Source organism: Cinclus cinclus, chromosome 9, assembly GCF_963662255.1.
Source record: "Cinclus cinclus chromosome 9, bCinCin1.1, whole genome shotgun sequence".
In the NCBI taxonomy this organism is placed as follows: Eukaryota; Metazoa; Chordata; class Aves; order Passeriformes; family Cinclidae; genus Cinclus; species Cinclus cinclus.
In genome coordinates this window covers 14,689,693-14,820,358 of record NC_085054.1, presented here as the reverse complement: position 1 = coordinate 14,820,358, position 130,666 = coordinate 14,689,693, and the positions used below count along the sequence as shown (strand labels likewise).

At 47.4% G+C, this 130,666-nt stretch overlaps 2 protein-coding genes across 2 annotated transcripts; one reads left to right on the top strand and one right to left on the bottom strand.

The window, feature by feature from the left end:
- Positions 1–16,205: 16,205 nt before the first annotated feature.
- Positions 16,206–71,444, top strand: IGFBP2 (insulin like growth factor binding protein 2). The gene is made up of 4 exons (XM_062498526.1): positions 16,206–16,605; positions 67,802–68,025; positions 69,398–69,538; positions 71,277–71,444. Exons 1-4 carry the CDS (start codon positions 16,206–16,208, stop codon positions 71,442–71,444), a joined length of 933 nt encoding a protein of 310 aa, XP_062354510.1.
- Positions 71,445–78,731: 7,287 nt separating this feature from the next.
- On the bottom strand, positions 78,732–99,526 carry IGFBP5 (insulin like growth factor binding protein 5). Its single transcript, XM_062498377.1, has 4 exons — positions 98,069–99,526; positions 80,514–80,740; positions 80,231–80,350; positions 78,732–79,804 (listed from the first exon to the last, which is right to left on the bottom strand). The coding sequence occupies exons 1-4, from the start codon at positions 98,397–98,399 to the stop codon at positions 79,673–79,675; spliced, it is 810 nt and encodes a 269-aa protein (XP_062354361.1). The 5' UTR covers positions 98,400–99,526; the 3' UTR covers positions 78,732–79,672.
- Between the last annotated feature and the right edge of the window lie 31,140 nt (positions 99,527–130,666).

Here is a 130,666-nt window from a genome sequence, read left to right as displayed (position 1 = left end):
TCTCAAACCTGAAAAACATGTTAAAAAGAGGTCAAAGATAATGACAATTTTTATCAGCAAAAAGCAACATTTTAACAACCTGTCTTCCTGAACAGCTTGGCTAATTGTTTATTAAGACACTGTTAAAAGCCTTGAAAACCTCCATGCATAATGTCCATCTGTCCTGGGAGATGGGCAGGGAAACCACCAGGAGCTCATGGAGCAGGGACTGTACTGGACAGGGAGCAGGTTCTTGGCTGCTCTGTGCATCTTCCTCCCACAGAAGACACTGAAGGTCATCATCATGCCCACTCCTCAAGGCTTGGTTTTCATTAAGCCCATGGGTTTGGGTTCACTATCTCTGGCTCTGCACACAGGTTCTTCCTGACCTGTGGACCAAGGTATTTCTGCAAAGAAAAGTCCAGAAAAATACTGTGAAAAGGACTTTTAGACATGGAAGACAAAGGTCCATTTGGGCCTGTGGCCATCTTTAAATAGAGTTGTGTCAAAGATGAGTCCATCCCTCCATTAATCAAACAAAAAAGCCTGGTCTCTCTGTCATTCAAGTCTTGCACTAAAGCTCTACAAGTATTGGATGTGGCTGGCTGAGCCAGCATTCTGCCTGGCCTCACTTCTACCATGTGATGTTTTGGGGTTATCCATGAAGAACTGAGAACGTTGGATGCGGATGGATGCGCTCAGGCACAGGTAATTTCCACTCCTGCAAACACCACAGGCTGAGTCCCTCTGCTTCCACCACAACTCCTTCATTGGGCTCAGAGGGATGGAAAGGGTAAAAGGCTGCAGCAAGCCAGGCATGGAGGCCAGCAGTCCCCTGTACAAGTCTCCAGGGCCTTAACCTCCAGACCACAGCACTCAGCTTCTTCTGAAAAAGGGCAAGGCTGTACAGCAGAACAGTGGAACTGGAAGGCTTGTGGGCTGAAATGAGTCCAAAAGACATATTAACAGGCATGAGAGGCCTGTGATGAAATAGCTAAGGTATTAATGCAGCCAGAGGCTGGTAATGAATACAAAAAATGCCCACATTTACCCAAGAGGTCCCAAAGGTCTTTTGTCCAGAACATAGTGATCCTTAGAGAAATCTCTTAAGAAAGTTAAACCACAGGGTTAGGGCTACAGGACAAAATCTGGGCTAGTGTGGTCTCTCAGCTGTTCTGACCTCTTGTCTGATGAGACCTTATTTGCAGTTTTGTGCCTTTAAAAGAGCATGGAGACCATCCTCTGGAACTTGCACCCTGTCAGGTGAGGGTGCCCTCCTGCTCCTATGGCTGGTGTTAGTCTCCCACTGTGCCCTGTGGCTGTGCTGTAGATAGCAAATCTTAGTTTGCATATTTTCAGATGAGATTCTGTCTCCTGGTGACAGGGGAAGTCCTGAATGCTTAGGTAGTGCCTGTGATACACAAAATACTTTATGATACTTATCTCTCCATCCCTCTGCTGCTGAAAGAAACCTCTGGTTTCTGCACCTCTGAGGTGCAGAGCACAGGTCCGTGCAGGATAAAGTACCATAATCACAATCTGACCTTCACTTCTTCTTCTTGTTTCCTTGGCCCATTCCTTTTTTAATGCATAGAGAACCTGGAAATGGTCTCTTGGTGCTGAGCAGAGCTGGGTTGCAAGAAGAAAATGGGTCCTGGAGGCTGGTGAAAGCAGAGAGTTGGATGGCTCAACATCCCTGGTGATGGATAAAGTGCAAACGTCACAGAAATGAGGAAATAGAAGCAGGTTAGATGGATCTTCCTCTAAAGTAAATTCCAAATCAGGGCCTATCTGACCTGCTTTTTGGAGTGGCTGAACCCACTTTCTAGGACTCAGGGACTGCAGTCATGCACCTTTTTGACCCTTCCAAAGGTGTGGCAGGCCTTGACTGTCCCCAAGGCTGTACCCACACGACTCACCCTATGTCTGTGTGTCCTTTAGCCTCTCCATCCTTCAGAATCTTTTCTTCTTTTGTACACATGGTTTCCCATTCAGAGTGCCCTGATGAGGAACGGCTCCTGAGTGGAGGCCTTGCTGTATGGCACTGGCATGTTCCTTGGCATGTTCCTTGGCATGTCCCTTGGCATGAAAATACCACCAATGCTGTGATTATTTTATGCACCTGATGTGAGAGTCCATACAGCCATTCTTTGCTTTGACCATTAACAAGGCCTGATTTTAGTCCAAAACAAGCTTTCTTGAAACAAAATAGTAATTTTCCAGTCTTCCTGTAGAAGCCAAAAGTATTTTAAGTTGGACTGGACTGGCCTAAACACAGGGTGGGGAGGGAGTCAGTAGGTTTGGGACATTTTAATAATGAAGAGAAGAATGTGAAAGGAAGGATTAAAATGGTGTTTTATGTGTATTTATTGAATCAATTTATAAGGTGCCTTTTGCAAAATATCTTGAGCACTGCATGGAAAACCACAATGCAAAATATTTGAAAAATCTGAACATGAAGCCAGCGTGTCCCAGCATACAGCCAGGAAACAGAGGAGAAGCTGGCACTGGGAGCAGTTCTCTAATCACCAGGCCCCAGCAAAAAGAGATCTGTGTCTGCAGGACAAGGTGATCATCACGGGAAGGATCTGTTCCCTGTGCTCCAGAGCCCTAAGTGAGTCTCTGTGGGCAGCTGGGAGGACAAATGGCTCAGCCCAGCAGATCTCCTCCAAAGAGAGACCTGAGCTGACAGACCTCGGTGGAGATAGGGTGACCCTGGCTGATCTGGGAGCCCTGAAGATGGCCCATTGCAAGCCCCACTGGTGAATACATAGGAGCAGGACTGCCTGGATGGGAGCACTCTGGGGAATGCTACCACTGCTCCGTCTGTACTGCACAATTCTCAGGACTGCTGCCCCTGGACCATTTTAAGGGAGAGACCAATTAGAAGCCCATTTCACCTAGCCAAGACAAGAGCACAGATGTTTGTGGCATGGTTTCTGTTATGGGATTTTCTCACTTGGAACTGAAGGAGGAGTCTTTGGCACGCTGCTGTGCTGATGGCTTTTCCTGTGAGATGGCCAGAGCTGCCCCTCTAGCTGTGGGGCTCTACTAAACCCTGCAGAGGGGCTGCCAAGTGCTCCCCAAAATCTTTGTGAAGTCTGTGGAACACCTAGGTGGTGAGGAACACTATAAAGAATGCACTTCACAAGAGCGCTTTGAAGTCATGGTTACTGGAAAAATATTCTGTGGAGGATTGAACTGACTTAAAGAACAGGTGAAGACCTCAAGGCAAAATTACTGCACCTCTATTATACAACTTCTTCAATCACTTTTAAGGGTGGCAAGGAACAGAAAATGGGTAGAGTAGAAAAATGACCATGCTGATTGCTTTGAGCCATACAAGATGCATTTTTTAGCATCTGAAGCACAGCTAATTTTCTTATATGGTATTTTTCCTTAAAATAATATGTTATAATAAAAGTGAAGGAATACCATGCCCATGGGACAGAGATTAATTTGCAGTACACAAGAACATATCTTCAGGGGAGGAAGCATACCTATAAGAGGAGGTTTCATTGCAGGAAATACTGCTTACCAAATTGCTGAGTTGTCAACATATTTAAAGAGATAACTTTGTTTTGCAAATCTAACCTATGCAGTTTCTGCTGTGGCAGCGGCGGGGAGAGATGAGTGAGATCAACAAACATTGTGAGTGGGGTGGCCTTCATCACTTTCTTCCCTACAGTCATCCACTTGCCTCTTCCAATGAGAAGAGTGAAATACTTAAAAAAAACTCAAGACAAAACAAGAAAATGAACTCATAAAACTTCATCTGTTGGCAGTGAGGCCCAAGACAGGACTTCAGTCTGGTTTTAGCTCATCTGACTGAAGGTCAATCCACAAAGAAGGCCCTTGGTTGGCTGGGACTAATATATTTACTACATATATTAAGGCTTTGGGCAGTCTGTGTTGGGAAAGAGGTTTTGGACAGGTGTCCCTTGAGAGTGGTCCAGGGTGTTTAAGTTATGAGCTACTTGTCCAGCTGTCTGTCCCAGTGTTGGAAGAGAGGTGAGAACAAGGACTATGAAGGCCAAGCCTTCCATTTAGATCGTGAATGAGAAGCGTGGACTGATGCACCTGCATCTTGGTGTGAGAAGAGAAGCATCACCTGACTTTCTGTCACATGGTTTTCAGGTATTTTCTGGGCATTGTCCTCACCTGGAGGACTTTACCAGCTAGGAGCAGAACTGATTTACAGCCTGACATTTTTCAGAAATAAGAGTATGCCTAAAGCAGAGAGGTGCTTGTATGGATGATGTTAGGATAGGGGTTGATACTTGGAAGTGCTGCAAAATATTGCTGGAGGAGCTGGTTTGCACGCAGGAGATTTGACCTTGAGCTTTCTCATGCAGTTCAGGCCAACACCCTCTACCCCCTAGGCTTGAAAAATGTTCCTCCCTCTTTCTTTAAAAAGATATTTGTTATGTCTAATTTTTCTGGCCAGAGCACTGGTACAGACTTGTACCCGCAGAGCTATGTGGGTCAGGGGTGGGAGGTGATGTGACATGTGAGTGACTTCAGCTAAGCTTACTGGAGTCCCCAGTGCAATTACACCAGCACAACTGTTCTCTTCTGGGGACAGTTTCCTGTCATCCCAGGGGATGGTGGCTTTATTGTCCCAGTGTGAAGTAGAGCTCTGTGAGGCTTCCTGAGCTCACACTCGGCTGTGGCAGCCACAAGCTCTCTGTGACATCCATACTGCCAGTTCCAGAGTGGGTTTGAAAGCAGACACCCAAAGCTCTGACCTGCTCATGTTCAAGGGACCTGCCAAAGGGCTCTGGGTGTCTTGGAGCAGTGTCTCTGATAACCCAGAGCATGTGAGCTTGGATCTTGGCTGCCGAGCTCCAGACCTTATGCGGGACATGTGTGGGCGTGTGAGTAATGTGGCTAGCAGAGGAGTCCCACTCTGGGGCCAAGCTCAGGTAGAAGAGTCATGTCCCCTGTGATCCCATGAGTTAGGCACAGAACAGGACATGGACTGAAGCAGTGATGGAACAGTCTTGTGTGCTCCAGCCGTGGAGTTGCAGCCAGACTGTTTGGTCCCCAGCCAGAGCACTGCAGCACCCAGGCCCAGCTCCAGAGTGGTTCTCCTTGGAATCACACACAGAGCTTCCTCCACCCCAGCTGCTGGGCAGAGTGGAGGCTGCTGCCATGCTGCCAGGTGTGTGGGTGAGTCACGGAGCACAACCCCCCTGCCCCCAAGTCAGTCTAGACACAGGGAAGTCCAGCTGCCTGCAAACACCCCATCCCATCAGCTTCCCAGCCAGTGCTCTCCTGGCTGGCTCGGGTAATTTGGAATGACTCCAGCAGAGGATTTGGCAGGCTGATCTCTCACAGTTCTTCCCAGTTCAGACCAATGTGGTGAACTGGTTTACCAAACACTTAGACTGTTCACTGTGCTTTTAACCTTCTTTGAGTAATAACTGTGTTTATTGGCACAATGTCAACATTCATGAAGTGACACCCCTTGTCTTCATGTGAGAGGTTACTGTCATGCTGGAGTGGAAGCATCTACTTGCTTTTGTGGGAGAAAAGTGGGTACAGAGGGCAACATGGTGATTTTACAAGCAGCAGCGTTGAGTATAGGAAGCCACATGCTTGAGTCCCATCTCTGCCACACCAGAGTGGGTTTTCCAGTGAATTTCCAGCAGTGGGGGATCTTCAAGTTGTCCTAAGAAAGACTCTACCTCCCTGGGAGGATGCAGGCAACATCTCACTGGCATGTGGATCATGCTGAGCTTGCTATCAAACCTCTCCAGGTGCTGATGCCTGGTATTGATTTTTTTGATGTAAATTGTTGCAGAGAAGCTGACATTGTCCCACAGACCATGACTTAAACCTTGTGGGGGCTCATGTGCAGGCTGCTGGTGGTGTGGGTACACAGGAATCCTGGCTGGCTTCCATGTAGCTACCTGCTCTGACCTGTCCCATGAAATTGAGATCTTTTGTGTTTATGCTCTACTGGCCCACAAAAGCCATTGGGCTGAGGTTGTTTCTGTATTGGCTCAGTGGCTGGAGGAGTTTGAAAGCTGGACATCTTTTTATAACTCCATCTCCTCTCCATGGGGCAGGGTACTCCTGCTTGGGCAGAAGGATGGCAATATTCTCCTGACAACCTCTTCTAGGCATATTGAAGTAGCACTAGAAAGCAGGGTAATGTCCTTCAGGGAGAGAGATATGCAAATCCTGAGAACCTGACCTAGAAAAATCTTGTTTCATTGAGATATTGAGCAATTCAAACAAACACAAGTGGCAAGAGTTACATCCTTCTGTGATTTTTTTTTTTTTTTAGCTCGCCCTCCATCACTTTCTGTATCCATTGCAGTTTCTAGCTCTGTGTTCAGCTTTTTCCTGCCCACTCCCCTTGCATTCCCAGAGCATGCAGCCCTGCAGAAATGCAGCACTGGACTGTAAAGAGCTGACTCTACCCAGGAGCTCCTGGCATCCGGCAGAGGGCAAGCGAGCTAAGACAGCGATCCTGTCCCTGCAATTCCCCCCTACAACGCTCATTGCTCAGGGAAGATCTTTTGGGATCGTTCTGGGCTCTCAGCAGGCAAGATCACATTATCCAACCCCTTCTTTCCCCTCTTCACTTGCCTGCATCTTTCCGTTTCTCCTGGCCAGTAACACCATATTTTATTTTTTTTCTGCATTCTTGTCCTGATTGGTATTGACATGGTCTTCTGTTCAGAACTTTTAGCTAGTTTTCAGTCTGACTAGATACAGGAAGTATTTTTTTAATGCTTTTTGTTTCCTGTGTTTATTTCCTGCAGTTTCAGAAGACATCTTCCTCTTTTTTTGGGTCCATTTTGGATCACAGGCCCCGGAGTCTTGAAATCTAATTCCCTGGAGAAGCTGTTGTTTCCCAATCTGCAAGGAGCATTTCTGTCCAATGGTGCACAAACATTACTCGAATAGTTCCTGCTGCTCCTTTACAGCTATGGTACATCCAGACATCCACGTTGTTACCTGTTACTGTTCCAGCTGGCAGCTTCACAATCCCATGTGCTGCAGGACAGAATCTTTCTAATCAAGTCCCCTCCTTTCTGGGAATATGCACAGTTTACCCTTACACCTGGCTGAGGATAAGATTAAAGATTTAATCAGCAAATTAAAAAATAAACAAAGCAAGTTTGAAGAGAAGCAGATATTCCTGTCCTTTATTTTGGGATACTCTCTTTGTTCTCAGCACAAGTTAGTGTGTGTGCATCATCAAAGGGAATTAAAATGTGGTTCAACTCTCAAAAGACACCACGGGAAACCAACACCAGTTGCTGTGCATTTTCTTCCTGTAAAAGGTCAGCACTGGGCTGTACTAGCTGGGAGAGTTAAAAATGCTGAAGGAAATAGTATACTCATTTCTCTTTGAATGCTTGTAGTGCACAGGCTCCTTGTTCTCTTAGGTTCTTCTGGAAAATCCCGGTAATGAAGGGAAGTAGGCTTTACCCCAGCTCACAGCTGTTCTGGTAGGTAGAAGAGTGAGTGACTGGTTTATTGCCTTAGACAAGGGTGTATTTGCTCCTGACTGCTCCCTGCTCCTCCCTGCAGCCACACCAGCGGTGCCCACTGGGACAGAGTGACAGGAGGGAGAGCTGGATGCTAAAGAAGGATGGATCCAGCATGGAGCCAGAAAATGGATCAGGTTCTAGTTGGGTGGATATCCCAAAAGCCAGGATATTGCATAGGGTTTGGGGCAAGGTAGATTTGGGCCCTCTGTTTTAGAGCTTGTGGGTGAGGGAGGCGAACCTGTGCTTGCAAAAAGCTCATTAGAAAACAGCTTTCTCTGGTGGGGTGGGTTTCATCTGGAATCTGTGAGAGACAATAAACAGGATGTACCACATTGACATTTTTATAGAGCTGCTTTGCAGAGTGGGGCTCTGCCTAAAATCCAAATTTAGTTTATTTGAGTGGGAGCGTCCTCAGCTTTAATGTCTGCTTGCTTTCAGAGCAACATGATAGAGCTTGGCTCATGCAGGTCTGGTGTCCAGGCAAACCCGTGATCTGGATTCCTCCTGCTATCTTCCTAAAAGCCCCCTGCCCTTCCATTGAACTACACTGGTGCTCATGCATTGGGATTTCAGCTGTAATGATTTTGTGAAGGGTTAATTAGCAAGCTGTGCTCTGCAACAGAGATGACTTCATTTTAAGGTTTAAGCATCTTTGTACATCAGGCCAGTAAAATATTCTTGGAAATAGACACAGAGCTATAAACTTAAAATCATGCTCTACTGCTGAGTGAGATACAAGAATCTTTAATAAAAGGTCTGGTTAATTACTAGCATGTGCTGGCAAGTGATGAAGAGAGGCTGTGGGCTGTGTTTGTTCAACGTGGAGAAGAGAGGGCAAGAGCCAATTGCTGTATTTGACTCTCCAAAGGGAGGGTTCAGAGAGGATGGAGCAGGTCTCTTCTCATAGAGGCACCACAAACAGATAAGAAACAACAGGGACAGGCTGCTGTGAGGGAAGTTTTGTCTCAATAAAAATAAAATAATTTCAGAGGGATAGTGGTTTAGCCCAGAGTGGCTGTGGATCTCCACCCTTAAAGATACTCAAAACTGAATCAGAACAGACGCTGAGCAACCTTTTCCAGCTCTGAAGGGGAACTCTAAGTTCTAGCTGGCCACTCTGCTCTGCACAGCATCTGTTTGCTTTAGGTGGGGGACTCCTGGAGGTATTGGTTTGTGAGGTTACCAGGGGACCTTCTCTTGGGGTAGAAGGAATATACAGCCTTGGGCAGTGGTGACCCAACCTGCTTACTTGAGTCATGCCTTTTCTTTGGCAGGGTGTCCACGTGAACAAGAAAGTGAGGAGTTTGTTAGTCCAGCTCCTCCTCTGTCACAGCAAGGGTCCAGAGAAGCAAGCCAGAAACCAGCAGTGGTGCTTGGAGAGAATGCTGCAGAAGGGGTCTTGTGGGCTCCATGTCAGTGCTTGTATTCATAGGCTGGTACTTATAAACATACTGAAGAAATGGAAAGACTCACTGCTGTAGGAGTGTCTCAGGCTGCCTGGCTGTCTCAGCAGTACTGCACCAGTGCAGGAGGGCTCACTGTGCTACCCTGGGATGAGATCATCCAGATCATCCCCTCCCACACCTGTCCTGACAGGTAGTGTATTGTAAAGCATATGATTAAATACTGTGAGTTGGGGCCCCATGCCTTTCTGCTGCCCCCTGGACACTTTCATACTTTTCTCCTATGCTGTAGCTGAAGAAGGCAAGGGAGTCTGTCTGGAGGCAGAAGGGAAGAGTTGGTGTTGCCCCAAGGTCCCCTACAAGTGATCTCTGCTACTGAGCAGGGTGAAAGGTGGGATAGAGCTTATCTAGGTCCTGGGGAGCTGTAGGATGAGGACCTGTTCCTGCAAGATGCTCTGTCCCCTCAGCTCTTGGCTCCATCTTCCTCTGCCTTGGCCACATATCCAGAAATGAGTCAGACCAGGAGAGGTGCAGACCCAGGGCCAGGAAAATGGGACTGGAGCAATTCTTGTTTAGGAAATTGTAGGGGGTTAAAGGCACTGCAGTCCTGTTTGCTCCCTAGTCCTGCTCTTCAACAGCCAGAGGACTTTCAGTGCTGGGGTTTCCTTTGTGCTAGACATAAATGTCAGTGTACCTTCAAACACTTCTCTTGCCCTAGGAGAGCTCTGTCCTCTGAGTCAAGATCTGAATGGTCTGTCTTGCCTCATCCAAAACACGACCGTTCCCTGTGTTTCTTCCAGTACTTGTTTTATTTGTCCCATGAGATGAATAAAGTTACTTCCCTGAGGAGGCTTTGACATAGGCAGCTAGAGACCAGCAGCTGGAGTCCTTTCTTAATATGTAGTCACAGTACACTTTCCTTTCCTTCATCCTTTTTCATCCAAGCACTTTCTGTGGACTCATGTAAGCAATCCCTGCTGTCCCTGGGGCTGCAGCCCCTTTCCACTCCATTCCTGCATGCAATGTTGTTACTCAAAGCAGTATCCCAGCACGGTGCCTAGGAAAGAGCTGTTTTCTCTCCTGAGTAGGTTCTCCAAAGCTGTTATTACTTTTCCAACAGCAAATACAAAGCAAGTGGAAATGTTGGCTGATGCTGCAAACAAAATTCTTAAGCATCTATGTGTGCTTTGAAATGATTTCATCCCACTGCCCTGCTCAAGGGGTACCGGGCACTGAGGGAAGCCTGTCAATGCAAAAGTCAAAATTATCTTTGAGTTCTCATATCTGTCAGGGGGATACTGTCCATTTGCTATTCCAGGGACTGGGAAGCTGTCCCAGCCCTCTCCCTTTAGCATCTGGACACATTGAAACAAAGGGATTTTTAATCTAACTTTTATCTTGGTATCTAAATCCCCATGAAAACCATGGATCATATTGGAATACTTGGTAGAAGAATGGATTGTGGTGGCTCTTATGCCCAGGCATGTGAATTTTCAGGAGCATTCCTACTGCTGAAGGGAAATAATGACTGAGTGGTATGGAGAGTGAAGGCCAAAAGAACAGATCCTCAGGTAAGAAGCAAGGACTGTTAATCACCAAATATGAACAGAACTAGTCCCCATTCCCTCTAAGTTATGGCTGGAATTTTGTGATGTCTGGAAAGCCACTGAGAATTTAGGATCTCTGTAAACAAGTCACCTTCTGCTGATATCCTGAGAACTGCCACTGGGAAACTGTAATAAAGAAGCTGTGTACAGAACCAGATCCTTTAGCCACCCAAAGCCCACTTCATACAGAGATTTGTTCAAAGTAGGAATATCTCTGCAAAGATGCACTGCTACCTTGGCTCTTCCTTCCCCCCTCCTTGAGCTACATCTCCTTGCCAGGTCCTCTTCCAAGAGCAATTAACCCTGGTACCCGCAGAAATCAAGGACCTTCTCTACATAAATCCTCTCCGCTTTTGTCTTATCATCCCTACACACCAAGTCATTCTGCCTGATCTGCCTAGGTCAATATTGAATCTTTTTTCCTTACCTCTTCCTGGTCAGCTTCTTGGTTTCAAACTGTTTTAAACACCTGCAACTAATGAAGGCATCTTTGAGGGAAGCTTAGGGATGGGTGAGGAGTGACTACTGGGGTGTCCAAATGCACAAGCCTCTGCTGTATATGGCAACTGCAGACCAGAAAAACTTGTGCCACCCTGCCTCTCTCCCCTTCAGCCCTGCTGGAGAGCAGTGGTGCCTGGGAGATGGGTAAGTTCTGAGCACCTGGCCCCTTAGCATGAGAATCACTATTGCTTTATGCCTTCCAGCTAATGGGTGGTTTTAGCTCTGCTAATCTCTAATCAGTGCTGGAGAAACCTAAACAAACTAGCCTGGACCATTCCAAAGGATTCATAATTACTGGATCAGGCTCAAAGATAATGCATTTAGGACTGCTCTAAAAACATTTCAGATAGGGTGAATGTAAATAAAGTGGCCTATAATTCACCCTTTTGCTGACATCTGAACTCTGGCTGTGCTGATGCACCTGGGGAAAACAGTATGAGATGGAGAGGGGTGCCTGGGGCATCTGGCAGGTTCAGACCTACCTCTGAGGTGACCTGTGGAGCAGCAGAGCTAAGGGTGTGGATCAGAGCCACAGGAGCTCGTGGGGTACCTGAGCCCTTTGCACGGGAGCCAACCAGGCTCCAGAGAACAAGTGCTGATGGAAGTGTGAAACATGCTGATGAGTTTTGGGGGGGTGGAAGTACAAGAGACTGATGTGAAACCACAGGTGTAACTCTGGCAGTGCAGGTAAGGTAAGCAGGGAAACTCTGGGCACCTAACCCTGACGATGAAGATGGGATGCTGGGAACTCATTTCTGGGCCATTTGTTTATTTCCTCGAAAGCTTGCTGTTTACAGTGTGATTGCCTTGGGGAGCAGCTCTGGGCAGGATGGAACAAGAGGATCTTGCCAGTGCCTCCCTCCTCCCTGCAGGGCTCTGCTGAGCTCGCTCCCATCACCCCAATTCAATGAGCAAAGCTACTGAACTGGGGTGGCTGAAGGCAGGTCAAGTTTCATGCATCGAGGCAGCATGGGGCTGGAGCATTGGGACCTACAGTCCTGGGGAGTGTGGAGGGAGGGACAGAGAGCCAATTCCCTGGCTGGATCCAACAGTCTGGATTTTAAGGCTTAGTGTTCCTTTTGAGGGGGAGTGAAGATACCCCCTGCAGGGGCAGAGGGCAGGGCAGAGCTTCTTCTGCCCCTGCTGCCGACTCTGGCCTTGGTCATGTTCCCCTGGCACCCCCTGGGAAGGGATGGGGATGAAGGAGGAAAGACTCCCTGTCATCCCACTCTGATATGCTCCACTGTGAGCCAGAGGTAAGCCCTACCTCCCACTGCCTTTTACTCATGGCCGAACTTCACTGAATCTCCAGGGAGAAAGAATCTCAATATCCTCTGTCCTTTGTCAAGGATGAATTAGGAAAAATAAACTCGCAAACAGAAAATGGAGGCCCAAATACATCAATCCCAACCTTCTTCCTCACAGCTTCTCCTTCATCATCACCTGCCCCTCACCACACCAGCTTTGGGACTCAGGAGACTTTCTCCAGCATAAAGCACTTTGTGTCAGTCTACTGAAAAGGAGGAGTTTAAAAATAATTAAAACCACTGTTTTAATCTTCATGACTTTTTTTTTTCTTCCCCCCCTCCCCCGTGCCCCATTACCCATGAAGAAAAAAATGAAGGAAAGAAAAAGGCAGAAGGACACTTTGTTTTCTCCCCCCACACACTCAGAGTTGTAAAATACTTCTTAATCATTGAGAGCAAGAGGATCTCTGTGCTGGGCCTCCACTTTTTGTTTGTGAGTTTATTTTTCCTAATTCATCCTTGACAAAGGACAGAGCCATAAAAGAATCAACCAGCACGTCTGTGGGAAAAAACTGCCCTGAAAAGGGTCGGAGGAATACTGTAGCATTTCCAAACAATTCCAAGGGCTAAAGCCTGTGTGAGATGCAGCTTCAGCTATAACTTGCCTTTCTAGGAACAAACCTACATCTGTTTGGCAATGCCACATTTTGTAGGGTAAAATAAACCCTTGAGAACAAACAGGCCAGCTTATCCAGAGGGGTAAATGCTTGGGAACAGAGCTCACTTGTTAATCCTAAAACTGTCAGCAAAGACCCACTGGAGAAATTATAGCTGGCCACGGGCACTCAAGCTGTTTCCCTCTGCCTCCCCGCCTCCCCCCATCCCCACAACAGCTGTAAAATCTTCTTTATTGTTCTGCTGGAGTTGGAGAGCAGCACAGAGAGGTCTCCCAGCCCAGGGCTGCAGCAGCAGGGGCAACATCTGATCCATTGTATCTGCACCGGTGTTATTGGTTCAGTGGCAGACAAAGAAAACGACGGCGATAAAAGAAGGAGAACAGCCCGAGCACCTACTAAAGAGGCATATGAACAGGAAATCCTGGCTCGTTCCCACATCTGAGCTGCGTACGGTTTCTTTCCCTACAGGATCATTATGTTTAATGTCCTCCTGCAATTCAGGCAGCTGAGCCAGCGGAGCCCCTTCCCTTCTCTCATCAGATTTCGAGCCCTCCCTGTGGAAAAATGATTTGTGCACAAGCAGCCTACACAACGGTGCTTAGGAGGAATTTGCCCCTGCCAGGAGTTATTAATGGCACCTCAGTAAATGCCCCCAGCAAAATGGGCTGCTGCAAGCATCAAGTGCGTGTTGAAAAATCGGGTTTAAATTGTCCCTTGGGCAATGACCTATTGGCCACCTAAAAAGCGCAGGACTGGTTTGCTGTATAATGAAGTTCAGGCCATCTCTTGTGCTTACACATGCAGAAACTCAGATGTCAGCTTGGTGCAAGTCAACGTTCTGGGCTCTTTTAAAACACCAGAAGACAGACTGTGAGGGCATAACATTTGCCACTGGAAGAAAACCTACTTTGAATACTTGGAATATTTAACTGACTGCAACAGATAATTAGCCAAACCCTCTTAGGCCTCCAAATATAGATTCATTAGTCATATGAAAATATCTCATTGGAACCAAATGTGAGTCATTAGTGAAGTCAACAGCAGATAATAAAAAAGGTACCGAGAGCCTCCTTCCCGCTATCCCAAGAAGTTGTAAGTGTGCAGGGAAAATAATTTGCTCCATTTTCTATTGAACATCTGCTGGGAAATCTGTTTAAAAGGGAGGCTTTTGAAGGGCTGCTGGTATGCAGGGCTGTGCATCCCATTTTCCCACTTTGAGATTTGTGGGAGTAACAATTGCAAATCCTGTGCTGGGCTTTTTTACTGCATTTATTTTTCTTTTTGTCTTCTGGAAGAGACTTTCTCAAGTCGCCCAGGCCAAAATTTGGGTTCTGTAATATAAAAAGACATTTTGTAGCATGAAGTACAACAAAAATCTCTCCATTATTTGCTTGTGATTTCAGGGGAACATATTTGTTGTCTTGGAGTTTCAAAGTCCCCTGCACTCAGAGCAATGAGTGCTGCTGCCACAGGGACCCCAAAACCAGCTGGATACTTTCCAAAGTGAAATGGGGCTGGTTAAAATCAGTTTCCAGCTTAAGCAAGTTGCAAACAAGCAATGGTGCGTTTTAAAATTCAAAGCAAGGGGGTAGCTTCTCTATGGCAAGGTACCTGCGGCATGAGGACCAGACAGAGAAAGGGACCATGCTTGATTAAACTCTTGTAAAACCTGAGTTACTGTTTGGGAAGACCCAGAGACTGGGATGAGACTGCATACTCAGTCCCAGGACGTATCACAGATTTCACAGAGCATGCTGAATGCTGCAGTCCATCAACCAACCCTGCAGTCATCAATCTCACAAACAAACATGTTGTTGTATAACTCCAGAGCTGTGAGTAATCCTGTGCCAAAAGTTGTGTTGCCGAGTTGTCAACAGCAGCCTTCTGCATTCTTCTTAATTTGAAAAAACTCGAACTAGAACAACAAAAAAAATTACACCAGCAAATTTTAAATGCTCCAAAGCTGTCATTTTTCCCATGGCTGAGGGAACTCAGGCTGCCTCAGTGCCTGACTTTAACCATACACCCCACGAAGTTGTTAACCGAGTTTTCCAGCTTCATTAGTTCAGTTGCATTCCCTTAACTTTGTTGTTGCTATTTTTTTATTACAGAAAAAAAGGTCACCTCTATGTAATAATCCTTGTCGTTAAAATCCTCTGTGTAGCCTGTGGCAGTTGAGCAGCAGGAAAAGGAGCGTGATAGGGTTGGAAATGGGCATTTCATACCGAAACCCCAAAGCTCAGAGACCTCTGTCTCTATGCCTCTGGTTGTACCCCCCTTTTGGTCAGCCTTGTGACCAGAAGTGCCACAAGGGAGGTGCTGAGTCAGCTGCAGACAGCTTTGATCAGAGGGCAAAACACCCTGTGGGCAGCCAGGCAGGAGACATGGGGCATCCTTATGGGCAGGGAGCCCTGAGTCTCCAAGAGGTCTCACCCAACTGCAGGGTCCTGTTCCCATGGAGGCATGGTGGCTCCCAGGACCAACATTTGGTGAGCAACTGGGACTGTGTTGGGACTGTCCCTGACCCTAGGTATTGGCCCCCATGCCCATGGTGGCACCTGGACTGAAATGTGGCTGCTTGTGCCAGACCTGTCACTTTTGTGGCAGCAGGGTGAGAGTGGGCCCTTACCCAACCCCAGCTGCCCTCGTTTTTGGGGGTGCGGAGATCACCCAGTTCCCCCTGTCCCAGCACTGGGTGTTGCTGGGAGGCACGACCCCAGCCTTCTGGTGGAGTGGGCTCTCCATCCCTCCCTGCTCAAGGTGTCTCTGTGAGGAGGCTCTTGACTCCCTTCGTGTTCGGTCCCGCCGTGTTCGGCGGGGCAGATCCCCATCCCCAGAGGGAGACCTTGTCTCCCACTGCAGCCGGCCTTCGCCCCGTGTTGGTCACATTCCCCAGTCCCTCTTTGGGTCATCCCCACTGTTGCATGCGGCTGGCGCCAGCCCACTCTGGGGCTGATCCCCTCTCCCCACCGGCAGGGACAGCCCCGACCCCCGAGGGGGAGCGGGGGCGGGCGCGGGGGCGGCTCTAGGACCCAGCGGCGGCGCGGCGCGCTCGGCCCTGCTCAGCTCCGCTCAGCCCGACTCCGCGCCGAACCAAGCCGTGCCGTGCCGTGCCGTGCCGTGCCGTGCCGTGCCGTGCCGTGCCGTGCCGTGCCGTGCCGTGCCGTGCCGCCTGGTTCCGCTCCTCTCCGCTCCTCTCCTCTGCTCTCCGCCCCGCGCCGCCCCGCCGGGGGGCCGAGGGCGCGTCCACCTGCCGGCCCCGGGGCCCGTCAGTCCCGCCATGGCGCTCGGCGGGGTCGGGCGCGGCGCGGCGCGGGCCGCCTGGCCGCGGCTGCTGGTGGCGGCGGCGGCGGCGGCGCTGGCGCTGGCGGGGCCGGCGCTGCCCGAGGTGCTGTTCCGCTGCCCGCCCTGCACGGCGGAGCGCCTGGCCGCCTGCCCCCCGGCCGCCCGCCCGCCCTGCCCCGAGCTGGTGCGGGAGCCGGGCTGCGGCTGCTGCCCGGTGTGCGCCCGCCTGGAGGCCGAGGCGTGCGGTGTCTACACGCCGCGCTGCGCCGCCGGCTTGCGCTGCTACCCCGACCCCGGCGCCGAGCTGCCACTGCAAGCGCTGGTGCAGGGACAGGGCACCTGCGCCCGCCGCCGCGACACGGCCGAATACGGCGCCAGCGCCGAGCGCCCCGCAGGTGAGCAGCGCCCGGCCCCGGCCTCCGCGGGTCCGGCACGGCAAGGCGAGAGCCGCGCACCGGGGACGGGGCACCGAGCGCTCCGCGCGGCGCGCCGGGGACCGGGCACTGCGCGCCGGGTACCGGGGACTGGGCACCGCCGTCCGGGCTTCGGGCACCGGGGACAGTGCACCGTGCATCGCTCACCGGTACCGGGCACAGGGGACGGGTGGGCGCTGGACGCCGCGCACTCCGGAACGTGTCCCGGAGCGCCGGAGCGTTCAGGGGACAAAGGAATCCTAAAGGCTGAGCTCAAGGGGATCCTCCCGGGGTAGAGCGACCCCGCGGGAGGGCAGACAAGGGGGATCCCTGCGGGAGAGAAGCGTGAGCGAGTCTCCAGGGTAGCACAAAGAGGGGAGGAATGAGGGGCGCTGGAGGGGCGACAATGCATGACCGCATCCTTTAGGTGGGCAAAATGGGATATTTGGAGGTGCAGTTACTTAGGGGTTTAGAGAGGTTTCCTTGGTATGGGACAGGAACGCCAGGGGTGGAATGTAACGGGGTGGGGGAGATGCAGGGATTACTCCAAGAGAGGGCGGGAAACTGGGGTCTTTTAGGGAAAAAATCCCCACCATGGGAACAGATAAGGGTGAAGTTTGGGGAGATGCAGCTGAGGGGTGAGGAGGGTCTTTTGGGGAGCAGATAGAAGCGAACATTCAGATTTGTGTTAGGTGGAAGAGTAAAACCACCCTGAAGGGTGATGGATGCCCCAAAGATACGAAGAGAGACGGTGTGGGAGGACCATGTGCTGCCTGGTGGGAAAGGGGAAGCCGAGGGACTGCGGGGGCCCTGCTCTGTGAAGAACCTGTTCCCTGTGGCCACCCTTCCAGCAGAGTCCACCTTGGAGATGAGCTGACCTCTGCCAGGTCCCGTGGGGGTCCTGCCCCCTCTGGCCCCCCGCTCCGAGACCTGGGTACAGGGATAAGAAGAGCGTCTGGGGACACAGCCCTGGGGACACAGCCCCGGGGACAGGGATGCCAGCAGGCTCCTGACCTGTTGCAGTGATTGCCGTGGGAGGGAGCGCTCCTCGGGTTGCCGATACAGCAGTGCTGGGTTTTATTAATGCCTCCTCTCCCGTGAGATCAACTGTAAGCTCGTTCCTTTTCCGTGGGATGTTAAGAATTGACAAATCGGCTCTGGAAATAGAAGCCAGCACTTTCTCCTTTGTAATCACCCCTCCTTGACTTCTGCTGCCTTGCTGGTTTTTCTTCCCTGGGTATGACTTGGGCTCTTGACCCTGTTTGCATAACTAGTTCAGCAGCACGACTTTGAATTCCCTCCGTTCCCTCTTGAGGCTTTATTTAAAAGTGCTGTGAACCGGGCTGTACCTCTTGGCTTCCCTCTCTGTGAGGATGGGAATGCAGCCAGGTACCTGTGCATTCTGGTCCAGGTACCTGTGCACACTGCCCTGCTCGAGAAGGAGAGATGGAGAGAGCAGAGCAAAGGAAAAACAGCAGCATGGAGAGCTTTGTACGTTTCAAACTGCTGCTTTGCACATCCAGGCTGTGACTGCTGTTCTCCCCACTCCTGTCCTTGTTCTCTTGCTCAGCTGTGAAGGGCTGTGGAGCCAGGACTCCGGAGAACAACACTGATGTGAAATCTTCCTTGTTTACAGAATACGAGTGTCAAGGGAATGAATTTTAGACTCACCAGAAGAAGCCAAGGGCATTTAGATTTAAGGAATTTGGTGCTGACTTCCAGGCTTATGCTTTTACAAAAAGCTGGGGTGGGTGGAGGGCATTGCAGTGGTGGGCTCAGGTGATTTTCTGAGTTAGTACTTCTTTTTTGTCTTTTACAGGCTTTAATTCAGAATTACGTTAACACCACTCAGTATTTTGCTTGATTTGATTATCTTTATTCCTGTGTGTGATTTATTTGACTGTATCTCAGTGGATAATACACACAGACATAAATAGTGCAGTTTAAGAACCCTATAATATATGTGGTACTCTGTAATATCCATAGGGGGTGAATAATAAAAATACTGGCACATCCTTAGCCAGCGTGATGTGAAACATGCAGCTGGAATATTCACAGTTGAGCATGTCTTGGCAGAGGAGCTTGGACATCCAGAAAAGGGTTTGTGCTCTTCAGATTACAAAACTTTTAACAGGTTGTTGTAGCCATTAGGAAAAAAAAAATCCCAACCAAACCAAAACAACCAAACCCACAACAAAAACAAAATCCAAATCTGCCAGCTTCACTTGATGCTCTTCTCTTCAGACTCTCATCTTTGATCCCATCTGCACTGTGCTTGTTAAACATATATGAGGGAGCTGAGTTTGCTTTTCATTTTAAGCAGTGACAGGGAAAGCACTCTGGCACCCAAAAGAGCAGGGACTGGAATTTGCTTTCAAATGCTGATGTTAAGCCAGTTTCAAGAGTGCCCCAAGAGCAAGTTTTTGCCTGCAGAAAGCAGGTGTTGAGGGTTTTTTGGTGTGGTTGGTTTTGTGGTGCTTTTTTTTTTTTCTTTTTAAATGCGCTTAAAGGTATTTACCCTTTTCCCCCTTTCCAGCTTGAAAAGGTTCCTTTGGCTGATTCAGGACTGGAATGCAGAGCTCGTGCTATTCCTAAATTAAGAGGTTGGCAAGTTTTTTTGTCCCTGATGAGAGGCAGAAGGATTGCCGAAATGAAACAAGGAATAAAACTCTGCAAATTCTCCTGCTATGGCTCCAGCATTGTTTAGTCTTCCACTAAAGTCTGTAAAGCCAATCCTGAAATGGTTGCAGGCGGAAAGTAACATAAACCACCATGTAGCTAAGAAGCAAGGGATGTTGCTCATTGCACAAGAGGCTTTGGGTATTTTGGAGATGTAGGGAATGTTGGAACAAAATAGCAGCAGTCTGTGGAAATCAGTCTGAAAACTTCTACCCTCCCTGGGGAGGTGAGTACATCAACCCCATCAGTGGTGGGAGTGAGGTGGAGACTCAGCATCTACAGAGATCAGGGCCTTTTAGGTCATTTTGGTGCCTCTGGACCATATTCCATTGCAGTTTGTTTCAGGTCATGGTGTAACAAATTCCTGTACTTGTGACTGGAACGGCCTGACCTGGGGACAGGGTTGTTCCTGTGCGCACAGAGCTTGCAGAGCTCCCACAGGTCTTGAGTCTGTTTATTCTCTCAGCACCTCTGCAAGATTATCAGGCTGTTTTGCAGATGGAGTGAATGATGTGCCTGAGGTCCTCCAGGACACAGGAAGCAGAGTGAGGACTGTCTTTTCATTGTGCTAGTCTGTGTCCTGGCAGAAAATATCTCAGTCCCTGCAGCCACCTTCTATTCAAAACAAGCCTAAACTGGCCTTATGGGTCTTGTACACCAGTGTGATTTGAGAGGCATTTTAGGTACCACTGGGGTCTTTCAACTCTTCCAATCTCAGCCAGAGAGTGAGGGTCCTGCATTCTGTTTTAGACATGATGAACTGGAATCAGGGGCTTGTGTGGTGTTGTGCAGCTCTCAGCTCCGACGTCCTTTGCTCTTCCTTCTGTTGGGTTCAGCTCTTGCCTTATGTCAGAGCAGGCTGGTTTGGGAGATCACTGCTGTAAGCCAGCCCAAGAAAACAAGTGTCAGATCAATGACCTGAACTGGCTCAAGGTGCAGCAGGGTGCCCAGCAGGATGCCAAGTGCTGCTCCCAGGTGGGAACTTATGCTAAGAGGTGGAGCAGGGCAGAGCTCAGTGATGTCAACAAATGTCCTAGGTTGTCTTGCCCAAGCTATGAGAATAGCTGAAGAGCATATTTTCTCCTAATGGAGACAAGATCCTAGGAATAAAACTTGTTCCACTCTGAAAAAATAGTTCTTGAGCCACTGTTCAAAGCTAACCAGTTAAGAGAATTTTTTTCCCCTTTGCCAGTTCAGTTCAATTGTGTTTGTAGTGTTACTTTGTTGTTGGAATACATGTACTCATTTAATGGGATATATCTCAGAACCCACTGCTAGCTAATGAGTCCTGCTTTGGAATCTCACTTGCTTGTTAAAACTAATGTGTTTTTTTTAGTCCATGCTAGTGCAAAGTAACCTTTCCAAAGGAAAAGAGAGCTGTGCAAAGAATGTGGCTCCAAGCAAACTTGAAGGGCTGGGGTTGCCTTACTCACCTGACCAGGGTCTCCACTTTGAACTCCCATGACATTAAAACAGCATCAAAATAGTTAACTGTTAAAAACACAGCTTGTTTTAGCATCCAGATAAAATCCTTATTTGGGCAGCTCCAAATGCCACACATCCTTCCTCACAGGTCAGATGTCAAAACCTTCATTTCCCCTTGGCAGGCAGCTGTTAAAAGACAGTTTAATGTATTGCTTGAAAACACAGAAGACTCTGAGGTTGGAGGTAGCATAATGTAACTGGAATTTTTAACAGCAACTTGAAAACCATTCCAGTAATGCTATGAATGCGTTTTTCATCTCTACTGAATTGCCAGGGAGACTTCTGCTTTTCTCCTGCTTTTATAAGGAAATGAAGCATCCGTCATGATCTGCATGGGCATGTGTGTGTCTGTCCTTCTGCCCCCACAACTTCTGACTCTGTCAGGTTGGTGGAACCAATGCAGCAGTGGATGTCCTGAAAATACTGTGTTGATAAAACGTGGGTGAGGAGTAGAGGAGAGCCAGACTGTGAGTGTCCCCCTCATCCTGTGCTGGAAGCACGTGAGCAAGAGGGAGGTTAGTTATGAGTGCAGCAACCAGGCTTTCAGCCTGGCTATGCAAGCTTGGTCATTACTACATTCCAGGGAAGCTGACTACCAGAACCAAATTCACAGGAGTGTGTTGTTATGTCCACAGCCACTACAGGGGCTCTGCCCAGGATAAGCCGAATGTCTGCACAGCTCCTTGCCTTGGAAGAAGTTATTAAAAGACAAATGCAATTAGTAACAGCTGTAGGGATGATAGGTGAACGAGAAAACCACACAGCTCATCTGTCCTCATTGCCTCTGGGGCTTTGCCAGTAGGTGGACCAGGTCTTCACGCTTGTCCACGGCAGCTGTGTCTGGTCAAGAGCTAACCTGGTAATCTTTCAAGTATTAAGACAATAAATAGCATCTTTGTGAAGCAGCTTCTTGAAAATAATGCTACCCCCTGCCACGGTCCCACTGGAGTTTGCTGTGGTGAGAGTGCTGCTGGTGTGAAAATGGTGGTTTGGAGTGAGAGGGAAGCCTGGGAAGATTTCAAGACTCTGACCCAAAGCAGAAATGTGTTTTCATGCTGTCCCTTGGCAAATGATCTGTTTCCTTCTTGCCCTTTGCAGTTGTTTCCTTTCCTCTGGATTTCAGGCTTATACTCAGTGAGTGTGGTATTTGTCAAGGGAACAGCAAGAAGCCCTGTCTGTGAGAAAGTCCATGTCGTTTGTTTTATCCACATCCAGGAATTGAGCTGAGATAAACAATTCAGGAGGCAAAACAGTGAAAACTGGAATGTGAGAGGTGTCTTTGTGTATGGCTCTGTACTAGACCTGGCTGCGGTATCATGTGGGTCTAATTTATCTGCCTGATGGGCAGCTGTTGCTGTAATCCACAAATGCAACTGGATTTGTGAAGGCAGGGTTTCATCCTAGCAGCCAGAAGCATTCCTCTACCTGCTTTTCCTGGTCGTGTGTTCTGAGCTATGGAGCTAGGACAAACAGTAATTTCCCTGGTGGATTTTTTGCATCTCTCTTTGGAGTGGACAATTCTAGGCTTTCTGTGCATGGTAACATCTGCCTTTTCTGCTGGGACTCCTTCAGGGATGATCTTTTGTGCTAAGCAGACAGAGTAAGAGGAAGGCCAAGGTGGAATGTGAAGATGCTGTATAAAGCTTTTCTGTTACAGAAGGAAGGCTGAGCTTGGTGGTATACTGAGTTTTTCAGGCATAAAGATTCCTGTTTTCTTTCCTTGAATTAGGGTGTTATATGTAACTGTGCTCAAGTGTCTGCTTAGCACTTGTATTAGAGAGATGCAAATCCATTGCAATTGCTTGCACTGCCACTATCGCTTCCACTCATCTTCATCCCGGCTGTCCCTTGGGGAGATGCTGCTGGTGTGGACACAATCAGTGTCCTATGACTGTGTCCTTTAGCAGCATGTACTGAACACATTGTGCTTGGCTTTCCAGCGTGTCCCCTCTGGTTGTTTGCATGTGCCAAAAGGGGGAGGTTTGTGCTGAGGGCTGCATAAGTGCCTGTGTCTCCCTGGGGGAGGGACCTGTAGTACATGTGTGCACCAATGCTGCAACGCGGTGCCTCTTGGGCACTGAGTGTGCTGTGGGACTGGGAGGCTGACCATTGTGCATGGTCCTGCTGTGGACTTGTGAGAGAAGGAAAAATCCTCGGTAGTGATTTTTAACATACTGTGAAGATTATTCCACTCAGCTGATGTCGTGGCAACCCTGTGCCACTTTATTCCCTGTGCACATTCTCATGCTCTGTCACACAAGCCTTGGGCTTTGTTTCGACCCACGGAGCCATGATAAGAAGTTTACCCAATTGAATCTTGACTTTTCTGGAAGGATGAGTTTCCTGCCAATTTATCAGATTTCAAATCTAGTCTTATTATTCTTTCCACAAACTGCCTTCAGTAGACCAGGTCTGACTGAAACATCTCTGCCTACTTTCAGCAGTGACTGCCAGCAAGCTGGAAGGTGTTTCTCATTCACAAACTGGCCAAGTGTGACCTCATTAAATGTTGACATCTAATTACAAGAGCACAATGATGTGATGGCTGTCCTAGGGAGAGGCTGAGGAGAAAAGGGTTGGTGCTCACTTATCAGAGCTTTGCTGCAGCCCAGCATTTGACAGCTCTTTGTAGCTGCATTATTGATTGATTTCTGCTCAGTGTTTTGCCAGACATGTCATTTAGTGAGATACCAGTGGGAAGATGAAGTCTCTTGTTGCAATAGCTTATGGTAGAAATAAACTGTTTAAGAAAGGAAAGAATTGGGAATTATGTGCCTTTGTTGTGGGTTGGAATACTGGGAGACATCAGGTCACTTTTATAAGCCTTGAACTGTCCTCTGACATTGCAGCTTTTATTCTGAAGAAAGCTGCACTGTGCCTTTTGGCTGGTTAGGGAACAAGTTCACTGCCTGGTGCTCTCTGTAGTCAAAGATCTCATTAATTCTGCCAGCTGCAAGGAACGATTTCTTGGTATTTCATTCTGGACTGTAATTGAGAGTGACACAAAGCACTGGTGGGAATTGGACTGTGTTAAAATCCCTGCTTTTTCTCACTGTTTTCTGATAAAGCAGAAAAAGCAGTTGCAGATAAAGCAGTTCACGTGGGATGAGGGTATTTCTAATTCTCTGCCCTTGAAATTTATGATATTTTCAACACCTTACTGGATGGAGGCAATTTTAGAGAAGTGTGTTTGTGCCTCCTTGCAGCTTGTCCTTCTTATGCAGGATATCTACAACACTGACACACAGTGCACTGCACTCACTTGCACAACAACATGTGTGGGATTACATGTCCTGTAATACAATGAAAATTCATAAAGTTTTGCCCAGTATTTTTGTTCCAGAATACAGCAAGATTTCCCGGTATGATGTTGCTGGTCAGACTTCAGCCAGAAGTCTGGTCTCAGCTCTCCTGGCTAGCTGTAGAAGACTTAGTCCAAGCTGATGAATTTCTCTTGGCTTGGTGAGGAGATGGAAGCCTTCCTTCCATTGTTTTCTCCTTGCTGTTTTCTAACGAGAAAAGGGTGAGCATCTGACATACATTTCTTCAAGAGTGCTTGCTGCTCAGTCTGAGGTGCCTGGTGAGTTGTTAACTGGTAGGGTGCTTCTTCTTTTGGCCATAATGAATAGGAATGCTTCCATGGCTTCTGCAGGGGTGGTTTGGGCAGGATTTTGTTTAGGCAGAAATCCAGGTTGTTACAGACTATTACAGAGATCATTTGGAGCAGAAGATCTGGTTTTCTAGTGGTGTTTAGGGAATACTTCCATTCATGGAACAGGATGCTGGGTCAGCAGTACAGGTAGTAATTAGAGGCTAACCCACCAATCCATCACTGAATTCAAAGAGCACTCTGGAACTGGAAGAGAAAAGTAAAACTATGGTAAAATGGTTGCCTTCCTACAGGTCAGCTCACTGTGGGAATTCTGAGACATTTTGTTGTTGATTTTAGTAACTAAAATCAGTGTATTCTCTCCTTTTTTTCCTTGCCAGACCCCACAGGCCCTGTCACCCCAAGCTTTCAGATTCCATTAATTGTTGTGCATTATTGAGGGATTTTGGTTGATTAGAGTCTTGCCTGGAAATTCTCTGTGGAGGAGCCCAGCTTCTCACTGCCTGAAGATGGGACATGTAAAGCTCAACTTCCTTGCACACCCAGCTAGGTGGTGGGAATACAACTTCTGATGTCTTCAGGACAAATTTGGTACCCTGTTCCTTTCAGGACTCATGTTGCTGAGAGTGTGGCCAAGACTGGGCACGTGGAAAGCAACTGGTCTACAGAGCTTTGAATAAAGCCAAAATGCCTGTTTTGGGCTGACTTCGGAGGTCTAGGAAGGTCTAGACCTCTCTGCACATAACTGAGGCATGGTTGGTCTGTGGGCATGGGGAGGAATTTGGCATGGAGCCCTCTGAAACAAATATCTTGTCTAGTAAAACTCAGGCTGTGGAAGTCAGTGTGAGGAAATAAAACATCCACTTTGGTTTCTGCAGGCTTTGTCCTGGGGGCTGGTTGGGTGTTGCAGGAGGCCACAGGAATCCTGCTTGTGACCACAGCCAGATTAATGGCCACTTGGGCAGCTTTTCAGAAGTGAGGAATTTGTCCACTTTCACAATAGTGGCTAGAAATTCCACATGAATTAATTAGTTTTATTACAGGACTTGTCCTTCCTGCTCCTCCAGGGCTGCCTGAAACACTGAACTCATTACATGAAGAAATGGAAATAGTACTAAAAATAAGAACTGGTATTCCAAGCCTTTGTGAGGAAACACACAGAGTATACTGACATCCTCCACCAGATATGCTTCCTGAGCTATGGCTTTTGGCCAAGATGATATCTAAACCCCAGTCCTAGGTCAGCAGCAGCCACTTAAACACCCCAGCCTGCTCCACGATGCAGTCTTCCCTCAGCCACTTCTTTCCTGCTCAGTTAAGGCTGTTCATCTAGGCTTCGTAATTACTCCCACAATTTCAGTTTGATGCAGTGTTCAGATCTGACCCTTGGATGTTCCACAGTGAAGGCTGCACACTTTCAGCCTTCTCTCCCCTTTAGAAAGGGTTTCCTACCTTGCAAGGACACTGTTGGCTTTTATGGTAGTGAAATGCTTGGAAATATTCCTGTGAAAGGGTGCTCTGCACTTCAGTTATGGTGGCATGGGACTTATGGGACTTTGGAAATGTTTGATTGAGTGTAGTCAGAGTAATGTTAGACTGAGTAAATATTTTGGGAACCCAGAGCTGATAATTTTTCCTTGCTTACATTTGTGGGGGGTCAGCCTGCAGAAATTTACCACCTCTCACGTGGCTTTTAAACAAATGTTGTCCATGGACTCAGTGTGCTTTTATTTTAATCCCATTTTACAAGTGCTGATGTTGTCTTGAGATTCACCCTTCTGCTAAGGGCAGGTGTACAGCTTGCTGGTCATTCCAGTGCTTGCTTTATGAACATTGCTTCAGATGCATGTGGTTGGACAGGGGTTCTCATTTTGAGTCTGACTCCTCCTTTCTGCTCAGCCCCACCTTTGTGACCCAGGCTTGACTTGTTTTCTTGGATGAAGCGAGTTCTACACCAGAAAGCTGACCAGTGAGGTGGTAAAGTTCTGCAGGTCTCACGACACAGAGTTGTCTGTTGTTGTTGCTCAGAGTTGTTGTTGCTCAGGCCTCTTGAGAATTGTGACACTCATGCTGGACTATGGCCAAATGAGCTAACAAGGACTGAAACACAGAATTTCCCGCATTAACAAAATGTATAAAGAGTAAAAAATGCAAATGCAGACATAGATTCTTCTAATCTCAGATGGTTGGAAAGCTTCTGTTGTTCTAGTAATGTTGTGGATTTCAGTCGCTGCTTTCCTCCATCTTTCTGTTTATTCTTTTTATCATGCTGGTTTCAAGGATTTGTTTCCTTACTCCTGGCCATTAGGCTGGTCCTGCACATGCCAAAACTGACCTTTGCAAATTCAGACCACACTGAAAGTACTTGGGCAGTGCAGATGTGATGGGGCAGTAGGTGAACCTGGCCAAATGTCTGTCACCTTCATAATCTGGCCTTAGGCGACAGCCAGCAGTGCATAAATTGGGAATTTAGGAAAAAAGTACGGAGTGAGCCTTGAGAGGTGGGAGCAATGCTATGGAAACCCATCATGCTGCTGATACTGCTCAGCCCACAATTTCAGGAATTTCCAAAGCACAGCCTGGTCTGCTGGCTGCTCACAGAGGTATCTTCTTCATTTGGTGAGCTCCCTGACTTCCAGCAGTGAGGCTTCAAGTGCTGGGGGAGGCAGACAAACCCACAGTGATGTCTGTGTACATCAGTCCTGTGTCTTGTGGCTTCAGCTGTGGCAAGAAGGGAGGTCCCATTGCTCGGGCTGTGCCCAGTGGAAACACAGCCCTGCCCAGATCTGTTTTTATCCTTAGTTACCGGGTGTGATAGGAGGGTTGAGCCTCTGGCTTGTTGTTGTCAGCAGTATCTTGTCCCCTGGAACTGATCTGCCCTAGCAAAACTAAAATGTCTCAGCTGACCTAAAAAACTGCTTGTAATTGAAATGCAGTGGCCCCCATAAATATTTAGCTGAGTCTGTGTTTTGCTGTGCGTTTTTTTCCCAGTTCTTCTCTTTTGCTTTTCCCTGCCTGTATACGGATAGTCAACTGAATGCCCATCCCCTCCATGGCATCCTGTGATGAAATGGCATTTTTGGCAGTTAAATTATGCATCTTGCTTGCCTTCCATCATCATCATATTTAAGACAGATATCAAGCTCAGTGTTGAGTGTGTGAATGCTCCTGTGGGAGTGTTTACACCCCACTACAGGCTGCCCACTGCCATGCAAACCGCATCCTGACAACCTGTGCCCAGCCTGCATTAAGATTTTTCAACTCTGCTGCTGAAGCAGTGGACTCCTATCAGATGAGGGAAGTTAGCAAAGTTTTGCCTAAGAAATATCTGTGGGTGGATGGGACTGTAGGTTGTGTGGCAGAAAAAGCCTGCAATGCAAGGCTGCAATTAGTGCAGTCAGACAGCAACAGAGGTATCTCTGCGGGCACACTGGGCTGAGCCTTGGAAATCCCTGAAATCGTGACCTGAGCTGGGCTGACTGCCTGACACCAGTGCCTGGGGCTTGTGCAAGGTGTGCAGCCTGCCCTGTGCTGGAGTAACCCCAGCTGGCCTGCTCTCCTTTCTCCAGCTGTGGAAGCATGCCCTATGCCTGGAGGACACAGCCTGGCAGGGACTAGGACAGCACAGATCAGACTGCACCTGTGGTGGAGTTAGGCGGGGGGGTGCTGCAAAGCCATCAGATAGGGTCACCCATCATCGCAGCTCAACCTGCAGCAAATGTGATTTCCCCGTTGTGACAGAGGTCAACAGCTGCATTTCAGAGCTGGAGAGGTGGGGCTGGTCCCCTCTGATCTGAACCCAGCGCAGGGGCTGATGCAGGGCAGTGCTGCCATCCTGTCCTGGCTGATGTCCTGGAGCAAGTACAGCTCTGCTGTTCTCAGCTGGGGTCAGACCCTGAGCAGCCTTGGCCCAGAATTGCAGGTTTGCCCTTTTCCCAGACAGACATATGCATCTGTTTAAGGCAACCAAGGCACAGGGTGAGCGAGACTGAATCTCCCCGAAACACCCCTCTTTCCTGAGGACCTGAAGTGGGGACCACAGGACTGGGGTTAGACACCAGAGTTTGAGCACACACATGTTGCGATGCTGCCTGGAGGGTGCTTCTGTCCAGGGGCTTTCCTGTGGAGAGACATAGCTGGGAAGCAGAAATAGCAAGTGACTAAATGTCACGGTTACATTCCTGCCATCTGAAATGAACTCCCTATTTTCTTTTGGCTGTGAAAATTAACTTCCCTTTTCTCCTCTCTGAGCGGGTGAGCTGGCTCCCGGTGGCTGTGCCCTCGTGGCGGATGCACAGGACGGTCCAGGTCAGACTGAAAGGGAAACTCTCCTACTGGGGGCTTTTCACTGTTGTGCTCCTTTCTAAAGAAAATGTGCAGGGCTTTTCTTGGCCCTTGTGAAGGCCAAGATGCAGGTCTGTAGCTGGAATAGGATAAGACTGGCCTCATTTGGGAACTCTTCTGGGTTTTGAGCTGCTTGCTTCCCTTCTGCATCCCGCTGAGCTGTGTGGGGTGGGGGCTGGTGGCTGGCATCCGGCTTTTTGTTATTCATGTAATTAATCTCATTCCTCCCAGACTGTGGTTCTGCAGCCCCCAGGCACAGAGTGCCTGTTTAGCCTCTGCTGCACAGTAAGCTCCACCTGGGAGTCAAGGAAACTGAGGCAGGTACAGCTGAGTGTGTTGTTCTGGGGCGTGCTTATCCTTGGTCCTGGACGATTCAGTAATGGGACTGTACTTTAGGAAAGTTCCTTAGACTGAACAGCTTGTTAGTTGCTCCAGTGATGAGCATTTCAAAAATGATGATGGTGCCACATGTTGCCCAGTTTGAACATGCCAGGGTGGGAAAAACACTGAAAAGGCTCCAATGCAAAATTCCCTAGGATTTTTAAAAAAATTCTTTTAATACTCTTTGCAATAGCAGAAGTCTGGATTTTTGTAGGATGAGAGCCTGACGGGTAACGAATGACTCAGCAGCTGCTCCACCTGGCAGTAGTCAAGAGCTTGGTCCTTTGACTTGCAAAAGATGTCTGTGGGCCCTCTGAGATCTCTTCAGTGTCAAGAAGAAAATATGCATCATTATACCCATGCTGATCATGTCCATTCAGGCCATCATGCTCATCCTGGTCTGTCTTGCCCTCTTTCTTTGTTGCTTTTTTTCCCTCTAGAACCCTGTACTTTTTTCCTGTTGCATATTTTGTTGTCAACAAGTTTATTATTTTCCTGCTATGAGGTGCTGTGCTTTCTTTCTTCCTCTTGTGTTCTTGCTGCATTTCTGCCAGCCTCATGTTCTCTCCACATGCTTAGTCTCATATTTACTTTGCATATTTTCAGCAGGGTGCTAGCAGGATTATTGTGATCTGTCTGGCTCAGTGAAGACCTGCTGAAACCTGCCGTTCATGGATCCAGCAAGAAGAACTGTCAAGGAGCACTCCTGCCAGGTTGGGAGGGTCAGGGCAGAGCTCTGCACAAGCATGTCTGGGAGCTGTGGAGGTGACATTCTCTGGGTTTGGAGTATGATGGAATCCACATGTTGGTTCCTGCTTGGGACTGCTCCTTTTGGTTTGGCCGCCAAACCATTTGAAAAAAAAAAACCCAAAAGGTAAACCTAAGGTTTCATTCTGGTAACTTCAAAATATTGACATTTCTCCTTGGGAGCAAAAAGAACCTCAAAACAAGCTTGCAAAGATATTTAGGGAGACCAGCAGCTAAAGAAGCTGACCAGTTGAACATCTTTAAAGAAAGAAAAGGGAATGAATGTCCACACTCTCAAAAGCAATGCCAAAAGAACATGCCACCAGTGGTGCAGGATGTGTGAAAAGTCACCCCAAACTTTTCCTGTGCCTGAGAGGTGAACCCAGGCTGTCTGGGTCCCACACTGTAACACATGGGTTTTGCAAAACACTGACATTTCAGTTGGCATAAGTAGCTGGTGGTGTTAAGGGTAGAGCCTGGAAGAGTACAGTGATCCCTCTGGGCTTTATGAACCTCCTGAGAAGCAACTGTAGGAGCCAGTGGGAACTCTGGTTTGGTGGGTGTGGAAGACTTCAGTCCCAAATGGCCAGGCTCTTGGTGGCTTGTGTTGTCATTGCCCGTCCAGTTCTTGCTGAAATTGGGCCATAAATGTACCTCCTTGGTGGAGCTGCTGGCACACAGACTCCCTCCACCCAGCTGGCCCCAGAACTGACCACAACCTTCTATTTCTTTTCCTTCTAAAAGGACCAAAAAGAAGCCTTGGTTTTGACCATAAGCCAGCCTTTTTGACTTGATTGCTGTTACTGCTGTGATTAAACCCAAACAAGACCAAAACCTGGAATGTTTTCTGTATGTCCAGTTTTAGTTCCTTTTTTTCCGAGGTAATCAGACAAACCAAACAGCCCCAAGCAGACCCCAGGTGTTTGCACTGTCCTGATTTTCATGACAATGCACAGTTCCTTTATAAAAATGTGTGCCAGAATTTGGGGTTTTCCTACTCGGTCTCTTTCTTAAGGGAATTCCGAGAGAGATCCTCTTCTCTGTTACAGCTGTTCTTAGATGTTTTCATCCTGGCACTCTCTCTACAAGGTGGGGCAAGGAGAAGCCATCAAGAAGCTGTGGACAGAGCAGTGTGACTGAGAACCAAAGTGGACTTCGGAGCTGAGCCCTCTAATGAAGTTTTCCTGGGAGTGGTGTCAACCCTCTGGATGGGTTAAATGGATAGCCACCCCCTTTCTCCCCTCCTGCAAACTGAACAGGGCTTTCCTTGAGGCCCATCCCAAACCTGGGGCTGGTGGCTTGTAAAGTGGTGCCAGTCCAGTGCCTGGACTTTCCACTTTCCAAAGGGTGGGGGGCCAAGTCCACAAGGAAGGTTTTCTCAGCTTTTGGTGAGTCGAGTGACCATTGTGGCATGTGGGCTGAGACGTGGACTTTTATGTCTTGGCTCTTCTTCCTCCAATTACCTGAGGTGTTTGTCTGTTGTCTCAGCATGCAGATTCCTCTTTGCTTTGCATCTTAATTCCAGCTGGTGCAAATCGCACGCCTCCTCTGCTGGTATCTGTTCTCTGACTTAGCATTTCTGCTGCTGCTGAGTTCTGGCCTTCCCCCTTTGGGGTCTGGCACCCACTGAACCCAGCTGAGAATGTGGCCCTTTGTGCCAGAGCTGCTTGCAGGAGCTGGGGACTTTGCCTTCCCTGCTGCGAGCCTTTTTTGGCTGGAGAACGTGTGCCCTTTCCTGGTGGGGAGGGATTTAGGGGTGAGGGGGAGGTGAGAGTGCTCCTTGTGCTGGAAGAAAAATGATGAATGACTCTCTTGTGCTTCTGAACAAAACCAGGAAATGGGGGGGGGGGGGGGGGGGGAAGCAAAAAAAAGAGGAAATGAGAAACAGTAAAGAGGCCTCCCCCGCCTTCATATAAGCAATCACTCCACAGCATCTGGAGCCCAGTAAAAGGGCTGTTCCCAGGAGACCTCACACTCGCCAGCCACACAGATCTCCTTTATTGCAGACTCCTGGGGATTGCACCCCCACCCACCTCCCTTGTGCTGGCCCTGCACCCCAAACCAGCCCAGCAAGGGCAAACTGAAGCTCAGTCTCCATGGCTATGAGCACCAGAGATGGTCGTGTGTGTCTTGGCTGGCAGGGCATGGCCTGGATCCATTGCAGGGATGCGGTTGTGATGCTGTTGAAGCAGCTGGAGCACCTGCATGCTGTTTGTGCTGGCATGCTGCCTGGCAGCACCAGGGCACAGACACTTGTGATACTCTTATCTGGTGCAAGTTCTGCTGGAGTGGAGTCACCTCTCCTGCACTCTACTCCAAAACTGTTCTGGATGCATTAGATGCAGCAGAGAGTAGCAGAGTGGGTGAGTGGCCACTGTGGTGTCTGATTTTAAGCATCTTCCTTTGTTATTTGTTAAAAAACATATCTGGTAGGAACCTGAATAGGTTAAGCTCTTTCTTACTGTAACCTTGCTGGTGTTACTAGTTTAGCCATCGTGGAAGGGACTTGCTGACAGTAGGAAAACTATTCCTGAGTGCAGCTTTAAAATCATAATGCAGGTTTCAGAAGCAGAGACCCTGAGAGGGGAGTGGTTCCCACCCATTTCCAGATGGAGGTGATTGCAGCTGATCACTGAGCATCTTTATCATCCCAGCCAAAACACTGGGTACTAATTTAGTTGTAGTTCTTAATCCTCTGTTGTCTTCATCAAGTCCCAATTGAATTTATATGTTAGGTGGGAGGGGATTTGGTTGTTTCCTGTAAGTTGGCTGGACTCAAGAAGAAAAGCAGTGTCATTCTTAAGGCAGTTCTTGGGGTTGCTCAGCATCTAGAGGAGTTTGGTGAGAGGGACAGTACTGTAAAAATTCTCAGCTCTTCTGCCTAAAATCCATAGGGCAGTACCTTCCTGAACTTGCTCTTGCTCTTTCTTCACCCTTGTGTCCTGGGTTTTGGGTGCTTGAGGAGGCTTCTGAGAAGCCAGGCAGGCCTCCACTCTTTGCACTCTGAAGCCAGGGGTTAGCTTTGGAGTGACTCCTGTAGTGCACAAATTTGGAGGCAGTGGTAGAAGAGGCGCTGTAAGCCCTGCCTGCAAGGTCTGAGCTGTGCTGCTGTGGGCTTAGCTGGAGTGCAATGGTGTGTGGCAGGTAGCAAGGATAGATTTTTGTGTTTGTGCCACAGAACGAACAGGGACTAGGCTAGGACCTGGTTATTTTTTATTTAGCAGGTACGTGACCAGTCCTTAAAGGAGGGCAGCTTATGATTCACCTCATGCCTCCTTTTGCCTTTACATGAGCAATGTTTTTAAAGCAGGCTTCTTGATGGCTGGGCAGGGCAGTGTGCTGAGTCAGCAGCTGTTGCTGCAGCTGGATCAGACCCTGGTCAGGGGCGTGAAGTTCTGGGGACACCTCAGGCCATTGCAGCCTTCTCTGCTGACTGCCCCTATGTGAGGGGGGACCTTGTGCTCTCATTAGTGCAAACCAGCAGGGTTTGAGCTGGTAAATTTACTTTCTCTGTAAGTCAATTGATTGGAAACCCTGGGTCAGTTGACTGGGTGACTGCTGCATTTTGTTCCTGAGCCCTTCAAAGTTAGATGGGCTCACTCTAAGGGAGAGAAATCTTTGGAATTGTCTTCCTTGGGAAAAGCTCCTGAGGGAAGTCTGACTCCTCTGTGGTTTCCATAACACCATGCTGAGGTGTCTGCATGTCCTAATGTCTTACTAATTTGCCAGTGATGATTTTTTGGAGTTATTTTTAACGGGTGCATTGTGCAACTAATGGGCTTTTTATTGGTGGTAAACAAGCTGAGCTAGACGGGAATGTTGCCGAGGCTGGACTGGCAAGCTTGCCTCTCAGTGCTGTAGAAATACCTTGTTCATTTTTTTCCTTAAAGAGGGAGATAGAAACTGTGGCTCTCCTGCAGCCTGATGCTCCTACCAGCTTCCCTATGGAAGCAGTGGCAGAGCAGCTGAGGTACGTGCTCTGCACCTCGTGATTTTTAGCTCTAAAACTGCTTTCTGCATTAGTTTAAGGGACAGTAGCCTTTGGTGGGAAGGCAGTGGCTTTGCCCACACACCATAGCTGGGTGGTGAAGGGCCCAGTCCTCTCCTGGCCCAGGGAGCAGCTTCCTGCCAGGCATCCCTGGGATGCTCAGGGCTGAACGCATGGAGTTGGTGGCTCTTCATAGGGGCTGAGGAAAACACCCTGTCTCTTACCACACCTCTTACCTGATGAGGTCAAAACTCACTCAGTGGACGTGAAGCATTTCCTGACTCCTGGAGGGGAGCGAGGTCAGGTTGGAAACAAAGCACGTGGGCACTGGTGGTGCTGGCAGTGCCTGGGCAGTGCTGGCTGTTCTGGGGCGCTGCGACCCCACCGAGCTCCGGCCGTGTCTCAGCCTCTGGCCCTGCAGTTGTGTGTGCCACCACCGTCCAGGATAACCTCAAGTGAAAACTATCAGACAGACTTCAGTGGCCAAGAAAAGAGTGCTGACCTATTTTGGACACTTATTTATATTCAAGTTGCTTCTCTCTGTGAAAAAGCTGTTGTGACTCCAATACTTTTAAAAAGATTTTCCCCTCCCTTAGCTTTTGTTTGTAACAGGATATGATGTAGGACTAACATCTGTATTTTCCAGTAGCCAGAATAAATGTCTTATTATCTTTTATTTTTCTTGCTGAAACAACACTTTTCCAGAGCAAAGCCAGTTTTGTAATACAGCTAAGCATTTAGTTGCATTGTCTCTCAATTTTTGCAGGTTCTCCTTTTATTAAAAGTCTTTACTACAATTCACAATTTTCAGACCAAAATGGAAAGAAGTTGGAAGTATGTAATCGCTGTTTCTGATTGTGTGCAACAAAGAGTCACCTAATGTAAGGTCACAAAAATTATAAAAAACTGGTTTTTTGTGTTCTTTAGTACAGTTTCCTTCTGTCACTTACTGGCTGTATCAGTTTGCTGGAATCTTGATCCTCTGAAAGATCTTACTGGTGAAAATGTTTTGGGTGTGGTCTTTTTTGTGTGTTTTTTTTTCCTTTGTTTTGACATCTATTTGCTAAGTTTTGGTGCTGCAGTTCGCACTTAATTTCTTGTTTTCTAAAATTGATACTGTAGTTTCTCTCACAAAATTCTACCATTAGAATAATCATTAAATCTGATCAGCTTGGTCAGGGTAGCTGTGTGCACTAACCCTAGGTGGATACTTCATCATCCATATCAATGATGGTTGTATTAGTCCATTGTATTCCCTAATTTTTTTTGCTTTAGTGTAGGAGGGTTTTATTATGTATTTTTTGTTAGTGTTGTGGTTGTAATTTTGTTTGTTGGCTATTTTTTCCTTTCTGTGTGAGTCGTTAAGACCTGAAAGAGCAAGGGTGAAAAAACTTACTTTATGGAAATTGCAAACCCTTTAGCTTCACTAGCTGAGCTTGCAAACTCGCTGAACAGCACCAACCTTGCACCGAGCTGGCTGTGCCCTGTGCAAGTGCATCTACATGAAGATCATATGCAGCTCCCAGAAAGCCAGTGGGAGCCTTTTCATAATCCTTGCCTGCAGCTGGATTTGACCCAAAGTATATTTGAGAAGGATTATAGCAGTTTCTTTGTTGAGCATAGTTTTGGTGGCTGTTGTGCTGTCACGTCTGTGTTCTGTCTGTAGTGGCTGACATGAAATTACCAGTTTGCATGCCCAGACAGACACTTGTAGCCCCTGTGTGCAGTGAGATGTCTTTGTGCATTGATGTGGCTGGATGGGATGATCCCGTTGCACCGTGGCAGCAGAGCTGTGCTGGCTCCCTGGGTTCCCAGGGCTGATGGCTCTGTGGCATCAAGCAGAGCTGCTCCTTGAGCATGGTCAGGCTGCAGGTGTTGCTGCTGGTGAGGTTGGTCCTGCACAGGGGGTTGGAGAGAAGGACTGGAGTTTATTTCGTAAGAGGTTTTTTCCCAGTCTGCCTCACTGTGCAGCCAAAAGCAGTGATGCAGTTTGTGGGTGCTGAGTCTGGGGGTGGCCTTTATCCAATGTCACCAGAGAGTAGAGAGCTGGAGGCAGAGCACTCACAATGCATCAAAGAAGGGTGTTTCAGCTTCTGTCAGGGGGAAACATCAGTTGAGGTCCCAGGCCTGTGGTCAGGGCTTTATCCTGAGAAGCTCAGCATTGCCCTTGGCAGGAGTGGAATGTGGCATGGCTAAGTGAGACCCCCCGTGCTGCATGCTGGGGTTTGGAGCCTCAAGTGCTCTTCAGCTTTCAGTGGTTCGTTCATGTGTGTCTAAAGTTGCTTCGGATCTTCGTTTGTTAAAAACATTTGTAAAGCTCATCTAAAAGGAAGAAGGTTCTGAAGGTGACATTAGTTCCTACTGCTGCTGGGATCAAAGCGATGTGGCAGCAGTGTCCTGAGTGGTGTGTGAGTTGGGTTTGGTTGTTCAGACCTGCCCATGGAGAGACCACACCAGACTATGACCCCTTCAGTGTAAAATAAATACTTTGTAGTATTTTATGTGTGTTCAAATGGACAGCATTTCTTTGCTTTCAGAAGAGCTGTTCTGGGTGACAAATCACCCTAACAATAAACATAACAATGAAAAGGTGGGCTCCAGATAGATGCTTATTTTGTCTACTGAGTACCCTCCATAAGCTCTTGCAGTGGAGCAATGCTATTGGCATCTCCTGGTGAAATCTGCTGGTGTGCTTTCATATCAGCAAGATAACCAGGAGTTTGCTGAACTCCTCTGGGATTTGCTGCATTAGGCATGATGAGAGGCTGCTGAGTCTGGAAGATGAGGGGTTCTCAGGAATTAATGATGTGTATATACTCTGGATTAGTTTTATCTATAGGAGTTTCAATGTAAGACATTTGCTGGGAGTTGAAGTGCTACTTGTTCAAAATGAGCAGCATTCTCCCTGCAAATGAGAAGGCGAATTTAAAGGAGGGATGCTCTGTATTGAGTTGGCATACTGTGGTTTAACTATCTACTGTGAAAGTGAATTCACATTAAGATTCCCCTGTGTAAACAAGCCAGGTGAGAATTTTTTTTGTGTCATGAATTGATACAGTAAAGCAGAAGCTATAAAGGAATCTGCTGTGAGCAGAGGAAATGTCCCTGGACACTGGGGCTGGCAGCATTGTCAGAGCTGGGGATGGGGAACACTTGGGGGAATGCATGGGGCCCTCCACTTCAGTGCTTAGCCCTCTTACATCCTATACATTACATATCAGGTATGAAACCACAATTTTCCTATTCTGGACGCACTTGGAAATGACTTCCCTTGAGTCCATCAAGGATCAGTCTCTTTGCACTTTGGCTTCATGATTGCCAGTGGCTTCACACCTTACACACCAGAATGCCAGCAGGACAAATTTTTTATACAGTTAGTGGGGAAGGCTTATGGTTCCACATTGTCAGTTTCTTGGAGACGTTTGGATCCAAAGCTGAGGCTTGGGTCTTTCCCTGTGCTGCTGCCACCATATTTGTCTCTAAGCAGAAACACTGATTAAATTACGGTGCATCTCTGATAATGTGCACATGTGGAAACTCTCTGAAGTTTAATATTATTATTTTTCATGTGGTGAATAATCATGCTCACACATCCAGAGGGTTGAGGAAAGAACAGGACACAGTAATTGCTGGATATGAATTTCAAAATTCCCTCTGGAAGACAGTTTAATTAGATTTAATGAGGTGGCTGATGAGCATGCGTGTGCATGTGTGTTTTCACCACCTCTCTTGAGCCAACTGGATCAGAAGTGCTTATGTGTGTCCGAGGTGAATTGGAGGAGTATGTGGAAGAGATATTTTGGTACTTGGAGAGCGCAGGTTTGAAGCAGATTTCTACCTGCCTTTCTCACGTGTGCTTGTAATGAAGGACTTCCACCATGGAGGTGAAAGATTTGATGATGCAGGTGATAAATGGGAAGTGACTTTGCTGTGGTTTTAGCTGCTTAGGTGAGGAGGGATGGGAGCAGATTATCTGCATCTGTGGAATATCCTTTCCTCTGTAATGTATTTGTGGAGTATCCTTTCCTCAGCTCCTCAGAGCTGCTGGTGCAGGGGGTAGCAGAGCTACAGCAGGTCACAGGATGCATGCCACAGAGCTGCTGGAGAAGGTTTTGAATTAGCTGGAGGCAAATGGTCAGAGGGGCTGGGATTTCTGTGAATGAGGTGGATTACAGCCGTTGGGTTTGAACATTGCCGTGTCTCTGATCTGATCTGCTCTGCTGGCTGCTTTCCCACCCCTCCATCGCTGGAGATAGCCCTGAGTTGGTTGTGTGCAGTTTGGGTTTTTTGCAGGGGTCATTGCCACGGGTCAGTGCTGTTTCCAAGAAGGATCAGTGTGAGTTGAGAGCTGTGCTGAGAGGGTGGCCATTTTAATGAGGGTCTTCTGTGTGGGTTTTTTTTTTGTTTCTTTCTCTTTATTCTTTTTAATATTAATTAACCTTTGTTTTCTGTCAAGAAAGTTGTCCTGAAGCATGATTTAGCAAGGCAAACATGCCTGGACAAAGGAAGCATTAAGCCTGCACAGAGGGAGGGGAGAGGGTTACACCTCTAATTACTTTGTGTGCATGTAATTTTTTTTCCCCTCTGGTGACTGATGGGTCTTGAAAGGACTTGCCGGGGTTGGTGTGTGATTCACCAGGGCAGAGTGTGTTCTGGGCTGAGGCTGCCAGCTGTCTGGCCCTGGATGCCAAGGGCAGGCGATGCCCTTGTGCTGCTGTTGCTCACGCCTGAGTCAGCACTTGTGCAGCACAGCTGCTCCCAGCTGTGGGGCCAGGCCTGGGATTCACTGCTCCCGCCCCAGCCCAGCTGGACAGGAGCATGCAGAGGCTTGGCTCTGCCACCTGAGCTCTGTCTGGAGTGGGCTGGTGTGGAAGCATGTGAAGCAACATCTCTTGGTAGGAATGTGGCTGCTCAGAGCCATCCTGAGTGGGTGTGAAGCACTGAGATGCCAAAGTGCTTATGCCAATGAAGGGACTGCAGAAGGAGGCAATCCTGAACCCCTTTCACACATCCCTGTCCCCAAACAGGGAGAAAGGGGTCAGTGTTCTCCCACCCTTTCAATAAGCAGCAGGCTAAAAACTACCCAGCCTGCGACCCCGTCCTTTTCTCTGGTCTTCCTGCCTGGTCCTGGAGCCCATGGTAGATATGCAGGCTCTCCTGAAAAAAATGGGACCTGAGATTGGCTGGGTGAGGAGTTAGAGCTCATGATGTTCATGTGGGATGCAAGAAGAGGGAAGAGGGGAACTGAGGTGAAGGACAAAAATGGGTAATGAGCTGCTGTGGGAGTGGTGTTCAGGGAAGAGGAGGAGAAGCTGGGGCTGTACAGAAGAAAGGAGGAACTTGTGGAGTGGGCTGCAATCCTGGGCTCAAAGCTGATGTATTAGGAGGGTTTGGCAGAGTGCTGGGGATCTGGTTTTAGGCAAATAGTGTAAAATATGTGGAATTCAAGGAGGTAGCTCCAAAGCCAGTGGGCTTGGCTCCTAAAGATCCCACAGGACAGAATGAATTTTAGTCAGCTTGCTATAAAGGTTTTCTCTTTCCCACTAGTTTTTGGATCCATTGACCAATTCCCTGCTGGTGGGGTGGTGCAGAAGTCTAACCAGTGATTTTTCATCTTCAAAGTTTGGTAGAAATCACTGACCTGATAAAGGAGGAAAGGCCCTGTTAGTGTCCACTTGGAGAGGAAGGTTGCAGCATGGAGTTCAGCTGGAGCATCAGACATCAGGGCATCTGTGTGGGTGCTTCATGGCCAAGATGCACTCTTTGGCAATACTGCTCCTGAGATGCCTGGCTGTCTTTGGGAAACTGCACTTTCTGCACCAAAATCATGGAATCATTTAGGTTGGAAAAAGCCCTTGAGATCATTGAGTTCAGCTGGCAACCCAGCCCTGCCAAGTTCACCACTAAACCATGTCCCTACATGCCATATCTTTAAATACGTTCAGTGGCAATGCCATCACTTCCCTGGGCAGTCCATTCCAATGTTTGGTAACCGTATTCTATGAAGAAATTTTTCCTGATAGCCAATCTAAACCTCCCCTGCTACAGCTTAAGGGTATTTCCTCTTGTCCTATTGCTGGTTACAAGAAGGGCCAGATGAGATTATTGCGGAATTTGATTTGCCATATGGAAAAAGGCTAACCCTGCCATGACAGTTGGGAGATGCGGGGGACAGGACCCTTCCTGAGCTGGGTGGTTCCAGATTTGAAGCCTCTAATTTTAGATACAGGGCATGACACTGCTTCTGTGCATGACACTCAATAACTTAAGTATATCTTACTGTTGGGACTTTTTTCCAGTCCCTTTCTTCTCTTCACTAATTTCTCTTTCCTGATGCTTTCATAAGTCTCAGTGTCTTACAGAAAATATTTTTCATATCTTCCTTCCTTCTTGATACGTATCTCTTCTGTTGTTTTCATGAATGAAAAACTGTCTCTTGCAAAAGGGAATGAGAATCTTCGCCATTTTGAGCAAATTCTTGTCCTCCCAGGATGGGGAAATCTATCAGTGTTCTATCAACTGAAATCTGTCAACTGTTTGGTTGCTTCCACCAGCTCTTCTCTGCTGATAGAAGAACAGCTGCATCTTGCATCTTGCCATTGAGTTTTGTTTTGTGTGTGGTTTTCTTTTTTATCTTTCTTTCTTTTCTTTTTTTTTTTTTGTTAAAACAAACCAAAAAACCCCAGCAAAAAAACCCAAATGCCCAAACTACCCATCTGTCTGGGAGTTCTTTCTTTAAATGGAGTTGAGGGACTGCAACAAGCTACCTCTTTTGCAGGAATCTCTTTTCGCTTGAAAGGAATTATTCATGCAGTTATGCAATCCAGGATGAATTTTCAATTTGTTACAGTTTTTCCCTGCCTCCTCTCTTTTGTCCACCAGCCCAACTAGGCTGTCCTGAGTCTCTTCATTGACTAACATGCTTTAGCAAGACTTCTAATGTGTAGGTTCAGTCCTGATCCAGCAGCCCTCCATGCAGTGAGGGCCTGCACAATGAGGTTCTAGATTCTTCCCAGTTTAAGGTCACACTTTCTGAGAGGAAAAGCCATCATTTTTCATCATGAATTGTTTTCTGAGAGCCTGTGGTTGCTTGGTGTCTTGGCTTTCTTCCCTTCATCTGTGTGGGAAAGCCAAGTGGTTCACATTCCTTGCAGTCCCTGACTGCATCCTCTGCAGTCACAACCTGAAGTGTGGCTGAAGTGCACAGGTATTGGGAGAATCTTGGGAGCCTTCACTTCATGAGTATCTGCTCAGATGTGTGGTAGCTGAGCTAATGTTTCATTTTTCTCAGTTTCAGATGTGGGATGGAGGTGTTCACAGTTCATCCTGATGTAGGGAGCTCTGCTACCTGGAACAGGAACCTGAGCTGCTGCTGGCACAGGTTAAATTTTAAAGAGGAGCCTATGTGCTGTGGTGGGTTGGTCCTGCCTGCATGCCAGGCACCCACTAAAACTGCTCCATGGCTCCCCTCCTCAGGTGCACAGGGGAGAGAAAACAGAAATAAAGGCTTGTGGTTTGAGATAAAGGTAGGGACCAATCTTGCACCATTGCTGCGCTTGGGTCAGGGAATTCATACACGTGCACCCAGGTGGGATGGCAGGGAAGGCTCCTCCTGTGTACTCACTCTCCCTGCAGAGCCTGGTGTTTGCAGAGGATCTCCAACAGGAGTGTGGGAATGGGGCTGTCCTCCAGAAATGATGAGTGTGGCTCCTGAGGTCTTGACCTCACTGTCACCTGTTGTCCCCTCTCCTCTCCTCAGGGAAGAATGGGTCACTGGGGTGATCTTGTGCTGAAGGAGCCATGCAGTGGGTGATGCCTGGGCAGCACCAGCATGTTTAGTGAGGCAAGTGTTCCTGGGATGGGGATTTTTATTTTATTCCTCCCATTCAATACTCTGTTTGGATCAGTGGTAGGAATTACAGCTGATAAAGCTAGCTGTTTGCCATTAACAAAAGCATTTTCTTTCAAATCTCAAAGAGCTCCAGCAGAGAAAATAATAAAAATTCACTTGCTGTTCATGCTTTGGAGATGCACCAAGATGGAATAAGATGATCTAAGGGAGGGTATACACTCCTGTGACTCTGGTCAGGACTATAAAGGTCTATTCACAAAAAATACAAAATAGAACAAACCCAACCAGCACTTCCTGAAAGACCACTTTTGCTGCTCTCCCTTGGTGCAGCCCTGTGTTGAACCTGACACCCCCATCCTTCTCTCTGCTGATTTCTGTTACTAATTCCTCTTGCTGCAGCAAGTGTTAAATCCCAGCTGCTAAGCAGCAGGTCTGGGCTGTGTTTCAAACCCCCCCCTCCCTCTTCCCCAGGAGCTGTTGATGTGCCTGTGCTTGCACCCTTCATGCTGTGTCCTCCATCCTGACACAGCTTTTTCCTTTCCTTTCCCTCTCTCACTTTTTGAAGGGTTCAGGCTGGGGGTGTGATGTGTATGGTGGGGATTTTTTAGGGATATATCTGCCTTGACAATACTCCTTGAAAACTGTCCCAACCTGAACAGAGCATAAAACTTGTGGAATATTTGAATTACTGGATAGTTCGATGGTCTCCTGGGTAATGGGGCACAGGGGCAAATGTTGCTAGTGGCAGACACTGGAGTTGGAAGGAGTTCTTCGCTGCAGAAGGTACCCCTGAATGGTACCCCTGAACACCACCACCAGTTGTGGTGAGGTCAGCCCAGCCGGTCAGAAGGGTCACCTGATCCTGCTGTATTTCATTTAGGTCCTAAAATCACTTTAAGTGAATTCAGACTTCATTTCTCCTGCTTGATCCAGCCCTGTCCCCGGGTTTCCTCCATGTGTGATGTGCTGGAGCTATGGAGATGTGGGAGCACCTCCATGCCTGGATGGTGTCTGGAGCAGAACATCCCATTCTGTGCGTGGGGCTGCTGTGGGGTGCTGCACGGAGCACACAGGGGTGGCTCTGTCCCCTGGCTCCCCTTGTGCAGCAGCTGGAGGCAGGTGGTGAGCGAGCCTTGCCCGCAGGCTTTGCTAGGTGAGCAGCAGGCTTTGTGCTTCCCTGGGGGTTGCTCTGCACCGTGTCTGTCCCTGCTTGTTTGTGCCACCGCCTGAGCCCCGGGGATGGGGAGGGCAGATCCCCTGTGCTGCTCCAGGACCTGGCACCAGAGCTCTCCACGTCCCTGCTTGGTGCAGGCGAGTGCATGCATGTGTTTTACGGGGCTGAGTTCATTGTGCCCATTCTTTGTCTCTCCCGTACCCCTTAAAACTTAATCTTACTTTTTTTTTTTTTTTAAATCCCCATTGTATGAATGCACACTACATGCATCCAGAGCATCTGATGGCAGTTAAAGTGCAGATTTTTTTTCCCCTTTAATACCTCTACAGTGTGCCATGCCATATTAACTCTGTTGAAAGGGCATCTGGGCAATAAAGTGGAAACATGGTCCTTGTTCGGCTCTTGCACTCAGTAAAGACTTCTCTTTCTTGTTTTAAAGCAATGCACTGGCTGTCCCATTTTGAGCCTGGCTTTCTTCCAAATGAGCCTGTGTGTGGGCACGTGTGGATTATCTCTGTCACTATGGCTACCCTGAAAACTTTTGAACTGGAATATTCAGTGGAGGGATTGAGCTCTGAGATACTGGTTTCCTATGGCTTTTATGGAAATAGTTGCTGGGTGGTAGGACTGTACCTTGTTCACGTCTCTGAAGGGGTCGAAGCAGAAACTCAGCAGTATTAGACATCAGAGAACCAACAGTGTACTCACAAACATACTCTCAGGAAAGATACGTAAAACTCCTTAAAAAAAATCAAGCTTTGTTAGTTATATCACTCAAGTGTATTAATATTAATTAGGTCATTTAACTAATTACCTGTTTGTCTGTATATAAGGGGCAATTGATAGCTTGCTTATGGGTCCCAGCTGGAAACTGTAGAGCATGAGAAACAGACCTTGAGAGTCACATGTGGGCAAGAGGGGATTGATAATCACTTCCAAGAGCTCTTGTTTGCCAGGGCTTTAAATCATTTTGGCAATTCCTGAGATTTCATGTGCAGTGGAGAAGTGCTGTCTCTGATGAGAGTTAAACACACACTTTTTAAGAGAGATTTAGTGCATGTAAGCTATTCACTGGTGCATGCTTGCTAAGAGCTGCTGTCAACATTTTGAGACGATAACAAGAACAGCACTTACAAATATCATCATCATTCTTATGTTTTGTTTCTTTTCAGGCACCTCCCCAGCTGGGGATTTAAAGATGTTTCTAATTAGTCACTGGTTCAAGATCTGGGAGATAAGAGTTGCTGAGGCTCCATTGCAGAGACGTCTATTCTGTCACTTCCTGGATCTGATTCTGGGATGAGCATTGTCCCTGCTCCTCTGGTGAAGGTCACACACTCTACAGTGAGTGTGATGAGATAAAGCAGGGGATGCTGGAAGTGGAACATTGTGTTTGATGTTTCCTGTGGGCTTTAGGTCTCTTAGAAGGGAGACAATCACTGAGGACTTAGTGGCTTGTTCTGCACCATCATTAGGATGTGCCAAGTGCTTTTTCTCCTGCCTTGTCCATCTGCAGTGGCACGCAGATACTGTCCAGCACCAGTAGCTTTTCCAGCCCAGCTGTATCTCTGGGTATTTCCATACTAGGCTGGACAAGATTTGGTGGTGAGGAAATGTGCAGTCACTTGTCAGTCTCTCTAGACTGGCTGTGGGAGTCAGGTCCTATGGGTGATTTTTTCAATGTGTTTTTTTAAACATAAGTGGTGACATTTCCCATGTTTCAGTCATATCATGCCTGGTGTAATAATCTTCGGAGCCATTCAAGCTGTTTGTTACTCATTTAATGAAAATTGGCAGAGATGCTTTTAATTTTTGTACTTAAAATACTACAAATGTGATGTTGGAAAGCCAGATGGAAAGCCTTAATCCATGTCAGTCCCCTGAACAGACAGCCTCCTTGTTCTGCTCCATGGAGAACCCTCCAGTCCATTGTCATTTTGGGCAGAAGAGATGTTAAAATTAGCCTCATCCTCCCCCAGTTCAAGAGTGTTTTGGTTGAAATTTTGCTATTCTAATGCAATTGTTCCTTTCTGGCTTGTCAAGCCTTTTCTTTCCTATTGTTTGCAATCTCCTGAAAGCTGTTGCTTACATCCCTGCTGGGCAGGTTGATGTCTGTCAGACTTTCTTGATTCCTTCCTCAGCTCCCTGAGCCCGGTTCCCTTTTTCCAAGTGTTTCTTGATAATGCAGCACAACACAACCCTCAAGTTCAGACTAAGCTGCCACAGAAAGTGGCATCCCCAGAGGTTCCATGTGGGAAATTTGATGGTGGAATGGGTTTGAACTGCTGCTTTTTTTTCCATCAGAGTGTAAGGAAGTACAGGGTTGGTCACAAGTTAAACGTTGCTCTCAAAAGATACGGTGAAGGCTTGGTCTGAGATGGGGAAACAAAGACAGGGAAGTGTGTCCTTACCTGAAACAAGAGCTGCTGTTGCTCAAAGCAAGGAGTGAAATAACATTAAATATAATTGATGATGTGGCATAAGTGGTGGAGACAAGGCAAGGAGGTAGCTGCCTCTGGACACCTGCACATGAACAAACAGCTGTCTCGGGAAGAAATTCATTTGCCCTGGGAAGAAACTACTCAGGAAGGGAACTGGTTAGGGCAGGTTTACTTCAGCACAAGGTTCATCATACAGGTTTTTTTTCCCTCCCCTTAGGCCATCTGGGGATTTCCTGGCTGGTCCTGTTCATGCTACTTTCTCTGGGTGCTTGAGAAATGTCTAATAGGTGCTTGTGAACAGCTGTGGGGGAGAGCATCAGGCTGCCCTAGCTTATTAAGGGCAAATGGGTTCAGAACAACTAAGGTGATCTGGGGGCATTAATTGGTGGAGGAAGAAGACAGGGTTTTTCCTTTTCATTGCAGCAGTCCTCTGAAGGCATGCTGGGATTCAGGGAGATGGGTAAATGGCAGCTGTATTCTGAAATAAGATTCTCACTGCTCTTGGCAAGGGTCTTTTGCCCTGCTGTGTTGCCTCAGCAAGGCACACTCATCTTCCAGTCATTAGTAATTGGCTTGTTATTTCATTTTGTTGAGGAGATTATAACCAGCTGAGGCAATATGGCAATGTGAGAGACCAGACTGCTGTCTTAAACCGTGGTATTGTCCCTTTGTCTTTGCTTTGTCCTCCTTCCAAACCCATGGCCATCCAGACCATACAATGGAGAGCAGGCAAGAGCATTCCTTAGGGTGGGAGGAGCAGACAGTCTGGATTTTTGCAAGTCAAGTTGCCCAACACTGAAGTTACGTTATTCACTGTGGAACAAATAAGGGCTAAGCATTGTGACGGTGCAGTGTTGATTTCAGAGAATTTATAAACTGTGGTGAATTTATGGAGACTAAGGGGCCAGGGCTGGAGGACTTCATTATGTGGCTGCTTATTGCAGCCTGTGAATCAGCCAGGCCTCAGGAGGTTCAGCAGGAGCAGGTGGATTTGAGGGAGCTCAGTTTCATCTTCTGAACCTGAAGATCCATGTTACCTAATCCAGTCATGAAGCAGTGAGATTAGGGATGTTCATCCTTTCCCTTGGAGCCTGAGTGTTGTTCTTTGATGAAAAAGTCTTCAGGAGACAAGATTATCTCTAAATTAGTAAATTGTATGCTGGGACTTGTTGTCCTGGAGGGACCTCAGGTCAACACACTGATTTTAAGTGATAATAGCATTTGATCAAGTGGCTCAGGTGAAGAGTTAGATTTATCACTTCTAGGAGCCTTACCTTTGCTCCCAGAGTCTTACAATTCCTTCAGGACCAAAGCTTGGCCCTTCTGAAGCTGTTCACTGACTGGGAGCAGCATTCTCCCTGTGAATGAGTAGCTTATTACTGCCTGATGTTTCTCAAGGATAAGTTAGAGACTACGATTGCCTCTTACATGCCTAGGCTCACATGTGGTTTGGCACGTACACCTCTTTGATATGAAAAATGACTGGGTTGAGAAAATGCAAATCACTTCTGCAAAATTGCTGATTCTTGTTGTATGAGGGAGGAAGGGGGAGAAAAAAAAGATGCACCCAAATCTTTCCTGAAATTTCCAAGTTTGAGGAGTGTCCAACCTGTACCAGGCTTGGTAATTGTAGTGCCTGATGCCAAGCAAGAATAGGAATCTTTCAGCAGGTAAGAAGGTAACAGTGAGGTGAATTGTGTTTGGCCCTGTGGGGAAAACATCTGTGTTCCCCCCACTGGCCCTGCTGTGTGGTCCAGAGTGGGGGCTGTGTCAGGGTGAGTATTCAGAGGCAGTTGTCTGTATCTCCTGGGTTTCTGCATGGGGTCAGTTCTGCTTAATTTGCATAACATGAGGAAAAAAATCAAGTCAAATGCACAGCTCAGGATTATTGTCTGGGGTTGTCTTAGTTTTGGCAGCTGCAGTGCATGAGGTTTTTTGTGAAGAGACAATTTTTGGAGCAAGTCAGGTGAGGTAATTACCACAGTCCTTTTGGATTTTGCTGAACGCCTCCAGCCTTTGCAGGGCTAAAGAGAGAAAGAAATTGGAGTTTCCCCAATCCCCTGCCCCTTTTTACTTTAACCTGTATGTTCAGTGATAATAGCATGACTAAATAAAGGGGAATTGTTTATGTGGCACTAAAAGCACAGTCAGTGTCATAGTAAGAGACTTGCACCTAAATATCTATTCATTTTAGGTATGTGGCCATCCTTGCTGTAGTTACAAGGATTTTTTCTGTCTGCTAGCTTGTTCTATCAGTCATTTTGTCAACGATGGGATTTTTACAGATGTGTATGGCTGGATAGAGTGATACAATTATTTCCTCAAGGTCTCTTAAGGATCGAAAAGCAGGGCAGGAGGGCTGGAATCCAATTCTCTTGAATCCTAGTTCATGAACTTGGCTCTGAGGCTGTTTATGGGACCTTCCTGGTGTCAGGATTGACTTTCCTGAAGTCAGCTGTATTGTACCATCATAAATTACCTTAAGCAGATTATGGCCAGGGCCACATTAGTTGCTTTCAAGGACTTCACTGTGAAACAGAGCACACAAAAACTGGAGTGGGATCAGGAACAAAGGAAGTACTGAAAACAAAACTCTTTGGTCCCACAGTAGCAGAATGGGCACTGAGACTTTCTTAGTCTACCAGAATCCATTTTTGTCTTAGTTTAATTCATCCTCTCTCATTTGCATTTCCTCTTTTTTTGGCTAACGTTGGTTTTGATGAAGAAATGTGCCAGGCCCTGTGACATCCATGACAAGTCCATTCACAGTCTCTCATGTTGAGCCAACACTACTGACTCCATCTCAAACAGACCAAAGATGTGGCCTCAGTTAGCAGACTTAAATGTTCTGCAGTGACAGGGTTTTGTGGTGGTGTTTTTCTGTGATGGTGTGTTTTGTTTTCTTTGTTAATATCTTAGAAAGGAGGAGGGTCTTGGTGGCTGTGGTCAGAAGTCAAGGATCCAGAATTGGTGATATCGGGAGCGCTGGCACGTAGCCTATATGGACTGGTAGTGGTGCTGTCCTAGCTACAGCAGTGTACAGACAAGAAAAGCAACCTCTGTGGGGAAGGTGGAATTAAAAATGAAAATTAGGAAAATTAAGAAAATTAAGGAAATTCTATGGGGTGGCAGTGGTCACGTGGATAAATGTCTCAGTAATGTTATTGGAAAGGTAAAAGCTTCCAAAATAGTATTGCTGTGGGAAATTTGGAATGTATCTTAATATCTAGGAATACCCATTGGCAAACATGTTTTATTATTAAGGTAAAACATAGATATACCTGGATGTGGTAGCCCATATTTTTTCATTAAATAGAGCACCAGCAAATGGAGGTGCTATTTTAGGTTTTGTTTTGGTAACTAGTGTTGATGTTAAGAGAGCCTGATTGTACAGAGGAATCTTGGACCTAGTGCTCATAAAATGGATTCCTTTTAAATTAAATAGAAACCTAAACAAAAGTAGATCTGGGACTAGGATACTTGTCTTTGAAAGGGCAAACTTTGAAAAATGAAAAAACCTGGTGGGTGAAGTCATCTGGGCAGAGAATTGTGAATGCAGAGGATACAGAGCCTCTAATTCAGAGGTGCAGAAACTATCTGGAAAAGGGGTCCTAAGCAGAGGAGGAAAACAGGGCAGGAAGGGACTCTTTGCTGAAAGCTGGTGAATAGTCACCTTAAAAAGGATAGTTGGGATTAAACAGAGAGTCTGTAAGGAATGGAAAAAAAGACTAATTGGCAAAAAAAGCAATGTCTTAGAGGTCAGGAAGGGTAGGGATAAAATGAGAATTGCCAAAAGTCATGCTGCGTTAGGTCTGGCAAAAGAAATTAAAACAAATAGCAACAGGTTTCTCAGCTACATAAATAAAATTAGACTTGAAGCTGCTGTGCAGCAAGGACAAACTGGGAGATCAAAGATGATGTAGGTATGGGTCCAGTGTTAACCAAATCTTGCTTCATTGTTAAATACAGTGGGAGGGGATGAGGACATGGAAATCTTGCAAACTGAGGGTAAGAACTAAAAGTCGAAGAATCTGATTGATTGAAATCACTCAGAGGGCAGGAACACCAGCCTTGGTGGAAGCTGTATGTGTGAAGATGTTCAATACTTGTGGTTACACTGTTAGGCTCATTGCTATGAAGAGAGAAAGCCCAAAGAAACTCTTTAGGATAAATTATGTGGATGGTAGAGTGTCAGGAGTGGGATAAAGTTGAATAGAACAGAGTGCTGGGATGGGCAGTGAAAGACCAGGCTGAAGACTTTGATGAATGGGACTTTTGCTAGTGAAACCTGCCAGTGGACAGCTAAGACCTGCGTGTGTTCAGTGATCCCAGGGTGAGGGGGGACTCCCATCCTGCTTTGAAATCACCCAGGCTCACCCTGTGTCCACAGAGAAGTGTCCCACCAGGAAGGGTTAACCCCTTGGAAAGCAGCTCGCAACCCCTCAGCAGCACTCATGAGCCTGAAAAACGGATGTAGGCAGGCACAGGTGCAGGGAAGAGCTCCAGGGCAGTGGGAGCTCGTGCCACGGGGAGGACTTGGCTGCTCTGACGAGTTACAGGAGGAAAACAAAGACGGAGGGGAAAGAGCACTGTGAGCAAGAAAATAGTGTTGGCACGAGGACATCATACCATAACTCGGCCCTAATAATATCCTGCCCAGAAAATACAGAATTTTTTGCTGGCTGGAGCACTGTCTTTCTAGGATGACCTCTCCAGGTGATACCTCAAGGGCAGGGCAGATACTTTTCTGCTCCCAAGGAGGATGCTGTGATGTGGCTGATGGCAAGTCTCATGTCCAGTGGTTCAGGAGGCCCTTGCACTAATCCCAGGGAGGATTTTTTTCCTTAAAAGAAGAATTTTCTAAAATGTTTTAGTTTTCCTCATGAGCCCAGCAGGTTTTGTCAACACACAGGACATGGTGTTGACACTGCCATACTGATGCTCCTTCAGCTTGGTACAAGGCAGGTTTTGTCATGGGAGGGTGATTGTTAAAGATCAGTGTGACCAAATGATGATCAAGACCAAATGTAAAATAAAATTGTGCTCAAAAGAGTTTGGGGTTTCATTCACAGGTACAGTTGGATTGAGGCTAAAGTAGTATACCTGTTTCACAAATAGTTTTACTGTACTGAATTTTCAAAGGGAATAGAGAGATGGTTTTCCTGTTGTTAATACTGTTTTTTTAGGTGTGGGTCCCTGGTCTGCCTGTTTTTAAAATTAATTTTTTTTTAAATTGTAGTGAACCAAGTGGCATGACATTCTCTGACCTAACGCAAGTTTCCATCTATTTATTTATTTACTGAGATTTTATTGCTCAGCATTTCAGAGTAGCAGAAGTGTCCTATGTGTTTGTTTTCTTTAGGCTCTAGAGTTTACTCTGCAGCCAAGCCAAACTGCTCCAGCTTTGGGGGGAGCTGAAATGAGGAAATCTGTACTTTGTGACCTTAAACTTTAAATGAAAGGGGATTTGGGAAATGGAGCAAACGATCAGAAAGTATTTGCAATGAGTAATCTGGGAAAGGCTTTAAAACAAAGCCTTTATACAATGTCAATGACTAGATAATGTGGTAAAGTTGGGAACAGAGATAGAGAATCAGTTGCTCAAGAGGAGGTATCAGGTCTGTTGTCTGAGGCCAACAGCCCTGACAGAAACATGGAAAAGGATAGCTAGCATCTCTGACACTTTAATTGCAAATGAAACAAAAGCTGGTAGGGGAGAAACTGAGAACTGTCACATGCCTTTAAGGCCTCCAAAAGGCTCTTCCCCAGCTTACAGTGAGCCTTCGTAGACTGATTTATTCCTGTGACTCAGCGAGGGTTAGATTTTAAGCATTTGCTTCTCTCCACTTCTAGGCTCCCCCAGCATGGCCATGCTGCCTTTGGGGCAAAGGAGCAAGATGCACTTCAGACTATTTATGGCTCATTCTACAGTTTCATTCTGGGAACATCACGGGGAGGCTGATAGCTGTTTTGATGCCAAATATTCATCAGCCTTCTGCCATTTTCCAAGTTAATTTGTGTCGATGACTTCTCCGATGACTTCTCACATTTTCCACCAGCTCATGCTCTATTAAGACTTTATTCCTTTGTCTATCTCTGGGGCTGTTTCATTGTATGGGTGCTTCTCCATTTTTTGTCCAGTTTAAGGATTCAGGCTGACCTTGTCAGTTGTGGCAACTGATCGAGGCTACTTTCGTAAGGAATCATCATCTGGAGACCTCCACGCCAGCTCCACTGCAGTAGGTGTGATCTGAGCACTGCCCTTTTCTTTGGTGGAGGTTCTTGGTTTAGGGATCATTCCACATGGTGTCAGGTCATCTCTTAGGGCATCCATCTCTGATGCTCCCAGGTTAATCTTTCACAGCCAGAAGGGCAGTGTCCCATTCTCAAACCTGCTTCCTTGTCCAGTTCAGACCACAGATTTTTGCTGTGTGAACAGCTGTTTTGACTGGAACACTAGAAGAAACATTTGGTCTTGACTTTAAAAATCACTCATAACATGATACACTATCACAACCCTTTTGTAAGCTATGCCAGTGTCTAATTATTTGGATTTTTCATATTCATCTAATCCAGTAGTTTTCATCTCAGTAAAAGCTCCATATTTATAAGTTGTTAATTCATTTTGGTCTTCCTAGACTTAACTATAGATGTAGTCAAGCTTTCCCTGGACGCCCTTTTCCTTTCTAGTATCTTATCTGAACAGTCTGTCCTACTTTCTTCTGTGGTGCTCCATTATGTATTTTAGGAACAAGAAAGATACTTGTGTGGAATTACCTCCACAGGTTTTATTTACTTTTGCTTTTCATTATTTATAAGTAGTTACCATTCTCTTCTTCTCTTACACCTCCTTAATAATAAATATTTATGTTGCTCCATCAATTTACATAGTATTCTGCAGGCCTCAAAAGAGGCAAAGTCCAGTCCCACTGAGTTCTTGCTTTTCCATGCATCTCCCAGGCTGCTGTGGGGGCACTGGGAGCAGAGGTGACACAGCTTTGCAGGGAAAGACTCACATACTGCAGAGGCTGGGTGTATTCTGCTCCTTTGGAACTCACTGGGAATGGAAGACCTTCCTAATTCTCTTTCAAAGAGGGGAGATATTGCACATGGAGAGAGTGTGGAAGTGCCCTGAAACTGGACATGCCCATTCTACCTTCTCTGGTCCTGTAACAAATCCTGTCTTTGAATGCAAAATTTGCATTACCCCTCCTGTGAGGTGTTGACATGCCACCAGTAACTCTTCCCTGCTGATTACAAACCCTTCCCTCCAGCATTACCTGTTTGCTGCTCCTCCAGGCATGCTTTCTAAGTGATGTGGGAAGGAGTAGCAGTGAAATGAGTTGTTAACTCAGGTCTTGCAATGTTAGGGATGTCTCTGGTCTGGAGGAACTTGATGATGAAGAGATCTGTGACTGTGTAGGGATCAGCCAAATGAAGCTGGTAAAAATGAGATCAGCCCAAGGCTTTTCTTGCCCTGGTATTCTTCCTACTGGTATTCAGTAGGAAGACTCAAATGTAAATATGATGATTGCAAGCACATGTGGCCGTGGCTGTCCATCTTGAGACCTTTTCAGTGAAAACTGGATTTATCTGTTTGCCAAGAGCAACATGCTTTTCACTTTAACCCTCAGGAAGCCTTTCAGTTTTAGTCTGGCTTTACCATCATGGTTTATTTAGCAAGGCAAAGCATGGTGAGGCTGAGGGAGTAGTGTGAGAGGCCACAGCTGGGCTTTGTGAGGGACAGGAATATGGAGCAAGAGAGAAAACAATTAGAAATAGCAAGTGTTCTGATGCAGAGTTTTAGAATGGGAGCTTGTAATGTTCAGTGGTAAATAGCTGGTTAATCAGTGCCAGATTGTCTCTTAGAAGTAGTCTTAATTGCTTTAGCCTCTGTCAGACACTGATATCCTTGAAACCTGAAAAATCCCATTAGAAGGTGCTTTCATTGGTCCTCAGCCAACATGTTTCACTGTGTGACAAGAGGGAGTGCTGATGGGCTGGGGATGTGCTGGTGCCATTGGGGCAGCACTGGGGATGGCACTGAAGGGGTCTCTGTGTCAGGGCACCCTGTGCAGCTCATCAGGAGCTTGCAGTGAGTTCTTTGCTCTAGGGTGGTGTCCCAGCTCTCCACTTAGGCAGCAGTAAGAACTGCTGCTGCTGTTTTCCATGTGCTTTGGCTTTCTTCCTTGTGCCCTGAGCTCATGCCAAGGCCTTCTGTAGTTGCAAAAAGGCTGGGCATATTTCTTTCTTTTTAAAGAAGAGGTGTCTTGGCTCCCAGCCCCTCACCAGGACTGACTGTGGTTGATTTTGGAGGCATGCATGGCACACAGCAGGTGCACTTAGCATTCTGAAGGTCACCCCTTGGCTAAGGGGTCTTCAAAACCCTCCTCAACAGGGTATAAAGGCCGGCACTGTGGTGTTTAGGTCTTTCTGCTGACTTGTTCCTGTGGGCTGAGGGGAAGCTATGAAGCAGGAACAAGAAGATCACTATTTTTCAGTTTCATTTGGCATTCCATGAAAAGATCAAGCAGGGCACAGAACTGAACTATGAAGGTCGCTCCTGTAAGAAGTTGGAAATGGCCTCGATGTATAAATGGCATCTAAAAGGAAGTCTAGAAATCCACAGATGTATGGCTGGCCAAGAAATGTGATGATCCATGTGCAGCCTCTGGCTTGGAAAGTCCATATATTACTGGTTTCCAGAAGCAGAGGAGATGATCGGTCATTACAGTCCTTGGTATCAGCTGCTGGTCACAGAGGAGCAGCTCATTCCCTGATTGCTCCCTGTTTCCCTGGGAAGCAATGCTGCAGGAGCCATCTGCTGTCCCCTCTCTCTGTCTTGGTTGAAGGGTGGCAGGGAGGGGGGGTCAGTATGGGTTGTAAGTTCTCTGCCTTTCCTAACTTGGAAAGATAGGGTGTCCTTTTGAGGATAACTTGAACTGGTGTTCCCACAGGTAGAGTCCAGCTGGGTTCAACTGTAGAAGCCTAAAGAGGGATTTTTTTTTTCCATAGGAAAGATGTCTCTGCTTTGTGGATATGAGCTGTGCTGGGGGAAGAGAGGAGGGCAGGGAGAGATTTAGAGACTGTAATTTGCTCACTGCCTTCTTCCCAAGGAATCCAGAAGTTTGTCTTCATAAAGACAGGTCTGTTTCCCTTTCTAGTGAAAACAAGAGTGCCTGAGTAATATCAAATGCACAGGAACATCCATTGCCAGTTTGGGATAGGAAGTGCAGAGTTTAATTACATTTTTACTCTCTTCACTACTCAGGTATTTATTTTCTTGGGTTTGAAGTCTTGTTGCACTGGGACAGGAAGGACCAGAGGAGCTCATTCGACTGCTGCTAGTGCGCCTTGCTTTTTGCTGGCTTCAAGGCTGGCTTTTGTGCTTAGACATTGGAGAAAAGATACCAGGCAGAAGGGATAAAGGGTGGTTGGATTCAGCACTGCAGCATGAAATCAAACTGGAACACAGCATTAGGAGAGCTGACAGTGCTTTGAATATCTTATTCTCATAGGAGGGGGTCGGGCAGGACACTGATGCCTGCTTCCATTGGAAGAATTGAAAGCCACAGAGTTCACAAGGTGTGACACTGGCTGAAGAGGTTTCTCTTTTATGTGGCAGGCAGGAGAACAAGGAGCTGAGGTCAAGGCAGGACACTTGGGAGATGGCTGGTTGGAGTGCGGAGCATACCTGATGCATGAAAGGCAAGTGGTGGTGTAACTGAGAAGCTCCCTTTTGGGTGCCTGAAACAGATTGTGGGGATTGCTGCATCACAGCCATGACGTGTGGTGGTGTGATGACACATCAGTTCAGCCAGTTACCCTGAAGCTGAAATAGTCCTGATTTCAGCAGGTCATCCTGCTTTTAGCAGGTACACAGCTCTTGGGCTGCTTGTGTCGGTTGCATTCTGTTAGTATTAAGCAGCATAATGTATCTGTGTGCGTTTGGTGCTCCATGACAAGTAGCCAGCTGAGCAGTCTCAGCCTCAGTCTGCAGTGAGAGAAATACAGTGAGAGAATATGGGTGCCCATCCCATATCATGGCTTGAAAGCTGTGGAAGGATTCTGGGCATAGGCCCCTGTGAGCATACCAGCAAAGGTGCCCAAACTCCTTGCCCCAGGAGGCATCAGTCCTGTTCTCCCAGTGGCTGCAAAGTACTTGTGGTGGCTTACTGGGAAAACAGCCAACTTTAGAGCCAGTGCTCCTCTATATTCCTAGCTACTGTGTGCCTTGCTTCTGGTTTCACAGGGAAACAGGCATATAGGAGCTGGCAAAGGGCATTTCAGGTAACCTCTCCTCAGTCTGGGGGTATGAAGGAGCCTTGTACTTTCTGGAAGGGATTCAAGCACTGTGTGCATCAAATGCAGGCTTCCTGAGCTGGGCTTTTCTGTTGTTCAGGCCACCTGGAAGGATGTGCCAGAGGAGTCTCACAGGGTGATTGTTTGTGAGTGGTAGCTGGCACCAGCACAGCCTGCACTGGGTGGTTGGAGTGGGACATGGGGGCTGTGTTTTGATTCTGCTTTTCCTGTTTGTTGTAACTTGGCAGAGGCAAAGTTTCAAAGACAGCAGGAGCAGCAAGATCCTTTTTCTTTTCTTTCTTCCTGACATGTACTACACCACCTTCTGCTACTAATTCCGATATTTTGGTGGGGAAACAGAGTGGAAAGGGAGGATTGGTGGGGTGGAAGTCTGCAGCTATGAAACATATAAACCAGAATATTTAGCATGGGGTTTATTCTCTAGAGAGGAGACTTTCCTAAAAGCAGCCCCAGAGATTGCGAGCAGCTGTCACAGTGGATTTTATTTCTGCTTCAGGTGGGATTTCAGTGGAAAAAAAAATTAAAAGGAAGAATGTAAAAAGAAGCAAACTTCAGCCACACAAAGCCCTCTCCCCGAGGCCTGTTCAGAAAATTGAGATAAAGCAGCAATAAAGTCAAGTGCTCAATTAAGCCAGATGTATGTGCTTTAAAGCACTAACAGATGTGCCAACAGTGGCTCTAATGGAGTGGAGCTTTATGGACCAAATGTGGTGGAGGTTGGTGGGGGTGCCTGTTGCTTCCTGATGGGGACCAGTGCAGTAGTGCTTTTGTTCTGGGGACTGATGAAGGGGGATATGTAGCTGCTAGGGACTGTTATTCCCCACTGTCTCCTCAGCTCCTGCCCCCTTGCTGATGGGATGGCCATGGTGGCAGTGCTTTCCAGTTGTGGTGGTCTGTCTGAGAGCAGTGTGATTGCAGCACTCCAGGGCAACCTACCTACCGACAGCCTCCCACCGTGGGGCTCCCGGGATGGTTCAGTGCCCCTCTTGATGAGCTCCTTCCCCAGATCCTGTGCTTGGGGACGTACATGCCCTTAAGTGACTGCTGCATTTTGCTTTGAGAATTTGGGGGTTCCTAAATACCATAAAGGCCAGGTAAAACCTGTTGCATACTGTACAATGTGAGCAGAGTGCAGTGTGAGCTGTACTCGCTGCAGAGCAGCTGTCTGGGCTGTGGCTGGGAATGTTGACCCATGCCAGGCATACACCATGTTCAGGGTTGGTTTGGAGGTGGTCATAAACATCTGTATGCTGCAAGCCAGCTTATGGCATTTGGTATTTTGTGGTGAATTCTGTGGGAATGCCAGTCCTTCTTGAAGCCAAGGGATTCCCTGCACTTCCTTGCAGAAGCTCAGTGCTGCACTACTTGCCTTATTTACAAAGGCAGGTGTGGTTTTCTCTAACTTGGGGGTCATCCCACCCATTGTATCATCAAATCCCACTTTTCAAGTGCTCTTTGCCACATGCCTGGATCTCTTTCAAGGCTTTAAGTAGTATCCAGATCTTGTGGCCAAGAAAGGGGTGCTGTGTAGATCAGGTGTAAAGCAAACATACCAGGGCACTTGGTGCTGAGCATGCTGGCTGTACACAAAATGCTTTCTGGAGCTGTTTAAATGGAAAACTGACTAATGTGCATCCCAGCTTCTGTTCCAGTGGTTCAGCTGGCTTATCACCTTGGTCTCGATCACTGTTCTGTGGTCTGTTTCTTAAGCTTTGCAATCGTCCTTGGGAATTCAGTTACTGATGTTCCCCTGTCTTTTCTTCCTTCCTTCCTCTACCACAGTTTTATGACTCCCTCTTCCTGCCTTTTACTCAGCAGGAGTCTGCAAACTCCTGAGATTTGAATTTGGGCAACTTCATGGGTGGCCCAAAATAGAGAGTCATTTTCAAACAAAATCAGATCCAGGCCTTTTTTCTATAAAGGCAAGAGACCAAAGCAAGAACATCCGAGTGAAGCAGCAGGCTGCCTGGCACTGCTTCCCTCACACCTGTGGGGAGGAAACTTCCCCTTCTGAAGGCCAAGTGGCATGGATGTGGCCATGCTGTAGGCTCTGGAGGTTGGAAGTCACTGAGGGACCGTAAAGGTACCTTGCATTGCTTGCATTTGTATGGCCCTTGTATGCCACAAACAGTTATTACAGTTCAAATTGCTGCCTTCTCCGTGGCAGAGTGTCCATGAGTTAGAACGTTTCATTGTGTTCCTGCGTGTGTGTGTGTGCCAATCAGCAGTGGGATGAATTTGCAAAGTCTTAATTTTGTCAAAGCTCCCGGTTATTTCAGCAAATAGCAGTGCTGTATCAGTGAAGAATTTATCCTTAGAGGGTGGCAGTTGTCTTGTTTCAGTAAAGGCACATACCAGGATAAGTAGTAAATGTGCTTAACAAATGCATATGCAAGACCTAGTTCAGTCCCTTCTCATGGAGTACTCGAACACACGGGCTCAAATTCAGCTCTTTCTCTAGCTGGGAGAAGGGTAAAACAAGGGTTAAAGAAATTGAGCGAAGTGGCTGCAAAACTGAGTGAAATACTGCCCCAAGAACAGATGACCAAAGTGTTTTGACATAACCTGAAACAATTGTGGTGTTGCTTAGCTTGGATGTCAGATGAGGAAAAAAACACAATCTGGTAACAGCTCAACTTGCGGCTTAAATGTGGGGTATAGCAACTAAGCAATAGCCCTCATGAGGAGGGAAGATAATGACTGCATGCTGGAGGCAGCTAGGACATGCTCATGGGCAAAAAAGGCTCAACTAAATTGCAGCAGATATTCCCTGTTTCCACCTACGGTTCAGTGTACTGGTTTTATTTGGAGGCACCTGTGTTTTGTGCCTGGGGAATTCAGGTTTCTGGGGAAAAAGCAAACAGAGTTGGCTTTAAGGGCTGGTGCATGGCTCGGGGGCTGTGTGGGGACAGTGGGCCCAGCAGACCTTAAGGTAACTCTGATGGTACTGGCTGTTGGGCTCTGGCAGAGTTTCTGAGAAGGTAGGAAGAAACAACTGAAAGAATAGTGTGTTTTGAAAAAGGCAGACTTTGAGGAAATGTGCACTGAGATTTGGGCGGGTGGTAAGGGGAGCCCTGGCCTGAGCTGCTGTCTGGAAAATTGACTTTGGAAAAGTGAGATGTTATTTAAAAACTAGTAATACAAATGATTGAAGTTCATTCCATTTGTATGCATAATAACTGGAGAAGCCAATGTGGCTGAGAAGGGAGCGGAGCAATGCCAGAGATAGGTGAGAGATGGCTCTCACAGGCAGGATGAAGCACCTTTTTGCATTTTAAGTGATTTTTTGCTTTGTTTGTGGGTTGTTTTTTGTTTGGTTGGGTTTTTTTTATTCCTAGTTTTGAGGCTTTTCCACCTTGAGGGTGCAAGGTCAGATCAGACTTCTGGCTGGGCTGCACACAGCCTTCCCATATGGTGAAGTCCTCTGCTCATGCTGCATCCAGAGCCAATTCCCTCCCCACCAGCCATTGATCCTGATGGGGATTGTGAACAGGCACGAAATGGTTACTCACAAATCAGTGAATTGCAGTTGGGCTTCCAAAGCCAAAGGACTTTTTTTTGTGAGCTTTTATCTATCCTTGAGGAGCCAGAGCAGGCAGAGGGCATTGTCAGAGACTATCTCCCTTAGCTTCTTATATGATAGAATCCACATTTCCCATAGCCACCTCTCCTTGAAGCAAGATGTCTTGTATTTGGCTAAAGCTCCCTATCCAAGAGACATGGATAGATGTGAGTACTTCCTCTAGTAGACCATCTCTTGTTTGTGCAGGTTTAAACTGATCCTTGGCAGTCTGTATCCAGCTAGCATGGTGCTTACTTGTTGCTGCCTGCACCTATTAAGATAATAATTTAGAAATAGGAGAATAGTCTGAAAAGGTCCTATATACCATAATTTTTCCAAAAATATGTGAGGGAGGCAAAAACATGTAGTGTGATTTTTGAAGAGTTTTTTGTTTGTGACTGTGTATTCATCAGATCATAAGTCCTTCATCAGTCCTTCCCGGCAGGCTGCAGTGTCATACCTGGGAATCAGCCTTGTTGAGATTCACAGCTCCTGTAATTCTGGGAGCATCTGGCTCTCCTGCAGGAAAGAGAGGTACTGCAGCCCAATGCCAAACAGAGATTATCTTGATAGTAATGAACATGCAGGCACCTTCATGGAGGCTGCCATAAGAAGAACTGTTCTGTGGTTGCATACTCTGGATGGTGGGATGTAAAAGCCCTGACAGATTTGAACTCGTGGTTAGATATGGGCCCATGTTTCCATTGTGGAAATACAGGTAATTCAAACACAGCAGTTAAACCTATAGGAAGTGAATAAGGTTGTTTGGTAGTTCACTTTTTTTCTGGAAATGCATAAGAACCAAGGATTTAGGCACTGATCTTATACTAAAAGTTGGTTCAGGCTTTCTGGGGTGCCTGAAGACCACACAGATGCATGTGAGTGAGCAGGGAAGGAGAGCAGAGACTTGGCCTTGTAGGATTAATGGCTTCTTTCATTCAGGCAGAAGCCCCTAACGACTAAGTAGTAACTACTCTGGGGATTTTACAGACAGGGTCAATGTCAAATTGGGAAGCTGCAGTGCAATTAATTTAAGCTGGGAAGTGTTTTCAAGTTAATTCATTTGGTTCTGCTGGGAAGCTTGGAGCTTTGCAGAAGGCTAATTGTAGAACTGTGTTGAAAAGGCTGAGATACGGTTCACTAACAAGGGGGAATGCTTTTATGGTGGCAGGGAGCTCAGAGAGCCTCACTCAGCAAAACCTTCCAAATGCGTTTAAGGTCTTTCCCCTGAGCATCCTGCCGTCACACATGTTGAGGTTAAGTACACGCACAAAAACATTGTCATCAGCCATGAGATGAAACCCTCTGGCTCCTCAGTCTCAGCTTTTAGAGCAGTGTCTCTGCTGTAGGTGTGCACTGGGATGTGCAGCAGCTCCATGCCCGGGAGAAGTGGTGAAAGAGAAGCAAGACTGTAAGGGGAAGCTTGGTAAATGAAGGGACTTAAAGCATTCTCCTGCATTTTTGAGGGTCCTGAACAGCATTCTCACCATTCTTGGCACACAATGAACAGCTGGTGCTGGAGAGAGCAGGATGCCGCAAATAATACATGCAGGCTCACTGCTGGCAGAAGGAGGGCTGGAGCAGATCTTCCCCAGCAGTGGTTTGTGCTTTGCTGGGTCTGCACAGAGTGGACTGGTAATGTGCTACACGGCCCTTCAGTCAAATCATTTGGAAAGAAAGCTAACAAAACAAATCCTGCTATTTTGTCTCTCTTCAGCCTGGTTGCACATTTCCATGAAACGGTGGCAACTTACTATTTTTGTGAATTGTGTTCCTGTTTGAGATGCAGTTGGCACTGCTGACGTGTTTGTAGATATATTGGGAGGTGGAGGGGGAGGAGGACTAATAGGGAGACAGGCAGTCATACAAACATACGCACATGCAGAAGCACATAGAGGTAGGCTGTGTAATTGCACAAGGCCTGTATCCTTGGGAAACTAGTCTACAAACATGGTTAAAAAAAGGAAAAAAGAGACTGAAGTAAAGCCTCAGGGGAAGGAACATCTTGGTCCCTCTTCTGTCCTTATCAGACATCAGTTTTATGTCAGTATTGCTTCTCCCTTGCTGCTGGAGGGCTTTGTGTGCAGAGGTGCACAGGTGTGCTACAGGGCACTGTGCAGTGGTGAGAGTGCTCTGGACCTAGGCGGATGGAGGAGGGAAAGTTGAGCTTTCCAGCCACCAGGAATAGGCAGAGAAAAGAGAGCAAAGCAGGCTGCTGAAAGCTCTGCTGCCTGGAGTCAGTGTCCCTGGCACTTTGGAGGAGCATAAAGCATTTCCTGTAGGATGCCTGAGTCAAAGGAAAGCACTGGGTGCCCCTTGGATCACCCCTCAGTGCCAGCTGCTCAGGGCAGGGAGAGGAGCTTGCTAAGCAACCCCTGGCCAGAACATGCCGTTCTCTCCCCAGTCCTGTCTTCCCTGCTAGTAGAGATGGGCTGAAAAGATCTCATGGAAAAAAAAAAAAAAACAAAAAAAACCAAACCAAAACAAAAACAAAGCAAAACAAAAAACACCCCCAAAAAACCCGGGTGTTTGCAGAGCCCTAGGGCTTTTGGCCTCAGGAGATCTGAGAGTGCTTTGTGGACAGCTTATCACAGAGGTAAAAGCAAGCTCTTGGAGACCAATGCAGGAATTTTCTGGCTGTGGTGTGCAATTCCTCACTGATACTGAGCAAGTTGGTGTCATGAAATTATCCTGGGAGTGCAGGCGGTGCAGAGAGCCCTGGGGAGCTCTTCAGCAGATGGAGAGATGCTCTGAAGTGATTGGTGTCCCATGGTAGCCTGTGTTTCTGAGATTAGGATGACTGGTCTTCAGGCCAGTCCTCCCAAAAGCTGGGTGGCACAGACACCTTTGGACTTGTAAGTCCTTTGCAACCAAATCAACAGCTTAAACATGACATGTTCCCTGTGCAGAACTGGATGAGGCTAAGCAGAACAGGCTGCTGGCTGAGGAGAGGGGACAGGAAGCAATACAGGAGTGTCCCTGTACTTGAATCCAGGAGGGGTCATGCACAGCTTTTCCTTTTCCATCTTCAGGTCTGTCAATGGCTGTTAAACCCAGTCTAGACAAAATAGCTTTGGTTTCTGAACTGCTGATGGCCAGGAGGAGAGCAGAGGTAAATTGCTCTGTAATTGTCTTCTCTTCTGTCCTTCCCCTAAGCATCCATGGTTGCCTTCTGTGAGAGATGCTGTTCCAGGGCAGGTGATGCTTCTTCTCTGATGTGTGCCCTTCTCCCACTGCTCCCTCTCCTACACAGCCCATTGCTTATGCTCTCTCTGTGGCATTTCCAGATGCACTTTTGTGCAAAGTGAAGAGTGAAACTTGAAGTGGGTGCTTTGGTTTCATCTGCCTCTGGACAGCTGCATCCAGACTGGCTTGATGATGCTTGGGGCCAGACCATGTACCAATGCTCCCACATTTTCCCTCTGCTGCCAGCTGAGTGTGGATGGATGCTCTGTCACAGACTCGGTGCTTTACAGGTTGGCAGTGCTAATCAGCAAACCCTGGGCCCTTTTTGGGGGTAGGGTGTCAGCCAGAGGTCCTGGATGTAGGGGTGGGCTTTGTTCTTGGCAGCTCCTGCTGTGAGAAAATTGCAATGCCAGTGTAATACTTGTCCGCAAAGTTTTTCTGAGGTTTTTGAATTCCAGATCATAACGCACACACCAGAGCTGTTGCACCCTTTCCCCAGGGCTCTTCTAGAAGTACTTTGCAAACTGATGAGGGAGAGATCACTGAGCCTGTGGTTGGGGTTTGTCTGCTCCTTCCCTACCTTCTTCCTACAAGTAATTCTGCTGGGGCTGTTGTGCATGTGAAAGATCAGGCTTAAAGGCTCTGTCTGCTCTCAGGCTGCACAGGACAAACACTGGCTTCCTGGCAGCCTGCGACTGGCAGCTCTGCTCCTTAAAAAAAAATGGCAAGTAATAAGGCATTTAAATTACCCTGAAATGGTAGAACTTGCAGACACAGAAAGCTGAAATAGTTGCAGGCAAAAAAAGCCCCAAACCTCGATAAGATGGATGACACTGCTCAGGGTGAAAAATCTCCTCATGGATGCTGCATTCCTGCAGCCCCAAGTGTGCTCACCCCTGCACATCGTGCAGTGCCAGGCCAGGACTTGGGCTTCTGGATTTGCCTATATATTTATTCCCTGCATGGCTTTGTGCCTTTTTTTTTGTTTTTCTTTAACCATGTGCAATTCAAAATTAACACCTTTCTGTCTTCAGGGTAATTGATGAACTGCAAAGCCCTTAGACATCTTGAAGGAAAGTGCTGGCCAATGGAGGCTGTGATTGCTGCGGGAGGGAGATGTAAGCCCTCTCCAGCCAAGGACACAGCCAGGACCCCCAGCCAGTGGGATTTCAGGCGGGGTGTTGAAGGCTGCTTGGTGAAACTTTCTGTGGGTCTGGGACCTTAATCAGCATTTAAACACTGTACGAACACCCCAGGCAGATAGGCAAATGCACATTAAACCCTCTGGGCAAGCTTCTGATGAAGGAAAGCAAGTGCAGAGAGAGCAGGAGCAGCACTGGCGAGGGCAGCTGCAGTCCTTGGCATGGTGTGTGCTCCCTGTGATAGAGCCTGGCTGTCCCGTGCTAAGTGAGTGCTACTGGCTCCATCCTGTTCTGTAGCCCAGATATGCTTCAGGGCTCTTCAAAGGGATAAAAATATATTTTTAACCTGAGGCAGCTGCCTTTTTTTGTATGATACATTTTTTCTCCTAGCTCTGGAAGTGACAAGTTGTTTTTTAGCCCCTCTGTTTCTCAGCTGTCTCGGCAGAGGTGCCTAGAGGTCTCAAACCAGATTCCCAAAAATTTTAGCACTGGAATTTGGTAGTTGCTTTTGAAAGTGTTGGCAAGACGGATGGTGTAGCTCCCTACAGACGTTAACTGATGGCCATTTGAACAGGCTTTTTCTTCAGCCAAGTCCTCTCCCCATTGAAGCGAGTGGGAATTTTCCTTGAAAAAGGCCATAAAGAAATTGTTTTCTTGGCAAGTAGAGAGGTGTTTCATGGACTTTACATCAGCATTCAGGAGAACTTCAGCTATCTGCTTAGATTCCTGCCACACTTGTCCCACCCTGCACAAAGCTCTCTACCTTTTGATCTGAAATAACACAGGAGATGTTTTCCACATGCGGTAAGAAAGAACTATAAAACAATTGTTTTGGAGTTTGGCACCACTCCCTTACAGATATATTTAGTGTGAATTGAAATTGGTCAGCAAAAAGGCATTGGCCAGGATGACAGACAGATTAGGTCTCTGTGTCTTGAGGCTACTACATACCTGCCCATCCCATGCTAGCAGGGGTGTAGGTGGCTTCATTAGTTCATGTATTGTAATAAACAAGCATGACTTGCAGCTTTTGGGCAGCATTAAAAAGCATTATCTGGCTGTGAGAGAGGTTGTTTGGCTTGTGGCATGCTCTGTGCTGCCCTGACCTCGAGTCTTTATTTCTCCACTCTACTTGTTGCTCTCCAGTCCTTTTGTTCTTTTAAATGAGGTCCATCACACCTGGTGCTCAGGCTTCTCCTGTGCATGCCACTTACTCTGAAAGAAACTGGTGCTCTGCACATGGGGCCAAACCTCTTCTGTCTCATCTCCCTTCCCCTGTGATGAAGCCACCCCTGGAAGCTCTAGGTCAGGATAGCTTCTCCTAAGAGCAGCACTAGATTTGGGAGAGGGAAAAGCTGTGATGAGGCTCTGCCATCAGTCCCAGGTGCACCAGTCCAGCTTGGCAGCAGGGTCAAAGGCATGGCTCACCATGGCTGACTTGGCCTCAGAGAGGAGAGCTTACAGTCAATAGCAGCTAGACCTTCCTGGCCCCTGATCCAGTCTTGCTCCTGTGATGGTGCCTGGGGAGCCAAGACCAATCTCTCCTGTCCCTGGGTGTGTTCATGCACATTGGCTTGCACACTCCACTCCCATCAGTGGTTTTCTTTGGGCTTATATTTGTTAGCATTGGAAAGTGAGAAAAATGAGCAAAAATATTATCAGAAGCAGGTTTTGTGAATGAATCAGCCGACAAGAGGCTTACCAGCTCGCCTGCATTTACTAGCACCGTGCTTATTTGGGCAGATGTCTATATATTTTAGTTGGAGGCAGGAGGGAGTGAGAATGGATGGGGGAAGACATCACTTCCAGTTTGCTGCTTTTCTGTCAGTTTGTACCATCTCTTTCCGAATGAAGCAGGGGACTGCAGTGTGTCTGAGAAGCTGCCCTGCTGCTGCCGTTGTTCTGCTGTTGTTGACAACTTGGGGAGCACCAAGGAGAAGATCACAAAAGAAGTCAGAAGGTTAAAACTCTCCTAAGCAGCTTGTTGAGGATCAGGGCCTGGCCAGTCTTGCCCCTCTCTTCATGGTGCTTTTTTATTTGATCCTCTCTAAAGGCTGCCTTATGGCCTTCTCTCTTCTCACTATGTGTTTCTAATTAACGGGGAGACTGGCGTATAAACAGAATATTCTTGCTCAAAATATTGCTTGTCTGACTTCTAGGATGATGGCCAGATGGCAATCACCAGACAGCAGCCTAGACTTTGAGCTTGCCCATCTGGCTATCCAACCTGGTCTCAGTTCTCATCTGGAACCAGAACTGAGGAGAGTAATGGACATTGCCAGATGGGTTTTGCCCCATGCTTCCTTTTCAGTTGCTACCTAAGCAGCTAAAAACCTGCAGACCAAATGTATTTAGTATTTCTGGAAATTGTGAAGAAGTTCAAAAAGATACAGAACAAATCCACTGAGTGATGTGTCTTTTGGTGGCTTTTGAATCTTGTGGGTCAGATGCAGTCTTCAGCCGTGAAAGAACTTTTTACTGCTGGTCTGCAGCACAGACTGGGAATGGTCCATCTGCTCCCAAGCAGCTGCTGATGGTCTGTCATGAATGGCAGGCGGGGCTGGATGGCTCCTTGACCCAGCCCACCTGGGCCATCTTGGCATCAGACAGCTGCATATTTGCTGAGTAAGTTCAGACAAAACTCTTCTCGAAGTTTCTTCTTTGTGAGCTTGAGGTTGTAATGAAGATTTCTGAAAAGAGCTTAGAAAGCTGTGGCAGAAATAAAAACTTTCTTTTATGGTTTTTCACTCTGTCATGACAGTAGGGCTATGCCCTGACAAAACATCATCATGTGGATTCTGAAAAAATGAACTGCTAACATCTGTAGCTTGGTCCTCTAAGAAGCAGGAGGAATCCATAAATTAAGCGCTGTGAGCTAAAGCATTGCTTGCTCTGCATCATGCACATTTTGATATGATTTCTTTACCTCTGGTTAAATGCTGAATTCCATAATGCTAGAAAGCTGAAATTGGAGGTGCCAGAGAGAATTCTGATGCTGGGAAGTTGGGTGCTACAGTTCTTCCGTGGCAATACAGAAAGACACTTCCTGTTTGTCACCACCACCAGAACAGTCTGGTCTGTCCCGTGGTGTGGTACCTGTGGAGCTGCTGAAGATATCTTACATACAGAGAGACATACAGAGACGTACAAAGCCTGGCCTGGCTTATTGCACTGGGAGGTGATGAGCATGTGTGGGTTCTGTCCTAATTTGGGCTGGAAGGGACCTCTGGAGGTCTTGCTTCAAGTTCCAGGTTAATTCAGGGTCAGCTTAAATATTATATTCAGCTGTAGTATTAGATGTGCTTCCTCAGCCAGATCAGAGCAAGCAACAAGGAGTGATTAGCTGTTGCCTCCTGGGCATTTGGAGCAAACAGGAGGAATTGAGATCTGCCCTCATTGCCTCTGCAAACGCCAAAGAGACTGGAGTCTGCAGTGTTGTGACCCTTGTGTCCCGCTGTGGCAAGGTTTGCTCTCACAAATTGCCAGTGAATTGGGAAAATACATAAAGCACAGAGCAGAGGAGATGGAAAAAGTCCAGAGATCCCCAGATTTCTGCTAACTGATTTTGAAATGGCTGAACTAGCTAGGATCTTGTGGCTTTCAGCAGTGGCAGAGTTGTGACTGTTCCACTGTCAGCAGAAGTGGTCAAATACAGAAGTAGGTAGAAACTAAATGAGTAATACAGTGTATGACAAAACAGTGGGAAAGATGGTATGGCAAGGATGATGATCACTGAAATGGCAAGATCTCCAAAGGATGTTAGGGTGGCCATGTGGCCACAGAACAGAGGTGAGGTATTTTTGAAAGCAGGCCTGAGAATTTATTTTAGCACATGAATATTGAGTAAGTATTCCTGGAGATGCTCTGGGGGATGATAAGTGGACTCAAGGTATTCTTACTAATCACTGTGGTTGTAAGTGTTGGAGCTGAAGTACTCTTGGCATCTCTAATTCATCTGGACTTCTGATGGGAAAATTGCGTTCTCGGGAAGTAATTTAGAAGGTCACAGAAAAGCCAGAAAGAACTTCTCCAGAAGCTTTCCCCTGCTGTCTAAACTGTCTTTTAGAGTGGTAATAACTCCAGAATGAAAGGATCTATTCTCACCTTCCAGATGAAAGGGCTAATGTAATTTAAAATTTTTGCGTGCAAAAGATTTTATGGCTTGGTAACCAGCCATATCTGAAAATGATCCAGGGCAGGATGAACATGTGAGGCAGCACCTGACTGAGCTGGATGCTTCCCTTGTCTGCCCTGTCTCCTGCAGATAATGGTGATGACCGGTCTGAGAGCATTCTTGCTGAGAACCATGTGGATGGCACTGTGGGGATCCTGAGCGGAGCTGGAGGGAGGAAGCCCATGAAGACGGGCATGAAGGAGCTGGCAGTGATGAGGGAGAAGGTGAACGAGCAGCAGCGGCAGATGGGCAAAGTCAGCAAGACCCATCACAATCACGAGGACTCCAAAAAGTCACGGCTGTCGACGGGCAGGGTGAGGAGACAGGGCTGTGGGAAGATGGGGGGGGCAGCTGTGGGCTCACTAGGAAATGCTCAGTGTAAAGCCTAAGTGACATCTGCAATAAACTGTCTTAAAACCAGAAAAAAAGAAAAGAAAAAAGCAGGGAGAAGCAAAAGAGGAAAAGCAAACATTTTTGGCCTGATGCTGGGGCTGAACACAACATCTGATGAACTTTGATATGCTGGTCAGGAGGTATTATTTTCACTGCAGCTTCACCTCCAGAAGATGGGTTTTTGCCAGCTCAACACCCACTTCTGCAGGGGTGCAGACATGCTCTTTGCCCAGGGACTGGCTTTCTCACACCTTTTTTCCCTAAGCAGGCGTGGCCCAAGGGCATTTGAGGGGCCAGAAGCAGGGCTGTCTGCCTGCTGCAGGACAGCCCCAGTCCAGGTTAAGGAAAACCACAAACGCCGAGGATGACCTGTGTGACTGTCCTGTAGCAGGGAGAGTGCGCTAAGACCTCCCAGTCTCCTTGCTTGTCCCTGTTAGCCTGTCAGTTATCCAGTTCTTGGCTGTGGCTTCCCTCTAGTGGGAAGTTTGATCACAGCAGCTCGATGGGATGGAGATGGAAACCCACCCCAAAGGGTCCACAGTATACATCCCTGTAAACATACAGAGTATTAATATTTGGGGACCACTGGGACAGAAAGGAGCTTTAAAAGAGTCTTCATGCTTTCCAAGGACTAGGCAAAACAGAAGTTCAAAATAAAATGCAGGCACCATCAATTTTGGGAGCTCACACACTGCTGCTGCTCCATTGCAAAATAAACCAAAAACACGCCCTCGCCCAACTGCAAAAGCAGAGGTGTGGACTCAGTTTGGCTCACCTCAGACATATTTCAACCACACTGCCTTGGCTGGAAGCCCTGCCTGGGAGCTGCTGTGGAGCAAGAAGGATGCCTCCAGAGGATACTCCCATTCCCAGGTCTTCCTCTCCACTCCCATGGAGTCTCACATGCTTTTGAGTTTCACTTCTGGGCCAAAACTGCATCACAGGTGTGTGCTCTGGACTATGCTTATGGAAACACTCCTAGTCTGTCTGGACTAGCCCTGCTTCATGTCACGTGTCACCACCAGTGGGAGCCATGGTCGCTTCTCTGAGGTTTCTCCTCTGTATCCAGGACTTGGGACCTGGTATTACGTTGACTCTTGGGCCCTGTCAGGTACATGTCTGATTTTGGGTGCTTGGAGGTGAAGTCTGCAGCGGGACCTAGTGGCAAACCTTTGTCTTTAGGGATGCACATGTATTCATCCCTACTGGTATTCCCATTGTCCACAGTGTTGATGCTGAATGGCACCATTGTCCTGATACACATTTTTTTTCTGCTTTCTGGGCTGTTTTCAGACCCCTTGTCAGCAGGAGCTAGATCAGGTCCTGGAACGCATATCCACCATGCGGCTGCCAGATGAGCGAGGGCCCCTGGAGCACCTCTACTCCCTTCACATCCCCAACTGTGACAAGCATGGCTTGTACAATCTCAAACAGGTAAGTGGGGAGAGTGGGAGCTCAGGGGCTGTCTGTGCTTCCGGCAGAGCCCTTGGCTCACTGTCTGTCCCCACTATGTGCAGACACCGAACATTCATAGTTCAGGGTTGGGCTAATAGCCTGTGCATGATGTGAGGTGTGGGGTAAATAACAAATGCTGCACGTGGCATGGGCAGGTTTAGTTCAGCTAAACAGCAGTTCACACGGCTGTTGGCAGTCCAGAGATGGAGAATCAGTTGAGTTCTTCTTCCCCTTTGAGCCAGGTCTTGTCCTGTTTGGACCCTGCTGCAGGAGAAAAGCAGAGAGGGACTGAATACTAACCAGTCTTGCTCTTGCAGACAAAGCAGAAGGCACTTCTGGCAGTTAGGAAGGTTTATACTGCATTTTACTGGTTTTCCTCCGTAAGTCGGGGATGGTCCCAAGAGGGATTCCTTCCAGGGAGGGTAGGGGTTGGGGTGCAGCATGCTTCTGAAGGTATTTATGGGACCCAGAAAAACTCAGAAAACTTGAGTTCTGAATTCTGACTTCCTGGCTTCATCCATGCAAAACCACCAGGTGTCAGTGGCTGAGGAATGGGGAAAAAACAGCCAGGAAAAACAGCAGAGCAACAGCTGATGCAGGATTAGCTGGAGTCACCTGTGAACAGTATCTGGCTATGAGGATCTTTGCTAGCTGAACCTTTGGAGGGGACCCATCCTGTTTTCATGACTAGGCCTTTTACTCAGGGCTATTTCTGCCCCTTGATCAGAAGCATTAAATTAAAAAAAAAATAATAGTATGCTCTGAGAGAGTCTACCTCTGTCAAGTTCTCCTGTCTCTGTCCCACTTGGACCCTCACCCATGCACCCCTGAAGAGCCCCAGGGGCTGGCTGTATCCCCCAGCATGAGCATACTTGGAAGGGCTGGATGGAGCAGAGTTGACAAATTGCCTGTAAGATGAGCCATGTCTGGGGAATGAGCCTGGACACTGCAGTGATGCTTTGTGTGCTACAGAAGAAAAAACAGTCTCTTGCTGCTCCTTGTGCTTGGGAACAAGTCAGCCTGCACTGGCCTGTGTGCAGTAACCTCTGCATCTTCCACTACACCCTGTTCAGCAGAAATGTATCTGCTGGGGCTGGAGGGATGAACATCAGGTTCAAAGTGCCTGCAGCACTGCAGGGTAGGAGGAGAACTGTAACTATTAGACCAAGAAACTCCTCTCTTAACAAGACTGGGAGAGTCTTGTTAGAGTCCAGGTCCAGATACATCATGGTCCCCAGCTCTGTTCTGGGATGAGTGAATCTTTGTTTGGTCTGGCAGTGGAGGCCTTAGTCTGATGTTTGTTTAGCCTAATTTGCAGCTGAAAAGAATCTTGTACAGCTCCTCTGTCAGTCTGTCTCATCCCTCTTTCCCAAGGGATCTTTGTCTCTTTGGATGCTTTCATCCACAGGTGGCAAACATTTCAGGGATTCTTGTCCTTTTGGTTCATTAAAATTGGCTTCTTGGTCCTTGGCACAACTCCTGGGGAAAGAGGTTCAGCCCTCACCCTGGACTCCTGGAGTAACACTGCTAGTGCAGCACATGCCCTGTAGGGTTCGAGTACAGCATCCCAGGGACTTTGCCTGAATCTAAACCAGTGCTAGATTACCAGAGAAACCCCAACTCTGCCAGTGCTGGGGCTTTGGGCTGGGTGACCTGGGAAGAGGTTTGTTTTATCCTTCTCTTGACTCTCATACCTGTCCTGTCCCTCTCCATGCAGTGCAAGATGTCGGTGAATGGGCAACGTGGCGAGTGCTGGTGCGTGGACCCCATCCATGGGAAGGTGATCCAGGGAGCACCCACCATCCGCGGGGACCCCGAGTGCCACCTCTTCTATACAGCCCATGAGCAGGAGGACCGGGGAGCACACACCCTGAGGAGCCAGTAGACAGATGTGATCTTGCTGGCTGGAGGTTGGCTCACTGTGGCCCCAGTGCTGGATTTTACATGGGTTTCAGCATGTCTCTTTAGGCTCTGGAAGAGACTGGGTGCTGCCCTCCTTCCTCAGCTGCCTGGTTCCTGGGGAGGGGAGGGATGATGGGAGGGGAAGGCAGTGGGGGGTTTGTAAGGAGAAGGGACTGCTTTCTTAGTCTTTCACCCAACATAAACCAGAGAACTGGTCTTTTTTGCTCCTCGCCCTCCCTGCTGCTTTGCGGCATCTTTCTGCACCCTCCAGCACAGAGTGCCATGTGCTCCCTGACCCCTCCCAGGGGACAAAATCCCTTGCTATGAGTGGGAGAAGGTAAAAAAAAACAAACAAGAGAGCCCAGCCTTTCCCCCTCTTCTTCTCTCTTCCCCAAGACCAAAGACTGTAAATACTGTCACCTGCCTCTTGTGTCCTGCTCGTCAGTCTCTTGTGCCCCAGACCAATTATCAGTTCTGGCATTGGATGCAGTGTGGGAGAGAGGGAAGGAGGAAAGACCCTGGATTCCCAGCTGGAACATACCACCACAGTTGGGATGTGTTCCCCAAGGAAGCAGTGAGGGAAAGGGCTAAAGATGAGACAGCTTCCACCTTGCCCCCTAACAACACTCTTGGGTGCTTCCTTTGCTCGTGCTAGGGCACAGACAACTCCACAGGGACTCGGCTTCAGCCACTGGTCTGGGAGCATGGGGCCTTTGGGTGATAGCAAAGCTAAATGCTTGTTTTTCCAAGGGATTTGAAGGGCTTTTGCACAGTATTTCTTAGGATCAGCTTATGCCGAGGGAGCTAAAATGAACTTGCTGAGGCTGGGTGGAAGGATGCGTATGTAGATTTAGGATAACAAGCCAGGGAATGTCTCTCTTTCTCTCATTCATTTTTTCTTTATTTCTAGATAGGAAAAAACAAAACAAAACATCTAAAGCTGCTTGTGTTCCCAAGCAGCTGCCCTTGTCCCTCCATTTTTTCTTGGGGCTGAAGTGAGCACCTGTTACTCAGTACATAACTTTTTCTTTTTGTAAGTAAATTACAGTATATATCTTGCTGTGTAAAGGCCCTCACACACACACATACAAACACACACACACTCCTCTGCCCACATACACATTTGTATAGATGAAATCCAAGTGATTACAGGTGCTCTGAGAGGTTTTGTGCTGGACATGCTGAGGAGAGGTGTCTCTGCTCTTAATTCACCTGTTGGTTTCTTTCTGTACAGAACACACTGATGCTGAGAATAAATAACTTCCCCATTGCCTAAGAAAGGAGGTTTTATTATTTTCTTTCTTTTTTTCCTTTTTATTTTTTTAATATGGATGTCCTCATTAGAGCAATTGCAAAAACCCTCTCCTTGAAGTAAACATCTCGGACTTTTGTTAAATGGTTTGTTATTTCTTGTCCCCCTTCTCAGACCCGCATTTCAGAGCCAAAATGCGAATGGTGCAGGTGGGCTCTGTAAATTAGGGCCCTCATGCCTTTGCAGAGGTTTGGACATGGCAGTGGAGGAGACAGGGGAAGGACCCCCTTTGGAAAGTCGGGAATAGGTATATGTGGATGTCTATGAATGGGAGCGCATGAAAAGAAGAAAACACACCTCCATGCAAAACCAAGAAACTGTAAAAATGATGCTACCTGTTTTCTTTAACATCTGAGGGTGTTCTGCTTTTTCATATAAAACTTGCACATGCTGGCTCTCACCTGCAGTTTGTACTTTGTTTTGTTTAGGAATAGAGAAGTTTTGTTATGTACTTGCCTTTTTCCCTTTTAAGAAAGCTGAGCTACATAAAGTTGGAATAAATTAAATAGGATGCCAGAAAAGGGTTGTCTTTCCCCTCCAGAATGCTCACAGGACGTTTCTTTATCTGATGCATCACATGCTGATTTGTCCCTGTTTGTCCTTTGTCCATGGCTGATGGGCAGTAATGGGAGCTGAGCTTTTCCTTGTTACTGACCCCGGTTATGTGAGCAGGGAGGAACTGGTGTCTCCTCCTTTGCCTGGCCATATTCCTGCTATACACATGGGTCCTTGTGAACCTGCTGGGAGAGTGCAAGGAGGTATAAAGGCTCTGTGTGACTAGAGTTTGGCTGAGCTGCTCCACTCATGGGGCTGTGGAGAGCTGTCCTGCACTTTATCCCAAGGTGAGAAGTGCTGCCAAAGGGAGTGTGACAGCAGACCTTGGTGTTTGGGCATTGCAGAGAGCCAAATATTAATAATAATAATAAACCCACACTACATTCAATTAAAATTTCAGCAGTGAAGGAGAGGCTCTTCGCTGGCCCCACCATCCTGCATCCAGATGGCTGTGGTTTCCCTTAGGACTCCCCAAAGGGAGGCAAAGCCACTGGGCTTCTTCCCCTTCTGTTTTACCCCCCTGCCACGAGTTTCAAACTGACACATATTGAGGGGCTTGCCAGTGGTGAGGAGACCAGGAAACCGTATGGGGACAGGAAGCAGTGAGTGCATGGGGCTGCAGGGGGGAGAAAGAGGACAGACACGATGGGCGGTTGGATGTAAGCTGAAGAACGTGGGGAAAGTAGCAAACTTAATACCATGTTCTGTGCCTCTGGGGTGAGCTGGAGGTGGCTCAGGTGATGCCATGGTGGGAATACTGAATAGCAGGGTAGGTGCTCCAAGCCAGGTGCTGCCCAAAGATGGCTGGAGGTGACAGAGATGTCCAAACCCTGAGCCCAGCAGTGCCTGGGGCCACCCTCCCATTCAAGGGCTGGAAGGGAACAAACACGAGTTGTGACTCCTTCTACTAGTCCAGGTTCCTCCAAGCCCCATCCAACCTGGCCATGAATGCTCCCACGGCTGAGGTATCCACAGCTTCTCTGGGCGACCTGTTCCAATGCCTCATCATCCTCACAGTGAAGAGTTTCTCCCTCCTGATTTTAGTATAAAATCCTGTGCAATAGTATAATGTAAACAATAATATTTAATACAAAGAACATCATTAGTGTAAGAATGTATGACCGTATCTGTGTGCAGCTGTAGCTACTTCCACACGTGTATACAGCTCCAGCTGTCCTTTGGGATGTGATTTATTGACCCGAAGGCAGCACGGCCATTTCGGATGGAGAGCCCAGTTGCAGGGCCTGGAACCGGCAGCGCCGTGAGGGCAGCGCGGGCGGGGCGTGGCGCCGCCTGGTGGCGGCTGCGGCGCCAAGCGGCCCCTGCCCCCTGTGCTGGCCGAGGGGGTCGGGCTGGGCCGTGTGGGGTGTCCGGGGGGAATGGGGGGTTCATCGGGGACGGGGTGGCTGTGCCAGCTCCGTGCGCCGTAAGATGGCTGTATTGTCCTCAGGGCAGGGACGAAGGAGATGATTTTGCCTCCCGACTCGCTCTGGGTGCGCGGGGTGATGCTGGCAGGTGAATGGAAGGGAAGAGGGGCACAGGAGGAGGGAGATCGGGGGGCAGTGGGACAATGAAGGGTGATGGCTTCCTGGGCGGTGGGGCAGGGCCAGATCCAGCACCGGGGAGGACAGCGGGATGAGCCACCAAGGGTGTCTGAGGACCACGGCCTGGCTGGGCTGAGCAGCTCCAGGGATGTTCCTGCCATTGGGACATTGGGGCAAATCTTCCAGAGGCCCCAAGAGGTCTGAGACTCAACACATCTGCTCCCAAGCTGTGGGGCTCAGTTTGAGACAGCATTTAGGGACTTAAGGTCATTGGTTGCTAGGTACTGTGCCTTGGTAAGCTGGTTGAATGTGTGTGCTGTGCCCCACTGACACATCCATGCAAAGAAAATTCTAAAAAAAATATATATATATAAAAATAAAATTGTAGCTCTGCGTGCAGGAAGCTGTGAAGTTAAGCTTGCAACTTTTACCAGTCACCTAGCAGATTCATCTTGTATTAAAAACTCCCCTAAAGCATTGCCAGCATTTTACCCCATGAGCACCCTTGTGGAGCCGGCTGAGCCCCCCCAAGAGACCCAACACAGGCGGCTGTGGGGTGCTTGGGGCTGGAGCAGCTCCCTGGCAGGCCCTGGCATACAGATGCTCCATGAGGGTCAGGCACGAGCTAACTGAATGCATAACTTTATTAAATAAATGCTTTGTCATGAGAAAAGACAAAGATCAAAGAGTAACATAAATTATAAGTTGAATAAATAGTATACAGCAATCTTCACTTTTTAATAAAATGTGAGATTTTTTTTTTAAGTACAAAATGCTAAACAGAGCATTAAGCTCTTCTTCCATTGTCAGTTTTTCACAAACTGCTTTTTTTTTTTTTCCCACCAGTAAGATTATGAGTATTTCTTGTTTACTGGAAAAAAAAAAACAAAACAACAAAACCAAAACGAAACAACAGAGCTACCGTATGTATGTAAAGCTATAAAAAGCTACCGTAAAATGTGTAGTGAGTATTGCTTAAAGATAAAAACCAGGCAGGAAACTCGGAATCTGGTGTGTTTTAACAACTGTGTTATAACGGTGGGTAACGTGCGTGGTGACGTCTGTCCCGGTGGCAGTGGCGGCTGATGGGGCTGGGGAGGGGGCCACAGCAGGCAGGTCTCCTAGCCAGGGCCAGGACAGCGGTCTGGAAGTGAGGTGAACTGACAGTTCTTTAAATATACAATGCTCCATTTGGGGGAAAAAAAATCAACAACAACAACAAAACAAAACAAAAAAAGAAAACTAAACCAACAGCAAAAAATTTTCATGGGGAAGGTGGAGAAAAGGGGAAGGGGGGAGAGAACGGAGAAATAGTGCAAAATGCTCTTGTACTAGTGGTTTTCAAAGTCCACTGCAGTACAGACAAGGGGTAGCCCAGCCACTGAGTGCCACGCCCTGGGCAGATGTGGTGGAAGGGCTGTCCTGAGCCATCCTTGTCCTCTCCTTCCCAGCTTGCAACCTAGATAACAACGTGGGCTTGGCGCAAATACTGTAGCCAGAGACCCCTCAACCTCATGATCCCCCAATGCGCAAGTTGCCAGCATCTCCTAGTGTGCCTCAACCCTCCCCAGCTTCCAAATCTGCCCCTTCTGGTTCTCTCATCCTAAATGCATATGGGTGCTGCTGGGTGCCGAGAATGGGAGCACCGCATCACTGCCACCCCAGAGGGTGACCAAGCCCTCCTAAAGTCACTCTCACTCTCAGCCCAACCCAGGCTCCAGCCCCGGTCCTAAATAATAGTGCAGCCTGTAAAGAGCCTCGTCCTGCTGGGGATCCTTAAGGGAATGGACAGCTGGTGGCGGGGGGAGGGTCATTTGGTGCCCCATCCTGGGACCCAAGGTGATCTGGGGGGTGAGGGTGGTGCAACTCAAATCCATCATCCTCCCCCCTGGTTCGTGGGGACAGGACAGGCAATGCCTTCCCATGTCAGGGTGTGCAGAGGCGTGGGAGGCTCTGTGGGATGAAATTTGATTCTCTGGGCTCGCAGGGCCCAGGCTTGCTTTGTAGGGAGAGAACGGAGCATTGCCCTGTGTCCCCTTCCCAGTGTCTGTGGTAGCCTCATTGTCACAACTCCATGGGGCCCTGTGAGCTAACCCTCACTCTGCAAAGGCATCCTCCCCAAAAGGCAAGGTCCATGGGGATCTGCTGCCCTCTGCCTACTCCCATCCCACCCTGGGGGCACATCTCCTTTCTCTGCAGCCAAAGGCTTTCAAGTTTTGGGAAATTAAACAATGAAACAAACAAACAAAACAAACAAAAAAAAAAGCAAGAAAGAGGAAGAGAGAAGGAAGGAAGGGTCCTGGGAAAGGTGGTACTGGCCTATGACAGGAGGTTTTGCACAGGGATCAGCAAGCAGACAGTGTCAACAACGGTGTCCAGTGGCCCTTGGGGTTAGCTCCTCCTCCTCCTGCTGTCTTCATCCCATTCTTCACTCCTCTTGCACCCCACCACTCTGGTTAAACCAGCCCTGCTCCATCAGCCCTGCAGAGCCTGGAAGGGTCCCTCTCTCAGCCCCCACCATGCTCCCCTCCAACAACACATAGTTACCCCACTCCAACAGGCTTTTTTGGGGGCAGATCTGCGTTTGGTGGCACACTTCCTTCTTTTCAGCATGGGAAGGTGCTTTGTCCCCAGGCTGAAATGTGTTCTGCTGGGTCTCTGTGGAAGTCCATAGGCAAAACACGCCTCCACTGTTACTTGGAGGGAAATAACTGCAAGTGTCCAGTCCTGCCCTCCATCAGGGTAATATCCTGGTGGAGGGCCCACGGGGTGCTTAGAGGAGTACTGTCATCTCATGGGAGGCTACAAGGGCTCCCAACCTGTGATAGCAAGAAGCCTTCACCAGAACCCCTTAGTGCGAAATCCCCCTTGTCCTATCCCCACTGGTGGGGCCCAGTGGTGCTGTGAACCTCCATTTTTCTCTGCCCAGGTCCAGGAAACTCAAAGGGATTTACGGGTTCAGGAACCTTCCACCTGAGATCAACTGTGTCCTTTGGCCAGTGCTGTCTGCCAGCTCCAGCCACGGCAGTAGGATGTGGTTCCCAGCTCCCACCACAGCACACAGACCCCACAGCTCCTTTCCTTTCATTCCTTCTGTTAGCTGCAGGATCTCCTCCCAGCACCAACATTGTGGAGACCCTTGTCATGGATAAGCAAGAGGCAAGAGTCCCAAAATCAAATGCAAATGTTAAAAACAACAAATGAGTCAGGCAGGCAGCCGAGGGCTGTCCCAGCATGCCCAAGGCAGTGGGTCTCCATGGTACAGTGACTGCTGTCACTCAACAAGGAGCTGAGTCCCAGGTTAAAGGCAAGGGCCCATCACAGGATCTTACTGCAGGGAAAATGGGAATCGGCTGTGGCAACATGAGCAGTATCCTCGATTCGAAAAGATGGAGACTGGCATTTTCCTACCCATGGGGAAAGCTATAAACCAGCCTTAACAATAAAACATGATGAAACAAAGTGGAGGTTTGGGGTTTTTTTTCCCCTGGAGCAAACCACATTTTTGGCTGTGAAAAAAAAAAAATCTCCATAGTTGGTCATCTTTGCGGTGGCAAAGGGTGGTGAAGAGTTTTGGCCCTGATTTCCCCGTTCCCATGTAGGGATGCTTCAGTCTGAATAGTGATGCAGTCCTCAGTGTTGATGAGGTCCTGATTCCACAGGCACCGATGCTTCTCCATAACTCTGTGCCTAATCCAGCAGGTTATTATTTGTTTTTGAGAGGGGCAGCATATTCCCCAACTGCATATTACACTGAAAACTCCAGATTTCAAGGTGAAGTGTTGCAAGGAGGGAAAGCCACGTCGATGCACACACATGTGCACACAGGTGACGAGCACTTTCACACCTGGATGGACAAAGGTCAGAGTCCTGCTTGTCCCAGATAATTTCTGACCTTCCAATCAAGATGAACTGGACAGGAAAGGCTGTATTTCCTTTTGTGATGATTTTTTTTAAGTCCACAGATACTTTCTGAGAGTATTTGTGCTGTTGCAGGATCTGTGTTTCCCTCCCCAGCTTATCTCCAGACACAAAGAAAACAGTCCTGGTCTCCTCCCTTGCTGAAATCTGCCTGGAGAGGGGGCAGTCATTTGAGATGGAAATCAACTCAAGTGAGTCCCAGCAACATGCGGAGGATGCTCTGGAGGACTGCAAGGGGAATGCTGGTGGCCACGAGGTTTTTTCTCTCAAGACCCTTCAGAAATCAACTAGCTAACATGAAAAAAAAAATACAAAAATAAAAATTAACCTGCCCAAAACCCGTACTGGAAAATCACCAACTTGGAGAGCTTCCTACATCGGGGTGACCTCTGCTTGTGGCAGAGGGGTGCAGGCAGCGTTGGGGAGAGGTGCAGGACAGCAGAGCAGCCATGGCTGTTTTGTCTCTGGCTCTATCCTTTCCTTGCTGAGTCCTTGTTGTCAAAAGGCTGTTGTAGATTCCGAGTCCTCAGTTTCTTCAGGGTTTATTTTTCTCTCTTCTCTGTTCTTCCTTTTCTCGTCTTTCTTTTATCTTTTCTTCTCTTTTTTAATTTTCTTTTTTCTTTTTTCTTCCTTTTCTCTCTTTTTACTTTTCCTTTTCTCTCTTTTTACTTTTCCTTTCCTTACTTCTCTCCTTTCTTTCTTTCTTTTCCTTTCTGTTTTTTTTTCATTTTCCTTCCTTTCTCTTTTTTCTTTTCCTTTCTTTTTTTCGTCTTACATGAGATGAAAGGAATCGGAGTCCCGGGGCATGGGGAGGTGCAGAGGGGAGGGTGGAAGGGAGTCTGGGTAGATAGTGATGGGGCGGAGGGAGGGGATGCGGCTTCACTCCACATTGCTGCTGTCGAACGCGTGGCACTGCAGATCTCCGCTCAGGAAGTCGGTCCCCGGCAGCTTCATGCCATACTTGTCCACACACCAACACAACCCACGCTTCCGGCCCCGGGAGGGCTTGCACTGGGGAGACACCCAAGGGCAGAGATCAGGAGCTGGCCACCAGACACTGTGTGGCTCCCTCCCTGGGGATCAGGCCTCACTCCTTTCATACTCACACTCCTCACAGGCCTCACACTCCTTTCCAGCAATACAATCCCCATGGTAGGATCTGGCTCCTGTTCTCTGCTTTCAGCACATCTCTGTCCCTGCTGCTACCCCAGCCCAGGGTTCTCTGACTTTTCCCCCTCCCTCACCAGCTCCTTCAGGATGCTTGCTTCAGGCCAGATGGCACCTGGAGACATTAGCAAGGCCACCACCACTCCACCACCTAATGTGTCTGGAGATGCTTGCATCAACATCCTGACTAACCCAGCAAAGGAAAAAACTCCATCCTTCCCACCCAGGGCAGCAGCAGAGAAAAGCCTTCCTGCGTGGGGAACATCCTACCTGCTTCCTCTTGTAGAAGCCCTTGCGGTCGCAATTGGGGAGGTGGACAGCACGGGGGACCATCCGCTGGCTACTCTTCAGCTCCTGCAGGGATGCCTCCATATGCCTGCGGCACGGGCCCTGCATGCAGGGAGATCAAATGTGAGAAGGGGGGCACCTCACAGAACCTTCCAGCTGCAAAAGCCCCCAGGTCCCCCTGACTGGTGCCCATTTCCCAGGGGTAAAAGCTTCCTGCAGTCACCTTCCTATGGAAGCCTCACGGAAGGAAGGTGACAGCACCCACCAGCTCAAACTCCTGCCGGAGCTCGGGGATGACGACACGAGGGTGAGCCGTGTTCTCAGCCATGCCCACAAACTTGGCCAGGGTCAGCTTCTTCCGGCGGTCCTTCTTCAGGGCTTCAGCCTTGAGCTCAGAGAGGCGCCCATGCTTGGGCCGGTACGCCTTGGGTGGGTAGGTCTCCTCTGTCATCTCTGATGTGGTGGGTTCCTCATGCTCCCGGGACTCCCGTTCTGCAAGGGAAGTGGTGATGAGTGGGGCTTGCTTTTGCACAGAAAGCCTCCCGCCCAACCCCAGAGATCTTTGCATCAGACAGGATGAAAACAAATAACCAAAGGAATCCCTTTCCCAGCTGCTGCCTACAGCCCTGGCTTTATCCCACTGTGTGGGACTTCATAAGGTTTTTTGTGACCTCTGAGCTCCGGACAGGAAGGTGTCTAGAGGGCATGCAGGAGTAAGAGGTCTAGGATGCATTTCCACATACAAGAACCATCATTGTTTTTGTGGAAAAAGACAAGTGTGAGGGTCATCCTACCTCTAGGAAGGGCCAGGTGACACATAAATGAGGCAGAAAAGCCCCTGTTAATCCATGCTGAGAGGATTAAGTGAAAATTCATACTTCACCTTGCCTTGAGAAGGCAAGAGCACAAGCCAGGAATGCTTGAAGATGAGACAATTCCAAAGCCAAGGTCAATCACACAGCACAAGGCACCATGTGTCTGGGCAGACACTTCGGCAGTGATACCAAAGGTGTGGCTGACAAGTGCTGGGATCTCCAGGGTCCTCAGCTTGCAGTCCCACTCATGGGATCAAACCAGGTCCTATCTGCTAGCACACACCAAGCAGCCAGCAAAGCCAAGGGTAACACTGCCAAGTAATGCTTCCTGACTGCCACTGACAGGACTGACAGCAAAGAGAACCATGTTTAGGTTTTGTACATGACACCCATCTTCCTGTAGACCCCCCTGCATAACCTCTGCTGGCAGGATGCAGTCAGGAGCCCTGAGCAGTTATATATAGGAGCAAGCTGGTGACAGTCTAAACTTAGATGACTTGTGACATTTAGTACAACCACCAGAGTGAAAGAGGGTTATTTCTCAACTAAATCTGAATACATTTTTAAACACCTGAGGTTTCCGGTCTCCTGACTCCTGGGTCCCCAGCCGTGTGGCACTGATGAGAAGTTCGTGTTGGGACCAGCAAGTGACCATGAGGAAACTCACTGCAGCAGAAGGAAAGCATCAGAGTAGCTGAAATCTATCCCTGAACAGCATCTCTTGCATTTTTATGCCAGTGAACCCAGTTCATGCCCTCCTACAGGAGGGAAAAAGGCTCAGGATTAAAATAAAAGCAGATATACGCCCCCAACAAGGCAAACAGGATTCTTTCTGCAGACTGACTGCTTCCTGGAGCCCAGATGCAGCACCAGGAGGGAGAAAGGTGAAGAGGATGCCACTTCTGGCCAGGGATGCCGGAGGATGCCCAGCAGGGGGACAGACGAGATGCTCAGTGGCAGATGGCAGCGCCAGACTGTCACACACACCTCAGCTGGGGGGTTTGGAGGTGACTGAGCGGATAGGCTGGTCACTGGGTGCCTGGGCCAACCACAGCTACAAGTCTCCTATTCCTCCTTGTCAAGGTGACCTTGCACTCTCCCAGCAAAAAACTGAAAGTTTCTCATGGCCATTTATTTATCAAAGTGGCCCTTTGTTTTTTCTGTTTCCACAAGAACAGCACTGGATCAGCACCCCCAACTCGACACTCTCCTTAATGCCAAGAGCAACATAAACAACCCCCTGCCCCATCCCCAGGACTCATGTGGCTCCCCAGGATGGGATCATTTTGCTATTTTTTCCAATGATGCTCATATGCTTGGGGTTTTATTGGTTGCTGCTGGACTCAACTTCCCGCACAGATCAGGGCACCTCTACTTCAAGAGGATGACAGACAGGGGATAGAGAAGAAATTCAGTAAACTTGAGTAAACGGAATAAATTACTTCCCAGAGAATGGAACAATACAAGGTGCAGCTGAAGTGCATCCTTTGCCTCAAAAGATATTCTGGCAACTCAAGGTCCGAAAGAAGAACAGAGGCATCTGCAATGACTAAGCCCTTCTTATGGCAGTGAAACACGCTGTGTTCTGTCCCAGGAATCCCCTCTGGCACCGACTTCCAGGGCTGGAGAAGGTGCTGCCAGAGTATCTCCCTGGGCTGCCCTACAGTAATAAGGGGAGGGAAGTGTCACATTGGTGCTGGCAACCCCCCAGTAACACAGGAGTGGCACAACTCATTACCTCTGCAATAACTAATAAGTGAAGCACAGCTTCCTAGGGTAATCCTAATAAATAAAGCCAAATAACAAATAAAGGATACAAGGCAAGGAGGATTCCGTCAGAAAAACAGAACAGGGTGTCCAGTCCCCAGGACTCACCATGCAATGGGTGTTTGCAGCAGCTCAGACTGCTCACATGGTCAGCAGCTTTACCCTCTTGAAATCACCTTATCCCTCTCTCTGCAAGCTGTCAGCGTGCCACAGTGAGCTGGGGACTAATGTGTATCCCTTTCAGAAAGGCTAGTTGGGAGTCACAGGAGTCCTGTGCTCTTGCAGACAACTGATGTGCACTATAAGCTGCCGAGATCTTGAGTCCAGTGCTTTCTGCAGGGCTGAAAAAGCACCTGGAACTGACCCCCCCTGGCATGCATGTGTTCCCCCTCAAGTAGGAACATACGCTTGGGATGTCATACAACAAGGGGTAGAAGTGATGGGACTCCTCCATCTGTGACTCAGCAGTGGTGTCAAGTTTGGGTCTTTCTATCTCAGTTATAACTCCATGGATTCCTTGAAGGGATCCCTTTCCTCCATCCTCTTATGTTTTTTATAGCCTAATTTCCTTCAACAACAAGGCTGATGCAACCCCTTCTAAGAAGCCAATTTTGACAATCTGAAGGGCAGAGGTCTCTGACAGAAACTCCTGACAAGCTCTGGGCAGTGGTAAGGGGCCTTCCCAGTGCCAAGAGGAGAAGGAAAGGCAGAGCTGGGGCATGCAGCACTCATGTAGCCCCTCCCTTCTCTTCCTAGCTGACCCATCCACCTCAACCTGCAGCTGCCCACTGCTGCCAGACCAGACACTCACATCAGCATCTCCAGAGCTGCTGCACCCACCTGCCCGTTATCCACCAGCTCATTCATTAACCTCTGTCTTCCCCCAGGCTGGCTCATGGCAGGCAGCATTTGGCACCACTGTGCCTCCATGCCTGAGGAGATGCTGGCAGGAGCAACGCCCAGTTTCCCCAAATGAGCCCTACTTGTGTTGAAGACTCATGAAGGAGTTCAGGCTGGAGTTCCTCCTCCCTCACTCTCAGGTTCTAGCCTGCCACACAGCCCCTTCCCACCCACTCCCATCTGCCTGCTGGTCTGGTGGCCACCTGCAGAGGCAAAGCTGCCTCTCTCTGGGGCCACAAGGTATAGACAAAGCACATTGCATCCCTGTGAGCTTAGGGCATGGGCAGGAAGGCCCTGCTCATGATGTCCCCATATGAGGGATAGTGGGGAGCAGGAGGTGGGTGGCTTGCACAGCTCCATTCCTTCTCCCCACAGCTCAGGAGGGGATCACCTCCCAATAGAGGTCTCAAGCTTACTGGCACAGAAAAATGACATGGAAGAATGACATTGCTAGCCAAGCTGAGGATGCCTGGCTAGCTGGGAGGTGGCACATGAGCTGTAGCCACCTCAGAGGGATGTTGACCCTGCAGCCAAGGCAGGACACTGAACTCAACTCAGAGCCACCGCATGGCTTCATGTCTGGTCTGATCCACTGTTGCCCAGGGAAAGAGGGGCAAACATCTAGAAAGGCTCTTGACCCAGGCCAGGCCAAAAGGACTGTGCTATTGATATCTTAATCCATGAGCCCTGGGAAGCAGAAAATACCCACAGCAGAGCATGGGCTGCCCTATGCCCTGGGTTGAGGCATAGTGTCTTCTCCCCATTCCAGGCTAGCCAGAAGAAGCTCCCTAACAGGAACCATTTCCAACCATTCCCTACAGAAGGGAAGGGGAGTAGCAAAATACCAGGCACTGTTTCTAGGAAGCCACAAATTGGTCCTGTCTGGCTGCCTGCTGTCCTTAAGAGATACCACCTAAAGCAGACTACACATCATCCTGCCCCAAATCAAAACCCAGCCTGGTGGTCCTGGGCTTCAGATGCTTTGGACCCATGTGAGGTCCCAGTAAGGTGGTGGGTGTAGTCACATGGGGGCGTGGAGTGTATGCATCCCTGCATCCTGACATCCCTGCATCCCTGCCTGCTGACATTACAGAGTGGAGCATGAAACTTTTTCCAAATGGCTGGGAGGCTCAAATTTTTTATAACACATTTTCATTGGTTTCTGGCAGAAAGGATCTATTGACCGCTGCTTCTAATGAATCATACTCGTTACAGCCACAGCCCACTGCTAGAGGACTTGCTGTCCTGTCCAATACCACCCCCAAAAGCCACATGCACCTAAGAAGTACATGCACAACCACAGCACAGCCCTGCTAAACAGCCCTCTTGATTATTATCGTGATCATTATTGTTTACAGCATAGGCACTCACATAATACACCACTTAAACAGGAAGGTATTGAAGAAAGACTTAATGGGGATCTCAGTTAAACCTCTAGCACAGGAACAACACAAATGCCACTTGTGGAGACCTTGAGAATTTGCCCAGTCCTTCCTCTGCCCCAAACTCAGCCATGTCTGTTCAGAGGTGCTCAATGCATACGGGGCTTATACAGGAATTCTGTTCTTAGGTACCTGGCTGGTTAAAACCCTGAGTATTTTTCCCAGCTGCCCTTCCCATTTGTTACCACTCCAGAGGAGGGGACATACTTGACCTACACCAAAACTTCCTGGTACAGGCAGGCAAATTCCTCCCTGACCTGGACTTGCACCTGTGGCCATGACAGGAAAATAAAAATTCCTCCTTCCTGGTCAGCACACAGAGACAGCCACTGTGTTTGCATTCTCAAGAAGCAGGCAGGGAAGGGATAACGAAGGCAGGGAAGGGATAACGAAGGCAGGGAAGGGATAACGAAGGCAGGGAAGGGATAACGAAGGCAGGGAAGGGATAACGAAGGCAGAGAAGGGATGCAAAGAGAGGAGAATCATCTAATCTTGCACCCTTTGGCAGCTGGAGAGTACAACTGAGCAAAAGCATTCCAGAACTCCCCAGAGGCCACCAGACTCAGCCCAGGCAGAAGCCCAGGAGGTTTCACCCGCCTAATGAAGAACATCTCGCTTACATTCCCATCCCAGGCACAGCCCCCAGTGCAGCACTGACCAGCCCCCAGCCCTGCTGGGGTGGTATGTGGAGCGGCCCAGGCTCTGTGCCTGGGCTGGGGTCACTGCTGAGACCACCGCCCTGGTGAGGTCAGGCAGTGAGCTCAGGCGGCCGCCCAGCCCAAGGCCATCTGGCACCCACTGGAGGCAGAGCAGCCAGGGATGAGGATGGAGGCTCCAGCCAGTCCCTCCACTAGCCCAGGGTGTTGTCTGCCGGAGAGCCAGCTGCAATGTGCCTTGGACTTTGAACGAACTTTTGTGCTTTGGTGGGGTCTTGGCATCAGGCCGGTGCAGTCTATCTGGTAGGGACTGGCAAGGGAGCGTGCTGGTAATGCTTGCAGGTGATGAGAGGCTCAGAGGAGACACCACACGCCAAGAAGGACAGAATAACAGCAGCCCTGCTGGGACTGCCACCTCACCTCCCACAAGCCTCTGCAACGTGCAACAGACACTTAAAACAAATCTATGTCACATTAACACCCAAATGCTAACACTGAGGTGTTCTGGATGGCCAAACTCCATGTATAAGTCATTGCAGAGATGCTGCACCCTCCAAATTGTGACCAGCCCCATCATTTGGCTTGGGTGATGATTTTAGGGTGGAGCAGAAGTCCAGTCTCCTCTCCTGTGATTCCAATGATCATGCTTAGGCCTCCAAAGGTCTAAAGTTAACAAAGGGGTAACTCCTACCACCTATTTAGTCATGGTCTCCTTGCAGCCTGTGATGTAGTTCCCATAGGACAAGCAGTTTTGCAGATGCAGGAGCAGTAGTAAGAAAACACAGAACCTATTTCCTTCCCTGGGAATTAGAAACTTCAACAGCTGCCAAAGGCAGCAAAACACTTTTGTGATTTGCAAAGTGTGGAAGGAAGTCCTCAGCAGTCAAAGCACTGTGAAGTGCTCCCAGAAACACCCACTCTGCCCCACCACACACAGTCACCTATCAAAGACAGATGATCAGAATCCAATCAGTCCACGGCTCAAAAGCCATACAAGCATTAGGAAGAGGGGCTCCAGGGTATTCCAGTATCTTATACGCCTTTGACAACATGGTAGAAGTTGATGAGACCTCACTCCCTCATTCCACTGAGACACCTTTTAAGGGAGGGATATGGATCAGTAAGGCCAAGCTCAGAGAAGAGACAGAAAAGCATCCAGAGAGCTGGCTTGGAAGGCTAGGACTTATCTCCATTTAATTAAGCCAAGAGCCAAGGAGGATGCTTGGGAACAGTTCAGGAATACCTGAAGAGCCTCAGAGAACAGGCACTGATGGCAGAGAGATGTGCTGTTCTGTGGCTTTTTTTTTAGGTTATTGTTTGGGCTTTGCTGAACTAGCCTGGAAGACCAGCTCTTTCTCAGGTGATTAATGTCTCCTCAGCAGAAACCTGCGGATGCAGATTCTGCTGTATCAGCCAGGGCTCACCTGCAGAGCGTGAATATCAGGTGCTTGGGCTGCCCCCAGGTTCACATACGATTCATGGGAAAGAGAGATCATCATCCTGATGACCTCGGTGTCTTCACACAGAGCTGGATGGAGGAGAAATGCAGCTCAGCATGTGGGAAAGGAGCTCTCAAGGGAACCAGCTCTGGTTTTGGTCTGCTCTGGAAGTGCACGACCTATCTGTAGGAGTGTATCTCTGGGTCAGAACGACTTTGCAGTGCCAGCAAATGCCATGGAGGTGGGAGAGGTACATCTATGGGAATTGGAAGCTTAAGGAAATATCTGTATTGATATGTGCCAGATGGTACTTTTCTGAGTTGCTCTTCCTTACTGCAGTCACAAAATAGAACCGTGAGAGCAACTCTGTAGAGCAAGGAGAAAAGCAGGTTTGGTTGTGGGGAGCTTCATGATGGAAGCTCCTTCCCTACACATTGCTAGCTGTTAGTTCAGCAGTCTCCAAGCATCCATGCTGTGCTGGAAGAGCCAAGCTTGGGCACCAGCTGATGGGCTAGGCTGGTGCTGCCTTAAGATTTAAAAACAAAGACTGTGGCTGAACAGAAAGTGTTGTCTCTTTCCAAGGACTTCCCAAATCTGCTTACAATCAGTTCTCCATGCAGGTGTGGGAGTTTGCAATGCACATATAAGATACGCCAAGCCCAGGTGAGGATCTGAGTCAACAGGCAGTATAGCCAGAGACCCTGGGTTCTCATGACAATGATTTCTGTCCAAGAGAGAACCCAAAATGTCTAACCAATTAAAGAATTGGGAAACTTTTCAGAGCTTCATCCTCCAGTAAGATGATTAACAAACCTCCATCCATTTAAATTAAATGACGCTGATGTGCACCATCTTGTAAAATTGCAGGCACTCTGTTGCTAGATAGCTGCTTATATCAGCCTGACATTTCCTGAACAAAGTCATTTTCCAGAGAACTGAACTGGCAAGTGGAGGGGAAGGAAGTACTGCAGGACTAGATTTATATCAAGAAGCTCCTGTTGCTGATGCACTGATGATAGGAAGATAAAACATATTTCCTTCACATCATCTGGAGACTGCAGATGTTCCCCATTCCATATGCTGAAACTGCAGAAGAAGCTGAGAACTGAATTATGACCCACAGAAAACTAAATAAATCATCTTTCAATATCAAGAGTAACCAAGACATATTTTTCCTTCCTGGAAAGTATGAAGTAATTCAGACTTTCTTAGTCTCATATCTTTTCCAAAAAAAATCCACCCTAGTGGCTGATTTCACTGGTTGCAATAAAGGAGGCAAAACCCATACCAAGCTGCCAAGAAACTAAGAGCAGAAGAGATTAAAAAAGGAAAACTCAGAGAAGACTGCATGACAGTCTCTGCATAACTGACACTGAGGGTGAGGAAAATCTGGATTAGCTCCTGAAAGGCATAATTGAATTATTTACCAGCAGTTTCTCCATGGGGCTTATTTGTGACCAAAAGATGAGAACACATATGCTTTAAGGTTTTCTGAAAGAAAACTAAAGGTTGTTTGATCATCTGACCACCAGAGATGACTTGGAAAAAATCTTCCTGTGCCTGCAGAAATGAAGGAGATGTGATGGGTTGGAACCCTAAAATTTCCATCAACTGTCTGGCTGTTATTCTTGCATGAAAAACAAGCAGGCAGGGGGATGTTCGGGATGCAGGTAGCTCAACATCAGCAGTGGAGGAAGTGTAACTAGGGAGAAGGAGTAAGTAATTTGCCCTGGTGAACTACGTGAGACTTGTCTTTAAAACTCAGGTGAATAGTGGTATCAATATACATGAGACATCAAGAAACCTGGACCTAAAAGCAGGTGATGCGAGGTTGCTGATGCTGTTTCGGTTTCTGAAATCCAAATCATATTAGAGACAGGTGCTAAGAAGGCCTTAGAAGCTGACCCATAACCAGAGGAGTGCTGCTGGTGGCTATCAAGATCTGGGATGTCAGTGTGGATATTGTGGCTTTTTATCTTAGGAACAGTATGAAATTAAGAGGAAAATTGTATATTAAAGGAGAGGATCCTGAGAATAGGATGTCCTACCAAAAATGCAGACACTGAGGTTATGCAGACGCTAAGCTCTCTGGTCTGCTTACAGATGAAGGTGGCTTTTGCCTTTTGGACAGGGTTTTGAATCTGATTTTGTTTCATGTTGAGCAGAAGTTTTAACAACTACCCTACTGGAACTGAATCCAGGAAACATTCCTGCCAGAAGCAGGTGGTCTCCATTCCAAGATCTGTCCCCACAGATGGTTACTGAGAGTCTCTGTTGTTCTCAACAGCAGTCAGAAACTGCAAGAGCCAAGAAAGCCAAACCCTTTGCTCACACAGAGAGGAAAAGGCCCATCAAGGTGGGGTGTGAGATGAACCTGTGCCAGGTGTTGGACAAGAACTGTTACAACACCAAAAGTATTTCAGGTGTGCAGCTGTGATTGCAAACTCCAGCCTAGCCTGGATTAACTTCTAGGCCTTCAGCCTCACTTTCACAGTTTTGCCTTAAACCAGATGTAAAAGCTGTGTGAGATAATCCACCGCTCATCTCTGTGTCAGCACCAGATGACACATCATCACATGCACTGTCCATCCGACTATTACCACCTCTGAGGGATGAGATTTCCAGCCTCTGCCCTCAGGACTCCTTTCTTAATGGCTCCTTCTCTCAGAAAGCCTTTGTCTGCAGTAGGCCTGGATGTTATTTAATATCTCAGTCCACCTAAGTAGGATCACATAAAAGTGATCACATTCACACTCGAAAAATATTGATGAGGAGAAATTTGCCCAAGCTTGATCCTAATGGATGACTCTTGCCTCTCTCAGCCATTTTCTACCCTGCACCACTGCATACACTAACATTTTGGTCCAACACAATGCAAAGAGGCTTTTGAATGTTAAAAAATCCCCATGGATCTCTTGATGGACAGAAGGGCACAGACCTCCATGTTGGGGTCTGAAATTCCATGAAAGACAACTGATCACCCCTTGCCACAGGTCTGGAGCCTTTCTGGAATGATAAAATCCTTGCTGCACTTTGTTGTTTCTCCTGCAACCTCAGGCCACTGCTGCTTTTGCAAAACCAAATAACTGGCCACTGAAATGGTTACTAAATGATGCAGCAAAATTTCACCCACATCTACTATTTCATCAGGAAAGAAGGATACACAAGTAAGAGCAGTAACTGTATGTCGCTTTGTATTTAGATAAAATATCTGAAGACATACATGTAGCTGTGGCAGCATAACTGACAGCTGGACAGGTATAAGACATGCAATTCTTCCCTAGAAAACTTTTCTTCTTTTCCAGCATCTCCTTTAAATTAGGAAGTGAAAGCCAGGTTCCATAATTTTTACTGGCTTATTTAATTACAGATTTTCATCATTAGTCTAACACATAACATCTGATTTCTTAAGCATGAATAATAAATGGCTCTGCTGATTTAATTGTCCTCTGATGAATCCCATCTGTATTTGGAAAAATAAAATATTTCTACTGTTCTTCTACAAAAAAGAATTATGCATCTTGGCCAACTGTGCCCCCAAAGTTACCTTTAAGAAACATTCCTTCTTCTGTTTAGCTAGGCAATCATTTCCCTAAGTATCTGTCAGGGTTACTTTCTTGCCCTTAAATAGCAACCAGACAAGTCATCTCCATCAACATAACAATTATCTCCATCATCAAGCCAGCTGTGTCCATCCAACAAGCAAACAAACCAAACTGCAACAACAGCCCTCCAGGCTCAAAGCTGCAAAGAGCTCTCCAACTCTACCAGAGCCAAGAGCCTTTGCTTTGGCCCCACAGTCCTTCAGGACTGAGGCAGATGGCTCCCATTGAGGGGAGAGGTGCCCAAAAGCCTTCTGCTCTCTGGCCCTAGAGGAAAGGTGCTCAGCATCCTGCAGGATCAAAGCCTGGCAGGCTAACAGGGAACAGTGTGCCTGTTTGCTGTGGGAGATACTGACCCCCATTCCCACATTCTGCATGGAAGAGACAGTACCACTGGGGTGGAGTTACAGTAAAAAATGATGGGAATATCAGAGGGATCTGGAGAATAAGGACAATAATGAGAGTAAGGTCTTGTGCACACACACACACATGAAATGCCCGCTGACTTCACAAGACTAAATTTAACATGCCTCCTCAAAGTTTAATCTGTTGACCAGAGTATCTCTCTCACACTTCTCCTGGAATCATCATAGACAGAAGACTTACCAAAACATGCTGAGAAATGGATTCCTTGAGAGCAAATTTGCTCACATCAAATCACTCAGAGTCCCAAATTTCTGCAAACACATTATGCTGGCTCCTGCTGGGATTAACTTCAAGCAGTGGATTGACATGAACACTAAGGGGTCCCCTCAGATCACTAGCATCAAAGAGCCACCTCAAAAACAACATCTTGCTGAGAGTTGCCTTGGATACACAGCTGAAGGAACACAGCATCTTGTGGGGGTTGAGTGGTGAGGGGGTGGGGGATGTCACCATCCAGACCCTTCCAGGATGACCTGAGGCATGAATCATGAACTGTGCCCAGTGATCTTAAATGGGCAGCCCCGGGATCCAGGAGTGCTGGCACAACTGCTGCCCCGCTCCATGTCCTTGCCCTGTGTACTGCCCTGGGGAGACCCAGTGGGCCAGGTTTTAGGGGATTCCAGCATGGGGGTCAGGTATCTCTCTCCTCACCAGCAGAGCCTCCTCATACTTTTGGCTATTCCTGTCATGATGATACACAGATAATACCTACTTTTTCCCTGTAAAAAACCTTATAAATGACTAGGTGATTATCAGGCTGGCTGGCAGTGAGTTCACACAGGCCAAAGATGATCTCTGGATCATCTCTGACTCTCTGCATGCATCATGTCTTTCTTTGGGTCCTGTAGCTTCCTCTGCTCAGTGCTGGATGCCGTTTCTCCTGCCCTCAGCTGCTACATTTCAGCAGATGTGCCATCTTTTCCCAGTTCAGTTCTTCTTTCACACCTTCCTGAAGTCCAGTCGTTGCTGCCTGGGCATGGAGAAGTTTGCAGGATTCCAGAGACCTCAGTGCCCCTGGCACCATCTCCTTTCACCTACAACACCAGGCACCCCTGCCCTGGCAGGTGGACCACCCATCCTTTGCAGTCACAACTTCACACCTTTGCTGTGGAGAATTTGCTTGCTTGACATGGGAAAATCTGCCCTCAGTAAATCTCTAAGTATATTATCTTAGTCTAGCCAAAAAACACAAACCACCTTCAAGCACAGGGGGTGAGTTTGGATCCACACAGCTGGCTGAGAGGAGGATAAATCTTGCATCTATCTCCTTCCTCACCTCCCATTGTTTGATATGCTCACCTGGCGCATCTAATTTCTGAGCCCTCAGTGGGAGGACAGGATAGGCTGATGTATGCCAGTATCTGATCTTCATGGCAAAATACGATGTGCCAGACAACCAGAACCCCTGCATCTAAGAGAGGTTTCTGTGTGCTGCCTGGAAACCATTCTGCCTCCAGAGACAAGAATGCTCCGTGTGTGTGCTTGCACGCATTAAATGTTTATGCAGGCGTGTGTGGGCGTGTGAACACGGGTACATGTGTGCATATGCTCACACGCATATCTTCTCTGTGTATATTAATCCTGCTGCTCTGCAGCCCACATAGAGGGGCAGGTGTGTTCCAGCCAAATTCGCAACTTACATCTGGCCTTGAATTTGCACTACTAAGTGCTTGGGTCAAAAAACAAAACAAAACAAAAACCCAAAAAACAAACAAACAAAAAACCGGAGGGGGAGGGGGGTGTGCGGAGGGCAGGATTTGCTGAGCCATGAGCGCTTTTATCTGCCCTGTGCTCAACCAGCTGAGAGGAGGATGGCAAGCTCCGGAAGGACTGAGGTTCCTGCCACCCTTCCCAGGCTGCTCCCAGGATTTTCAGAGTGCATGAGGAGTTTTGGGAAACGCCGCAGCCGCGCGGAACTCGCGGCGGTCGTTAGGAGGAAGCAGAGCCCCGCGCTCCGTGCGCGCCAGCGCCGGCGCCGCCTCTCCTCCTCTGCCTCCCCCTCTGCCCTGCCTGACACGCGTGACAAACTAAGCCACGCAAAGCACTGGCGGACGTCTTGAAGCTGGCGCAGAAGATACCCTGTCTTTCCTACCCCCTTTTGTCAAGCCTGAGGGGACGCCCCGCAGTCAAGCAAACGCTTCCAGTCGCACAGGACTGCTCGTGTCGCTGACGTGCCAAAGCCGCGACGATCATCTGGGCTCGGGCTGCCGCTGCTGCTGCTGCTCAAGTATGACACAAGGAGGCACAGTGGCCTCCTCCAGCATCCCTCAAGTTTGCAGAGCCTCCCGTCTGAGACCAGCCCCTGCTCTCCGTTGCGTTGGTGCAGGCTCAGGAGGGGCTCGCTGCACTGCCCTGGAGCGAGTCCAGGGCTGTGGAAGCTCGGGGCCAGCTCTATCACTCATGCAGCACGCACGCACAGAGCCACGTCTTTTCTCCGGTGAACTCTGCTGGCACTCGGCAGGAATTTCATTTGGATCAACTACTTAATATTCTCTCTCCTTCCTCAGAAACCAGGCTGCCGAAAAATCCTTCCAGCCAAGGCCCCTCCTTTCCTGTTTGAACCACCCCATCCTTTCCTCCCCCGTACACACACACACCGCAGAAACCCAGCTCTCTTGCTGGCACCTGATGGATTTCTCTCTCTCTCTTTTTAAAATATATTGTTATTGAAACTCCAGATCAAAAGAAAAATGGAGATTTTCCTGTTTTGTGCCTGAGGTTTTGCAGGCCTGTTGATACTAGCTTTCACCCTGACAGCTTCGAGCCGCTTTGCACAATGGACCCGCCGCTCGCACCAGCCCGGTCCCTCCCGGAGTGACATGTGCACAAACCCGCGCATCCCGAGCGCCCTGCTCCCCTGACCCCTGCTGCCCTGACCCTCACCCTCACCCCGGACCTCGGCACGGAGCTGCCCACCTGCCTTGCCACATCCCCTCTGCTCACCCCTGAAGCCCTGCATCCCCAAATGTAGAGCGGGCAAGTACGGGGAGGGGGGAAATATGTTGGGGAGCAACAAAGGACAGGACCAAACACAAGCTGAAGAAAATTTGGGCTCAGCAGTACTCCTCCTCCACCTTTCAGCTGACGCAGCAAAGATGATTTTCTTAGGGCTAATTCTGCAAACCCTCCCCCCTTTCCCCTCCTGGTTATCGTTGGCTCACGGTTTCATGAGGAAACTTGCCAAGTCTTGCTTGCTTTCTAGAAAGAGAGCAGGAATGAGAGAGGAGGAAATATTTGACAACCTTTGTTTTTCCATGAGCCTTTTTAGGGCAGCAGGCTCCAATCTGTGCCCTCCGCTCCCTGGTGCTCAGCCTGACCTTGCTGTCTCAGCAGGAGGAAGTCTGGCAGGAGCACAGGGGAGAAAAATGGAAAGAGGTGGTATATTTCAAAGGAAACCTAAACAAAACAGAGAAAACCCAGAATTCTGCAGCCTGTGCCATAAATGAAGCTCATTCATGTTTTTTTTTTGTTTTTTTTTTTTTACCAGGAACAGTCAATTTCAGACGTGATATTTGGCTTTCAGTAAAGGACACTGTCTGACTGTTGTGGGAGGAAGGACTACAGGGACCATCCTGTCAGTACCTACATATCCATCTTCTTAAAACAAGTCCTACTAAGGCTCTTTAATCCCACACTTGCTTTCATTTCAGACCTCTGAACAAACCAGGAGGACATCCTGCTCATTACCTCTAATATTCCTCAGTACCACTGTGCCCAGCATACATATGAGGAAACAGAAGCATGGTACCTGCAAGCATCTTGTCCCTGGGCAGGACACCTGCTCTACAGGAGAGCTAAGCCTGGCCTCGCAGGTTCTGGCTCTTGCAGTGCTGCTCAGTGCATTCCTACCCTGTACATAAGGAGGATAGCATCTGCAATTTTAAACTTGGCCAGCATGAGGGCAGAAATAGATAGAAATTAAGTTTGATCTAGTCCTCACCACTGTCACATAGTTTATTTTGCAGAGTGCTGATTTTTTTTCTCAGTGGTTCGCAGCTCAGGGCCAATTTTGGTCATTGATAAATGAGAGGGCCAGGCCAGCTTCCCCAGTGCACTGTCCCTGTGCTGCTGGCCAAACTGGCAGAGGCCAGAAAGTTCAAGTCAAACTTCATTTCTTTTCTTGCCCTGTTGCTTAGAAACATGCCTATGAAAATATACTTTGTTCTCACACGCTACCAGTCGAATGCCATGTGACTTTTTTCTCCCCTCTCCCATCCTCAGCAATTCCTGATTTATTTTTTATTTCTTTTTTGCAATTGTATAAATCTCAAAAGGAGCCTGCTGGTTTCCTGTGGCTTCTTGCAGCACCCTTTCCCATCCAGGCTTATCTGCTGTCTGTGAACAAAACCTGTCGAAAAAGAGGCCCCTGTGGCACTTGAGGAGTCCAAACTGGAAGTGCAGGTAGTGCCGGGGGGGTTGGTTTGCACGACAAACCTGCCACCGCTTTCCTGTCCCTTTCCTTGTTCATTCAACAGGTGCTCCCCATCCCAAGAAAGTCAGAAGCAGCAGAATTACAAGGGACCTGGCTAAAGTTTTCACACAAAGCACCTGCTAAGGGAGCAGTTTCCTTGGGAAGCGTGAGGCAGGTGAAAAAGAAGGATATTCATGCTGGGAGCCAAGCGCCAAAGCTTTTTCAGGTGTCTGTATGGGTCACCCTCAGCACAGGTGCAGGGATGGGCCCTGCTCTCTTGCTGGTTTTCAGCTGAATGGCTTTGCCTTCCTGACCACACTGCCTGCCCCTGGCCACGCACACACACGTGCAGAGTAAATAAACACCAGGATGACGTGCTCTGGGATCCTTCGCCTATCTCTGCTGACAGTGGTTACTGCACAGCTTCCTGAGCTCCACGGCAGGAACGTGGCTCCTGGCCTCACCCTCTGCTTCCTGTGCAGGTCAGCTCCCAACCCTCATCCCTTACAGCTGCCCTTCAAAAACCCAAGCTCAGCTTTGCTGTTTCTGGCTGATTAAAGGGAGTTTGGACATCTGATGTCATTCGAGGGAGGGGGGGAAGTTATTACACACAGAAATTTGGTTTTGCTCTGAAGGATGGTGCGTAGCAACGCAACCACTGCCTGAAAGCAGCAAAGGGGAAAAATAATAAAAGCATCATGATTTATTAGGTGGTAGAAAGGAGAAAAGGATTCCCGTTGTATTGGGTATAAGCAGACACTTGCTAACAAGTAGAAGTGACTGTTTCATAGACCAAAAAATGTGAGGGCTTCTGTTTTGGTTGGGTTTTTTTTTGCCAAGTGGTTCCCCGGACATACAGACACCCTCCCTACCTCCCCTTCATATGGTGGCAGAAATACAGATGTATTTGGAAGAATATAGGGAATCTGTCCTCACATGAGCTACAGGATTCAGAAATGGGAGTGAAGTAAGTGTCAAAAGGAAGGAGCGCTTTTCTCATGCTTTTGTCACATGCAAGGTCCAAACACTTGAGAAGCTTGGCCTTGCACTGCTGCTGCTGTGCTCGCCTTCATGCTTGCTTTTAACCTGTTCTTGTCTGTTATTAGCCACACCACCATTAATTTTTGCAAATGCATATCCTGTCCCTAATGCACCTGCTCTCTTAGTCTCCCTGAGCTTAAAGCCCATCACCCAACAAAGATGTGCAGCAGCTGGCAGACAGAAAGAGCGGGCTGTAGTGATTCCAAGGAGGAAGTGTGAGGCAGAGCAACAAACCTGGGGGTGGCTGAGGACTTTGGGAACAGGGCTGCTGGTTGAAAGGAGATGCCCTGCTCTCCTCTGTACTTCAACCTGCAGAGATGAGCTCGAGCCCCAGAGCAAGGTGGAGGATATGGTGATAGAAAGTTGTCAGGGACAGGGTTCCAGGAAAGATGTAAAGGATGCAGAGTGCATCTGGGAAGTGGGGAAGAAAAACCCTTCAACTGGAGATGGGACAATCACGAGGCGATAATGGAAGGCAGGGTGGGGGGAGGCTGTGAGATGATGCAACAGGAGGTTTGACCAGAGCACAGATGGAAATGAAGGATGGGAAAAGTGGCAGGGGGCATGGAAGAACAATTAGGGGGATGGAAAAGTACCCAGAAAGATGGAAAAGCAACCGTGGGTGTGGATGGAAGAACAGCTAGGAAGACTTGGAAGTAGCTGAAAAGGTAGAAAAGCAATAGAGGGGTGAAAGGGCAGCCGGAGAAGTGGTGGTGGTAGAGAAGCAGACAGAAAAGATGGAAAAGCTACTGGGGGCTTAGAAAAGTTGCTTGTGGGGGAGGTGGGGAGAAGAGAGAATGGGGAAATTGACAGAAAGATGGAACAGCAGGCAGGGTGTGTAATTCTGTGAGAGAAAGAGCGAAGTCAGGCAGAAAGGCAGAAAAGTAGCCGCAAAGATGGAAAAGCAGCTGGTGGTGGTGCAGGGGAATGGAGGAGCCGGGAAGGCGAAAAAGCACACGGCGGGGGAGGGGATGGAAAACCGGGAGGAAAGATGGAAAAGTAGCCGGGAAGGCGGCAAAGCAAGTGGGGACATGGAACAGCACCTGGGAAGATGGAAAAGCAGCCGGCGGGATGGGAAACCAGCGGCGGGGGCAGGGAAGAGCAGCCAGTGGGAGGGAGCAGAAAAGCAAGCGGAATGATGGAAAGGGAGCCGGAGAGACGGAAAAGCAAGCGGAGGGTCATGGAAGAGCACCCGGAACGAAGGAAAACGAACGGGGGAGCTGGCGGTGGGGTGGAAAAAGCAGGCGGAAAGATGGAAAAGGAGCCGGCAAGGCGGAAAAGCATCCGGGAGAGCTGCGGATGGAGGAGCGGGGTCACTCACCGGCCTTGGCTTGCTCTCGGTAGCTCTTCTCGCTGAGGCAGACGGCGGTGCCGTGGAGCAGGGCGTGCAGCGGCTTCTCCTCGCCCTGGCGCGGGAGGCAGCGCAGCCCGCGGGCGCAGCGCTCGGTGTAGACGCCGCAGGGCTGCCCGGCGGGCAGGGCGCAGGTGAGGCAGCAGCCGCAGCCCGGCTCCTTCACCAGCTCGCAGCCCAGCGGCGGCGGCGGGCAGAGCGACAGCGCCTTGGCATCGCAGGGCTCGCACTGCACGAAGGAGCCCAGGCACCGCGACAGCCCCGGGCAGGCGCCCAGCAGCACCAGGAGCCGCAGCAGCATCGCGGCGGGGATGCTGCGGGACGGGGCGCGGGGGGCTGCCGGGAGCGGGCGGCGCTGGCTTTCCGCTTGCCCCTTCGGGGGCCAAGGGAAAAAAAAAAAAAACAAAACAAAGAAGAAGAAAAAAAATAAAATAAAAAAATTAAATAATTTTAAAAAATAAAATTCAAAAAGGAAAGCGCAGCCCCTGCTTGCAGGCGCCCCACTCTGGGGGTTATTATCGGGGTGCAAGACCTTTCTGCTTTTCTTTTGGCGTTAGGGGAGGGGGGACGTCTAGATTTCCTTTTTTTGTCTTTTTTTTCTTCCCCTCCCCGTTTCTCCTTTCAGCTTTTTCTCGCCTCGAAAGGGGGAATTCGCACCGCGATCCGCGGGAGCGCAAAAAAAGAGGGAGGGTAGGAGGGGGGAAAGGGAGCGAAGCCTGCAGGGGTTGCACAGCCTACAGGTTGCAGGGGGAGGCGTGGGGGAGCAGGGGTGTTTGGGGAGGTGGGACGGCGATTTCACACACTCACTCACGCACACACTCTTCCCAAAGGGCTGGGAGGAGGCAGGTTGGGAAGGGAGCAAAGTTCCTTGAAAACCAGTGTCCTGCTAATAATGCATCAAAGCAGTCAAGAGGAGAAGGAAAAAAAAAATAAAAAACAGAACTCAGGAGTGGGAAAAGGGGATGCAGAGCTCCCCTCCCTCTTCTTCTGCAGGAGGAAAAGTCTCTCCCGACGCAGCGAGCTGCTGGGAAGCTTGGTATGAAGCAAAGTTGTGTTTCGATCGGCTCTGTTCAACTCTCCCGCTTCCCTCTTCCAAGATTTGCAAAGGAAAAAAAAAAAGGACCAAAAGAGTAAAAAAAAAAAGAAAAAAAAAGTTTTCTGCAAAGTTAGAGTTTTTTGTTGCAAAGTCGGCAGAGGAGCGGTAAAAAATCAGGGGGAAAGAAAAAAAAAAAGAGGAAAAAAAATCCACTTTGTAGATCTCCCAACACTTTTCCCCTGGAGAAGTTTCTAAAGAGACTGAATACTGCAGAACAGGCTGTCTTTTAAATAGACTGCCTCTGGCTGCCTGCCAGCCCCTCGCTGCAATTTGAGATCCCAATGACACCTCAGCTTGACTAGGTGCCAGCAGCGAGGGCCCTATCAGTGCGCGCTCGGGCCGTGGGGGTGGGGTGCGCTGCTCTGACTTCTGGGCTTCAAACCTCGGGCACTGATCAAGGATAATATTATGAGGAGAGACAAGGGGAGGAGGAGGGGGAGGGGGAAGCCGAGGACCGAAAGGGGAGGGAGGGGGGAAAGTTCAGATCTTCACCGTTTAAGGGGAAAAAAAAAAAAAAAAAAAAAAAAAAAAAAAAGCAAAGGGTTGCCGTTGGGTTGCAGGGCAGCAGGGAGACTGGATGGGAGAGGTCAGGGCTCTGAGTTTGGGGAGGAAGTGGGAGATGGAGTTATCAGGGCCTGATCTTTGGTGCTGTACCCTGTGCTGGTGGGGCGTGGAGCCCGCCTGGTGCCCGGGTAGCGGGCGGGCTGCGAGCCCCAAAGGTGAGCAGGGGAGATGGCTGGGTGCCTGCCAGCGAGCTCCTGCCGCCCGCCCGGGCCCAGGAAGGAGCCTTTGTGTGTGCAGGCTGCCCAGCCCTCCTCTCCTGTCCCTCTGCCCCCGGCGAGGTTTAAAACCGCGGTGAGGCTGTGCCGGGGTGCGCCCCTGACACCCCTAAGCAGCAAGGGTTAACGCTGGCCGGACAGTGAGAAGAGGGAGGGCTGGGCTGCTGTAAGCACTGTGTTAGATTCCTCTTTGGAAAAGTTCGCTGTTGCTTAGGGCATGCCAGAAAATAAGGGGAATTTTGCCATGTGAAGTCCAATTCGCACGTTTTAGCTCATTCTTATGCCTCTTGCCCCGCACAAAATGGGGGGGTGAGAAGAAAGAAAAAAAAAAAAACCAAGCCAAAACGCTTTGCAGTGCTCATCCCCTGTCCTGGGCAGCTTGGAGTTTGTTGTCTTTTGTTCCACCGCTGCATTCCTCAGGGTTACAGTTCTCCCGGCCCTGGTCCTTCTCACTTGCCTCCCTTAGTTCTCATTCATCTCTAGGAGCAGGGAAGCTGGAAGCGTAGGGGAAGGAATCTCCAAAACTGGGGCGTGCAGCCCCCGCAGCGGTGCTCAGTGTTACACCTGGAGCAGGGGGTGAGCACAACCAAGGGTGGGAGTCTGCTCAGAAGCTCCAGCACGGATCTACCAAGGCAGTGGGAAACTGAAAGGGATCAGCTAATGCTGAGTGAGGTTGATGCGCGATTCAAGTCAACCCCCCTTCCACACCGGCACACACTCCTCCAAAGCTTCATATTCCCCAGGTTTCTTTTTAGATCAGTGATCTGTGCAGCTGCATTGCATGGATTTTGCCACTAGAATGCACCCTTATCTATGGTAAGAGGACGGATGGTTGCTTAAAAGCATTAACTCCTTCTTCTCCAAAGTTTCCATCTTAAGGCTTTCTTTGCACCTTTCAGGTGTTCCATGTTTTACTGCCTTTCTACCCCATGTGGACTCATTAGAAAGTATCAAATTCCTCCTGTTCTTACCACTTGCCCTTCAAAAAAAAGAACATTTCTAAGCTTGGTTGGGTGTGAGTTTTGAGTTTTCCCCAGAGATTTTATTTATTATTACCCGAATCTCTGTGCTTAGACTGCAGTTAACGAAAAAAAAAAAAAAAGGCACCTTTAAAGTAAGAAAAGCACTCCCCAGGGGTTTTATCTTGAAGTGCTTTAAAATGGTTTCTCCAGTTGACACTTAGGGCTTTTACAGCATATTAATTGCATCCTGCCGCTGTTTTTTATGAGAATCTGCCACTGGTCTGAATGGGTGCTTTGCAGAAAATATCACCAGGCAGAGAGTGAGCACTGTTCACCTGGAGATCTGCAAGCACTTTGTGAGAGGGCTTAGGGCAGGAGAAAAATGGCTTTTCTCATTCTCTCATCCACCCTGTAAGAAACAGAGTGCCCTGTATTAATACCTGGTACAGACACAGTGAGAGTATCTGAGGGGTGGAGGAGAGGTTTCACTCCCACTCCTACCTGCGAGACACAAAATGGTGAGGCATGCAGAGAACTGCCTCCATCAAGCCCAGCTGCAAGCCCTGGCATGGGAGGCTTGGGCACGGCTGGATTGCCAAGGGGCAGAGATCCTGCAAGGGATCCCAGGGGAAGCTGCTCTAACTCAGGGCTGTCCGGGAAATTTCTCCTGGGCCAAAACCCAGGTCATGTGAAGTTGTCTTGCAGCCACCCTCGTTTCACTCCCGTGCTGTGCAGACACTCATCCACAAAAGCTTGCCTGGAAACTGAGTCGTGTCCTCAGCCAGAAAATTTTAGCCAAGAGAGGTGCCCTCTTGGCAGGATTCCCCCCATTTTATGAAAGTAGTCTCAGCCATGGGGATCTTAGGGCTGCCACCTGTACTGAACCACTGAACCAGCACCTGGGATGGAGTTACAGATAACCCCTTGGTCTGTGCTCCCTTCATGCTCTTCACAAGGTCTGTCTTTATGGCATCTTCTGCTGACACCAGAAAACCCCCCCTACCCTGGCAACATAAGACAGCCACAGGACAGTGTGCAGCGTATGGCTGGCCGTGAGCTGTAGGAGAACCTGCAGCTAACAAAGATCACATTTCTCCTGGCTTGTGCTCTTCCAGGGGAGATCACAATCATGTTTTATGTTTATAAGACATACTCTCTTATTTCAAGGGAGTGAACAGAGAGAGTTCAGAGGAAACCAACGTTCCTATTAGTGTCTTCTAGTGTATTTCATTGCTACAGGCTCTGTCTGTTACATATCGCTCTGCTGCAAAAAGAGAAATAATTATTTGGAAAGCAGTTATTGTTCTTAACATATCAGATATGTTACACTTCATTACGATGTCTCATAATAATGAAGTCTCAGTAATATGCAATAGCTCTGATTTTCCTGGGTATGATGAAGAGGATGGAACATATACTCTAATCAGTTTGGGCTAATCTGTGTGTTTTGGAAGCACTTAGAACATTAAAAATGTTCAGGCAATCTAGAAAGATTAAGAACTGAATGACAGATACAAAAGTAAGATACTTTTTTCTTCTCCCTCCAAAACCACTGTCCGGTTTTTGTAGCTCTGAAACTCATTAGCAAAATAATGCTAATACAGGAGAATGTATTATTTTTTTTTTTCCATGAGCAAGCATTAAAAAACACTGAATAGTTGTGAAATCAGGTGCCTGAAGCATCGTTCTGAAAAAAAGAAAAAGCTAATATTTCTACAATCCTTGGAGGGAAAAACGACAAGCAACAGAAGTAGAGCTGATGGGACAAGTCTGAGACAGAAGTGCAGAATGGAGAGATGAACACCAGCAGGAGGTGCAGATATCCACACAGTATTTCACTTTGTAGGGAGACTACACTGAGTGTCAAAAGTAAAATGTGATTTCTTCCCAAGATATTAGTTCTTCCCTTGGACAGTGACTTCTTGCTTGCGATGATAACCCCAACAAGTGTTCACAGCTTCGTGCTGGAGCCCCTTCCAGCAGGATCCCGCAGCCCATCCCACAGCAGTGGATGTAGTAGAGCTAGCGAGGGCTAGGTGGCATACTGGATACGTTGGAGTCACCTCCAAGGACTTCCTTCCACATCCAGCAAGGGTTAGGCTGAATGAAATTATCTCTTTGCAAGCAGCTTTCTGTGTCATTAAAAAAACAAAGCAACCGATGCTTCCAGTGAAGACAGCATCAATGTTTTGCTTTCTAACATGCCTCATGGGGGTATCAATTTTAAACCGCATGTAGAAATGGAGTCTCCCCCCACCAGATCAGCGCTTGGGTGTTCTGCAGGGCTGTGTTGGCTCTGTTTCACATTATCAGGGCTCAGCTGCCAAGATTTCCAGTGGTGACGGGTGACTGGGGTGCCTCCACCTCCCAGTGGCCCACATGGGTCAACTTGGGGTGCAGAGTGGGGGGACTCAGTAAGCGAGGGACATCAGCTCCTGGGCATCAGGGGGTCCTTCCTCAGAGACTTTCACAAGGACTGAAGCATAAAGGCTATACTGGATGTTTAAATGATAAAGGCAGAAATAGCTCAGGGGACAAATTCCTCTTGCCTGAGCACAGATGAAATTAATTTATTCTGCTAACGGGGAAAAGACAGATGTTTCATCACAAGCAGACAACCGAGGTTCCCCTTTGCACCTTCCTGGCCGGAGTGGAGGACAGAAGTCATTGTGTTGCTGGTGGCTCTCAAGGACCTGAGTGTGGGGCGAGCAGTTCAGTGCCCCTCCCAGCACCGTGCATGGTCCAGCAACAAGTAGGGCTGTGAGTCTCCTGACCCACTGGCCATTCATGCCATGGCCGTGGGGCCACCTATGTTCCTGCTGCCCTGGGGCATTGGAAAAGTGCAGTCTGGCTCTGGGGAGAGATGCTCAGTGACTGGGGATGAGTTGCAAAAGAAGCTTCAATTCCCCTTATGTATGCGACAGGACTGCTGAGGCTTTTGTGTTCTCAGAGAGAGAGTGGACTTACAGGGCTGTCTTTGTAAGTGGCTGGAGATCTTGTCAAGGTGCTCTGCAAGCTGGAAATATCCATGTGATTCACTCGCTTTCCACCTCCACCTTCCCCCGCTTCATGCTGCCCACATTGTTTTTTTGTTATTAATTGTTTTAGATTCAGACAATGCCTCTCCTTTGGCCTCAGGCAGACACACTGGCTGAATCACTAAAACACTTTAACACACATCTGCTGAGGCAGCAAAACTCAGTATCTCCTCTCTTTTTCTGCCTCTCCAGTATCACAGTCAAAAGGTGACTGAGACACAAAGTAGATCTGAAATTGGCTGAAAAGGGAAAGTGCTCCCAGCTGAAGTGCAGAAAACACCTGCATCTAATAAAAACAAATGAGAAACATCATCAATAACCAGGAGAAAAAGTAGTGTAAATAAAGAAAGAGTATAAATTCAGATGATCTCTGGGAAATTTGAACAGATGCCCTAGTCTGCTGTCTTCTAGAGGTATTGGCTAATTATTTACCTTGTAATGCAATAAAATACGGGGGTTGCTGTGTCTCTCTAGCGTAGTCTCGGGTGCTCTAGAAACCTTGCTGGTCATGTTGATGCCATGGTGATGGACGACACAGAAATATGATAGATTGTTGCTGGGACAGGAGAGGGGCATCTCCTAGAAGGAGTTGTCCTAAGAAGGATACTCCTTTCTCCCTGTGTAAGGTTTTACATATTCTGAGTACTTGGATAATGATTCAAGGTAGAAAATATGTTTGGAGTTGACTGAGAATCTTGAAGTCCCTTACAGGGTGTGCTGGGTGGAGGTGGGATGTCCTTTGCCTCTGTGGTCATGTACCTGCTGCTGGCCCCATGAACAGCAGTGAGGAGTACTTTACCTCGAGGAGATGACTCCTGACTGTGACCTCCCTCCAAGCCTGCTCTGTGCACGTTCATTCCTGAACCTTTGCATAGCGCCTGAGGAGCTGGCATGAAAATACCCTCTTGGAGCCCTGCTGATTTCATTTTTTCTTTTTTCATCTTTCAACCACTCTGGATTCCCTTCTGCTCTGTGCATGAGCCAAGATGGATATAGGCTTTTCATCTCTTTTTGTGATGCCATGTGCCTGAAAATGTTCTTGTCTGAATCAATGTTACCACCAGGAACACACCAAAACCCCTGTCCAAAGGGCAGGGAGGTGTATTTGTCATGGAGATTCTCATGGGTGGGTGTCTGTCTGCACCATTTACAGGAGTGCGTATGGATGGTTTAGAGGCTTTCTAGGGATGAGGAAACATAATCCCTACAGCCTGATTCGGAAGAGCTGTCAGAAACCAGCCTGTCTTTTCTGCTGAGGTTCCCAGGGACATCCAAACTGCTCTGGGGTCTGTGGATAGTAATGGCTGCTACCATTTTTAGTCCTTTAAATAAGGAGAACTCTCCTGCCTGTGACTATCACACCTTGATTTCTTGCAGAGATTTCTGCTGGTGGGATGCCTGGGTGTGGCTGCCTTCATTTAATACCCACAGTGAGCAGTTGTATTGTTCAAAGAACAGTTAAGGTCCTCACCAAATTAATCCAGGCTGCATTTTAGCGCCTCAGCTTCCCCAGTGTGAAAGGAAAATATCCTGTCTCTGTCCCATCCCAGACACATGCATGGAGCCTCATCCCTGAAGGTCTGCAGAGTACTGTAGGATCAGAAATAGGTGAAGCATTTCGGGGTCCTGCTGAGACTCTGGGGACAGCAGGTTCTGTGATGGTGGTGTTGGCTCATGCAAGACTGGATGGCGATGGACCCAAACCGGAGGGGCCCTCGAACCCTGCTTGGATACATCCTATTCTCAGCCACTAGTAACTGGCCTGGATGTGGGCTCATGATTATATCCCTGAAGTAATTCCCTGGACTTCTCCTTACCCCCACTCTATAATTATTCATAGTTATTTTCTAATGGCTGTCCTACCACTTGTTTTCTTTCTGGCTTTCCTTTTCTTCCGAGTAATGAAAACACATCAATGGCCTTTCTCCAAGAACAGTTATTAAAGCCATCACCCCTGCCTATCCCCCCTCCCCTCGTTTAAAGCCTATCAAGCTCCATTGGATTTGTGGCCAGAGTTTGCATTGAATTACTGTTTTAGGGTTGCCAAAATAAGCACAACCAGAAAGTTTGGAAGGGGGGGAGAAGGGAGAAAGAAGAATAGGGAGAGAAAGTTATAATCTTCCCAGATCACTATTAATTACATTTATAATAATTATACTTTTCCAGACGGTTACACTGCTGACAAGTAGGAGGATCAACTCTTGCAGGCAACCTGTGTGTGTATTTTGGCCTTTGCTTTTCCTCTACAACAAATCCTTTGTGACTTGCAGCTGCTGCTGGGACACCTCTGTCCCCAGTATGATGGAGAAGACAATGTGCATGTGCAGGGAGGGTGGATGGCTTCAGTCCCTCGATGACACAGCTTGCTCCCACAAACAGGTCCTAGCTCGGCTTGCCAATTTGCCACCTCCTCTGAGGCTGAATTTCAGTGCCTTGTTTTGTTAACCCAGTCCCTGATGGTCTGAAGGACAGCAGAGGTGGGGTGCAGGACGCAGGACTGGGGGTAATTGTCTAAAGCTGTTGCTCAAGGCAAAGAAATATTAAGGGGTCCCCTCTCTTGGCTCTGGACTGAGCTGTGCCTCCTTCTGATCTCCTGGGAGCATGCTGTTGCATGGGTGGATCTAGTGGATGAACAGAGCAATTTGGAGTAGCTCTCACAAGTCAGACTGTTCCTCATGTGTCAGAGGATATTTATTTATTTAAAGGGGTGTAGCAATTAGGGAAGAGAACAGAGATGTCAAAAGGCACTTGACTTTTCTCCAACCAGCTCCTTCTTCTGGTGCCTCTTTCTGAGGCCACTGTCCTCCCCAGTCTCCTGCAGCACTGAAATCCCACAAGTGCCTCCCGTGCACTGCAGCTGAGGTTATTCTCTCCTCTCATTGCCTTTGCTTGACATTTCCTGCTTGACACCCCCTCTCCTATCCTAAGTCATAGTGGTGAGGACCCAATTGCTCATCAGAAGCAAAACTTCAAAGGCATTAAAATAACACATTTTGTCATTGACCCAGTTTTCTCCATTTTCAGAGCTGTCTCACTTCAGACACATCAAAACTTTGGATCCCAGATATTCTCACCTGTAATGTGATATATTTTATGTCTTCTACCAAATACCCTCCCTAAAACTGTGTATTACAGAGGCCCCTCAGTGAGGAACAGAAACACCATCTTACTAGTGGGGAAACATTTTTTACAACATCCACTTTGTCTCCAGCCTGTGAATCCTGATCCTCAAGGGTAAACTAAAATAATACCGACTCTTGAACTAAAATTCATAACTCTTCTGCCTGTGTCAAATCACAGCCTCAACTAGAGATATTAATTTTATGGCATATTACAACTTCCCCTGCAATTTACCTGTCCCCCAGGATTCTAAAGGCAGTAATTATCTGTCAGTCTGTCCATCCAGGACCAACAGCTTTTTTACCTCCCCTTTTCCATCCTCCTCCTCTGCTTTGCGGTTGGTGGTTCCCGTAATATAGATAGGCATGGCTGTCACAGCAAAGAGACACAGGTGGTGTTTGTGAGTGGGGACAGATCTCCCTGGCACTCCTGACAGGTGGCTTGCAGCAGTGGTCCACTTTTTCTCTCACTTGTGCAGTAATTGCAAAAGTACACAGAGCAAGAGGACCTCACTGCCAGTCTGCCTCCCCAACTCCCTTACCTCCGTGGCGAGGGGAGGCATTTTCACCCTTTGAACAACACATTCTTTCCCCTTGTTTTCCCTAGGAAATATCCTGTCTCCCTTTTCTGCCCTGCTTGCTGCCTGGCAGGGCAGAGCATTGCTCATGGGTGTCCCATCAAAAGTCCTTGCTACCATCTGATGAACAGCTATGGGACACACTGGTCCATAGGGTTGCGACTGGCCCTAAGGATTGTTTCACTCATTGTTAAAGGAAATAATAAGTGGTATTAAACTAGATGCATAAAAAGTGGTATTAGAGCACGTGTCTAAAAAAGGCAGTTGCAATAAGAGCAGATGCAACAAATCCAGGAAGGAGTTGAGGGAAAACAGAGTCTGTGCCCAGTACAGAAATAGTGAGGCCTTCAACGTACAAGTGCCTCTTGTCTCTGGGCTCCCAGACTCAGAGCACACATCAAAGGCCTGAACTTGGTCCAAACCATCATTTCTGTTCTTTTCCCCCTGCCCTCCTCCCTTTTTCTTTTCTTGAGGAGGGAATCTCCCCAGCCTCTTGTGAACCAGGTTTCACAACCTGGGGCATGTGGCTTTCTTTGCAGTCTTCCTATTTTCCTTTCACAGCTGTGCTGTGGTAGGCTAAGAGAGAGGGAGAGGGAAAGTCAGAGCCACTTATGCCTTGCATTGGTCCTAACTCCTCAGAAGAGTCACTGGGAGGTTGAGTGAAGCACGTGGGTCTCACAGCAGGAGCCAGCACCCTCATGGATCTTCGCTGGGAAACAGCATATGGGCATATGACTCTTGTGCTTTTGCAGCCTGGGGAAATGTAGTGACTCAACAGACTTGTGCCAGTGGGTGACATCTTTGTGTTGGGATGCATGTGTCGCCATCAGGAATTAATTCAGTATTCCCCCTGCATATCAGGCTGACAGGAACTCTCTCAGACCGAAGGCATGCTCTGGCACACGTGACATCGCATCTTTGACCACTGACTTCTCACAGTGGTCCCAGGAAAATGCCAGCCAACTGTGTGCTCTTTGGCAAGAGGACAGTAATGGCAACAGGGCAAGAAAGCACAGCTGTCCTACTAAAGAAAATTCCAGGAGAGCTGCTCCATAGCTGTGGGCCATACATTCCACTGGGATCCATGGACCTTTGGTCACCAGCCTTCTGTCTGAAACGAGTCTGGTATAAATGATGCCTTAAAATATTTGGCTTCCTCTAGGGCAGTTAATTTTCACATTTCATATGGGAGCCTGAGATTGAACCAGTGAGTGCAAAATGGGCAACAGATGGTTGAGGGCTCAAGTGAAATGTAGACCAGCTTGACAGGGTAGACTCAGCAGACAGTGTCGTGAAGAGCAGTCAATTTACAATCATTAGGAAGAGAAACAGAGATCTCCCTCTCCTGTGGCATAAGGAAGCTGGAGAACCCTTTCTTGGTCACATTTGGAAGTACCACAACTAACATGCATTCTGGCAATGATGGCATCTCTGTCAGCATTCTTATACCAGAGTGATGAATTCTTCCTCAGGAGAACTTTATCTGTGAACAAAAGTCTCTGCGTAAGTTTTGGCCAAAGGAAAAAAAATCATTCCTCCCACGTGCCTTCATTTTTATGGCCCATTTGCACTCTTTTTCCGGAGTTTTCAGCAGCCTCTTCAATCTTCCAGCAGAAATCCCTGAGGACAGTCTGATCCAACATAAACTTTACTATAGCAGCTTTCCCAGGTGACTGGCTCCTGTAGCTGTTCTCTGTACTCTAGCTCTGCCTGAAGTCACTACTAGTTGCCAGATCCTTGATGCTTTTCTGAGGTCTCAAAGTCTGTGAATAGCACATTGCCTGATTTCCCATCTCTTCCTTGATACCCTTCTTGTCTGCCTCTTAAAATCTCATCTTTCCAAAGCATGGCCAGAGTTTTCAGATCTTTTCAGATCATCATGTCACAGTCTCTGCTGAAACCTTTCAAAATCCAAACATATTTCAAGTGCAATGGTGCAAGATTTTGGAGGAGGTCCCAATTAGAGTAATATAAGACCTTCAACTCATTCTCAACTTTCCTGACACTCATAGAATCATAGCACAGTAAAATTGTTGGGGTTGAAAGAAGCATTAAAGGTTATCTTGTTCCAACCCCCTGCCATGGGCAGGGATATCTTCCACTATGCCGGGTTGCTCAGAGCCCCGTCCTGGCCTTGAACATTTCCAAGGATGAGTTAGCCACCACTTTTCTGGGCAACCTGTTTCAGTGCCTTACCACCCTCGTTGTGAAGAAATGAAAACAACTCTTTCAAATGAATGTAATAGCTTATCCTTGCAGACTCCATCCCATCTCTTCTTATATGTTTAAAACTTGGTTGTTTGGTTGAAAGTAGTTGTGGAGCTATTTTGTGGTAAAAGTTAGGTTGGAAGATCTGAGATGTTCCCAAATCTGAGAGAGTTTCAGTGGATGTTGAGAAATCTTGTCCTTTCCAGGGTCAATTGACTGAGTGGCAACTGCTTCAGTGTTTGCAGTATTCCTCCAAAACAGCCTGACTTTTGTGCCTTGGAGTCCACAGCTTTTCCAGCAGGCTTGTGAGCCCTCTGGCTGATGGCTGCTCATCTTCCAGGGCCCAGGCAGGAGCAGGTGGCTGCAGTCACCCTGGTACAGCTGCAGCCTGCACAGGATCTCATAGGCTCAGTCATGCCTGCATCTGTTCCAGCTGGTGGATGAGCCAGAAGGGCCACTTCTGGCTGAGGAGGTTGCTTGAGAGTGGCCTTAGATAAAGTTTGGACTTGGGAATTCTGTTCCTGGAGCTGCCTGGCTACACTTTTAACCAAGAATGATGTGTGGCTGCTGAGTTACAATCACTAGTCTTTTTCCTCTCTGCCATAACCAGTTTCCATAAACACTGAAAGGCAAGATCTACAAAAAAACTCAACAAAACAAACCACCCCCCCCCAAAAAAAAAAAAACCAAACCAAAAACCCCTCTCTGTTGAGGAAAAAGATTAGTTAAGTGACTACATTTCCTGTACATCAAATGGCTGAGGACATACAGATTTCCCAATTTCCAGGGCACCATAAAATCAAACACAATAGGAAGGGGGAATGAGATTAATGGGAAAAGCCTCATAGTCTGCTCTCAGCCAGAGCAGTCTCACCAAAAGGGATGGGACTGTGCCAGTGAAGGCATGAAGATTTGGCCTTGCATCTGTTAAATGAGAACATTACCAGAGTACCAGATTACACAGCCTAGTTCTCTGAAACCAGTTTTGCTAAAGTAGAAAAGATTTGTTAGAAGGCTGCAAGGTCAGGAAAGCAAGATTAGTGGTTTAGCAGCCTTCTGCTGTGCTGGGGACCCCAGGCGATGGCAAGCACAGCTCTGCCCAGTGTTTCACATCTTTTGCTTTGTCATTTAAAGACTTGTAAAAAGGACAATGAGACATTCTCCTTTATTTCTCTTCAATATTTGCACAGTTGGAGTAATTCTAACTCTGTGCTTTTTTTTCCCCCTCAGAAAACAAGTGCTTCAATGCCCTTATTTTCTAAATAAACTGAACATGCCCACACAAGTGCACCCACGAATGTGAGCAGCCCAGAGCGCATGACCACAACAACGAACCATTTTGTAGCACAGCCTTCATGAATATCCTGTTCAGACCAGCCAAGCCCCCTGTTCATAAACAGCTCTATAGTTCCTATTAACCAGCAGCCCTCCAGTAATGATCCGTTCTGTTCAGAGCTGTACCCTTTGGTGACCTCCCAATAAAAGACCCTACTATTGCTGCGCAGCTTGGCCACAATTAATCAGCGTAGCTCTGGGCTTGCAAATTACTTTCACCCTTGCCAGCCATTACTTTTGAGTGACCCTACAATAACAAATCAAGATCCACTGGTGGCAAAATAGTCAAGGTAGGCTTTTTTTTATATCCAAATACCTAAAAACAGATCTCTAAATAATTTTTTTCCCTATCCATTTCAGAAATTAAAAGGTTTAACCTGAGCACAAAGAAATAGTAATTTGGAGGAAAAGGCAGTGATCACTTTTAGGAGGTTAATTGTCCAGTCAGGAAAAAGAAGGAGCACTCAATGTCAGTCTGGAGGATCCAAGTCACGGATCACATCTATGGAACTGCAGAGTGCGTGTCCCCATCCCAGAAGAGGAGGATGTCACCTATCTTGTGTCTGGGTCTGTCTCTCACCTGAGATCCCTATCCAAAGGCTTAGGAGATGCTGTGGCAGCTGTGCTGAGGAGTGTGCTTGCAGTTCCATAGCACAGTCCCATGCTGATTCTTAAGCTCCAGCCCTCTTTAGCTCTTTGTGGAAGTGCAGTCACAAACCTCTGGTTTGTGCCCTCTTCCCCCCACCCTCCCTGCTCTTTCTGGGGTGGTTTGCTGGTGGCCAGTGCCGTGAATGAGTCACTTTTTCCTGTAGCAGGTAGTTAATTTCCAGCTCTATTCTTTACCTGGTTGCCAGTTTTCAGGAAAACGGTAGAAATGCTGCATCTTGCAGCACCCTGCAGTGCTGTCAGATTGGGTCAAAATGGGCCAGTGGGTTGAAAAGCTACTGTTAAAGTCACGGGGACATGGAAATGTCCATACTGTTAAGTGTAAATATGACTGAGCACCATTCACTCTGTGGTGTCTGGTGTCACAGCATTGTGGTGGCATTTTCCCTGTGTCCTTCATAAGCTTCTGCCAAAGTCAGAGTGTGGAATTTGTCCTGTTTTGCCTTGTTTTAGCACCTGGGGTTGAAATTAATTTTAAAAGCAGAGGGAAGCAGAAAGAGCTGGCACACAGTGGGGTCCTGGCTCTGATCTCTCCAGAGCCACTGACTCACTCTGTGATCTTCGGCAAAGCTGTTGACCTGCCCATGCTTTGTGCTACACAGCTGGAAAATTCAGTTAAAAAAAAAAAAAAAAAAGAAAGCCAATGGGAACTTCACTCAAAAGAGCAGATGCACAGAATTTCTAGATAAACAAATTAACCAAGCCCTGCCACTCCAGTGTCCCCTATCCTCCTCTCTTCTTTGCACCTTATAGTTAAAGCAACAAGCAGTTTAAAGTGGAAAATCTGGGGCTGTGTTTTCTTACACGTTCTGGATCTTCCTTTGACTGTGAAAATGTTCAAAGTGAAAACTTGACCTGGCAACAGTTTCTGAATGACCTTGCTCTGGCTGTGAAATCCACTTCAGCTTTCCAGGAGCAAATTTTTACAGTCTTCTCTGGTGGAGGAACAAAAAGATTTTTTATTATTATTATTATTTTTCTTCAAGAGGAAACTTTATACAGACTGCGTGTTGTGTTTTCTCCCAGCACTCAAGGTCAAATCAGCAGTTCTGGTCTCATTGTTCCCCACTCACTTTATGTCACCCAAAAAAAAAAAAAAAAAAATCCCTTCCCTGCTCTCCCTGCAGATACCCCATGGCAGCAGAGGGGAAGGACAGAAGCACAAGCAAACAACGTGACATTTCTGCCATTGCAGCCACACACAGTAGAGACACGTCTGGGCAATGTGATCATGTAACTGGAAGTTGCTAATTATAATTACAACCTCCTAATTCAAAGGATTAGTGACTCACAGGAACACTGGGCTATCTGGGCCTCCCACATCCAAGTTCCTCAGACTACAAGCCATGGCACAGAAGATAAAGGTCTCCAGTGGATTAACTTCAGGCCATAACTCAAAAGTGGTCAAAGACACCACCAGTGAAGTTTTGGTACCAACTTCTCTCCAGCTTGGTGGTGAGTGCAGGATCAGAAATTGTGGCTGAAGATGCAGCCAACTTGATCCTCCTCAAGCACTCAGTGCCAGAAGCCCTCTGCTGAGCACTGCAGTGATTTCCTAATGGTCATTTTTGCCAGGGCACTGTATGCAGCACCAGCCATGCACTGGTTCAGAAAGAACATTTATATTTGTTGGAAAGGCTTCCCTGTGCGTGAGGGTGGCTGTTTGCATGTGCAGCCAACACGCCTCACACCTCGTCAAGACTCATGAGTGCACACAGCACAGGACATTATTATGTATGTGCCTGCATACTCTCACAAAGCTGAGCCTTAGGTGACAACTAATTCTGAATGAGGTGCAAAAAAAAAATCAGCAGGTATGCAATAAGGACTAATCCTAACTTGAAAAAAATACTTCTTTTTATCTTCTGGCGTCTTCCCTGGACAGGAAAACCTAGTGTCTGACACTGACTTTCCCCACAGTCATAGGCAGGTCTTCAGCTTCTTAGTTTTAGACACTAGGCATAATAAACATGTCCTTTTAGTTGGCCAGCTCATACCTGTGTTTCTGAAGGGGAATAGCATTTCTCATTCCCAGTAAGGATTGTGGAGGTGACTACCACAGGATGGAGGAGGGAAGGGAATTTAGTTGTAAGCCAGGCTGAGCTGACTTGTGCCAGGCAGACTCCAGAGTATGGTCCTTGATCTTTTAGTTACAAGTATATATATGGCCTGCATTTCCAGAATTGTGAATGAGACATCACATCATCAGAGTTGAGAGAGTAACACACTGAGGAAAGGGAATCAGGCCAAGGACATATTACAGTATTATCTTATTATTCCTTCACACTCTCTTTCAATCAAACCGTGCTCCCTGTCCAGCATTTTACACATGATTATAGGCTCTCTGGGGGCAGAGGCCATCTCCTAGCTGCATTTGTGCAGCCGCTGGAACAGTGAGGTCATGTTCTTGATGAGGAAGAATTTCTGCACGCCAGGGATGCTGATGATGCCAGGATGCTCATGAGAAGGGTGAAGGAACACTCCCCTGCTGAGATGCTACTCCCCAGCAGAGTTGAAGGTCTGTTTGCTTGTCACTTATTCCAAGTCAGCAGGGGTTTGGTCATGGCCATCTAAGGAATATGTGTGTGAGATATTGCAACCAGACAGTTCATTCCTCTGCACACAGAGGTGTTTCCACACTGGAAAATGCCTCACCTGCATAGGAATTGCCATTGCCACCAGAAATAACTAAACATGTAACTAAAATGTGAGGTCTAAGGAATATTGTCAGAAGTCTCTTTAAGGTAATTTTTATTAGGTGTTGGATGTCCTTATTTTCCTCTCTTAAAGGCTAACATAGGAAAGAATCACACCATCAGCTCAGCCCTCCCATGAACTGCCGGCAGAGTATGTTCCCAAGGGGAATGGAGGCATGGGATGAGCCAGGTTAGATTGCAGAGTGTGACCAGATGTGCTGAGGAGTTTGTGAAGCCTGTTCTTTGCTACAGGGTTAACATGCATGAGGAGACTACTCATCCTGTAGCTGATCCTCCTGTGGAACTGGAGCTTGACGTTGCTTTGAAATCATCTCCTCCTCCCATCTCCATTGTTATGGGAGGCACTGTGGCACTGGCACTCTATCACTGTGACACTGATGGCTTTTGGGGCACTCTCTGCTCTCCCCACACTTCCAGAAAAACTTTTCTAGTGCAACATCTCCAGTGCCCACTCCTGCCTTTCTGTCCATCTATATAGTGTATAGGTGTTCCTGCTGCCCACTCTTTGCCCCATCTCTGTGACCTAGGCTACCTCAACCACAAAGGCAAAGTGGGGAGGGAGGGACGCAGAGCAGTGAGACAGAAGTTACAGTGGCTTGGAAAGGCTGTTCAAAGGCACCCTTTGATCCCAAGGAGGGATCTTGTCTGTGTACACCATTCTGGCCCATGCTCTACAGGCACGTTCTCCAGTGATGGAGAAAGTGCCTATATGGAGACATAAGCTGCTCTGAGCTGAACTTCTCCTGTGCATCATCCCCAGCAGAGCAGAGTGGTGCCTGGATATTATGTGTATCTGAGAAGTGGATGATAAAAATGGCTCATTATGCAGTGGCTTGTGTTACATGCTGAGCTTATTCCCCCCTGTACTCGAGGACTTTACAGAGGAAGTGAGCTGGTAGGAGAAACATAGCCATCCCTACTCTAAATCCACTTTCATCCTTTTCCTGGTGATTGGAGACTTGGGTCACATTTCTGTACATTGTGCTTAGCCCTGCTGCCTGGTGTAAATAGGACAAGGTCCTTGAAGAGTGATGGGTGTGTTTGCACAGCTACAGATCACCCCACAGGCCATGTATATTGAGATATTCAAGAAAAATTCACTGTCAGTTCTGCCTGGTATCTTCTTACAAAACCCTCTGAAATCAAAGAGGAAGGAGTCAGGCAGCCCCTGCTCAGGACAAACCCCAGTGACCAGATGAAAAGGAACAATCCCTAATTAGCAGCTGGTGCAGAGCCATCTGTGCTTATACGTAATCTGCAAGATTGGGCCTTGTGAGGAGAGGAGAGCCTGGTGTCAGCTTCTCGGGAAACCTACTGTGATGGCAGGACAGCAGAATAAACTTTTGGGATGCTTATGGCAGGATGAGAGTGGATAACACTCATGTGGGTAACATCATGTCCAGCAAAACAGCTGGGAAAGGACACTGGGGAAATTTAGAAAATGTATTGGTGAGGATCTGGTTGTGTCTGGAATATTTGCTCAGCCGAGACCTGGAGAAGCTGTCACAGTTGTTACATCACAGGTGACAAGGATGGGAGAGAGGAGAATGGGAAATCCATTGAAACTGTAGAAGACAGTAACTTGCCAGGTTTTATCCAGGGGGGAGCAGGTGGAGGTAATCTCCATTGAGAACAGTCTCACAGATCATTGCTTCTTTATTCTTATTTTTATTTATTCTTATATTGCTTCTATTTTCCCTAGAGAAAGGAAAACATGCTTGAAGGAGTCTTCTGTTTTGGAGAGAGTTGGGCACTTCACCTGCTTTGTCTAAATCAGTCCACATTTTGCAGGGTCTCAACCTGTAGCAATATTTCCACATCACTAATCACAGTTTTGTTTTGTTTTTTGTTGTTGCACAGATCTGAACTTCCCAGAGGGAGCAATAAATGACAAAGAGGTGAGGTTTACACTGCATCCAGATGTGCTTGGTAGACAGTTGTGCAGTGTGATATGTTTCTGCCTTGCATTATCTCTCAGGTTGGAGCAGAGCTCCTCAGCAAGCACCACACTTAGAGGGACAGAGAGAACAGCAGCTTTGGAAAATGGTGCTTTGCCCAGCAGGTGCTGTCTGATTGCAGGTGACAACTCGAGATTTTTATACTTTTTGTTTCCAGTGTCTCTCTGGAGTTCTGGCCCATTGAAGCCATTTGCACTCATTGATTTTGTTGCTGACTTCAGGTCTTCCTTCTGGCAGTCAGATTTGTTCATGTCTGAGGTCATGCTCAAGCCCAAGTGATAATACCACATTCATATGTTTTTCAAAGGCTGGATCAAGCTATAGAGGTGACTGAACCTAGGAACAAATGTCCTGTTGTGCACAGAAACAGTGTTGAGCTGGTTTTTGATACACCCACTTAGTGCAGCCGGGGTGCTGGCAGGCTGTCCGTGTTTGGTTGGTGCTTTGTGGGACTGCAGCAGGGAACACGAAGCTGTGGGAGGTTGGGTTCTCTTGCTGAGAGCACTGTTTGTGATTAAAGCCCATAAAGTGACCACAGGTTGTCACCTCTCTTTGGCATGAGACACACAGCTAGCCAAGAAAAGGTAGTAACTGCTGACTTTGCCATTTTGCTAGTCTGTTTGCAGTCTTCCAGCTGGCTGTGAGCTCTCACAGTCATGTTGTTCTCCAAGCTGAGCTATATTAATCGTCTCGAGAGACTCGGCATCAGCTGCTTTATTGTAGATCAAACTTGTGACGAGTAATTAATTTTCTTTTGCTGTAATTGCTGGTAGTAAAACATTATTTCCACTCATCAGAAGGTCACAGGGCAGGAGGCAAGCAGTCTTTGTAGAAGTTGTGGCAACCTGTCAGAGAAGAACACAGTTTTTGAGATTCAAGTGCCCCTGGATTTGTTGGTGCTAAAACCAGCACACGATAACAAAGAATGATGAGAGTTGATGTCTCGCTAGCAAAGACTTTGAAGGAAATGGGCCATGGCTCCCACCTGAGGCAGTTTTGAATAGATTTCTAGCTGTACAGGGATCATCTCCCCCCAGACTGTCAGTCCTCTTTTTGTATCCCACCTGATGTCCATTTCCCGTTGGGTTCCTCTGCTGTTCTTAGGTTTGGTGGCTTCCCTCAGTCATGTGCAGTTGAGCGATTTAGCAGCATGTTCATGTGGTTTGTAGTTTTTAAGCTGCAAGATTTGTAAGCTATTATAAACAGAAAGGCCCAGCCAAATCTTGCTGCCTGACTGAGCTATCAGCATCTCTAGATGTGTAGGAGAGGCCATCCTTCCCTCATGTTTATTTGTAACACAAGGGAAAAGAGGGAAGCCGAGTAAAGCCTAGTACCACAGAATTTACTGAAGAGTGACAGCTAATTTGCATTTTAGTTAAGATGTCCAGCAGCAAAATGCAATCACTTTCACACACTCCAGGATTCCTACTACATGATCTTGGGCACATGGATTTGATGGACAATGAATTTTGCTGAAGCCCATTACAAATAAGGAAGAAATGTGACGAAGCTCCAAGGAAGTTCTGAGTTTGTGTGAGAAGGTTTGCATTACTAAAGACTCCTGTAAAAGGTATCCTCATGTGAGCTCAGTATTCCTCCACTGAAAGGTTTGTCTGTGCCTCTCCTGTGAGGTGGCCAGTTGAACATTTCTGTAGGTGGGTGCTGAGAGATGGACAGGAGGGAGTTTTCTGAGAAAAAGACTCCTGAAGGAAGAACTTGACTGTGGGATGAAGGATCAGGCAGTTGGGACTGTCCTTATTTTACTCAGATGTCCTCACTTAAAAATTCTCCACTCACTGGTTGTTTTAAATCTCACAAGTCAAATGTGAAGGTTTTAAAATTTGTCTTTCTGAATTGTCTAGAGAAGCTGGTGTAGTATTGTCTGCTTTTAATTTTTTTCTGAGAACAAAAAGTATCCTGAGAGGGAGACCTATTTTTGGTGTGTTATCAGACAAATATGACAGTGGAAATCTCCATGTTACAATATCTACTTCAGTCTCTGCTGCAAGGAGCAGAGTGTGATCTGAATGTGCTCCTGCCAGACCAGGGGTCTCAGTGCCTCTGGTTGCTGGTAGCCAGCATGACACCCAACCATTACTCATGACAGGTCCTTGGGCTGAGGTTCAGGCTCAAAATCCTTCTGCTGGAAAAGTGCCCTGCAACTAACTCCAAAGAGCAACACTTTATTTTCCTCACCATCAGCTAACTAAAAACAAAACAAAACAAAACCAAAACCAAACAAACAAACAAACAAACAAACAAACAAACAAAAAACAACAAAAAACCCCCACCCTCCTATTTTGTTCCTCTGGGCTCTTTTGAGTGCTGGGTGTGCAGTTCTGTGCCACCTCTCTGAAACTGCTCCAGCAGGGACAGCAGCCTGCCTTTCTTTCCCAAGCTCGAAAGCCAAGTCCTGTTCCTTCCCTTTCACTGGTTAATATGGAGCAAAGTCAGGACTCACACAGCTCATGCAGGGCCATAGTGTCTCCTTTCAGCTGCCATTCCCGGGGCTGTGTGTGTCCAGGGTGTCTGTCCTGGCTGGAGGTGGAGGCACACCCTGCTGAAGGCACGATAGGACTGACTGCACCTGGGACCACAGCTAGTCACAGTTGGATGGGTTCCTGCTTTCAGACCAGCCTGCTCCAGCCAGCTACACACATCCTCCAGGCAATTTTAATGTTCCTGGAAAGTCCTCCCAAAAACAATCACATCATCCAGATCAGCTGAACATGTGGCCCACTGAACAGCTGCCAAAATCAAATCCATTTGCCTTTGAGAGGTGCTAGGGGAATTTCAGAGACCAAAAGGCATCACGTTAAACTCAGAGAGCGAGACACGCTGTCTTTGGACAAGTTTCTCGATGAGTCTGCCCTTGGCAGAAGCCACTGAGCCCGTTTGGAGAGGAGTGCTGCTCTGTGGTGCAGGCAAGTGCCTTGGGCAGCTCCTCTGCCTGCTGGTTTTTACTTCTGTCTTCACTTCTAGCACTGAGCCACTCAGAGAAATGTTGGCCACTCAAGTCCAGTGTCCCCAGAAGAGCATAGGCTCTGCTGAGACCACCCAGTGGAGGGGCTGGGGTGTGTTTGAGCCCCTCTCCTGCTGGGTTTGGTTACCAGAGCCCATCTCATCCTCGTTCTGTTAACAGTGCTGAGAACAATGGGACCTCAGTCCCTGCTTTGGGTCTTGAAGTAATGAATAGCAGCATCTTCAGCTGAGGCAGTCAAGCCATATTTGGGGAGGATGCACTCTTTACTTCCAGGAAATGAATCTGTGGAGCAGGTCAGCCCCTGTCAGCACTCTGGTTGTGAAACCTGTGTGGCAGTAATTTGTTGAAGACCTTCATCCTCCTTCTGCACTACACCCCCTGCGCTGCTCGTGACACTTGTGAGAGACTTTTTAATAATCAGTGACCCTCAAGGATATTTTGGAGGATGTGACATTCCTACCTTCTTATGAACAAAAACCCTAACCCCAGGGTTTTCCTTAGTTGCTTTTCCAGTCAGGCTTTTCCTTACTGGTCCCTGGGGAAAGTACTTGTACGTTGCCATTGAAGTCTTAAAAGAAATGAAGAACTGTGTCCTTGCAAAGAACTTACCTGATAACAATCTTCTCTCATCACTGGTTTGTCAGACTTACAAGCCAAAGGAATGTTAGCAAAGGGGAGAAGGGACAAGATATCAGATCTCCCCCTGCCAACCTTCCTTTCCACCTAACATCTGCCAACACAGGGCTGGATACAGAAGAAATAAAGGCTACGTCTGCCAGATGGATAATGGTACTATTGTAAAAATTGGCCAGAGCAGCTCAGACAGCAGCCCTGCCACCCTTCACAGCATGGGACAAGGGCTCAGATGGCTGTCATTCACCTCCAGCCATAAAGAGGAATCTCTCCTCCAAGACCCGAAAGACCTCATCCTTCCAGGTGCAAAGCTCTCTGCAGTCTCCTGATATAAGTAGGAGGACTCCTTGGCACCATGCTGGAACAAGCATTAATCTTTTGGATTGTTGTTGTGGGGGTGTCAGGAAGGGGTGGCTCTGATTCTGCTGGGGCAAGCTGTTGCAGAAAGTGGGTGCTGAGGTACCTTCTTTAGCACTTTCTCTGGGGCTGTCAGCCCTGATACATTCTTAGCTTTGTTATTTCTTTCCATCTCTTCTGCTCATTTGTGCTTTCTTGGATTACTGTCACGGAGGAAGGCTTTTATGTTCATAGAATTTATACCTCAGTGACTCAGCACTGGACTGAACCAGAAACTCACTTGTCCTGAGGAGATATGGATGGAAGAAACGATTGTGTGTGTAAGTATTTGTTGGCAGGGGACAAGTTCTTCCCCAGCCTCAGCTATTCACACACTTTTGATTTAGGAAAACCTTAAGAAAGCTTTCTTACTTCTCCCTTACTGGTGCCAAGCAGGAGCAGGACCAGAACCAGACGTCATGCTCCGACACGCTGAGCTGTCTCCTTCCTTCATGCTCAGTGGCTTTTCTCCTGGTGCACTCCAGGAGAACACAGGGAACAGCACTCCCAGACAGTTTGGGACTTCAAAATGTGTCAGCTGATCGCTATCTTGTCTCAAATACCTGTCTGGTACAGGCCATGTGTGGAGTATTAACTCTACAAAAGAGGGGCTGGAGCACTGGAGCAGGATGGACAAGGAGCTGAACTTTAACTCTTTCACTGCACAGGTCCCTGCTCACTGGTCACAGATACCACATGTGAGCAGTAATGGTGCAGGGGGATGCAGAGCCATCCATGAAGATGCAGGAGGACAGAAGAAGATGGTTGTGAGGTGCACACCAAATGGAGCTGGGAGGGCCATGTCAGAATCAGACAAAGTAGGAATGTAGTTGATCTGTCAGATCCATGGCCAGAGGATGGGGATGAGCTTCCAGAGAACTCTGGATGAGTTAATGAAGAAATTCCCTAGGGATTAATAAATTTGCAGAGGGTGACACGTTTAGATAACATGGGGGAAAAAGCATATTTACTTATTCTGTTCTTACTTTCCCCAGGTTGCAGGGCCAGATGTCGTGTTCAGACCCAGCTCAGCTGCCAAATGTTCTCATACAATCTTCCAGCTCGTTGGCAGCTGCCTTAAACTGAACAATGCCTGGGGTAGGCCGCAGACCTTAAGTATGCCCCTCTTGGAACTGCCATGAGTGTTCATGGAGAATACCAAATGTTTCTCTCTTGATTGCCATTAACAGAATGAGGGGGAGAAATGTTGCTCAGTGATAACCCAAGATGTTTAAGAAACAAAACATTGTTTTTTAAACACATGGGGGGAAGTTTCCACACTAACCATAGGAGCTAAAAGCTCTCCCTTGGTTCCTCACATGGAAAGTGTGCACAATAAAGGCTGTTTCCTGCTGTAGGCTGCATGGCACTGTACTGTACTGTACAGCCTCAGTACCTTTCTGGTACTTTGCTCCCACCAGACTAGATGTGTCCATTGTCCAGCTGTGTCTAATCCAGAGCCTCCTACTTCACAGTAGGTGTGGAGCAAGACACAAATTAATAAGCTTACCCTAGGTCACTTACTGGGACTGTCACTGACATGCAGAGGCGCTGCTGGGATTGCCAAAGGTACAGGGAGAGCAGCCAGGGGACGCAGCAAGGATTTTAGGTGTTGGATGGCAGGAAACGTGACCTGCACCAAGCAAGGGTCAGGAGCTCCTCATCTGTGATGTTATTGGAGTGGCATCTGGAAGAGACTGCTGGCAGTATCTCCAGGCATACCCTGGCTCTTATCTTGGAACTTAGTACTAAAATGTTCTCTTTTTAGTACTTTCAGGCATTTCTGAGCACCTTGCTCCTATTCCAGGATCCTGCTCAAGTTTAAACTGTTTTAACTTGGAAATAAAGAGGCCAAAGCCCATGTCTAGTGCACCCTGAGAGAGAAAATGGATGTTTCTGCTGCCACAGAAGATCTTTGTATTCTTGTTCTGGAGGAAACCCACAAAGTTGAACCTTATGCAACATATTTGGCAAACAAGGCTGTGGTAGGGTTGTGGCTTTGTGACCAGATGAAGTGACACAGGACGGGAAAGTCCCCAGAACTCAACCAGAGTGTAAAAAAGGGACAGATGTAGAAAGGGGAGAAGACTGCTGTTGGGGTGACATGAAACAACAAGATCTATCAACACAGTGATAGGCTGGCAACATCCCTGTGCTCTCCCATAAGTGTCTGGCACAGCTTTACCAGAGAGAGAATGACCCAGAAGGTTAAAGAAACAGGATGAAGTGAAGGAGGTCATCAGAGAGTGGTCTGGTTAATGTTATATTGAAGAGCAATCTCAAGATGTGGTTTACCTCCTCTAGATTTAAACTTTCTAGTGTTTAGGTATTTGCTAGCATGCTGTATAGATCCCAGTTTAGGCAATGGGGAAAGATGTGTATCTCAAAGGAATATTTATCCCAGCCTGTCCCAAAGAAGGAGGCTATTCTGCTTGAAAATATCTACCTTTCTTCATGAACAAAATAATCTAGACAGCTATTTAATTTAAGCATCTGATTTACAAATGGCTAAAGCTGGTGGGATGAACATTAATGTAGATAAGAATGAGCCCTTCCAGCCTTCTCCATCTGGTTCATTATATAAATATTCTGTACTCCATTAAAGAAGATACAAAAGTTGTTTTCTACCATCTGAATAACAGTAAGTACTTGACAAGTCTTCAGAGGACACCAAGGCCTTTGTGCTGTATTGTTGACAAAAGAATTACCAATGTGGATTTTTTCTTCTTTCATTTGCAGCTAGCAGAAGACGGAACAGTTTTCCAAGAATTCTGGTTTTAATGTAAATATGTCAGTATTTTTTCTGGAGATGACAAGGCCTTTTATGAAACTAAGATTTTTAAAGGCAGCTTCAATATACAAACATCTCACCACAAATGGCTTTTGTGTAAGTTCTACAGCAAATATCAGCTTCTTCTGAATAAACCCCCTCATTTTCTCTGGAAATGTTCATGTCAGTGATGGGGACCACTGTAGGGTCTGGAGCAGCTGAGGGCTGTTTGCTTAATGTAGCACAGCTAGAGAGAACTTTTATTCTTTGTCTAAAATGCTCTTGAGGGAAGGACAGAGAGGCATCCCCAGCATACATGGGTTGGATCCAACGTCACAGGGATTGAATTCATCTGAAGGAATAGCAGTCTCTGTTTTGAACTAACTATGGCTCTAAGAAGGAAGGTAGGATGAGTAAGTTGATGAGATTGGATATCACAACAGCTGCTTTGCTCTCCACAGAGCCCCACTGCCATGAACGGGGCAGTCCAGTCTCTTGCAGTTCTTGACACTGGGGAATTGACTCTGGAACATCCTGAGGCAGGGTGTCAAAATTTAAACCTTATGAGTAATCTGAGGTGCTCAAATGAAGATGTGACATGAGCAGCTTGCATATTTCAAACTAGACATGTTCTTCAGAAAGAGGTGAAAATCCCTCATTCTAGGAGTGTGATGAGGCATTAGGAACATTTCAGTCATAGTTTTATATTCCTTTCTTGTATTTTATTTGTCAGTGATCTAAATCAGAGTGTTTCTTTCTAAATATTTTCTAAGAAGAAATCCTTCCATGTTTCTGCTCTAGATCTTTCTTGTTTGTGCTATACATCTTTTGAGAGATGGTGATGATGATCTTTTGAGAGATATGTTTGAGGTCAGGGAGAGAGGCTGTGTACACAATGGCATTTTAGCACTTTCAGTTATGTTTTCTAGCCTCTTTCTAAGAGTGATGTAGTCTCTGTTGGACACCAAGACCTTGAGGTTACAAAGGAATTTGGCACAAGACTCAGGGAACAACTCTCTGAATTTCCCTTTAGAGGTGTTCTTTTCTCAGCACACCTCATTTCTGTCTCACTGAGAAGCCAGTTTACTTTCACTGAGGTCTGCTGAACTTTTTACGGTTTCCTTAGGGATTTACATATATAATATAAAAAAAAAAATACTATAGCTAGGACAGAAGGTGGTACAGAACAACACTACTTAAGTATTTCTGGTGTGGAAAGAAGGATGCTCTGTCAATCTCAAACCACAAAAGGGATTCAGGAAGAAGAATGCAATTTCCCTTTAGTAACTCAGCCAGACAAGCAAGGCTAATGAGCTTTTTCCTACTAAATGCAGACTGGAATCCTTCACTGTCACAGACTGATGTGGTCTTCACTTAAGCCCTCATTCCTTGGGGTAGCATCAGACAAAGGCAGGGTGCTCTCTTCCTAGCACTTAATGAAAAAGTGTGGTAGATAAAGGAGTATTTTATCATGTTCACTGCTCCTCATGGCAACTGGTCATTGTTTCACTGTCTCCATCTCAGGGTAGCCAAAGGAATACAAGCAGACTGATTCTTCCAGTAGGATACTCAGATACTTTTAGGTCTCACACAGGGAAGAATCTCCTGTGACTTTCCGACAGATGTGGATGTCTTAAGATCAAACTTGGAATCTCACAGTAAAAAAGGAGGCTCCTAATTATGTCCTACTCCAGGATATTCTGGTTTCAAAGAGGCTCACTGTGCTCTGTGCAGGATGGAGTAGCACTCTGGAGGTATGGAACAGCCTCTTTTCTCCACTTGGTGTTTGTAGGGATATATGCATCTCTCAGAAACACTGTGTTCAGAATCAGGCAGATGAAGTGGTGGTGTCTCTGGGGAGCTGTGGTGTGGTATGGTCAGGGACAGAAGATCCCAATGAAGAATATTTTAGATGCAATCAACCTCTATGACTTAAGACAAAAAGCATCATTAACACACACATCCAATTGACAGGGCCTGCCAATACCCACACAAGAGCCCATCCAGATGGATCCTTTTGCAACAAATGAAAACATACTAAGAAGAAAAGAATTACAGTTCTTCTGTTAGCCTGAAAACACGTGAGCTTTTAGAGGAACTATTAGTATTCCGAACATATGGCAACTCCCTGCATTGCCTGGGGAAACTCTTGGCTTTCCAGTAGAAAAGCTGTTAAACCAGTAATGGGGGACTGGGTGTATCAAGTGTTTATGAGTCTCCCATCTGTAGGCCAGACAGAAACATCTCATACTGAGTGTTTTGCAGCATCATCAACCCATCTGCAGAACTGTCTGTTTGACCCTGGGTATGTGACCGACTTGGCAAGAAGCAAGAAAGAAACAGGGTGGTGGGGGGAGACTGAGAGGTGAAGAAAGGAAGATGGGTGCAAGAGGAAAAGATATAAGGTGAGGAATATAAATAAGCCTGTTCAAATATCACAGAAATGACATCATGACATTTCTTCACCCAAGTCCTTCACTCTCAAACTCATAAACTAATTAGAGAGGTGCATTTTACAATTCCCTCACCCTACTACATTAAAATTCATTTTTTCAGCTGGTCTGGCCAAAGAGGAGGACTCCAGTCACATGTTTACAGGGGAAAGTGTTAGTGAATGGGATGGTCAGCTATGTATCTGGAGGGACCCAGTTTTCACTGGTGAAGGAAATAAACAGCAAAGTATTTTTTGCTTTTAGTTTTAAAAATTGTCTTACTTTTGGATTTGGGCAGTATTGAACTTCCCACCCTCTGCAATTCTGTCAGCCTGAACCGTACGGACATCTGGCATATGCAAACAAATTACAGCCCAGGCAAATGCTGTCTTGTAGTTAAGTTTGTCAATCTCTCCATCTTGATTGCGCTTTCTTTCTTTCTTTCTTTCTTCCTTTCTTCCTTGCTTTCTTGCTTTCTTGCCTTCTTTTCTGTTGCTCCAGCACCTGTCTTCATAATAAATTAGTGGTCCAGCCACCTTCAATTCATTCCAGAAGGAAATAACTGGAAGGTTACAGTGTGATGACACCCCCAAGGCTAACAGCTAGGATCATGAAATATGTTATCAATAAAGCATTTCAGGTTTTATGATGGAAACCAATCTCTCACAGTCAGCCATGGAGTTTTAAGTACAATTTAATTTCTACTAAAATGACATTGACCGTGACAATATATGGTCAATATATTCTCAACACAATTTTTATATATATATATATATATATATATATATATATATATATATATAAAATGTATATATTCTCAACACGCTTCTCAACATGCTTTAAGTGGCAGGGATGTTTACAACAGCTCGTGAAATCACTGACAGCTGTAAATACCACACAACCATCCTCACTCTTTTCTGATTACTGAAACAATGATTCTGGGAGGGAGAAGTAGAGCCAATGGCTTTTAGAAGTTATACAGCAGGAGGAGGACAGCTCAGAGTCCTTCTTCAGATTTTATTTTCTTTTATGGTTTATGTTTGTGACACAATTCTTAAAAGAAAGAGAGGTGATGTGGGCAATCAAAGGCCTCCTTTTATCAAACTGTAGCATCAGTGCTAACACTAATGCCTTTTAGTCTGTTTCCATGAAAGAGGAAATCACTTGTAGCTGTTTCTCAGCCTGATCTGTCCATCTTATTCTTTAAAAGACATTTTCCCAGCCTTAGTTTTTCCACAGAATGGATCTTCTGTCTTTGAAAGTGAGACAGAGAATAAATGCATCATATTTAAAATGGATGGGTTTATTATACTAATTAATGTTCATGAAGTTCTTTCATAAACCAGCATTAGATTATTCAATAATCTAAAGAGAAGGGACAGAAAAAATGAATAGAGATACTGAGCAGTGAGAACTATGAAATGTAACTATCAGGAACCTCAGGATTTTAGAGATCTAATAAGTGCTGGGACTGCCTTCCATGTTATAAAGAAGGGAAGCTTTAAAGATAGATTTCAAAGAGGAAAACATCACAAATTTGTATATTTATAGTGGACGCCTTAAATGCATGTGGAAGTAAAATATGAAAGAAGATGGCTGTAAATGTGAAAAAGCTTTATACAGCGGTTGGTCCTCTTTCATAATTTTTTAAACTTTTAAAAAAAAAATTAATTATTTGATTCCATGATTGCTGCCAGGCTCACTGCTGGTCCTCCCATCTGCCCAATGCATCCTGGCAGTCTTGGCTTGTCTGTGAATTCCAGATGAGCTTGGGAAGGACAAGAACTGAGCACTATGCATAAGGCAACCAGGAGAAATATGGATCCATATTGGCCTTCCAGATCTTCAAAGTACTGCATGGACTGAGGTTGATGCTGGTGATTGGTTTGGAAGCAAATCTAATTAATTGCTGGCAGGGTTTCTGTCTGGAACCAAGGAAAGTTGGTGAAATGTGGGGTTTTTGGCTGATTGTTAGTGGAAGAGGTACAATAGATGATACTAAGAGATATTTCAGGATCTTAGGGTGTCTGGTTAAGAGATCAGGAATGCAAATAGTGTTCTTTATCCTTCCAGTTGGAGGGAATGATGAGAAAAGAAACTGGAAGAGCTGGCAGATCAATACCTGGCTCTGAGCCTAATGTCACCAAAAGAATTTTGGTTTTTTTTGATCATGGGTCAGTTTATATGACATCGGGCCTGCTGGCAACACCTAAGGTACACCTGTCTCAAAGGGGTAGAAGTATCTCTGCACAGTACTTAGCAGGGAACTAAAAGTCTTGTCTAACATAAATAATTCTATGACTCTGTGGTCTAATCCAAAGAGGGTAAGCAAGATGTGCCCAGATCTACCTTTTCTTCAAAACTTCCACTTTTACGTATTGCAACAGCAGAAGAGCTAACTTTTGGTCATGGAGAGTTAATTTGCTTCTTTTTGCTGAGGTTCCAAGGAGAAGACTCATTTCCAGTGGGTGGAGTGGTGATACATACATTGCATCTACTAGGTCTAATCAGAGAACCTCCATTTCCAGGGCTGTCAACTGAACCTTCTTCACACTGTGGAGAGCACTTAATAAATGCAAAAATAATAAAAAAAAATGAGTGAAATGTAATCTTGCTGGAATGGGGAGACATACAAAAGGACTGTGCTTTGGGTAGTACAGCCTTCACAAGGAGTCAGAACAAATATCCAGACTTCAATGCAAGACCAAACAGAGTTGTTCAGTCTCTGTGGAGATGAGATGTAGAACTGGAGAATGTAAACAGATGTGGAGACATTTTGATGCATTTTTGAAAAGACAAACGACTTTCATGCTGCTATATTTTAGAGTTCACTCCATCTCCTTATCAAAAATATGATGCAAAAAGCAATAGTCACTTCATTTCCATTTCTCAATCTGTCTGGAGAGCAAAAGGCACAGTCGTCTTGTAGATGAGTTTACAATGGTGTCTAACAACTGTTGCGAAAGACTTGGAGAGATTAAGACACTGAAGAAAAAGGAAAAAGCTATCAAGAAAGTAAGAGTCTGAAGGAAAGCACCATGATAGATTGAGATCTTGAAACAGCATGTGTTTATATATTATTGCAGGTGGGTTGATTAGCACATGAGAGATTCCAGCACAGCCTCATCCATCTGGAAAAGAGAATGCAAATGGTGAGTATCCAACTAACCCCATATGGATATAAACATTCAATTGAAACAAGAAACTATAGGATACAAAATAGGTGGAATTTCAGCATCATAATCTCATCACCCTTTTTACCTTTTTTTTATTTTCTTTTTTTTTTTTCTTTTTTTTTTTTTTTTTTTTTTCCCCAGAGTTGATTCACTCCATGTAAAGGGCAAGGCTCACACACTAGAAGGCTGGAATATTCTCAGCATCTTTGGAGCTGACTTGTGTGGGTGAACAGAGGGTGCCAATAGCCAAGGGTGTCTCTGTAGCTATGGGTGCAATGGGAAGGCCCCTTGTCCAAGGATATCTCAACCAGTTTCAACTAACCAGTGTGGTCTGTCCAGGTCAATATTATGGACAGCAGTAAACAAGAGGACACTGTGTCTCATCAGTCTCATGGATATAACTTTGTGCTTACAGCTGTATTTGGCAAAGGCCTGTAGGTGGTTATGGACTTTGAGTCAGTGGCTGGGCTTGGATGGGAGCCTTCTGGCTTGCAGTCCTGTGCTCCAACCATCTAATCTCTCAGCCCAGAGGAAATTGTGGTGTCCCTTTGGGCCCTTGGTAAGACACCACAGCTTTGTTTGTTGAGTGCTTAGCTTTTGATGGGGATATTTGAAGTTTTCACAGATGGCAGTCAGTGACTCTCTGCCCTTTTTCTACCTGTAGGCTGCCAAAGGATGGCAGCAAAGAGGCAGGCGTTAGAGGGACATCGGGATATGAAAAGAGGGGGTATGTGCAGTAGAAGAAGTGCTGGAATTGCTTTTTCTGTGAAAGAAAGGCATACTATCTTGGAAAACAAATTATCTGGAATACAGTATTTTCTGCAGTTTGGTGCTGCTAAAAAATGCTGCACTGGCATCTCTGCAACACAATACCCCAAAGCAAGAATACGGTTTGTTATTACATGTGTGGCCAGGAGGTCTTCGTGGTGGTGGAGGAGACGTCCTCAGCTATGGCTGAGTATTTAGTTTCCACGTCCCTTCTGTCCTAGGATAGCAGTCAGCAGTAATTGCTTTAGTGGTTTCTACCCTGCAATTCATAACCTCTAGGCACTATACTCAGCTCCACAAATTTGTTCCATGCAGGCCTCTTGTAGCAGGATGACGACTTCTACTCTCTGCTGAGCTTGGTGTAGATTCACGTGGGAAAGCTGGAGAAGAAATGCCAGTTCACTGGAGTAGCACTGAAAGTGCTTTAGGTAATGAGCCTCCGACATTTGGAAACAATCCTGAAGTGACAGAGTAGCAAACATAATGATCGATCTGAGACATACGATTTAAAGAACTACCAGCCACCAGATCTAGACAGGAGAGGAAAACTGATCACTAATAACAATTGTTATTGACAGGAGTGTTAAGAACATCTCCTGATGACACAAGACAGCCCATGTCCTTTAAATCTGTTGCAAATTCCTATTATCTAAGTGTGATTTTCTTTAGAACAAGAAAAGAGGCACTTTCTTTTTGTTTTCTTGTTTAACAGAGCTCCTGTGCCTGACATAATCTTTACACTTGCCTCCCCAGTTAAGTATCTTTTTTCTTTTCCTTCCCTGATGTTTGCATGAACTTGGTGAACCCTCATCACGTGTGGCAGTGTTTATATTTGCACAGGCTGTTCTGCGTGTCTCTGTTTGTGTTGCCACCACATCTATATGGCTTGGCAGGAGCCCCACGGCTGTGTTTCAGCTGCATATAAATCAGCTTCCCTCCATCCCCCGGTGTTTC

Coding starts and splice junctions, on each gene's coding strand:
- IGFBP2 (XM_062498526.1), top strand. CDS start 16,206: ATGGCGCTCGGCGGGGTCGGGCGCGGCGCGGCGCGGGCCGCCTGGCCG. Junction 16,606..67,801: donor CAGCGCCGAGCGCCCCGCAG/GTGAGCAGCGCC, acceptor TGTCTCCTGCAG/ATAATGGTGATGACCGGTCT. Junction 68,026..69,397: donor CACGGCTGTCGACGGGCAGG/GTGAGGAGACAG, acceptor GGCTGTTTTCAG/ACCCCTTGTCAGCAGGAGCT.
- IGFBP5 (XM_062498377.1), bottom strand. CDS start 98,399: ATGCTGCTGCGGCTCCTGGTGCTGCTGGGCGCCTGCCCGGGGCTGTCG. Junction 80,351..80,513: donor TCCGGCAGGAGTTTGAGCTG/GTGGGTGCTGTC, acceptor CCCTGCATGCAG/GGCCCGTGCCGCAGGCATAT. Junction 79,805..80,230: donor GCTTCTACAAGAGGAAGCAG/GTAGGATGTTCC, acceptor GTGTCTCCCCAG/TGCAAGCCCTCCCGGGGCCG.